Here is a 144,179-nt window from a genome sequence, read left to right as displayed (position 1 = left end):
TACTCCTAATCTTTACAGCCAATTTTGTGGTCCCAGATAATTTTCCAAATGAATAGTGCAGAAACCACCGGTTTAAATCATTATAAAGATATAATATTACTAGTAAAAACAAACAAACCAATGTAAGATGTATAAGGATGTGGTGTACCTGGTATTAGGGTCTGCAGGTGGTTCTCCACTATTATTTGGAGTGTTACTATTGTCTTCCTATAGTCTGGAAATCTGCTGACTGCAAAGCTGCTTAAATAGACACTGTCATAAGAAGGAAACATCTGATATGTCAAATCAGAAGCTTTCATCGGTTGGAGTCTGTGTTAAGACTCTGACTAAGCATGATAATGAGGTGGGAGAAGTGTGCGCTGAGCACGTTCTTCAGACTGATTCATATTGTACGTCTATTAGGCCATCAGGTCTCTTAGACACAAAGCGGGGAGAGGCATGCTTGGTAGAGCAGGGAGAGGCATGCGTGGTAGAGCGGGGAGAGGCATGCGTGGTAGAGCGGGGAGAGGCATGCGTGGTAGAGCGGGGAGAGGCATGCGTGGTAGAGCGGGGAGAGGCATGCGTGGTAGAGCTGGGAGAGGCATGCTTGGTAGAGCAGGGAGAGGCATGCGTGGTAGAGCGGGGAGAGGCATGCGTGGTAGAGCGGGGAGAGGCATGCGTGGTAGAGCGGGGAGAGGCATGCGTGGTAGAGCGGGGAGAGGCATGCGTGGTAGAGCGGGGAGAGGCATGCGTGGTAGAGCTGGGAGAGACATGCGTGGTAGAGCGGGGAGAGGCGTGTGTGGTAGAGCAGGGAGAGGCATGCGTGGTAGAGCGGGGAGAGGCATGCGTGGTAGAGCGGGGAGAGGCATGCGTGGTAGAGCGGGGAGAGGCATGCGTGGTAGAGCGGGGAGAGGCATGCGTGGTAGAGCGGGGAGAGGCACGCTTAACATTCAGAACCCAACTGAGAAAACTTTTGACATGTCTCTAGGATATGTGAAAAATGTTTCACTGACAGATACACTTCAAATAAGTAATGGCTGTGTGGATTTGATATTAAGAAAATGACAGAATATTGGGTATATTAATATATTAAAATTATACAATTATTAATTAAATAACTCCTTAACGATAAGAATTATAATAATTACTAATTGTTATTGATGAGACAAAGGAGGGAGCTGATCATTTAAGGGGTTATTCAGGAATTGAAAAACAGACCTTTCAAAGACCGCTACCTGTATGTCTCCACTTGTGGTATTACAACTTGGCTCCATTCACTTCAATGGAACTGAGCTGCAGAACCGCACCCCACCTTGAGACAGATAGGGAGCAGTCTTTGAATTAAATTATCTCTCGTTTTCAATTCCTGGATAACCCCTTTAAGTCAAAATGAAACCACAACAGAACATGCCATTCATTAGGGCTCATTAAGGGCCTGTGGTATCCCTCAAGGGATGGATTTGGCTTCCATCTTGGTTTCCATTATAAACAAAACTTGCATTTTGTAGAATATCCTTTATTAGGGTCCCTTTACATAGGCATATAATTGCCTGATACAGGCACCAATCGGCCTTGTAAAATTGGGCTATGTAAGGACACAGTTGAAACGAGTCTTTTTACATGGAACAACTTTTGTGGCCTTTCATTATTGTCAGTAGCACAACTCCTTTTTAGTGCTTCATAAAAGATTTAGGGGGAGATTTATCAAAACTTGTCCAGAGCAAAGGTTTCCCAATCAGATCGCTTCTTTCATTTTGCAGAGGCCTTGTTAAAAATGAAAGAAGCAATCTGATTGGTTGCTATGGGCAACTGGGCAACTTTTCCTATGGACAGGTTCTGATAAATCTCCTCCATAATCGCTAGGCCTTATACACCATGCAACAACCAATAATTGCCCGATTTAAAACACCATTTTTTCTTGTCCTCTCCAAAATAGGAGGCTCTCCTACAAAAATCATGCCAGAACACTTTAGACACTTCTGACTGCCCAGCATGACCCATTGGTATACTGTACATATATATGGTGGTATACATTGCTTGTGCATGGCTGGCTCCACATTTTGGTTCTCAACAATCTTTTTGTGGCTGTTTTATAGTTGCAACCTCTGTTAGAATGTCCCTTATTTCAAAGCAGTTTGCCCGGCATGGACAAGCACTTTTTTTGAAAAAACATCCCCTAATGATAGGCTGAGAGTATAGTTGCTAAAATCTTACTCTGGTGTGGTCTGATGAAGTACATTTAGCATACGAAACATCTGTCACCTATTGGGCATCTCCAGCATCCATGTTCCCCTGCACTTTTATGGATTGTACACCACACTTGCAATAAAGAAGCCATTTCTTGAACACAAAAAGAACCTGGTGAGTGCCACCCTTCATTTCTATCTTGTCAATTTGTGATAAAACTATATTACTATATTACATATCTTGGGGCGAGTTTTGTTTAAATACAATTTTCTAAACCAGAATATCTCTTTGATGTTCTTTGGTTGTGTTCAGTCCTGTTTAAAGGGGTTATCAGGATTAGAGAAACCATAGCTGCTTTCTTTCAGAAACAGTGCCACGCTTGTCTTCAGTTTGTGTGTGGTATTAAATACTTTTATTTATATAATGTCAAAGAATGCCATAAGAAACTTAAAGGGGTACTCCGGCGCTAAGACTTCTTATCCCCTATCCAAAGGATAGGGGATAAGATGCCTGATTGCTGGGGTCCCGCTGCTGGGGACCCCTGTGATCTTGCACGCAGCACCCCGGTTACAATCAGTCCCCGGAGCATGTTCGGTCCGGGTCTGATTACTGGTGTGTGACATCATGCTCCGCCCCCACAATGAAAGCCTATGGGAGGGGTCGTGACAGCATTGTGACACCACGCCCCCGTGTGACATCACGCTCCGCCCACTCAATGCAAGCCTATGGGAGGGGGTGTGGCAGCTGTCACGCCCCCTCCCATAGGCTTGCATTGAGGGGGCGGAGTGTGACGTCACACGGGGGCGTGATGTCACAATGCTGTCACGCCCCCTCCCATAGGCTTGCATTGAGGGGGCGGAGCGTGATGTCACACGGGGGGCATGATGTCACAATGCTGTCACACAGGGGCACAGTGACATAACACACGGGCAGGGCCATGACATCACAATGCTCTGGCCCCCGTGATCGGCAGTAATCAGACCCGGTCCGAACATGCTCCGGGGACTGATTGTAACCAGGGTGCTGCATGCAAGATCACGGGGGTCCCCAGCGGCGGGACCCCCGCGATCAGGCATCTTATCCCCTATCCTTTGGATAGGGCATAAGATGTCTTAGTGCCGGAGTACCCCTTTTACCCATGAAGACAGGTAGTGCTTTGTCAGGAAATGAGGGCTCATATGCCAATCTATTATGCCCTAAGAAACTAAAGAGTTATTAGTGGAACTCATATTCCTAACTGTTTATGTATATGGTTGTAGGTGACGACATTGGTAATAAAAACTAATTGTTCCCACTCTACTTAAAATATGACAGCTGTACCCATGACAGTAGCTGGCCACTTGCCGCAGAACTTTAATAAAGTCAGAATAACCAAGATTTTACAGGGTAATTTGAAACACACTAATGTTTGAGTCTGACAAGTCTGCCCTTAGCAAGATATATCTAATACCAGTAGATGAGACTATAATTGGCTCCTTAAACTGCAATCCATATAGCAGACATGAGGTCAGTGGGTGAGGCTGGCACTAGCAACGCAGCTGCTCCCAGAGAGAGGGTCACCAGCAAAGTGACGGAGACTGAGTTCATTATTAGAAACGCACATTATCTGGTCAATCCCCAATTTACTGTTGCTGCTTATCTCTCGTACTGTATCTGTGGTCATGGCCTGCTGAGTAAAAAAATTATTATTTTGTTTTTTTCAGGAAAGACAATAAATCATGGAACCAAAATGAACTGACAATAGCCCCAGTTACTTTACAATGCACTATACTTGTTACATTGTAATATGGGATTTGTGTATGTGCCTGTAAGGTAAACTTCCACATTTATATATACTGTACATTGCATTTTTTATATCTATTTACTCTTTTCACATTTTGTTATGATGCAGCTAAAATAAAATAAAAAACATTTATATTTTTTCCCATCATTCTGCACTTAATACCCCATAATAGGAGTGTGAAAATGTACATTTTTGCACATGTAATAAAAATGAAAAAATTAAATATCACAAGGACAAAAGTATTCAGACCCTTTGCTATGACACATGAAATTTAGCTCTGGGGGCCTCCCATTTCTCTGGATCTCTGAGATGGTTCTACATCTTGATTGGAGTCACCTGTGGTAAATTCAGATGATCGGACATAACCCTGTATATAAGGTGAAACAGCAAAACAACAAGCCATGAGGTGGAAAAAATGCTTGTAGAGATCAGAGACAGGATTGTGTGAGTGTACAGATCTGGAGAAGGAAAAAAATTACTGCAGCACTCCTCCTCAATAAAAGATGTACATATATATATATATATATACTCAACTCAACTTGTGTGTGTGTATGTATATATGTATGTATGTGTGCATGTTCCACAAAAACTTTCAAACGGCTAAAGATATTAACATGAAACTTGGCACACATGTTACTTATATGTCAACAACAAACATAGGATAGGTAATTTAACCCTTACTCACCCCCATTTGTCAGGGGTGGGGCTTATGTTTAAAGTCCCATACAAGTCAATGGGAAATATATGTTACTGCATAACTTCCAAACGGCTGGAGATATTTCGATAATACTTGGTCACATGTTACTTATATATCCACTTAAAATATAGGATAGTTAATTTAACCCTTAACTACCCCCATTTGTGAGGGTCAGGGTTTTTGTTTAAAGTCCCATGCAAATCAATGGGAAATGTATGTTCCCACAAAACTTCCGTGCGGCTGGAGATATTTTAATACCTGGTACACATATTACAGGTCGGAATATGAGGACGTGATGGGAGGTCGGGATAGGAGGTCGGGATAGGAGGTTGAGATAGGAGGAAAGGATATGAGGACGGCATATGAGGATGGGATAGGAGGACGGGATAGGAGGTCGGGTAGGAGGTCGGGAAAGGAGGTCGGGATGGGAGGTCGGGATAGGAGGATGGGATAGGAGGTCAAAATAGGAGGTCGGGATAGGAGGAAGGGATAGGAGGTCTGGATAGGAGGTTGGGATAGGAGGTCGAGATAGGAGGTCGAGATATGAGGACGGGAAAGGAGGTTGAGATAGGAGGTTTGGATAGGAGGTCGGGATAGGAGCTCGAGATTGGAGGACGGGATAGGAGGTCGGGATAGGAGGATGGGATAGGAGGACGGGATAGGAGGTCGGGATAGGAGGACGGGATAGGAGGACAGGATAGGAGGTCGGGATAGGAGGACAGGATAGGAGGTTGAGATAGGAGGTCGGGATAGGAGGTCAAGATAGGAGGTTCGGATAGGAGGTCGGGATAGGAGGTCGAGATTGGAGGACGGGATAGGAGGTCGGGATAGGAGGTCGAGATAGGAGGACGGGATAGGAGGACGGGATAGGAGGACGGGATAGGAGGTCGGGATAGGAGGACGGGATAGGAGAACGGGATAGGAGGTCGGGATAGGAAGTCGGGATAGGAGGATGGGATAGGAGGATGGGATAGGAGGTCGAGATAGGAGGACGGGATAGGAGATTGAGATAGGAAGATAGGATAGGAGATCGGGATAAGAGGTCAGGATAGGAGGTCAAGATAGGAGGACGGGATAGGAGGACAGGATAGGAGGTCGGGCTAGGAGGTTGGGATAGGAGGTCGGAATAGGAGGACGGGATAGGAGGATGGGATAGGAGGTCGAGATAGGAGGACGGTATAGGAGGATGGGATAGGAGGTTGAGATAGGAGATCGGGATAGGAGGACGGGATAGGAGGTCGGGACAGGAGGTCGAGATAGGAGGACGGGATAGGAGGTCGGGATGTGGGGTTGGGATATGACAACAATATATGAGGACTGCGTATGAAGTCAAAAGCTTCCTCCTTTGTTTATTTTCCTCCCCAAAACGGATTTGGAAGGAAAAAACGGGCAACGCCAGGTACTCAGCTAGTATATATATATATATATATATATATATATATAAAACTTGATAAAGAGTTAGGAGGGCACTGATTTTACTTTCCATTTATTATGTAACCACGTGGTGGAATAGCTAAAGCGGTGTCAGTGGCCGTAGCTGCCAATATTACTGTTCCCTGCTGTGGTGCTAAGTGATACGAAATCCGAGGCCGGAAGAAGTGCACGGCTGTGCGCGAAAACGGCTGTTAGCCTCCGAGCACCCTCATTCACACGTCTCCCAGCATAACGGATAATCCAGAACACTGAAGTCCACTAGACTGGTGAGTGCAAGTGATTTTTCTCTTCAACAATTACAGTGATCCCTCACCTTACAATGGCCTCAACATACAATATTTCCAACATACAATGGTCTTTTCTGGACCATTGTAACGTGAAACCAGACTCAACATACAATGCAACAGGCAATCCAGTTCTGTTAAACATGTCAATGGCTGGAAGAACTGACCAATCAGAATGAGCATTTTACTGGTGTCTGGTAGTGCCCCCTACAGTACAGGGAGGTACTACATGTTCTGTACTACTCTTTACCTGTACCAGGGTTCGTGGCTCCTTTGGACACCAGGTGGGGGCGGCTCCATGTTACTTTTTAGGACATTGTGTACTGTACAGGATCCTGAAGAAGCTCATGTCCTCTACATAGACAGTGATTTACAGCTTCCAGCAGATCTTTCTTACTTTTATATTTAAGGACTTGCTATATCTGTATGTTATCTAATTTTTCTTTAATCTTTACTTTTTCCTATTTTTGGATGACATTTGGGGGCTTCAGAACCAATTACCAGGTTTCCATAGAGTTCTGGTCTCAACATACAATGGTCGTCCCAGAACCAATTAATATTGTAACTTGAGGGACCACTGTATATACAGTACAGACCAAAAGTTTGGACACACCTTCTCATTCAGAGTTTTCTTTATTTTCATGACTATGAAAATTGTAGATTCACATTGAAGGCATTAAAACTTTGAATTAAAACATGTGGAATTATAGACATAACAAAAAAGTGTGAAACAACTGAAATATGTCATATTCTAGGTTCTTCAAAGTAGCCACCTTTTGCTTTGATTACTGCTTTGCACACTCTTGGCATTCTCTTGTTGAGCTTCAAGAGGTAGTCACCTGAAATGGTCTTCCAACAGTCTTTAAGGAGTTCCCAGAGATGCTTAGCACTTGTTGGCCCTTTTTCCTTCACTCTGCGGTCCAGCTCACCCCAAACCATCTCGATTGGGTTCAGGTCCGGTGACTGTGGAGGCCAGGGTGTCTTTCAGTGGCTGGGACAGGTAGACTGGTCAGAGTTGAGGAAAAGCTAAATGGAGTATAGTACAGAGATATTCTTAAGGAAAACCTGATCCAGAGCTTTCTGAACCTTAGACTGGGCCAAAGGTTTACCTTTCAAGAAGACAATTGGGGAGATTTATAAAAACCTGTGCAGAGGAAAAGTTGTCTATAGCAACTAATCAGATCTCTTCTTTTATTTTTCAGAGGCCTTTTTAAAGAAGTGATCTGATTAGTTACTGTGGGAATCTGGTCAACTCTTCCTCTGAACAGGTTTCAATATATTTCCCCAAATGACTCTAAGCCCATAGCCAAGATAACACTGGAGTGGCTTAGGGACAACTCTGTGAATGGCCTTGTTATGCGGTCATGTTAAAAGTCCTGATCAGTCAGCGTCTCATTGCTCAGACCCCCACCAATAGCTAGATATAGTGAGGGGAAGCATGTAACTTGGAGCTCATTGCAAGATACAAGATACATTATAGTCTATGGAGCCATTTATCTGCAAAGAGAGAGATTGAGCACCAAGTCCAACCCCAACTTTTTTCAATGTCAGTAAAACTTTGAGGAAATATGCCTATACAAATGAATGGTGACTAATTGTACATTGCATAGTTTGTCCCATATTTTCCTAGTTGCTCATAAAGCTTGTACGCTTGGTCTGCTTCCTTACTGTATGTGCTGCTACAAAACTGGAAAGGTTCAGTTCCCATAATTGGTTATTAAAGGGGTACTCCCACCCTAGACATCTTATCCCCTATCCATAGGATAGGGGATAAGATGTCTGATCTCGGGGGTCCCGCCGCTGGGGACCCCTGCAGTATTGCATGCGTCACCCACCTGTTTTTTGTGCGGAAGCGCTGGAGGGTCTGAGTCGCCGCATGCAATACTGCGGGGGTCCCCAGCGGCGGGACCCCCGAGATCAGACATCTTATCCCCTATCCTTTGGATAGGGGATAAGATGTCTAGGGTGGGAGTACCCCTTTAAGACATCTCGGTTAATACAGCAGGGTTTAGCATTTGGTAGAATCTCAGTGGTTAAGACTAGATTGTGTCTGCTCATCCATTTAGACTATTAAAACAGGGATTTACAAAATCTATTCAGAGATTTAATCCTCTTGTGTTGTACTTTCATTACAAGTGTTTGAGCTAAAACCAGTGTCTTACAGAGGTTTCAGAAGAGACAGTTTAAAGGGGTACTTTGGGAAACTAAACTTATACACTATCCTGTGGATAGGGAATAAGAGGGGCATTCATCAAAATTTTACTAGTATATGTGCTATTATAGATGTGAAAAGTCTCCTAAGAATACACCTTCCTGCACCAAATTCACCAAAAGTCACACGCCATTTGATGAATTTGGCGCACAGGAACATTACCTATTTTTTCGCACCTGTTCCGTCAGCACGCGGCACTGGAAATTAGGCAGCCAAGCGTCAGGCAATGAAAACAGGCTGCCTCACTTGCCTGTACGGCATCATCATCCTTCCCCTGCCACCTGTTATCCTAAATTATCCTGTGGGAACAATTGAGGGTGGGGGGGGGGGGGGGGGGGGCATCAGAGGATCAACACCGCGTCAGTTCATTTGGGGGATGTGTCCCACCTGTCTCCTACGGTACTTACGCCCATGCTACTCATTTAGACTGCTTTCCAAGGCTGAAGTGGCATGGTGTGAGTCTGTATGTAAATCATGGTGCTGCGACTTTTTTTAGACTTTCAGAGAAAAGTCACACATAATGGGGGAGATTTATCAAACTGTTTAGACCAGTTTATGCAGTCTATATTTGTCTCTCACAAAGTCTCTATTTAGTTGAGACTTTTATCAGACTTTTGCTTTAGAGCCCTTCTCCACAGAAATAGTATAGTGGTCTACAATAGAGGATAAAATGCAGCGGTCAGGAATTTATCAACTGAGACTTTTATTGGAAATCAACGGAAAATACACCAAAATGTCAGACCATGCGGAAATCCAATCTAAATAGTTGGTAGAAAGCTTTTTATCAATTTTTGGGATGTACCATGCGACACAGTGCTGTTTACGTTTCAAATGACATTTTATCTTGAATCTGAAGGGTAATCTAATCTAATAATATATACAATTCTAAAATAATGCAATTTAATCCCAATGATCCCTAATTTGTTTATTTTTTTGGGCATTTTTGTTATACTTGTAGATATCTTCTACAAAAGCAAATGGTAGAATGAGACAAAAATCATAATCAAATATATATTTTATTGAAATTACAAAAAGACATTTCTAAAAACACATAAAAGGCACAAAATACACAGGACAAAAAAGAGAATTCCTACAGGTAAAGTGGCAGAAACTACTGGGTGGAGGAAGCAAATTGAAAAAGCAATCTGATTGGTTGTCTGGTCAATGCACCGCTCCTCCTCTACAAATGTTGTCATTAATCTCTACCTTTTCAATTCCACAACACTATGCTGCTGAATAATGACTATCCTAAGGCTATGTTCTCCCGACAATGTCTACATGGAGAATCTCTAAGGGCACGTTCCGTACAATGCATGCACTGGCAGAATCTTCCAGCGCTTGGAACGCACAGGAATGCGCTGTCTCATAGACGGTTATGCATGCCGTGAGGCTTTCACACAAAGAATGACTGCGTTCATTCTGTGCCGACACGGACAAAGGAATTTCCGCTCAAGAAAGATCTGGCATGTAAATTCCACTGTATGCACTGAGCAGCAGAGTCACATTGAATTAAACATGACTCTGCTGCAATGGAATTTCCATCCCAATCAGGGCCGGCCTGCGAGCTGTGCGGCCGCACAGGGCACCATAGCAACAGGGGCGCCGGGCGGCCGACACAGCTCGCACCAGGTATATATAATTTGTATTGCCCGACGTGCAGTCCGGGCGCCGGGCAGATAACTTCTTCAGACATTTAGCGCTGCTTCGGGCAAGCAGCACTAAATGCCGGTGTAATTAAGAAAACTGTGCCCTGTAGCGGAATGTGACCCTCCGCACAGGGACACAGTTTTCTGCTTTGCAGACCGCTCCCTCTCATTCCATTCCCACTACCCTCCCTCAACTGTGTCCCTATGCGGAGGGTCACATTCCGCTTCAGGGCACAGTTTTCTTCATTACACAGGGAGGTTTCACTTACCCCGCCCTCCTGTGTGTCTCTGTTTGGCTGGCGGCCGGAGTCTGAAGAGGGATGTCGCGCATGTGACGTACCTCCGCAGACCCGCACAGGAGGACGTCAGTGACGTCACTCGTCAGGCCGACGCCGGAGAGAAGCGCAGCGCAGGACAGGTAAGTGTGTCTATGTTTCTGTGTGCATTTGTGGGTGTCTGTGTGTGTCTGTGTGGGTGTCTCTGTGTGTGTGTGTGCGTGCATGTGTGGGTGTCTGTCTGTGTGTGTGTGTGTGAGTCCGTGGGGGGGGGGGGGGGAACCTGCTTCTACCGAATGTGGGGAACCTGCTTCTACCTAATGTGGGGAACCTGTTTCTACCTAATGTGGGGAACCTGCTTCTACCTAATGTGGGGAACCTGCTACTACCTAATGTGGGAAACCTGCTTCTACCTAATGTGGGGAACCTGCTACTACCTAATGTGGGGAACCTGCTTCTACCTAATGTGGGGAACTATACTGCACCTAATGTGGGGGAACTATACTGCACCTAATGTGGGGAACTATACTGCACCTAATGTGGGGAACTGTACTGCACCTTATGTGGGGGAACTATACTGCACTTAATGTGGGGAACTATACTGCACCTAATGTGGGGCAACTATACTGCACCTAATGTGGGGGAACAATACTGCACCTAATGTGGGGGAACAATACTGCACCTAATGTGGGGGAACAATACTGCACCTAATGTGGGGGAACAATACTGCATCTGATGTGGGGGAACTAATCTGCACCTAATGTGGGGAACTGTACTGCACCTAATGTGGGGAACTATACTGCACCTAATGTGAGGGAACGATACTGCACCTAATGTGGGGAACTATAATGCACCTAATGTGGGGAACTATACTGCACCTAATGTGGGGGAACTATACTGCACCTAATGTGGGGGAACTATACTGCACCTAATGTGGGGGAACTATACTGCACCTAATGTGGAGAACTATACTGCACCTACTGTGGGGGAACTATACTGCACCTAATGTGGAGAGCTATACTGCACCTAATGTGGGGGAACTATACTGCATCTGATTAAAGGGAGCAGGGGACTGGTGAAGGGGGACATGGGACTGATTAACGGGGCAGGGGACTTATTAGATATAAAAATATTTGTCACAAATATTTTTTTCCTCTTTGTGTACGATTATGGGGGGGGGGGGCGCCACAAGGTTAGCTTGCACAGGGTGCCTGAACACCTAAGGCCGGCCCTGATACCAACTTCCTGTTCGGAATTGAATTTCTATAGGGAATCTAGCCTACGATTCTGGACGATTACCACTTGGATGATCCTCCTTTTGAACTGAGACTAACAGAGTTGAGGGCTAATGCTTTAAAAAATAGAGAAATACTTTACGAAAAACTTGGTTTGGAGACATTAAATTTATTGTACAAATATCAGAACCTAAGAATGAAAGCAAGTGGAACCAGCTGGCACCTCACAGAAGACATACGAGATGTTTGCTTTATAGCATTCTTTCTGTGTGGCGGGAAGTCCTTGATAATAAACATGCGACTTTTGATATATCTGTCTCAGGCTCTGCGACTTATGAGACTTTTCTCGTCTATTTGTCTCAGGCTCTGAGACTTTTATGCAATTTTTCTCGTCTAAAGTGCTGTGTAAAATAGACAATAATGTCCATTCACAAGATTTACTAAATGCTGTGTGATAAATTGCATGGACAATAGACGCTTGCTCAGAGACTTTTATCGTCTAAAGTACTGCGGAGAATAGACAATAATAGTAAATCTCCCCCAATGAATCAGTGCCCACTGCATAAAAGTAGTCTAAAGCACTGCAAATGGTAGTTCACTTTCAAATATGATCAAAAGCAAAAGTCTCACAAAAGTCGCATGGGAACTGACTGAGAATTTTTGTGCGGCAATTTTAGATAAAAAAAAAAGTTTCTAAACAGCTTGATAAATTTCCCTCTAAGTGTCTGATTGATAGTGGTCCAACTGCTGTGAATCCACTTCGATCTCCTATACAGGGCCCAGTAACTTACTAGTCCTTTTTGGCTCTGACTCCCACCTTCCAAGACAAGCAGGAGTGACTGCTCACCATCACACAAGCGTGTCTCCAAAAGTGCTTTGGGTATAAATCTGAAAAAATATAGAGATTAGGTAGCTCTATGTTTCAAGAACAATAGGTAGAACAAATTAGTCCTAGTGTGGATAGGATTGTGTACCCTTTACATGCATACAAAATTGGAGAAAAAAGTATACTCTACCTATACTCTTGCTATTCTCCCTGGATAGGGAACAGTTAATGCTCTGAGCCAGAACTCGGGTGGGGCTATTTAAATCAGAGTTCTCCTGCATTCTGTGCTGGTTATTTGTGCAATACTCTGATGGTGTCTGTTACATGATGCACCTTATATTTATTTGTTAATATCTGAGTTTTACTATGGTTTAATTATTCTGATTATGATAGCTTTTAGTCTGCTTGGTTTTTAGGATTATATATGTCCATTCTGCTTAGTCTGTGTTCACACTGTGTTAGTCTTGCTTGTTACCTGTGCTCTGTATGTTTTAATTCCTGTTTGGTATCCTGGAATCTATTCAGACTCATCCGGTTCTAGTCTAGTGTTTTGTGTTTTTATATTTCTGTTTCCTTCTAGGTCAGCATCCTGATCACATGGGGGAGTGTGCCCGCTGGCTAGTAGTCTATATGGCTTTATTATGCTGTCTACTCCTTTTGTGGAGTAGGGTGTCCAGTTTGTTTCTCTTCTGTGTCCCAGTGTGAACAGTGTTCTATGTTCCTGATAAGTTTGGTGTTTAGCATTCAGTTCTTCCATTCATCCCCTGCATCTCTTGGATTCTGCGGTATACTTGTTACATATCTAGTCTTGTTCATTTAATCATGTCTTACTAACTGTTTGTTAGTACACTGCATCCTGCGACTGTTTGCCTAATTTTCCCATTCTGTTTCTGGCCTGTGTCCGTCTTTGTATATTATTTTATTTACGCCCATTGCACTTTAATGTAGGGAGGGACCGGCTCCAAGTTGTTGATCCACCGTTTATTGTGGATGGGCAAGTAAGTAGGGAGAGTGTTATTAGGGACAGCTTAGGGCTTACAGTTTGCTTCCAGATGTATGCTCCACTTGCAACCTTAGAGCTCTTCCTCTGGTGCTCCAAGCAAAGAACCGATTCCAAAAATGTAGACCCCACCCGTCTGATCCTGTGTAGGCATCTAATACATGTATGACACATTTATATAATTTTTTTGTGTCATTTGCTATCACTGTACTTTTACATTCCAGAATATTTCCCATGAGAAAACCTATTCTGAGGTTTAAACATAGACAATGTATTTATTGGTATGTAGAGGTATAACAATGTACTGGTTACTTATAAAGTAGTGAAATATAGTGCTAAACACAGGGCTAGAGTGGTGAGGTTGACATTTTCAGGGTGAGTGCTTATCTTGGAGGGTAGGATAGAGGGACTACTTTGACCGCCACCTGTGAAGGTCAAAGAGAAGCACTGACTGCCTTCTCTGACCCTAAGAAAATGATTTAAAAAAAACTAAACTAAATGATCTGTATTCCTTATTGAAAGGTTGTTTGTTATAAAATTGAGCTTTAGTAAAACCTGAACTAAAGTTGGTCAAACCTACTGTGCTTTTAATGCATTAATGCTACAGGGGCTGTAAAGTTAGTGTATTCTTAATATAGTGTCTGTACCTGTGTTTGATGGCTGGTCTCGCAATTCTTATGTGATCTTTGCCCTGATATTTATTTTTAGCACCATATAAAATTAGTGTTGTCTCAGGTTTTCTCAGGCTGCAGGTTGCACCGAGACATTACATCATTAGTCAGGTGTTGAAAAGGAGCATGTCTGTGCTTCAATTAGTGGAGATACCGCTGGGTGGGAGTGAGATAATTCTCTGCAGGTCTGCAGGGAATTGTAGTTTCATGAACAGCACGCATAGCTCAGGTGTGCTGCAAGGGTGGGATGACTAATGTGTGGGATGGAGAACAGTGACTTTATACTTACAAACAAGGGATTCTGGGACTTATAATTGGAGGGAGGAAACTCCAACAAGAAAATAGCCATTTCACAAAAAGAAAGCAGCAGTGTTATGTTGGACTCACAACAGAGCCATTTAGCCCCAAGACATGCACGGGTCCTACCTAAGCATGTCCATTACTGTTTGGTACGTAAGTACTAAATTACCTTGTAGTGGATAACCCCTTTAAGAACTCACCATGGAGGCAGTTAGTTAGTTCAATAACTATGTAGTTTGATAACTAGGCTATATACATATATAATTAGAGTACTAATAAGAATAATAAAACACCATGTATGTTTCCTGCACCATTACATGTACTTCCTTATTTTGTCCTTGAAGATGGTACATTTAAGTTAATGAATATTTTTAGATATTTTTTTTACAGCAGCTGCTGAGTTAAACAGGATCTCTTTGTGTGTCGGCTAGCACGAATAAGCCTGTTAGTATAATAGCATTACTGCAATTCATTTACATAACTACTTTCCATTCTTTGCCCATTCCGAAATCTTATTTTCTGTGTCTTATCCCATTAAATACAGTCCCTTGTTGGCCTGATGTATGCAGATCTTGCTAATATCTTGTATTAGGCTGCATGTTGGGTGAACCATTACTGAATCTTGTGCAGTGGTGAGCATTCACAATTGCAGCTTGCCTATAGTGCTGTACCGCCATTGTCCTATTAGGTGGGGAGAGATTTTTTCTAAAATCTCTCTAGCCCTCTGGACGCGTTCACATGGCTGAAAATCTCCATACGGACATTCCGCACAGTCCGCTAGGACCGCACGGAATGCACCGTCATAGACGGCTATGCATTCCATGCGGAATCCGCACAAAGAATGAACACGTTCATTTTTTGTGCGGACACGGAAAAAGGAATTTCTGTGCTGGAAACATCTGTGCCCCTGATATAAAAGAAATGTAGAAGTTATTAGGCCCACATCTGTATCTCGATATAGTTCATATGCCCACCTCTCTGCCCCCATACAGTTAATAGTTCCCCGCTGTGTCCCCGACATAGTTAGTTGGTCCATATTTGTGTCCCCATATACTTAATAGGCCCGTATCTGTGTCCTCATATAGTAAATAGACCCACCTGTGCCCCATATAGTTCATAGGCCCATCTGTGTCCCCATATAGTTAATAGGCTCACATCTGTGTCCCCACATAGTTAATAGGCCCACCTGTGTCCCCATATAGTTTATAGGCCCACATCTGTGTACTGGGGACATAGATACATAAATGTGGACCTATTAACTATATGGGGACCCAGATGTGGGCCTATTAATTATATGGGGACATAGATGTGGGCCTATTAATTATATGGGGACATAGATGTGGGCCTATTAATTATATGGGGACATAGATGTGAGCCTATTAATTATATGGGGACATAGATGTGGGCCTATTAACTATATGGGGACACAGATGTGGGCCTGTTAACTAGATGGGGACACAGATGTGGGCCTGTTAACTAGATGGGGACACAGATGTGGGCCTATCCACTTAAAAGGCCCACATCTCTGTCCTCATAAAGTTAATATGGCCCACCTGTGTCCCCATATAGTTAATACTTTTTACTATATGGGGACATAGATGTGGGCCTTTTAATTATATGGGGACATAGATGTGGGCATATTAATTATATGGGGACATAGATGTGGGCCTATTAATTATATGGGGACATAGATGTGGGCCTATTAATTATATGGGGACATAGATGTGCGCCTATTAATTATATGGGGACATAGATGTGGGCCTATTAACTATATGGGGACACAGATGTGGGCCTGTTAACTATATGGGGACATAGAAGTGGACTTATTAACTATATGCCCACATGTGTCCCAATACAGTTAATAGCCCTCCTGTGCTCTTATATAGTTAATATGTCTACCTGTTACCCTCCATCCACCTCTCCCCAAATAGTTAATATGGCCTCACTATAATAACTTTTCCCCCACTTAGTAGTAAATGAAAATGAACAACAAAACAAAAAAACGTATGCTCACCTAGGACGCATTCCTCCAGTGTCTTCTCTGATGTCTTCACACAGCACCAGCTGGTCTATGCCGGAGGCCTATTGGACAGCGGGAGCGCGGGTGATGATGTCAAATGTCCGACACAGAGGGCGCAATGAACTGTGTGCATCACGTCGCCTGCATCGGATATCTGACGTCATCAGCCGCGCTCCTGCTGTCCAATAGGCATCAGACATAGACAAGCCTGTGCTGTAACCGTACAAAGGCCGTAGCATCATCCGTCCTAAAGACTCAGATTTGCGAGTGGCTGTAGCGCGGGCCATGCAGCCCTGCCAGCCTTCAAGGTGGACGGCCTACCAGGAATTTTCCCGGTATCCCGGTAGGCCAGTCCGGCCCTGCACACACCCTTTTATTCTCGGCCTACAATCTCTTCATCACAGCTCAGAATATGAGGTCATGATATATAAGGACAGGATATGAGGCTGAGATATGAGGTTGTGATATGAGGATGTGATATGAGGTCATGATATCAGGATGTGATATTAAAATGTGATATGAGGATGGGATATGAGGACAAGATATGAGGTTGTAATATGAGGATGTGATATTGAGCTTGGGATATGAGGATAACACATGAGAACAGGATATTAGGATGTGATATCAGGATGGGATATGAGGTCGGATATGAGGACAAGAGCATCATTGTTGCTTTTCCTCTCCCACATGGTTTATGTAGGAAGAGCAGGCCACACCAGATACTCTGCTAGTAAGGGTGCATTCACATCACAATTTTACCATCCTACTTTTTCTCATGATTTTTTACCATCAAATCGTACAAATCTGCATGCCATCGTATCCATTGACTTCCATTCAGTAATCATATCCAACATATTCATCAGTTTTGATCTGCATCTGAATTTACACGATTTTAGATCTAGGGGTAAAATCGTGGTTGACCACGATTTTTCGCCCAGATTCCAAATCGGATCGAAATCGTGTCTGATTTTTTAAATTATTATGGCCTATGTAAATCATATTGAATCGCGTGACTGTGCGATGTCAGATTTATTGCGCACGATATCCTTTTACACATGCGCAGTAGTGTTTTTAAATAAACTTTATTGCCCTTGAAATACATATAATTTTCCAAACATGATCCGATTTTTTGTGAAAAATCAGATGAAATTTTCGTATACCAAAAATTTTTTACATATGATTGTATACAATTTCAGGTAATCCGATTTTGTCCGATTTTACTGTCTGTTAATCGGATGGTAAAATTGTGATGTGAACCAGGCCTAAGGCTCCAAATGTCATGCATAGGCATAAACTTAAAGGAAAACTGTCAGCTTGCTCCCCCCGCACTAACCAATAGTACTGGCTAAGAGCGGGGTACGCTGATCAGTTTGATGCCTACTATGCCCGGTCCGTTCGGCCTAAATCTTCGTTTATCCGTATATGCTAATTAGGTGCTAACTGGCACAGGCGGGGTAGCTGGCACTCTGACGTTAGCGGCCGCAGCGCCACCCAGCTCATCAAAATTCCTCCCCTACCTCCGCCTCTCCCTCTTCATTACAGAGCAGGGAGAATAGGGAGAGGCGGAGGGAGGAATAATGATGAGCCGGGAGGCGCTGCGGCAGCTGACATCAGAGTGCCAGTTACCCCGCCAGTTAGCACCTAATTAGCATATACGGAAAAAAGAAGATTTCGGACGAACGGATCCGGGCACAGTAGGCATCAAACTGATCAGCGTGCCCCCGCACATCAAAACATCAGCCATTACCGCTGGGGGGAGCAAGCTGACAGTTTTCCTTTAAAAGATGCTTGGTGCCTGTAGCTACTTCTCAAGGGATTATGGGAGTGTACTGTATACTGTGTTATTTCAATGTACAGGGTGGGCCATTTATATGGATACACCTTAATAAAATGGGAATGGTTGGTGATATTAACTTCCTGTTTGTGGCACATTAGTATATGTGAGGGGGGAAACTTTTCAAGATGGGTGGTGACCATGGTGACCATTTTGAAGTCGGCCATTTTGAATCCAACTTTTGTTTTTTCAATAGGAAGAGGGTCATATGACACATCAATGAATTTCACAAGAAAAACATTGATGTGCTCGTTTTTTTTGTTTTTTTTTTTTGTTTTTTTAAACATATTTTATTGATATTTTCAACAAACAACCACAATATAAAAACTTGTGATGTCTTGCAGGATCGTAAAGTCATCAACTCAGATTAGACAGAGTAACATTAGATATCTCGCCCGTTACAAACTAAATCGTTGTTAAGTCAAGATTGAAGTCTGGGAGGGAGGTGGGGGGAGCAAGGGGATTTGACATGCCGAGTCGTGGAGTATTTGTGGTCCCATTTATGAATGAGGCAGGCGTAGGGTACCCAAGGTATCCCCTATAGATTGTACACAGTACCACTCTGTGAGGCTGAAGGGTTGGACTATGTCTGCTATTTCAGGGGTCGTATAATGGTTAATAATAAAATGTTCCCATTTGTCAAAAAATTTCTGAGTCTTAGTGTTTTTGTGTCGTTCCGTGTCAAGCCGATCTACATTACAGAACAGTTTCATTTGCTGGATTACCATTGATAACGGGGGAATAGAGTTAGACAACCATGCAGTGAAAAGGCAGCGCAAGGCTACCAGTAAGATGACATGAATCAGTGAGGGTATCTTCGAGTGCTCTGTCTGGGAAATTTCAGGGGGTCTCAGTTGGTGAAAGAGGAAAACCTGAGGTTGAAGGGGTAAGGTCAAGTTCCAAGTGTCTCTAAGATAATTCTGAATCATCGCCCAATATTCCTGAGTAGAACCACACGCCCACACACCATGCCAAAGGTCAGTAAGCGGTGATGCACATTTGGGGCAGGCCGTTATTCTGTCGGGGAAGTCTGGGGAAGGGAGGATATTGAATCCATAGATAGCTCTGTGTGCCAATTTAAAATAAGTCTCTCTCCAGCGCTCATTGATTACACATGTGAGTAGTTTTTGCCATCCCTTCAGAATACTATCTGAGATATTGTCATCAAGGATCCACTTTCCCCAGGACGCAAACAGAGAAGAAGGGTCTGTTTTCAGGAGGGTTTGTCTAAATGCTGGATAAAGGTCCGAGATCGACAGGCTGCGTTGGCCCGAACCTATGAGGTCGTCCATGGGATGCGTGTTCGCCTCTCTGGACAGATCACGCAATCGGTGTTTTAGGAAGGAGTAGATTTGATTGAGAGAATAAATGTGAGACGTCGGTAAGTGAAATTTATCCGCTAGTTGCTCAGGTGTGAGCCAGGTATGCTCCTGTACGTTCATCAGATCGTTAGCTGTACGGATGCCATGATCTGACCATATAGTTAGAGTTCTTGCCGTGATGCCATCCGGAAGTTCAGGCAGGCCAGCAAGAGGAAGGTATTTCGATACTAAATAGGGAAGACGGTACAGCTCACGGGTCACTTTCCATGTCACGATGGTATCCCTAAGCAAGGAGGAGTGCTTGATCAACGGGGGCAGTCTGGAAAACGGCGTATGTAGCAGTGCCGCCAGACTCCATGGGGCTGCTAAGTCACTTTCCAGGCCAAGGTTGACATGGAAAGAGGTACCGTGGAGCCAGTCCACCACAAAGCGGAAGAGACATGCTAAATTGTAACCCCTAATATTTGGGAAATTAAGGCCTCCCTCTTTTTTTGGTATGGTCAATTTTTGAAGCGCTATGCGTGGGCGTTTCCCACCCCAAATAAATTTGGTAAAGGCTGATTGCAGGGAGCGTATGTCCATGTGTCGTAATAATAAGGGGAGGGTCTGCAAGGGGTACAAGAGGCGCGCAAAACTAACCATTTTTATCAAATGACATCTGCCCATGAATGTGAGAGGTATTCCTGCCCACTTTTTCAGTTCTGTTTGTATTTTCAATATCAAGGGGGGATAATTAAGGCGGTACAAGGAGTCAGGGGTGCGTCCTATTTTAATGCCTAGGTAAGTTATAGAACTTGAGGCTAGACGTATCCCTAGGTTCGCTACGTCCGGCAACCAGCGAGGTGGAGAAGCTCCCACCGGCAGTAATTCGGATTTATCTACGTTAATTTTGTAACCAGAAAATTCACCGAACATTCGCAGCGAGGTCAGCACAGTAGGCAAAGACACAGCTGGTTTGTCGAGAAACAAGAGGATGTCATCCGCAAACATGGTAAGTTTGATCGCGGACGCCCCCACCCGTATGCCCGAGAAAACAGCCGAATGGAGAAGATGTTTGGCCAGGGGTTCTAGGGCCAAGTCAAAGAGTAATGGGGAAAGTGGGCATCCTTGGCGTGTGCCCCTATAGAGACGGATGGGTTGGGAGAGGATACCCGGTGTGTATACTCTTGCGACAGGTGAACTATATACCCCATGTAGAAAATCTCTGAATCGACCATGAATACCGAACTTATCAAGCACCAGCCACAACCAGTTCCATCGCACATTATCAAATGCTTTCTCAGCATCCAGGGAAAGCAAGGCTGGTTGTTCGCCCACTTGTGGCTGGTGTTGGACACGATCCAAAACTGCTAAAACCGTTCGGATATTCATGGTCGCCGAGCGCCTCCGTATAAACCCCACTTGGTGTGTTCCCACTAATTCTGGCATTAGTCTAGATAGCCTGTCCGCCATTATTTTGGACAAGATCTTGATGTCCTGGTTTATTAAAGATATCGGCCTGTATGATCCGGGGTCAGACAGGTCTTTCCCTGGTTTGGGCAGAACTTTGAGATAGGCAATCGATGCCTCTTTAGAAATCTGGCCCGAGGATATGAATTCATTAAACAGATCTTTTAGGATCGGAGAGACCTGTGGCAGGAGTGCTTTATAGAACTCCCCTGTATATCCGTCAGGTCCCGGGGCTTTACCGTTTTGTAGGGATTTTATGGTGTACTGAATTTCCTCCTCCGTAACCTGTGCATTAAGGAGTTCCCTCTGACTCTCTACCAAGCGCGGAAGCTCCAAAGAATCTAGGAACGTCCTACTTGAGGAAGGGTCAGAGGGTGAGTCCTCATAAAGGTCCTTATAGAATTGTGCGAAAATTTTGTTAATTTGGTGAGGGTCACTTTGAAGCATACCCATTCCGTCCTTCAATTTAGTTGGAAGGGACAGTCCAAGGCGACCTCTTGCTAGCCTGGCCATCAGGCGGCCTGCTTTGTTACCATGGCGGAATAAATCCGCTTCAAAATGGGAGCGATGAAATCGTTCCTTCCTATCCAGCCATAATTCGAATTGTGTACGGGCTTTGAGCCAATCCTCTCTGTTTGCATCCGTAGGGGTACGTAGATATCCGGCATAGGCACGTTGTAGATCAGCACTAGCCTCGGTGAATTTGGTGGAAGCAGTACGTTTAAGGGTCGAGAAATGAGCTATCAATCTCCCCCTCAGTACTGATTTTCCAGTTTCCCAATATAGCCCTGCGTTAGAGTGGTGGGACCTGTTATCGTTTGCAAACTCTAGCCACCATGCCTGAAGAAGTTCTATAAAGGATTCATCTTTAGACATAAATGTTGGGAAGCGCCAGAGGATATCAGTGCCCTTCGGATATGTGGGAAGTAGGGAAAGGATCACCGGGGCATGGTCAGAAATCACTAAGTCACTAATGGTCACCTTATCAATGCGTTCGCTCAGTCGTCGGTCTATTAGGATATAATCTATTCGGGACCAGGACTGGTGGACGCACGAATAGTGTGTAAATTCCCTATCGTCTGGGTGGGAAAGTCGCCAGGCGTCAGTCAGGGCTAGGCTTATCAGGAAGTCGGGTAGCACACAGTCACGTTGTCTAGGGGTTGATTGTATCTGGGAGCGACCCTTTCTATCTGTCAGGGGATCTAGAACCGTGTTCAAATCCCCCCCCCAATAACCTATGAGGTGTGTCATCAGTCAACATCATATCTCGAAGACCCTCAAAAAATGTCTTATTTTCCCCATTAGGAGCATAAACATTATACAGACTATAAACCTCCCCATTATGGTCAATCTGTAAGTGGGAGAGCCTACCCTCCTCGTCGGCAGTCTGAGAGAGTAGTGTATGAGTGAAAGATTTATGCATTAAAGTGAGCACCCCAGCCTTGCCGTCAATTGCAGGAGAACCATAAACTTGTCCGACCCACTGCTGCTGCATCCTGAAAAAGTCTTGCTGAGACAAGTGAGTCTCTTGTAACATGACTATGTCAGGGCGATGTTTTTTGAGATAACGTAGCAAGAGCCTTCGTTTGTGGGGGGAACGAAGACCCTTGACGTTCCATGAGATGAGTGTAATCATGGTACCTTAAATAAGTCGATCGGATTGCAGGCGTAGAATAACTGGAGTATGTGGTGGGCGCATATATCAGGTGCAGCAGCATTGGAGCGGACCTCCCGGACTTCATATCTTGCATGCCATGGGCGAGATACATGTGAAAAAAAACAGTAACAAAACAGTATAAATAACGCATAACATAACAATCATAGGTACTATAGAGGAAAAAATAAACCCTGAGTGTGCCACCCGGGCAAGTAGGGCACATTCCAATAGGGTAATGGACTCCCTTTTTTCAGGCGGTGCAGGTTCAAACATTATACGATATATAAGCGGTAAGAGAATGAGAAGCGACTTCCATTCAAGCATCTCCCCTCCCACGGCCCCATCTGGCTGCTAGGTAAAGCAGCTACCTACTGCCCTCGGTACAAGTAGATATTACAGTGAGACACGTATATGAGCGGGGTGAAATAAAGGAGAAAGGAATAGAGTGAACACGAGGGAGGGGGGTGGGGGAGGTAGGTGGGTTAGGGGGGGGAGGAAGGGAGGGAGACGGTAGACACATACGGGTAACTAGTAGGAAAATGAGGGAGAAGGGTGAGGAGAGGGGGGGGGGGTTGATGTAGAAAATCATCATCCAGAGAAATAATTACTATTCGCCAGACAACCACATTTGGAGACCACATCAGACATAATATGCATTAGAGCGACCTGGTCAATGAAAGCATGTCAATGCTCGTCGCAGAGTCACTCAAATATCCAGCACCTCCAAGATCAGTCTGGGGATGGTTGTCTGTCTCCTCTGCGCCGTCTGGGTGAGCGTGGACGTTTCCTTCGTCCTGTTGGGTCAGGTGAGTAAGAGTCGTTCCTGGCTGGTCCCTTGGGGGTCCTGTCTCCTCTGGGTGAGCGAGAACGGCTGCCCGATTTCCTTGGTTGCGGGGTACGGCCCCTGGAGGGGGAACCCGGTAAGTTCAGGGAGGCTTCGGCTGCCTCCGGGGTATTAAAGACTGAAGAGGAGCCATCGGTATTAAACACTCTCAGGACAGCCGGGTACTGCAATTGGAAGCGGCGATTACGTCTGTGGAGGGACGTGCAGATAGCGCTAAACGCCCTTCGTTTTTTAGCGACTTCCACTGAAAAGTCGATGTGCTCGGTTTTTACGTAACTTTATTCTTTCATGAGTTATTCACAAGTTTCTGACCACTTATAAAATGTGTTCAATGTGCTGCCCATTGTGTTGGATTGTCACTCCAACCCTCTTCTCCCACTCTTCACACTGATAGCAACACTGCAGGAGAAATGCTAGCACAGGCTTCCAGTATCCGTAGTTTTAGGTGCTGCAGAATGGGCAAAACAAAAATTGGAACAGGACCCTCAGTTTACGCAGAAGATTCTGTTCAGTGATGAGGCAAACTTTTATGTGAATGGTGAAGTTAACAAACAAAACCACCGCTATTGGCCTGACACTAACCCACATTGGATAGATCCCTCCAAGCCTGTTGGAACACAAAAATTGATGGTATGGTGTGGTAAATGGGGTACAAAGATAGTGGGGCCATTCTTCATCAATGGAAACCTCAAGGCCACTGGATATGCAAAATTGCTACATGATAATGTGTTTCCCTCTTTATGCACTGAAGCTGGCACGTTCCCTGAGTTTTTCCAGCAAGATGGTGCACCACCATATTATGGGTGTCAGGTTCAAGCATTCCTAGATGAACAGTTTCCTGGAGAGTGGATTGGTCATCGTGGGCCAGTTGAATGGCCCCCAAGGTCTCCCGATCTGACCCCCTTAGACTTTTATCTTTGGGGTCATCTGAAGGCAATTGTCTATGCTGTGAAGATACGAGATGTGCAGCACCTGAAACTACGAATACTGGAAGCCTGTGCTAGCATTTCTCCTGCAGTGTTGCTATCAGTGTGTGAAGAGTGGGAGAAGAGGGTTGCATTGACAATCCAATACAATGGGCAGCACATTGAACACATTTTATAAGTGGTCAGAAACTTGCAAATAACTCATGAAAGAATAAAGTTACGTTAAAACCAAGCACTTCATTGTTTTTCTTGTGAAATTCCCAATAAGTTTGATGTGTCACATGACCCTCTTCCTATTGAAAAAAACAAAAGTTGGATTCAAAATGGCGGACTTCAAAATGGCCGCCATGGTCACAACCCATCTTTAAAAGTACCCCCCCCCCCCACATATACTAATGTGCCACAAACAGGAAGTTAATGTCACCAAACATTCCCATTTTATTAAGGTGTATCCATATAAATGGCCCACCCTGTATAACAGCTTGAAGTAAGGCAGTGATTCCCCAACCTGTGGCTCTTCAAATGTTGCAAAACTACAACTCCCAGCATGGCCTGACAGACAGTTTTACAACAGCTAGAGCGTTGTTTCCCAACCAGGGTGCCTCCAGCTGTTGTAAAACTACATCTTCCAGCAGTCTTTGGCTGTCTGAGCTTGCTGGGAGTTGAAGTTTTGCAACAGCTGGAGACACCATGGTTGGGAAACAACGCTCTAGAGAGCGACAGGTTTCAGATCACTACACTAAGGTCTTTTTAGTTGCAGCTGCAGGAAGCCGACATGTGTCTGTATTTGCAGATCTGCGTATAAAAAAAAAAGCTTCAAGCACTATAAAAACTATAATAATAATTATTAATCCCCGCTGAATGTTTAAGCAGTTTAGATAAAAGCAAAAACAAAATGCACAAAGGTGGACATTGACTTTTAAGTCATTTTCTTTGTTGACAAAACCCAGGTGTCATAACCAGCGCCTGGATGCTGTAGATATTGTTTGCTTTCGCAGCTGCGCGGAATTCGAGTTTTTCTGACTCATAATATGATGAATCCCAATGTTATTTCGTTCCATGTTAATGAATCTAGTAAAAACAAATGGGGGTCCAGGCTCTTATAAAAATGAATTTTTTTTATTTAGACAACTTTAAAAAGCAGACATTTCCTTCCAGCACATGACAGGTTAAGGAATAGCCATTTATCATAGCAATAGGATGTGGGCACTTTTAGCCATGTGAAATAACCTGTTCCCTCCCGGTGTTCTCGGGGGGCTGTCATGCCTCTCTCAAATGTGTTATTGCGCAGTGCTGTTAACTTTGTCAGAATGGACCCTACACCAGTGCTTACATGAAGTATTTTCTGTTTCTATAAAGGGGTACTCCGGAGGAAAAAAAACTTGTTTCCAAATCATCTGATTCCAGAAAGTTCTACAGAATTGTAAATTCTGTTTGTATAAAAATCTTAATCCTTCCAGTACTTAGCTGCTGTATACTGCAGAGGAGGTTGTGTAGTTCTTTTCAGTCTGCCACATGCTCTCTGCTGACCCCTCTGTCCATGTCAGGAACTGTCCAGAGCAGGAGAGGTTTGCTATGGGGATTTGCTCCTACTCTGGATAAAGGTGGCAGCAGAGAGCACTGTGGAAAGAACTACACAACTTCCTTTAAACCTACCCCTTTTTTTAGAGAAACACTACTTGATCTCAATAGCCTAAAAGCCCTTATTCTATTTCATAGGGTTCTGATCAGCCAGTATAATTGTTAACAAAAATGGGTCCAGCACTCCATGGATGCCAAAATGTTTACTAACTTTTTTTTATAATAAATGTAAAAAAATTTTTTTTTTTCCCTTTTCTGTTATTCCATTTTTAGTGCCCTAGGGGACTCCTTTATACAGTACACTACAACACCTATATATTTCAGTGTATTGTCATTCTATTTCCTATAATCTAACTCCTTTAGAAGACTTCTGGATGCTATTAAAATGAATTAGCGGCCTGCTATTGCGTCACAAGCCCTGAGGGTTGTGATTGTGAACATGACAGGATTGGCACTTAAAGGAGTTCTGTAGTGAAAGATAACTTATCAAACTTATAGATCGCAGGGGGTCCGACTGCTGGGACCCCTCCACAATCTCCTGAACGGGGCCCCACCAGTCTGCTGGAAGGGGGCGTGCCGACCCCTGCACGGAGCGGCGGCCTACACGCTTCCCCTATGTCTCCCATGGAGTCAGAACGGCTGCTTATGGCAGACTTCCGGGACCCCGTTCAGGAGATTGCGGGGGTCCTTGCAGTTGGACTACCCACTGCCCTTTTGATAGGGGATAAGTTATTTTTCACTGCACTACTCCTTTAATAACCAAGGATTAGGCTGGGTTCACATTACGTTTTTACCAATACGGAACCGTATACGGCAGGAGGGAGCTAAAACCGGGCGCTCCCGTATCCTAGCCGTATGTGTGTAATTTATTTCAATGAGTCGACCCGAGTGAAACACTGACTCCGGTCAGTTCATTTTTGCCCCGTATGAGGTTTTCCCACCGGACCTAACACCATGGTATACGGGCCGCATACGGTTGGGATACGGGAGCGCCCGGTTTTAGCTCCCCCCAGCCGTATACGGTCCCGTATTGGTAAAAACGTAATGTGAACCCAGCCTTACTCTGATGCCAGCCAATGGTGGGTGGTGTCAGTTGCAGATAGCAGTTGTCACCTGCCATGTATGCAGCCCACTGTATACTTCCCCAGCACACATCCACTGTACATGGACTTCAGATGTCACCAAGGGGTTAAAATGGTTTGGAGATCTGCTTTTATGATACTGAGCTCCAAATGCCTGTATACAGATGCAACTAAATATGAAAATTGTGTCTGGTCCTGTGTCTAGGGGGAGATTACCCCACACAGTTTAAAGAAGATGTCCAGTGGTAAGAAATGGATACGGGCTAAATGTCGCGGGGGGTCCGACCATACGGGGCCCCAGCTTGGCACGGAGGTGAATGAAGGGGGCATGTTTCTACCAGCTGACGTGCTGGATGTAAAACGTCACTTCCTTGAGCAGAGCCAGGGCCAAGCCTGGGCACCATACAACATTTTCCAAGGTAAAACAATGTGGTCTGCTGCCTAACAAGGAAGGAATATGTCCATAGGGACAGGGTGGTATTTGCACTGCCACAGAGATTCTGACTGAATACACCCCATTAATGTAGGGTCACATGTAGCACGCTGCATATATGCTGCGTATTTTCTGCAGGTTATTTTGCTATCCATTGACTTCAGTGGGTAGGAAAATATGCAGCGTATTCGCTACGTGGGACCTCACCCTTAGTGTGATTTCATAGCATTGGAATTTTTTTCATGCACATTCAGCACAAACCACATGAGTTACATGAGGAATTTGTTGCAGATTCCCTGTGGAACAGACCCCTATAGGTTTAAAGTAGTAAAATCAATCACAAATTCATGACACAATGCACATGCTGCGGCTGCTAATCTGAATGTATAATTCACAGAAGTCCTTACCCATGTGTATTCAACCAAAGGGGATGAATTGATTTTTTGCGCCACCAATTCTACTTTGTAATGACGTCAGTCATTTTGCCCAAAAATCTACGGTGAAATCGAAAAAAAAATCATTGTGCGACAAAATTGAAGAAAAAAAAACGCTGTTTTGTAACTTTTGGGGGTTTCCGTTTCTACGTAGTACATTTTTCGGTAAAAATGACACCTTATCTTTATTCTGTAGGTCCATAAGATTAAAATGATACCCTACTTATATAGGTTTGATTTTGTCGTACTTCTGGAAAAAATCATAACTACATGCAGGAAAATTAATACGTTTAAAATTGTCATCTTCTGACCCCTATAACTTTTTTATTTTTCCGTGTATGGGGCGGTTTGGGGGCTCATTATTTGCGCCGTGATCTGAAGTTTTTAACGGTACCATTTTTGCATTGATAGGACTTATTGATCATTTTTAAATTATATAAAAAGTGACCAAAAATGCACTATTTTGGACTTTGGAATTTTTTTGCGCGTACGCCATTGACCGTGCGGTTTAATTAATGATATATTTTTATAATTCGGACATTTCCGCACGCGGTGATACCATATATGTTTATTTTTATTTACACTGCTTTTTTTTATGGGAAAAGGGGGGTGATTCAAACTTTTAATAGGGGAGGGGTTAAATGATCGTTATTCACTTTTTTTTTTGCAGTGTTATAGCTCCCATAGGGGGCTATAACACTGCACACACTGATCTTTTACATTGATCACTGGTTTCTCATAGGAAACCAGTGATCGATGATTCTGCCGCTTAACTGCTCATGCCTGGATCTCAGGCACTGAGCAGTCATTCGGCGATCGGACAGCGAGGAGGCAGGTAGCTGTTCGGGATGCCGCGATTTCGCCGCAACCAGTGTGCCTTCAGCTGTTGGAAAAGCTACAATCCCCAGCATGTACGGACAGCGGAAGGGCATGCTGGGTCTTGTAGTTATGCAACAGTTGGAGGCATACTACTTTGGCTGGGGATGCTGGGGATTGTAGTTATGCAACAGCTGGAGACACACTGGTTTGCTACTTAACTCAGTGTGCCTTCAGCTGTTGCAAAACTACAACTCTCAGCAGTCACCGACAGCCAACGGGCATGCTGGGAGTTGTAGTTATGCAACCACCAGATGCACCACTACAACTCCCAGCATGCACTTTAGCTGATTGTGCAAGCTGGGAGTTGTAGTTATACAATAGCTGAAGGTACACTTTTCCAAAGAAAAAATGTGCCTCCAGCTGTTGCAAAACTACAGCTTCCAGCATGCCCTTTTTGCCCATAATGGGCATGCTGGGAGTTGTGGTGGTCTGCCTCCTGCTGTTCCATAACTACAGCTCCCAGCATGCCCTTTTTGCATGCTGGGAGCTGTTGCTAAGCAACAGCAGGAGGCTGTCACTCACCTCCTGCTGCTGCTCCACGCCGCACAGGTCAGTCCCTCGCCGCCGTCGCCGCTCCTGGGGCCCCGATCCCAACATTAACGCCGGGGATCGGGGTCCCCAGCACCCGGGGTGCACGTCCCGCACCCGCTCACGTCCTCCGGAAGAGGGGCGGAGCGGGGTTGCGGGAGTGACACCCGCAGCAGGCGCCCTGATTGGTCGGCCGGTAAACCAGCCGACGAATCAGGGCGATCTTGAGGTGGCACCAGTGCCACCTCACCCCTGCTGGTAATGGCTGTTCGGGCCGTCTCTGACGGCCCCAATCAGCCAGTAATTCCGGGTCACCGGGTCACTGGAGACCCGATTGACCCGGAATCGCCGCAGATCGCTGGACTGAATTGTCCAGCGATCTGCGGCCATCGCCAACATGGGGGGCATAATGACCCCCCTGGGCGAAGGCCGCACGAACGATTTCAGCAGGCATCGGGCACCGGCTCCCCTCCGGCTAGCGGCGGGGGGCCGGGAATGGACAGGACGTACTCCTACGTCCTCGGTCCTTAAGGACTCGGAAACGGGGGCGTAGGAGTACGTCCTTTGTCCTTAAGGGGTTAAAGGGGTACTCCAGTGGAAAACTTTTTTTTTTTTTTAAATCAAATGGTGGCAGAAAATTAAATAGATTTGTAAATTACTTCTATTAAAAAATCTTACTCGTTCCAGTACTTATTATCTGCTGAATGCTACAGAGGAAATTCTTTTCTTTTTGGAACACAGAGCTCTCTGCTGACATCAGGAGCACAGTGCTCTCTGCTGACATCTCTGTCCATTTTAGGAACTGTTCAGAGCAGCATTGTTTGCTATGGAGATTTTCTCCTACTCTGGACAGTTTTTAAAATGGACAGAGATGTCAGCAGAGAGCACTGTGCTCGTGATGTCAGCAGAGAGCTCTGTGTTCCAAAAAGAAAATAATTTCCTCTGTAGTATTCAGCAGCTAATAAGTACTGGAAGGATTAAGATTTTTTAATAGAAGTAATTTACAAATCTGTTTAACTTTCTGGCACCAGTTGATTTAAAAAAAAAAAGTTTTCCAAAGAGTACCCCTTTAAATTGATTTATTTTTCTCCCAGCCACAGCATGGGGGAAACAGCTGCATCAAAGGTATTTATCATTTTTTTTTACTCACAGAAGTGCTGCCCCCCTCAACACTTTCACCCTAGACACAGGCCCCAGGTGCCTAATGGTAAATACAGCCCTGCATAGGGATCAATGTACTTATGTTTAAAAAAAGGAATATTGCATTTGTAAATTTGTTATGAATAATACAAATAATATTATTTCCACAATCATTTATGACTTAATGTGACCATTTTTGGTCTTTCCCCTTGAGAAGATTCTAATAACATGCCTTTATATAGGGATGAAAATCTCCAACAGAGTCAAATATAAAAGAAGCACACACATATAAATACACATATGAACTTGTTAATGGCCTCTTAAAGGGGTTATCCAAGAAAAAACTTTTTTTTTTACATATATCAACTGGCTCCAGAAAGTTAAACAGATTTGTAAATTACTTCTATTAAAAAATCTTAATCCTTTCAGTACTTTTGAGCTGCTGAAGTTGAGTTGTTCTTTTCTGACTAAGTGCTCTCTGATGACGTGTCTCGGGAGTTGTCCAGAGTAGAAGCAAATTCCCATAGCAAACCTATTCTGCTCTGTGCAGTTCCTGAGACAAGCAGAGATGTCAGCAGAGAGCACTGTTTCCAGACAGATAAGAACAACTCAACTTCAGTAGCTAATAATTATTGGAAGGATTAATATTTTTTAATAGAAGTCATTTACAAATCTGTTTAACTTTCTGGAGCCAGTTGATATAAAATAAAAAAAAAGTTTTTTCCTGGAATAATCCTTTAAAAAGGTACTCCAGTGCTCCAGCGCTCTTAACATTTTGTTCAAAACCCTCGGAGCCGGTAGCCATGCCCCTCGTGATGTCACATCACGCCCCCTCCATTCATGTCTATGGGAGGGGGCGTGTAGACATGAATGAAGGGGGCGTGACGTGACGTCACGAGGGACGTGGCCATGACGTCATGACCGATGCCGCAGGAACCCGGCATTTGTTTAGAACACCAGGTGCTGCAGGAGATCGCAGGGGGCCCAGCAGCAGGACCCCCACGATCAGACATCTTATCTCCTATCCTTTAGATAGAGGATAAGATGTCTAGCAGCGGAGTACTCCTTTAATTGCTCCTAGCTTAAAGGGGTATTCCAGGCAAAAACTTTTTTTATATATCAACTGGCTCCGGAAAGTTAAACAGATTTGTAAATGACTTCTATTAAAAATCTTAATTCTTCCAGTAGTTATTAGCTTCTGAAGTTTTCTGTCTAACTGCTCAATGATGATGTCACGTCCCGGGAGCTGTGCATGATGGGAGAATATCCCCATAGGAGCTGCGAGTGAGTCATCAGAAAGCAGTTAGACAGAAAACAGCAACTCAACTTCAGAAACTAATAACTATTGGAAGGATTAAGATTTTTTAATAGAAGTAATTTACAAATCTGTTTAACTTTCCGGAGCCAGTTGATATATATACAAAAATGTTTTTGCCTGGAATACCCCTTTAATCAGACTATTTCTATTAGATAGTCCAATGATCCAATGCCTGGCCTCCAATGGCATATTTTCTGTTCCTCAGGAGATAGAAGACACTGGCTCAATAATGGTAGTAATGGCAACTGACGCAACATGACTTTTGACTGCTTCTTACTCCAGAGCAAAGGGACTAGGAAAATTCTACAATAGTTCATTTTTTATAGGGGGCCCTGAAAAACCGTCCAGCCCCGGGACTGCCAGACACTATTGCTAGTTCCTAGCTCCTTGGCCCTTATCAGGCTGAACATAATGTAATTCACTGTACAATCCTGGAGTATTTGCAGAGGAGTGGAGAGTGGGGGCAGAATTTTGTGACTCATCCTTACTTCATCCACTTAATGTCTCTTTTACAACAATATTTCTTTGTGAGCTTTAAATCCTTCTCCAGCTCAGCGGTTTTCAATCCAATATTAACTAGTTCACAAGGAAAGTGAGTAAAGCCCAGAATATAGCTGAAATGATTTCTGGTAATATACAGACTTTTAGCGCTGCAAAGCGGATGTCATTTCTCTTCCTATTAATTCTACAATATACCGTATTTTTCGCCATATAAGATGCTCCGGCATATAAGACGCACCCAATTTTAAAGGGTGAAAATCTAGAAAAAAAAGATTCTGAACCTTCAACCTGCGGACCTCCAGATGTTGCAAAACTACAACTCCCAGCAAGCCCGGACAGCCAACGGCATGCCAGGAGTTGTAGTTTTGCAACATCTGGAGGTCTGCAGGTTGAAGACCACTGGTATAGGAGGTAATACTCACGTGTCCCCGCCACTCCGGACCCATAACCGCTGCCCTGGATGTCGCCCTTCATCGCTGTCGCCGTGTCCCCGTCGCTCCGGAACATCTCTGCTGCCGGGTATCACGTTAGCATGGCCGGCGCTCTCCTTCATCGTCATCACGTCGCTATGCACGCCACTCCTATTGGATGACGGGACGGCGTGCGCGACGACGTGATGACGACGAAGGAGAGCGCCGGCCATGCAGGGGATCCCGGCACGGAGCAGACACCGAGGAGGCAGGTAAGGTCCCTCCCGATGTCCTGTAAGCTGTTCGGGACGCCACGATTTCACCGACTGAACAGCCCGACTGAGCAGCCGGGTTAGTGTCACTTTCGCTTCAGACGCGCCAGTCAGCTTTGATCGTCTGAAGGGTTAATACAGGGCATCACTGCGATCGGTGATGTCCTGTATTAGCCGCGGTTCCCGGCCGTTGATGGCCGCAGGGACCGCCACGATAGGACAGGTTTTAATGTGTATTTGCCGTATAAGACGCACCAACTTTCCCCCCTCCCCCCCCCCCCCCCCCCCCCCAGTTTTGGGGAAGAGAAAGTGCATCTTATACAGCGAAACATACGGTACATACAGTAATGCTTCATCTTATAGTGTGTGCCTGTCATTTCATATACAGCCATTTCCTACGGGTGTGTTTTTACGTGTCAATTGGCACCAGTATTGTGCCATCCAGACAAGCACAAAGGGAAGCTATGTGCACTTCTTTGTCCATTCGGTAATTACAGGTAAAAAAAGGTTTTGCTGTATTTGACCTGTAACTACCATGCAAAGAAAAATCACATCTAAAAAAGGCTGATAATCCCCCATATCACTACTGAACCTGCGGGCAGCGTCCTTACCTTTCTTGTTTGAATTGTTAATGTGCGGTGTCTGATCTGTACATTAACTCTCTGAATTGTAAAGTACTGAGGAATATGTTAGGGGTAGAAATAAAGATTGGTATTACTTTTGACACTTTTGTGCAAGAAACACACTACCTGTGCCTACTGGCATGTGAGACTACACCTTAAATGGGCACTGTCAGACCACATAGACATCTTAGAGTATCCATGCTTGCCCCTATACATCTACGATGGGAAACTGAGCATCAGAACTGGACCATGGAACAATGGAGGAAGGTTGACCGGTCTGATAAATGACATTTTCTTTGTCATCATGTGGATGACTGGTGACATTTGTATGATTTAGCTGGGAAAGTGATGTCCCCTCTATAAAAAGTAGACAAGCCAATGATGGCAGCGTGATACCCTGGATAACATTCATCTGGGAAACATTTTGCCTTGGCATTCATGTAGATGTTACTTTGTACTTTCATTGTAATGGTTTTTCTTAAAGGAAAACTGTCAGCCTGTTCACCCAGACTAAACCCAATACACTGGTTTATAGTGTGGGTGAACAGGAATCCAACGAGGGGTCACTTACTTAAATATATCCAGTAGGTCCTGAGATATGTCCCCCAGAAGATCCTCTGCTGAATTCAGTGAATCACGTGCAGGGGGTGGGGCTTTGCAGGGGGCGGGGCTTTTCAGGGGGCGGTGGGGTTATGTGACTCCATTTCACTAGGATGTGGAATCACAGACAATGAATATGTACAATGAGCCGGCGAAGCCCCGCCACCTGAGCGCAATTCACTGAATTCAGCATAGGATCTTCTGGGGAGCTTTTAGTATCTCAGGACCTACTGGACATATTTAAGTAAGTGACCCCTTGTTGGTCTCCTGTTCACCCGCACTATAAACCAGTGTACTGGGTTTAGTGTGGGTGAACAGGCTGACAGTTTTCCTTTAAAGGGATATTCCATTCTCAGGCTACTTTCACACTACATGTGAGGCTACGTTATAAACAGACGTTAAGGGCTCTTTCCCCCCCCCCCCCCCCACTTTTACTGCCATTGACGTCCGTTATTGTAACGGGTCATAACTGGCAAAGAGGATCCCAATGACTTCCGTTATTCTGCCAGAAGTTAGCGGGAGAAAAAGACGTTGCAAGCTCAAATTTTTCTCCCGCTTTCTTCTAACGGCCGGTACACTGACGGGCACATATGTCAATGTGACAGAGGCCTCAGCTTGTTATCCCCTATCCATGGGGACTCCATTAATCCCAAGAATGGTGATACATTATACCTGGAATGAATAAAGCCCTGAGGGGCTGTCATGGTTATTTAATGCATATTCAGCCAGAGGTAAGGATGCCCCCTCCAATCAGATTGCTGATCTGATACTGAGGAAGAAAATCTATTTTGTATGTTTGTCCACTGACAAAGAAATGATCAGTCTATAATTGTATTGGTAGACAGAATAACAAAATCTGAAACAGAATAATAAAAAAATCCATAAAGCACAAGTTATGAATATATTTTCGTTTTCAGACAGTATTTGTTCCCTATCACTCAGCAAGAATTCTGGCTCCTATATGTCTTTAAAACAGGTAAGAAGCTGAGATTAGGAGTGCTCTCTTAAAGGGAGTGCTCTTAATCTCAGTTTGTTATTTAAAAAAAAAAAAAAAAAAAAACACCTGTCCACAGAAGCAATTAATCAGATTATAAACTCTCCATGACCAGGACCAAAGAGCTGTCCAAGATGTCAGGACAATGTCGGAGACCAAGTTTACAATAGTTTGTGCAATTATTCATAAATGAAAGAAAGACAAAAGAACTGTCAATCTCCCTCAGTCAGGGGGCTTCATGCAAGATCTCGCCTTGTTGAGTTTCAGTGATCAATGGTAAGGAATCAGCCCAGAACTACATGGGAGGCTCTTGTCAATGATATCAAGGCAGCTGAGACCATAGTCGCCAAGAATTCAATTGGTAAAACACTACATCATAAAGGACTGAAATCCTGCAGGGCCCGCAAGATCACCCCGCTCAAGAAAGCACATATACAGGCCTGTCTGAAGTTTGCCAATGTACATCTGAATGGTTGATAAGTTCATTGGCAGACTTCAGACGGGCCTGTATATGTGCTTTCTTCAGGGGGACCTTGCAGCACTGTGGTTGGGAGATCACGGGGGTTTGACCGCTGGGATATTTATGCCTTATCCACATAAGTGCTAAAAGGCTGGATAACCCCTTTAATAGACAGTAGTTTTCAACTGCCAATATCAAAATTTCTTTCAGCAGTCAAGAATTTCCTAGAAAAAAAGGCACAAGGTTGCAAATGAGTATGAGTGGAGCTTCCTTAAAGGGGTACTCCACCCTTAGTCATCCGGCATGGAGCGAAGTTTGCTCCGTGCACCGGATGTCTGGGGGGCTGCAGCTGAGATCGCGAGGGTCCCCTATGGTGGGACCCCCGCAATCAGGCATCTTATCCCCTATCCTTTGGATAGGGGATAAGATGTCTAGGGACAGAGTACCCCTTTAAGACAGGACTGCTTCCACACCCACCTCAGAGGCTTCAACTTCAACAGTAAATGTTTTGGTCTGGTCTGGCTGAACCAATACTGAGCAGAAGTTCTTTCAATATCTCAAAAGCTACAATGCTTTAGACTGCCAGTTTACCATGTCCGCCCCCTTCCTGGTCATGTTAGTCAGAAGCTTAGAGATGACCAAATATATTTAATGAACATCCTATACTCTGGATCAGCACGATAGAGTCATAGGCTGAACTGGATGGGTATAGATCCTTTTCCAGCCTTACAAACTGTGTAACTATATGTAACTCCTTCAGACATCTTGTCCATGCCTTGATGGGTCAAAGCTGTTTTGATAGCACAAGGGGGACTCAGACTATTAACAGGTTAATGTTATGGCTAATTGTTGCATGAAAGGCAAGAGTGGTTATGAAATAAGATGAATATGTATGTCAGAACAATTAAAACATAATGAAATATTTATGCCAAAGAATTTAGTTGCAGATGTGTTATGGAATGAAAATGAGAAATAACTGCATAGTGTAAGTTTGCCGATCCACATTCATTTAATTCTTTATGTGTTCACACATTCTTAATTCTTTTTTAATTCCTGATCTAATCAGTTTGTTCTGTCTGAAACTCTGTGTTACGTCAGAACATTTTTTTGTATGTCAATGGAACACTGCCATCTACAGGCCAGATGTAAACTTCAGATGTAGGAAGCACGGATGGCAGGGTAAAGCAGGACGATTCGAGTTCAGAAGCATGCACAAGGAAACTCTGAATTTATTCGATAATGTATTTCACGTCTGAGTCCACCCTTCACATTATTTTCAATATTTTATTATATCTTTTCATGTGACAACATTGAAGATATTACACTCTGCTACAATGTAAAAGGCCCAGGAGGGTAACGTAGGGGCCACATGGGATGGGCTCCTCTCCCCTGCCCCCACCCCCTCTTTTCTATAGGTGTTATCTAAAGCACATAAAGGTTTTACAGAGTAACCGGTCAGTATAGTAAGGGTTAATGAATATTTACCCATTTACGTTGGTGCTGAGCTTCTCTTGCAGGGCTGTTGCTGGGCAGATGTTAGCTGGCTGCGGATTGGCTGCGAGTCTAGAAGCGGGAATCTTGGAAGGTATATATGACCAGGCATCGCTGTTGCTCGGGTCAGTCCGGCGAACCTGCGAAGAAAGAAGATTCGAGCTCCCCCACCCCCCCCTCCCCTTGTCACGGCCGTTGTTGATGGATGCCACCGGTTCAGGTGGGCAGCTGTGTTGGTTGGTTATTGAAAGGGGGTCACCCAGAATGTTCTGGGTGGACAGCTGGTGGTTATTTAAAATTGGTGAGTTCATTACAGTCTATGGAGTTTATTAGTTTATATACATTTATGGTTTAATGGAATTTTATTTAATCAATTATTTAATAAATTATTTATTTATTTAATATTTATTCCATTCAATAAACGGCCGTGGCCTTTATTCCCGAATGGTTGTTGTCGTTATTTAGGGAGGGTGTTCGGTTGGGTGGGGGCGGTGTGAGGGGTCCCTATCCCATGTAAAGTGGTGAGTGCGCAGCCTGTATAACAGTGTTTAATGTTTTGTCCCCTCAACACACACAATGAATGTCTAAACCTTGGTAACAAAAGTGACTTCACCCCTAAGTGAATATGTCCAAATTGGGCCCAAAGTGTCAACGCCCCCTCCCATAGACTTGCATTTAGGGGGCAGGGCGTGTTGGCATGAGGTGGCGGGGCTATGACATCACGAGCTCCCTGCGCTGGCTCCAGCATTCGGAACAGCTTGTTCCAAACGCTGAGCAGTGGAGTACACCTTTAAGCCTCTTGGGCATGATGTTCACTAGAATTCTCTTCCATGACGACATAACAATGCTGGTGGACGTTACAGTCCTTGCGCTCCCCCACCTTCTGATGCCCACAGTTGCTCAATAGTGTTTAGGTCTGGAGACATGCTTGGTCAATCCGTTACCTTTACCCTCAGCTTCTTTTACAAGGCAGTGCATGTCTTGTAGATATTTGAGGTGGTTATAATGTTGGAATACTGCCCTGGGGCCCAGTTTCTGAAGAAAGGGGATTATGCTCTGCTTCAGTATGTCACAGTACATGTTGGCATTCATGGTTCCCTCAAAAAACTGTAGCTCCCCAGTGGCAGCAGCACTCTTATCAACATGTTTGACTGTTGGCAGGACACACTTGTCTTTGTACTCTTCACCTGGTTGACACACACTTGACACCATTTGAACCTGTTAAGTTCATCTTGGTCTCATCGGATCGTAAGTTATGGTTCTAGTAATCCATGTCCTTAGTCTTCAGCAAACTGTTCGCAGGTTTTCTTGTGCATTATTTTAAAAAAAGCATTATTTAAAAAAAAAGGCTTTCTTCTGGGATGACAGCCATGCAGACCAATTTAATGCAATGTGCAGGTTATGGTCTGAATACTGACAGGGTGACCACCCACACCTTCAACCTCTGCATTAATGCTGGCATCACTCATATGTCTATTTCCCAAAGACAACCACTGGATAAGACGATGAGCAAGTTCACTCAACTTCTTTGGTCGACCACGGCGAGGCCTGTTCCGAATTAAACCTGTCCTGTAAGAATTGCTGTATAGTTTTGCCCATTATGCTGCAGCTCAGTTTCAGGGTCTTGGCAATCTTTATATAGCCTAGGCCATCTTTCGTAGAGCAATTCTTTTTTCAGATCCTCAGAATTTTTTTTGCTATGAGGTGCCATGTTAAATTTCCAGTGACCAGTATTAGAGTATGAGAGCGAAAACATCAAATTCAAGACACCTGCTCCCCATTTACACATGAGACCTTGTAACAGTACAAGTCAAATGACACCAGAGTGGGAAATGTCTAATTGGGCCCAAATGGGCTCATATACAGTTCTTAGTCATGGCAGTACAAGTGTATGATACAGAGTCTCCCTATATATGAGTCCAATACACATATAACTGAAAAGAGACAATGCCCAGCTATGACGTAGCTCTCCAGCCAAACATACAAAAAATACCTATAACCGGCTGAGTGGAAGTGAAAAAGGGGAAAAGCAATCGAAAATATTTCAAAGAACTAATGTCTGAATAGGTACATTAGTAATAGTATTACCCCAATCTGGGCCGGCCCTACAATACAATGCGTCCCACTGGGTCCAATAGACCCAGAAAGATCCTTTACTGGGGCGGAAAATTGCTGCCCCGAGACAGTGGTGGACATACCTCCCAACCGTCCTGGATCCAGCAGGACATTCCCTCTTTTGGGGTGATGTCCCGCTGCCATGGAATGGCCCCCACATGTCCCATATTTAACTGTAAGTGCCTAATATGGCAGAGCTGCTGGCTTCTATAGGGGAACTACTGCCTAATATGGCAGAGCTGCTGGCTTCTATAGGGGAACTACTGCCTACTATGGAGGAACTGCTGGCTTCTATGGAGGAACTGCTGCCTAATATGGGGCAACTGCTTGCTTCTATGGGGGAACTGCTGCCTAATATGGGGGAACTGCTGGCTTCTATGGGGGAATGCTGCCTACTATGGGGAGACTGCTACCTACTATGAGGGAACTGTTAAATTCTATGGGGAAACTGCTGCCTACTATGGGGAAACTGCTGCCTACTATGGAGGGTGGGGAGCTGATGCCTACTATAGGGGAATTTCTGGATTCTGTGGGAAAAAACTGCTGCCTACTATGGGGAAACTGCTGAATTCTAAGGTGGAACTGCTGCCTACTATGGGGAAACTGCTGCCTACTATGGGAAAAAACACTGCCTACAATGGGGGAATCTGCTGCCTACCTAATGGGGAGGAACTATGCTGCCTACCTAATGTGGGGGAACTATGCTGCCTACCTAATGTGGGATTACTATGATGCCTACCTAATGTAGGGGGACATCTGCTGTCTAATATTGGGGAATCTGCTGTGCTTACCTAATGTGGGGGAACTATGCTGCCTACCTAATGTGGGGGAACTATGATGCCTACCTAATGTGGAGGAACTATGATGCCTACCTAATGTGTGAGACATCTGTTGTCTAATGTGGGGGAATCTGCTGTGCCTACCTAATGTGGTGGTCATCTGCTGCCTACCTAATGTGGGGGAACTATGATACCTACCTAATGTGGGTGAACTGATGCCTACCTAATGTGGGAACTGCTGCCTACCTAATGTGAGGGTACTGCTACAAACCTTATGTAGGGGACTTATGCTGCCTACCTAATTTGGGGGACCTATGCTGCCTACCTAATGTGGGGGGACTGCTTCCTACCTAATGTGCGTGGACTTATGCTGCCTACCTAATGTGGGGGAATTTATGCTTCCTACCTTATGTGGGGGGGGGGACTTATGCAGCCTACCTAATGTGGGGGGACTGCTGCCTGTCTAATGCTGCAGAATAATGTGTGTTGTAATGCTGCAGAGCTCTTGAATATGCAGAGTAATTTTATGCACCATTACAAAAAAGGACATATTGGAAATAGAACAGTTTCAGAGACTGCTATTTTGCCTGTGTGCTTGTGATGACGAAATTGTTTGGGGGGAAAGTAGCAAGTCCTCCTGATATGCAATGGGATACTACTTTCAATACCATCAAAGATAAAATTAAAATTCTATGCACATAGACCTAAGGTAAGTATAAATGTTGAAATAAAGTTTACATGGCTTCAAAATAAACATGGTATATGTGCAATATATATTGATGAACTCAAACAATGTGGACAAATATTCTGTAATGTAACATGAAAAACATACCGTATGTAGGTTCAGGGAATAGAATTGAAAAAACTGCACTAATACAGAGAAAACCTCATATGACTAAACGTAAAATAAAATATCTGTCACGATGCCGGCAGGCAGGAGGTGGATCCTCTGTGCCAGAGAGGGATTGGCGTGGACCGTGCTAGTGGACCGGTTCTAAGTCACTACTGGTATTCACCAGAGCCCGCCGCAAAGCGGGATGGTCTTGCTGCGGCGGTAGTGACCAGGTCGTATCCACTAGCAACGGCTCAACCTCTCTGACTGCTGAAGATAGGCGCGGTACAAGGGAGTAGACAGAAGCAAGGTCGGACGTAGCAGAAGGTCGGGGCAGGCAGCAAGGATCGTAGTCAGGGGCAACGGCAGGAGGTCTGGAACACAGGCTAGGAACACACAAGGGAACGCTTTCACTAGGCACAAGGGCAACAAGATCCGGCGAGGGAGTGCAGGGGAAGTGAGGTATATATATGGAGTGCACAGGTGAACACACTAATTAGAACCACTGCGCCAATCAGCGGCGCAGTGGCCCTTTAAATCGCAGAGACCCGGCGCGCGCGCGCCCTAGGGAGCGGGGCCGCGCGCGCCGGGACAGGACCGACGGAGAGCGAGTCAGGTACGGAAGCCGGGGTGCGCATCGCGAGCGGGCGCCACCCGCATCGCGAATCGCATCCCGGCTGGAGGCGGTACCGCAGCGCACCCGGTCAGTGGATCTGACCGGGGCGCTGTAGTAGCGAGGATGAGGCGAGCGCTCCGGGGAGGAACGGGGACCCGGAGCGCTCGGCGTAACAGTACCCCCCCCCTTGGGTCTCCCCCTCTTCTTGGGGCCAAAGAACCTGAGGACCAAAAACTCAATTTTTCCGTGATGAGGTCCGATGCACATTAGGAGGGGTTCCGTGCGGTAACGCACGGCACAGTCCAATCTTTCATTGTTAACACAATTGATGTAGAGGGGTCTGGCGAGACTGGTCACAGGGATGTTGAACCTGTTGATAAGAGAGGCCAAAATAAAATTTCCTGCAGATCCGAAATCCAAGAAGGCCATAGTAGAGAAGGAGAAGGTAGAGGCAGATATCCGCACAGGCACAGTAAGGCGTGGAGAAGCAGAGTTGACATCAAGAACTGTGTCACCTTTGTGCGGAGTCAGCGTACGTCTTTCCAGGTGGGGAGGACGGATAGGACAATCCTTCAGGAAGTGTTCGGTACCGGCATAGTACAGGCAAAGATTCTCCATGCGGCGTCGTGTCCTCTCTTGAGGTGTCAAGCGAGACCGGTCAACTTGCATAGCCTCCACGGCGGGAGGCACAGGAACGGATTGCAGAGGACCAGAGGAGAGAGGAGCCGGGGAGAAAAAACGCCTCATGCGAACAAAGTCCATATCCAGGCGGAGCTCCAGACGCCATTCGGAAAAACGCATGTCAATGCGAGTGGCAAGATGAATGAGTTCATGTAGGTTAGCAGGAGTTTCTCGTGCGGCCAGAACATCTTTAATGTTGCTGGATAGGCCTTTTTTAAAGGTCGCGCAGAGTGCCTCATTATTCCAGGATAATTCGGAAGCAAGAGCACGGAATTGAATGGCGTACTCGCCAACGGAAGAAATACCCTGGGCCAGGTTCAGCAGGGCAGTCTCGGCAGAAGAAGCTCGGGCAGGCTCCTCGAAGACACCACGGACCTCAGCGAAGAAGGACTGGACTGTGGCTGTGGCAGGATCATTGCGGTCCCAGAGCGGTGTGGCCCAAGACAAGGCCTTTCCAGAAAGGAGACCACGGCAGAGTCTAGAGTCCCCATCAAATTTGTCCGGCAGGGACAAGCAGGGGTTAGGAGCGGCCGGACGCTGCGGAGGAGTTGCAGGAGCCGGCGGAGGAGATGGTTGTTGCAGTTGCAGCTGCTGTGTCTGTGACTGCAGTTGCTGTATCTGCGGCAGCAGCTGCTGTATCTGTGACTGCAGTTGCTGTGTCACGGTGGTCAAGTATGCCAGCTGGTGATTTCGTTGGGTGATCATTAGGGACTGCTGGGCAATCACCGTGGAAATGTCGGCAAGACTTGACAGCGGCACCTCAGCGGAATCCATGGCCGGATCTACTGTCACGATGCCGGCAGGCAGGAGGTGGATCCTCTGTGCCAGAGAGGGATTGGCGTGGACCGTGCTAGTGGACCGGTTCTAAGTCACTACTGGTATTCACCAGAGCCCGCCGCAAAGCGGGATGGTCTTGCTGCGGCGGTAGTGACCAGGTCGTATCCACTAGCAACGGCTCAACCTCTCTGACTGCTGAAGATAGGCGCGGTACAAGGGAGTAGACAGAAGCAAGGTCGGACGTAGCAGAAGGTCGGGGCAGGCAGCAAGGATCGTAGTCAGGGGCAACGGCAGGAGGTCTGGAACACAGGCTAGGAACACACAAGGGAACGCTTTCACTAGGCACAAGGGCAACAAGATCCGGCGAGGGAGTGCAGGGGAAGTGAGGTATATATATGGAGTGCACAGGTGAACACACTAATTAGAACCACTGCGCCAATCAGCGGCGCAGTGGCCCTTTAAATCGCAGAGACCCGGCGCGCGCGCGCCCTAGGGAGCGGGGCCGCGCGCGCCGGGACAGGACCGATGGAGAGCGAGTCAGGTACGGAAGCCGGGGTGCGCATCGCGAGCGGGCGCCACCCGCATCGCGAATCGCATCCCGGCTGGAGTGGATCTGACCGGGGCGCTGTAGTAGCGAGGATGAGGCGAGCGCTCCGGGGAGGAACGGGGACCCGGAGCGCTCGGCGTAACAATATCTATCATGTTGTTAGAATACATTATTCAATAGCTATACATAAGGTCATTGCAGTAATTCAAGCCTCAGGGTGAGCGTGACAATATCCAATATACCTCTTCTGTGAACAGGGTTTAAACACAAAGACCAGAAGTATGACGATAAGTGACATATCTATGGGCATTCTAAGATGTTCTGCAATTTGGACCTTAAGTTGCTCAGCAATCTCTGGCCGCTCCCACAGAAATTGAGTGAAGCGGCGATGCACACATGTGACAGCTGTTCCATTATAAAAGAATATTTGGGCCACCGTTCTCAAGGTTGTAGGGGATCCCATCAGTTAGACCCCCCACCCCCCACAATCATACACTAATTGGCTCTGATTTACTAAGAGTGGAGTGAAGATATTTTTCAACGGTAATTTCTTAGGTTTCCCTACATTTTGCACTTTTCCCTACATTTTGCTCTTTTTACACATGCTCTGATCTGTCGGGTTTTCCAGAGCTGAAATCCACTACATTTTCTGTGTAAACCTTAGTAAATATGTTGTGATTTTTTCTGCCACCATACCCCCTTTTCCCAGTGGCCACGCCCCCTTTTTGGGTTTTCTTTCGGGCCTTTGATTTTTTTGGTGCAGATTCTGGCACAAATTCTGGCGCAGACAGAAATTCTGCCACATAACCCGACAAAACAGGTCAAGTTTACAATAGTAAATCAGGGTCTTAATGTTTACTTTCCTGACGTTTTAGTAAATCTTTGCATTCCATATTTAATAACTGTTCTGGAGCATTTTTTTTTTTCAAAATAGTTTTGTTTCTGTTATTCAGAATATTTTATTTTTAAAATAAAAAATGAGTTACGGCTTTCGTGTGTCATTATAGGAGATATGTGATGCCGAAAATCTTATCCCCTATAAGTTTAAGATCGCGGGGTGGGGGATACTGCTTGTCCGACCACTGGGACCCCCTACGATCTCCCAGGACCCCTGTTAGGATCTGTTTCTCCCTGTGATCTGTCAACTCCAGCCGTGTTGATTAGCAGACAGATTTAACCCCTTAAGGACCAGGCCATTTTATACCTTAAGGACCGGAGCGTTTTTTGCAATTCTGACCACTGTCACTTTAAACATTAATAACTCTGGAATGCTTTTAGTTATCATTCTGATTCCGAGATTGTTTTTTCGTGACATATTCTACTTTAACTTAGTGGTAAAATTTTATGGTAACTTGCATCCTTTCTTGGTGAAAAATCCCAAAATTTGATGAAAAAAATGAAAATTTTGCATTTTTCTAACTTTGAAGCTCTCTGCTTGTAAGGAAAATGGATATTCAAAATATATTTTTTTTGGATTCACATATACAATATGTCTACTTTATGTTTGCATCATAAAATTTATGAGTTTTTACTTTTGGAAGACACCATAGGGCTTCAAAGTTCAGTAGCAATTTTGAAATTTTTCACAAAATTTTCAAACTCACTATTTTTCAGGGACCAGTTCAGTTTTGAAGTGGATTTGAAGGGTCTTCATATTAGAAATACCCCATAAAAGACCCCATTATAAAAACTACACCCCCTAAAGTATTCAAAAAAACATTCAGTAAGTGAATTAACCCTTTAGGTGTTTCACAGGAATAGCAGCAAAGTGAAGGAGAAAATTCAAAATCTTCATTTTTTACACTCGCATGTTCTTGTAGACCCAATTTTTTAATTTTTGCAAGGGATAAAAAGGAGAAAATTTTTACTTGTATTTGAAACCCAATTTCTCTCGAGTAAGCACATACCTCATATGTCTATGTTAATTGTTCGGCGGACGCAGTAGAGGGCTCAGAAGGGAAGGAGCGACAAATGGTTTTTGGGGGGCATGCCGCATTTAGGAAGCCCCTATGGTGCCAGGACAGCAAAAAAAAAAAACACATGGCATACCATTTTGGAAACTAGACCCCTCAGGGAACGTAACAAGGGGTAAAGTGAACCTTAATACCCTACAGGTGATTCACGACTTTTGCATATGTAAAAAAAATATATATTTTTTTTACCTAAAATGCTTGGTTTCCCAAAAATTTTACATTTTTAAAAAGGGTAATAGCAGAAAATACCCCCCAAAATTTGAAGCCCAATTTCTCCCGATACAGAAATCACCTTGCATGGGGGTGAAAAGTGCTCTGCTGGTGCACTACAGGTCTCAGAAGAGAAGGAGTCACATTTGGCTTTTTAAAAGCAAATTTTGCTCTGGGGGCATGCCGCATTTAGGAAGCCCCTATGGTGCCAGAACAGCAAAAAAAAACACATGGCATACCATTTTGGAAACTAGACCCCTCGGGGAACGTAACAAGGGGTAACGTGAACCTTAATGCCCTACAGGTGTTTCACGACTTTTGCATATGTAAAAAAAAAAATTTTTTTTACCTAAAATGCTTGTTTTCCCAAAATGTTTACATTTTTAAAAAGGGTAATAGCGGAAAATACCCCCCAAAATTTGAAGCCCAATTTCTCCCGATTCAGAAAACACCCCATATGGGTGTGAAAAGTGCTCTGCTGGCGCACTACAGGTCTCAGAAGAGAAGGAGTCACATTTGGCTTTTTGAAAGCGAATTTTGCTCTGGGGGCATGCCGCATTTAGGAAGCCCCTATGGTGCCAGGACAGCAAAAAAAAAAACACATGGCATACCATTTTGGAAACTAGACCCCTCGGGGAACGTAACAAGGGGTAATTTGAACCTTAATACCCTACAGGTGTTTCACAACTTTTGCATATGTAAAAAAAATATATTTTTTTTTTACCTAAAATGCTTGGTTTCCCAAAAATTTTACATTTTTAAAAAGGGTAATAGCAGAAAATACCCCCCAAAATTTGAAGCCCAATTTCTCCCGATACAGAAATCACCTTGCATGGGGGTGAAAAGTGCTCTGCTGGTGCACTACAGGTCTCAGAAGAGAAGGAGTCACATTTGGCTTTTTAAAAGCAAATTTTGCTCTGGGGGCATGCCGCATTTAGGAAGCCCCTATGGTGCCAGAACAGCAAAAAAAAACACATGGCATACCATTTTGGAAACTAGACCCCTCGGGGAACGTAACAAGGGGTAACGTGAACCTTAATGCCCTACAGGTGTTTCACGACTTTTGCATATGTAAAAAAAAAAAAATTTTTTTACCTAAAATGCTTGTTTTCCCAAAATGTTTACATTTTTAAAAAGGGTAATAGCGGAAAATACCCCCCAAAATTTGAAGCCCAATTTCTCCCGATTCAGAAAACACCCCATATGGGTGTGAAAAGTGCTCTGCTGGCGCACTACAGGTCTCAGAAGAGAAGGAGTCACATTTGGCTTTTTGAAAGCGAATTTTGCTCTGGGGGCATGCCGCATTTAGGAAGCCCCTATGGTGCCAGGACAGCAAAAAAAAAAACACATGGCATACCATTTTGGAAACTAGACCCCTCGGGGAACGTAACAAGGGGTAATTTGAACCTTAATACCCTACAGGTGTTTCACAACTTTTGCATATGTAAAAAAATATATATTTTTTTTTCCCTAAAATGCTTGTTTTCCCAAAAATTTTACATTTTTTAAAAGGGTAATAGCAGAAAATACCCCCCAAAATTTGAAGCCCAATTTCTCCCGAGTACGGCGATACCCCATATGTGGCCCTAAACTGTTGCCTTGAAACACGACAGGGCTCCAAAGTGAGAGCGCCATGCGCATTTGAGGCCTAAATTAGGGACTTGCATAGGGGTGGACATAGGGGTATTCTACGCCAGTGATTCCCAAACAGGGTGCCTCCAGCTGTTGTAAAACTCCCAGCATGCCTGGACAGTCAACGACTATCTGGCAATACTGGGAGTAGTTGTTTTGCAACAGCTGGAGGCTCCGTTTTGGAAACAGTGGCGTACCAGACGTTTTTCATTTTTATTGGGGAGGGGAGTTGTATAGGGGTATGTGTATATGTAGTGTTTTTTACTTTTTATTTTATTTTGTGTTAGTGTAGTGTAGTGTTTTTAGGGTACAGTCGCACGGGTGGGGGGTTCACAGTAGTTTCTCGCTGGCAGTTTGAGCTACGGCAGAAAATTTGACGCAGCTCAAACTTGCAGCCGGATACTTACTGTAATCCTCCGCCCATGTGAGTGTACCCTGTACGTTCACATTGGGGGGGGGGGGGGGGGGGGGGAACATCCAGCTGTTGCAAAACTACAACTCCCAGCATGTACGGTCTATCAGTGCATGCTGGGAGTTGTAGTTTTGCAACCGCTGGAGGCTCCGTTTTGGAAACAGTGGCGTACCAGACGTTTTTCATTTTTATTGGGGAGGGGAGGGGGGCTGTGTAGGGGTATGTGTATATGTAGTGTTTTTTACTTTTTATTTTATTGTGTGTTAGTGTAGTGTTTTTAGGGTACAGTCGCACGGGCGGGGGGTTTACAGTAGTTTCTCGCTGGCAGTTTGAGCTGCGGCAGAAATTTTGCCGCACCTCAAACTTGCAGCCGGATACTTACTGTAATCCTCCGCCCATGTGAGTGTACCCTGTACGTTCACATTGGGGGGGGGGAACATCCAGCTGTTGCAAAACTACAACTCCCAGCATGTACGGTCTATCAGTGCATGCTGGGAGTTGTAGTTTTGCAACAGCTGGAGGCACACTGGTTGTGAAACACCGAGTTTGGTAACAAACTCAGTGTTTTGCAACCAGTGTGCCTTCAGCTGTTGCAAAAAGCTACAACCCCCAGCATGTACGGACAGCGGAAGGGCATGCTGGGTGTTGTAGTTATGCAACAGCTGGAGGCATACTACTTTGGCTGGGGATGCTGGGGATTGTAGTTATGCAACAGCTGGAGACACACTGGTTTGCTACTTAACTCAGTGTGCCTTCAGCTGTTGCAAAACGACAACTCTCAGCAGTCACCGACAGCCAACGGGCATGCTGGGAGTTGTAGTTATGCAACCACCAGATGCACCACTACAACTCCCAGCATGTACTTTAGCTGATTATGCAAGCTGGGAGTTGTAGTTACACAACAGCTGAAGGTACACTTTTCCATAGAAAGAATGTGCCTCCAGCTGTTGCAAAACTACAAGTCCCAGCATGCCCATAAGGGCATGCTGGGAGTTGTGGTGGTCTGCCTCCTGCTGTTGCATAACTACAGCTCCCAGCATGCCCTTTTTGCATGCTGGGAGCTGTTGCTAAGCAACAGCAGGAGGCTGTCACTCACCTCCAACGATCCAGCCGCACAGGTCAGTCCCTCGTCGTCTCCGCCGCCGCCGCTGCTCCTGGGGCCCCGATCCCAACAGGGGCGCCGGGGATCGGGGTCCCCAGCACCCGGGGTGCACGTCCCGCACCCGCTCACGTCCTCCGGAAGAGGGGCGGAGCGGGTTGCGGGAGTGACACCCGCAGCAGGCGCCCTGATTGGTCGGCCGGTAATCCGGCCGACGAATCAGGGCGATCGTGAGGTGGCACCAGTGCCACCTCACCCCTGCTGGCTCTGGCTGTTCGGGCTCTGACGGCCCCGATCAGCCAATAATTCCGGGTCACCGGGTCACTGGAGACCCGATTGACCCGGAATCCGCCGCAGATCGCTGGACTGAATTGTCCAGCGATCTGCGGCCATCGCCGACATGGGGGGTCATAATGACCCCCCTGGGCGATATGCCCCGATGCCTGCTGAACGATTTCAGCAGGCATCGGGGACCGGCTCCGCTCCAGATGGTTGCGGGGGCCGGTAAAACACATGATGTTCTCATACGTCATGTGTCCTTAAGGACTCGGAAATGGAGACGTATGAGAACGTCATGTGTCCTTAAGGGGTTAATGCACATGTATCGATACAGGTGGATGTTCTCTTACATGCAGAGAAGCAGCTCCGCAGAAGAAAATCATACCCCAAAATAGATTACAGCCCTTTTATATGGCAGTGTGAGCTGATTGGATAAGGAACCCTGGTGGCTCATAGTGTATAACTTTATTACCAATCACAGGGTTCCTTTTACATTTTCTTCCTTATGATAGAAAAAGCTTGTTATCCAACAAAAGCCTCATTATTTACCAAGGTCATTTGGATAGTTTTCGAGCATCACTGGGCGCTGGCCAAAACTAAGACAATGGTTAATTGAAACTAGATAAAACCGGTCAACACCATCTAAAGTTAGAAAACATATTTATATATGAATACAGAGAACATAGATATCAAAATATAATTTTACCAACAGCCCCGTCTGTCCCCGGGAATGCAGCACCACGGCTGCTGCCCGAAGCGGGGGCCACCACGACCCCCCATATGTTTCTATGGGAGAGCCAAAGATAGCCAAATGATATATGGAGGGGGCATGGTGGGGTCATGACACTGCGTTTCTGGGGAGATAGAGGAGATTGCAGGGGGTCCCAGCTGTCGGACCCCTCGCAATCAAATACTTATCCCCTATTTGCAGTTTTTCGGCATGAGACTTCTCCTTTAAGGGGACAAAACTACCTCCTATCTCTCTATCTTATAACCAATGAAGTGTTAGGCTGGAAAGGAGGGTGGACCCCGGTGGAAGGTCCCTGGCAGAAGGGAGGAATAACCAAAGTTCATGGGCCACTTGCAGTCACTTTAGGATATCAGTGCATTGATTTCAGATGCTATGTTAAAACGTCTGTCCCCTTTCTTTTCACCTGGCGGACAGAATTGACATCCTACTGAGCAGAATCATGGTCAGGGAACATGTAAGAGGTCTCTATTGTATGTAGTCATTTGGGGTGGCAACTCTCCCACCTGAGGAGGCTGATGGGCGTCTGTGGGTTTTCAGACACTATTTCTCTGCCTCTTATCTTCCTTTTTCTGTTTACTTTAGTTTGCCATCATTCATTGGTGTTGTGATTTATGTTCATCATTTTTTTTGAACCCTTGGGCTTTGAGTCAAGTCATTTATTGACTGCTGCTCTTAGCTATAGGTCTCTGTTCTGTTGGGGGGTTTCTGTTTGGAAGTGGGTGGGACTGGTGCCAAAGGTCACCCTTTTTAGGGCAAGTGCTCCGAAAAGGGTGCAGTGTAAATATTAAAGAGGGCTAGATTGTTTTCCCCTACACTTGTGTCTCTATTAGCCAGAAATCCTTAAGGCATGGACAACAGAAAGGAAGTGCAGTATTGGGTGTGACTAGGCAAATGGTTGACCTGCACCGTGTTCCTTGTCATAAGGCTTTTGGGTGAAGTTCTTCTGATGTTTTACTGTGTTCTGCTGTTGATCTTATGGCAAAACTGACTGTACTTCAGAGGTGGTGAGTGCCCTAATTGTGTACTTTTACACTAAGCTAAGCAACAAGATAGAATAGATATAAATCAGTCACCTAGGCCTATCATAGCTTGTCAGAACTTTTTAAATTGTCACCATTATGTTACGTTTTAGGGTCATTATTTTTTTTTTGGGGGGGGGGGGAATTAGTAGACTGGAATACCCCTTTAAATCATCAGTTGTCTGACTGAAGCAGCTGTTTACATGAAGTCATATTGTACACATAAGAGCAAAGTGCATCAAGACCGGCTGACTGTCTTATCTGTAGGTGTGTTGATTTACTCTGATGGCAGATGTTCTGAGGTAAAAAGATCGGCCATGTTGAAATGAACTGATCCTTTTGTTCTCACAAGGGATAAGCTGCTACCAGACCTCTCTGGCAGCAGCTACCTCCTCCCTTTAATAAACATATGCATGTAAAGTATTTTAGTAGGCATTTGATCTTCGTTTTGATGTGTTTTTTTTAACCAAAACCAGGAGTGGGTCTAAATTGAAAAAAATGCAAATTTTTATATTAATGTTTTTCTCTGTGTTATTCCACTTCTGTTTTTTTAATAAAACTACCATCCAAAATGCTACTTGTGGCCTGGCCTGACCACTAGGTGTCAGCATATGTCAAAGAAGAAAAAAACTCATATTTTAAAAGTTATTTTACATGGATAAATAAAAACTATCTGTTTTATTCACCCATCAATTTAAGCACAATCATGTTTCTATCCCTCAGTGGGACCTTTCTCAAGCAAATTAACAGTGCATTACATGGATGCGCTAGGCCATTGGTCTTCAACCTGCGGACCTCCAGATGTTACAAAACTACAACTCCCAGCATGCCCGGACAGCCGTTGGCTGTCCGGGCATGCTGGGAGTTGTAGTTTTGCAACATCTGGAGGTCCGCAGGTTGAAGACCACTGCACTAGACCCTAGGTCAGTGTTTCCCAACCAATGTGCCTCGGACATGCTTAAAGTTTTTGCAACATTTGAAAGTCTACAGTTTGAAGACGACCGCACTAGACCTACCCATTAGTGACATTATCTAAGGAGGTACCTACATCATCACATAATTAGATACACTTTACATAAAAAAAAAGTTAATATTGTGATACAGGAAGGAACAAGCACCAATGGAAAAATAGTGTTGCTCACGAATATTCGCAATTCGAATATTATTCGCGAATATCGCATATTCGCGAATTCACGAATGTCACGAATATAGCGCTATATATTCGTAAATACGAATATTCGTTTTTTTTTGTTTTTTTTTTCTTCACAGTACACATCACAGTGATCACCTCTCTCTGCTTCCAGCTTGTGTGGTGTAAAGAAGGTTGTAATACTACTGTGTGAGACTGGCGTGCAAACATTCGCATATGCGAATATTAGCATGTGCTAATTTTCGTATATGCGAATTTTCGTGTATGTTAATTTTGTATATGCTAATTTTCACATGTTAATTTTCGCATACGCGAATTGTTCGCATATGCGAAAATAAAGCGGGAATATAACGAATATGCGAATATTCGCGAATATATGACGAATATTCGTCCATATATTCGCGAATATTCGCGAATTCGAATATGGCCTATGCCGCTCAACACTATGGAAAAAGTGGATAATACAGTCATGGCTGTAAATGTTGGCACCCCTGAAATTTTTCAAGAAAATTAAGTACCGTATTTCTCACAGAAAAGGATTGTAGAAACACGTTTTGCCATACATATGTTTATTCCCTTTGTGTGTATTGTAACTAAACCAAAAAAGGGAGGAAAAAAAGAAAATTGAACATAATGTCACACCAAACCCAAAAATGGGCTGGACAAAATTATTGGCACCATTTCAAAATTGTGGAAAAATAAGATTGTGTCAAGCATGTGATGCTCCTTTAAACTCACCTGGGGCAAGTAACAAGTGTGGGCAATATAAAAATCACACAGCAGAAAAAAAGCAGCAGAATGAAAGCAGCAGATAAAAAGGAGAGAAGTTCACTTAGTCTTTCCATTGTGTGTCTGTGTGTGTCACACTAAGCATGGACAACAGAAAGAGAAGAGAACCACAATTCGGGAAAAATATCAACAATCTCAAGGTTACAAGTCCATCTCCAGAGATCTAGGTTTCCCTTTGTCTACAGTGCGCAACATTATCAAGAAGTTTGCAACCCATGGCACTGTAGCTTATCTCCCTGGGCGTGGACGGAAGAGAAAAATTGATGAAAGGTGTCAACGCAGGATAGTTTGGATGGTGCATAAGCAGCCCCAAACAAGTTCCAAAGATATTCAAGCTGTCCTCCAGGCTCAGGGAGCATCAGTATCAGCACGAACTATCCGTCGACATTTAAATGAAATGAAACGCTATGGCAGGAGACCCAGGAGGACCCCACTGCTGACACAGAGACACAAAAAAGCAAGACTACAATTTGCCAAAATAAACTTGAGTAAGCCAAAATCCTTCTGGGAAAACGTCTAGTGGACAGATGAGACCAAGATAGAGCTTCTTGGTTAACCCCTTAAGGACCGGGATTTTTTCCGTTTTTGCATTTTCGTTTTTTGCTCCTTGCCTTTAACTTTAAAAAATCATAACTCTTTCAATTTTGCACCTACAAATCCATATGATGGCTTATTGTTTGCACCACCAATTCTACTTTGTAATGACTTCAGTCATTCTACCCAAAAATCTACAGTGAAACGGAAAAAAAAATCATTGTGAGACAAAATTGAAAAAAAAAACGCTGTTTTGTAATTTTGGGGGCTTCCGTTTCTACGTAGTACATTTTACGGTAAAAATGACACCTTATCTTTATTCTGTAGGTCCATACGATTAAAATGATACCCTATTTATATAGGTTTGATTTTGTCGTACTTCTGGAAAAAATCATAACTTCATGCAAGAAAATTAATAAGTTTAAAATTGTCATTTCTGACCCCTATAACTTTTTTATTTTTCCGCGTATGGGGCGGTATGAGGGCTCATTTTTTGCGCTGTGATCTGAAGTTTTTAACGGTACCATTTTTGCATTGATAGGACTTATTGATCGCTTTTTATTTATTTTTTCATGATATAAAAAGTGACCAAAAATGCACTATTTTGGACTTTGGAATTTTTTTGCGCGCACGCCATTGACCGTGCGGTTTAATTAACGATATATTTTTTATAATTCGGACATTTCCGCATGTGGTGATACCATATATGTTTATTTTTATTTACACTGTGTTTTTTTTCATGGGAAAAGGGGGGTGATTCAAACTTTTAATAGGGAAGGGGTTAAATGACCTTTATTCACTTTTTTTTTGCAGTGTTATAGCTCCCATAGGGACCTATAACACTGCACACACTGATCTTTCACATTGATCACTGGTTTCTCATAAGAAACCAGTGATCGATGATTCTGCCGCTTGACTGCTCATGCCTGGCGATCGGACAGCGAGGAGGCAGGTAGGGACCCTCCTGCTGTCATGTAAGCTGTTCGGGATGCCGCGATTTCGCCGTGGCTATCCCGAACAGCCCACTGAGCTAACCGGCATACTTTCACTTTCACTTTAGACACGGCGTTCAACTTTGAACGCGCTATTAGCCATGGGTCCCGGCCGTTGTTAGATTGGGAGTTAGATTGGGAGCGGACACATGACGTTCCAGTACGTCATGTGTCCTTAAGGGGTTAAGGACATCATTCTACTGTTTACCAAAAATGGAATGAGGCCTACAAAGAAAAGAACACAGTACCTACAGTGAAATGTGGTGAAGGTTCAATGATGTTTTGGGGTTGTTTTGCTGCCTCTGGCACTGGGTGCCTTGAATGTGTGCAAGGCATCATGAAATCTGAGGATTACCAATGGATTTTGGGTCTCACTGTACAGCCCAGTGTCAGAAAGCTGGGTTTGCATCCACGATCTTGGGTCTTCCAGCAGGACAATGACCCCAAACATACATCAAAAAGCACCAGAAATGGATGGCAACAAGGCGCTGGAGAGTTCTGAAGTGGCAGCAATGAGTCCAGATATAAATCCCATTGAACACCTGTGGAGAGATCTTAAATGAAAACTGTCAGCTTGCTCCCCCCGCACTAACCAGCAGTACTGGCTGATAGTGCAGGGGACACTGATTAATTTGATGCCTACCATGCCCTGCCAAAATCTTTGATTTTCTGTATATGCTAATGAGGTGCTAACTGGCACAGATGGCGTAACTGGCACTCTGACGTCAGCGCCGTTTGTCCGCAGTGCTGCCCAGCTCATCAATATTCCTCCCCTCCCTCCGCCTCTCCCTCTTCTCCCCGCTCTGTAATGAAGAGGGAGAGGCGGAGGGAGGGGAGGAATATTGGTGAGTTCTGCGGTGCTGCGGACGAGCGGCGCTGACATCAGAGTGCCATCTAATTAGCATATACAGAAAATTGAAGATTTCAGCCAAACGGCGGGGCGGAACCGGGCATGGTAGGCATCAAACTGATCAGCGTCCCCCGCACTACCAGCCAGTACCACTGGTTAGTGCGGGGGGAGCAAGCTGACAGTGTTCCTTTAAAATTTCTGTTGGGAAAAGTCACCTTCCAATAAGAGACCTGGAGCAGTTTGCAAAGGAAGAGTGGTCCAACATTCCGGCTGAGAGGTGTAAGAAGCTTATTGATGGTTATAGGAAGCGACTGATTTCAGTTATTTTTTCCAAAGGGTGTGCAACCAAATATTAAGTTAAGGGTGCCAATAATTTTGTCCAGTCCATTTTTGGAGTTTGGTGTGACATTATGTCCAATTTGCTTTTTCTCCTCCCATTTTTGGCTTAGTTCCAATACAGACATAGGGAATAAACATGTGTACAGCAAAACATGTGTTACTGCAATCCTTTTCTGTGAGAAATACTTCATTTTCTAGAAAAAATTCAGGGGTGCCAACATTTACGGCCATTACTGTATACATACGTAGGGGAATTATGCACAGGCTGTAGGCCAACTTAGCTTTACCGCAACAGGTGAGTTCACATTTCAAGACATAAGTTACGGTTTAGTAGAAGCACTCTTCATGCTTTTATTCACTTTTTTCATTTTGGACCAGATTTGTCAAAGAATTTCTACAGTAGAGCTATTTTCCCACGTTTATTTGGGTGGTGGGCTTGACTAGTGTGCATCTTATTTATCAAGAAGGTGCAGCAGGATGATGAATTTTGAGCAGCTCTGCTGTGGTGGGAAAAGCTCTACCACATACACTTTTTCTAGATGCTTGTGAGGGAGGGAAGTAGACACTTTCCCGGTTCCTGAATTTGGCAGGGTAGGTGTTTTTACTTACTTTCACAGAGCTGCCGGGACATTTTTCTTGCATTTTAGATGCTACAATCAAATTTGATTGCGTTGTCTAAGGGGTTAAAGCCGGGCATCACCGTGATCGGTGATGTCTGGCATTAGAGATGAGTCCTGGTTGCAGATAGCCGCCAGGACCACCCAGCTATGACCCGCACTCAGCTCCTGAGCATGTGTCATAGAAGGGGAGTGGGACGCTGTTGTCCACAAGAGGTTAAAGGTTGAATTGTGGAAGGTAGAAGTGATTCTCCCGCCTACTGGTAGGTGGTGTAGCTTTGCGCCTAAAAAAGTACCTTTGTGCACAAATAGCGACTTTTGACAAAAGTTGCAAATGATAAATACGTGACCACTGCATGTCAAAAAGAAAAAGTTCTATGGGTAGGAAAAACGAGTGAAACTGTCTATATCAAAAGACGCATAAATGTCTCAAAATATGCTGCTTGCGCCTGAACTGCAATGATAAATCTCCCTAATCGTCTCTCTGGACAAGGTATAGCAGCAATCTTAGCAGAAAGAAGTTATAACATTCACTGTAGCTTCCCCAGTCATGGCACATGAATGTTGTAACTTCTTGCTGCTATACCTTGTCCAGAGAGACGATTTCTTGTGAAAAATGAAAAAGTGAATAAAAGCATGAAGAATACTTCTACTAAACCATGAGTAATGTCTTGAAATGTGAACTCACCTGTTGTGGTAAAGCTAAGTTGGCGTCCAGCCTGTGCATAATTGCCCTACGTATGTGTATTATCCATTGTGCTAAGTGGAGTTTTGTGGAGCTCGGAGAGTACGGGCAGAGTTTTCTATGTGACATTAATACAGGAAACCATTTGTATTTTTTTTAAGTGCACCACTGAACAAGTGGCACTGTGAAGGGTTGGGGCCAGCGCACGTGTGCCATGCATGGAAGAATAGGAGTGACTAAAAAAATAGAGAAACAAACATGGCCGCACATCTACAACTTGTACTATGATCTAATTGCTTCTCAGCATAATTGGGGGGAAAAAAAGATCAGGTTGTTAGTGTACTTTTTGATCGAAACGTGTAAGCCCATTTCATATTTTTTTTGCATACTTTGGGTACCTTAGTAGTAATGAAGCATCATTTAAATGTGACAGCCTACCCGAGTATTGTTGCTGACCATGTCCATCCCTTTATGACCACAGTGTAGCCATCTTCTAAAGACTACTTTCAGCTGGATAATCCAAGTCACAAGGTTCACATAACAACGGTTTCCTTACACATTCTGGATGAGCGCAATGGTGGGTGGGTGCGCAATGGCAGACGGGACCCCCGTGATCATACATCTTTGGATAGGGGATAAGATGGCTGCATTCACATCTCGGTTTCACACTACGGGTGCGGGATCCGGCTGGGGTATGGGAGCGCACGGTTTGCCCCTCCCCCAGCCGGATCCCGCACCCGTAGTGTGAACCAGCGCTAAACTCCATTCACTTTAATGAGCCGACTAGAGTCAAAAGGTGACTCCGGTCGGCTCATTTTTGACCCGTATCCAGTTTTGTGACCGGACCTAAAACCGTAGTATACGGTATTAAAGTGAGTGGAGTTCAGCGCTGGTCCGGCTGGGGTATGGGAGCGCACAATTTGCCTCTCTCCCAGAGGCACCCGTAGTGTAAAACCGAGATGGGAATGCAGCCTTAGGGCCAGAGTACCCCTTTAAGTTCATGTCCCAACTGAAGATATCCTGAATTGTCAAACACACTATAGGCCCAAATATGTCTGGAACAGGAGGGAATATAAAAAACTGTAAGACCATGTTCACACGGCGGAATTTTTGCAGAATATTTGTTCGGAAAATTTCTGGCGTATATTACGCAAACAGCAGGCACCAGCAGAGCATGCCAGCACTAGCACCGCTCAGAATAGTGGCGTCTCCATAGAGGCAATGCCTTTCTGAGTTGATTCCGCCAAAATAATTAACTTTCTGCAAAATTCGCTCAGAAAAGCATTCGATCTATCGGTGTATATATACGGCAGATGTTTCTTCCGTGGAAATTCCGCCGTGCGCAGCAAAATCCCATTAAAAACAATGGAACTCTACCGGGGTGGAAATTCTGCTGTTTAAAAGAAGAAGCTTAAATGAAATCCTCTTTAGGGTAGGGTCACACTGAACGATCCACAGCGTATTTTATGCTGCGGATCTGCCAATGACGGACCCTACAGTGTGCCTCCAGCTGTGCCTGCTCGTAGTGGCAATCCACTGCTACGAGCAGACACAAAGGCCCAGATTTATCAAACTTAGTCAAACTGTGGGCAAATCACTATATTTTCTCTCACACCGTTTGATAAATCTGGACCAAAGAGTTCTGCGAGTCTCCTCGCGCATGTGCAGTGTACTCGCACACATCATGGCTGCTCTCGGCCTAGCTCAGGGAGCAAGGGGAGCGATGTCTGCGAGTACACTGCGCATGCGCATGGTGACCTGCAGATCACTGTGCGTCTGCTCAAAGCAGATTGTTGATACGAGCAGACAGACACAGCTGGAGGCACACTGTAGATCCATTCCGTGTGACCCTACCCTAAAAGAGTATGACCTTGCCTGATGTAGTCAGTATTTTTAGGTTCTCTTTGATATCTGCCATAACTTATCTTCTTCATAGCAATGGTTAAAATCACTTTGGCTATTGCTAGCCAACTATATCAGTGTTAAGGTGGTAATAGTTATTTTATTACAAACCATGTGTAGCTTTAACATTATTTGACTTTTACAAATGTGACTAATTGTATTCTGTATTATCAAAAAGTACATATCACGAGAAAAAAAACCTGGAAGATATGGAAAAAAAATGTATGCACTATATTTAACTTATACAGTATTTATTGACTGTGAACTGGCTTGTAAACACAAAATTACCATCAAATCATAAAAAAGCATGAATTCTTCATTAACAGATAAAAACTCCCATTTTTACATTTACAGGCCTTGTAGGGCAGTTTATGTCTGATTCATATATAGTACATACAATTGTAAATACATACAATACAAAGAGAAACCCAATCACATAATTTAAGAATGATTATCCTGGGCAGACAAGACTATCTTACACGGAAGGTCATATGTGTAGAAAATCAGTATGTACAGTCATTCATATCCTTCCACCTACCTCTATGACAGCTAGTGACGGCAGTTTTAAACAATGTGACTCAAACTAGTACGAAAATGCTATATTGTAACAATCTCATTATACCAAAACCTTATAGCTAGAAACAGTAAAGTGCTGTTGCTGAGTCAAAAATTAAAGGGGTACTCCGGTGAAAAACTTTTTTTTTTTTTTTTTAAATCAACTGGTGCCAGAAAGTTAAACAGATTTGAAAATTACTTCTATTAAAAAACTTAATCCTTCCTGTACTTATTAGCTGCTGAATACTACAGTGGAAATTCTTTTCCGTTTGGAACACAGAGCTGTCTGCTGTCATCATGAGCACAGTGTTCTCTGCTGACATCTCTGTCCATTTTGGGAACTGTCCAGAACAGCATATGTTTGCTATGGGGATTTCCTTTTACTCTGGACAGTTCCTAAAATGGACAGAGATGTCAGCAGAAAGCACTGTGGTCATGATGTCAGCAGACAGCTCTGTGTTTCAAACAGAAAAGAATTTCCACTGTAGTATTCAGCAGCTAATAAGTACAGAAAGAATTAAGATTTTTTTAACAGAAGTAATTTACAAATCTGTTTAACTTTCTGGCAACAGTTGATTTAAAAAAAAAAAAAAAAAAGTTTTTCACCGGAGTACCCCTTTAAACCCAGACAAATATATGTCATTTATAGCTTTCCTGAATGTCATATCTTTTACTTTGTTGCTTAAAATGACAGCATCATGGCAGCTGTATAATGTAGAAACCAACATATTATTAAAGAATCCCACCGGAACCAATAGGACAAAACTTACAGTGTGTTGTTTTATGGTTGCAACCCAACCGTCTCCCAGAGCTGGGCAGCAGGACATTTTAAAATAATGTAATGTATGTGTTTTTAAAGATGGACAAAGCTTCCCTATGTGATCTACAGTGATCCCTCAACTTACAATGGCCTCAACATACAATGATCTTTTCTTTGATACAATGTATGGACAATTTAGATCTGCATAACCTGTCAATGGCTGGAAGAACTGACCAATCAGAATGGGCATTCACTGGTAAAACCCCTGTATTACTGAAGCGTATGCACTGACTGGTGTTTGGTAGCGCCCCCTACAGTACAGGGAGGTATTACATGTTCTGTATACTTTACCTGTACCAGGGTTACCTGCTCCTTTGGACACCAGGTGAGGGCGACTCCATGTTACTTTTTTAGGACATTGGGGGAGATTTATCCAAACCTGTCCAGAGGTTGCTGAGTTGCCCATAGCAACCAATCAGATTGCTACTTTCATTTTTCAGAGGCCTTTTAAAAAATGAAGGAAGAAATCTGATTGGTTGCTATGGGGAAGCTTTTCCTTTGCACATGTTTTGATAAATCTCCCCCATTGCGTGTACTGTACAGGACCCTGAAGAATCTCCTTTCCTCTACATAGACCAGTGTTTCCCAACTAGGGTGCCTCCAGCTGTTGCAAAATTACAACTCCCAGCATGCCCGGACAGCCTTTGGCTGTCCGGGCATGCTGGGAGTTGTAGTTTTGCAAAAGCTGGAGGCACCCTAGTTGGGAAACATTGACCTAGACAGTGATTTACAGCTCCCAGCAGATCTTTCTTACTTTTATATGTAAGGATTTGCTTTATCTGTATTAGTTATCTACTTATTTTTCTTTAATCCTCACTTTTTCCTATTTTTGGATGATATTTTGGTGCCTTTAGAACCAATTACCAGGTTTCCATAGAGTTCTGGTCTCAACATACAATGGTTTCAACATACAATGGTCATCCTGGAACCAATTCATATTTAACTTGAGGGACTACTGTACATAAATCTTACTTCGCATATATATATATATATATATATATATATATATATATATATATATTTATTTATTTTTATAGGAGAAGAGAGAATTCTGCTTTCATGAGACGTCTGTTAAAGGGGTACTTCCATGCTGACAACTTATCCCCTATCTAAAGGATAGGGGATAAGTTGGCTGATCGCGCGGGGTCCCGCCACTGAGGACCCCCGCGATCTCGTACACAGCACCCCGCTCTCATCAGACCCCGGAGCGATGTTCGCTCCGGCTCTGATGACTGCCGATCACGGGGCCGGAGTATCTTGATGTCATGTCTCCGCCCCCGTGTGACGTCACGCTCCGCCCCTCAATGTAAGTCTATGGCAGGGGGCGAGACAGCTGTCTCGCCGCATGCCATAGACTTGCATTGAGGGGCGGAGCGTGACGTCACACGGGGCGGAGCGTGACGTCACACGGGGCGGAGCTGTGACTTCACGATCATCGGCCCCGTCATCAGACCCGGAGCGGATGTTTGCTCTGGGGCCTGATGAGAGCGGGGTACTGCGTGCGAGATAGGGGATAAGTTGTCAGCATGGTAGTACCCCTTTAAGATACATTCACACACAGCAGATGCATGGAAATGTATACCCCATGCCAGTAAATGTGTGAGATGAAGCTTCTCTGCATCTAAAACTGGAATATAGAAGGAAATAAAACGAAAAATTTCGAAGGTATGCCTTAGACTAGTGCTGCGGATTTCTCCAACCAAAAAAAGTTATAATGCTGATTGGTTGATAAAGAATCCAGGACAAATTTGATAAATTTGTTTTATATTCATTCAATAAATCCAGAATTGTTGATATTTTCTTATTCAATGATATAATTACCTGAAGTAAACAAAAGACAATGCTTCTCGGAGGAAGGCCGGGGTCCTAAAGTTGTGTATTTTTGCATGCACACATTGGACCTGGTGATGACCTATAGTGATCTAAATGTATAATGGATGGGACTGACAGGCCAAATGCTGAGTAAGTATAGTTAACATTTTTATATTATTTTACATTCACATTTATTAAATGTACATAGATTAATGCAGCTATTTTAAGGCATTTCATATATTACAACCAGCATTTATTGTCGTGAGTTGTTTAACCTAGAAAAATAAAAAACATATATGTTGGTTTTAAAGGAGAACTCCAGCAAAAATTAATTGATCCATTATTCACAGGATAGAGGATAAGTAGCTAATGGTGGAGGGTCCAACAGCTTGGACCCTCTCGATCTCTGGGACGGGACCCCTACTCTCTCAGTGAGAAGCACGTGTTGTCTACCAGTAGATGCTCCATTCATTTCTATGGGAGCGCGGATGATGCCCAAGTTCTGTACTCAAATCTCTTTGTTGCTCCCATAGAAATGAATGGAGTGCATACCATCTGAGTCATCTCAGTGAGGAGCGCGTGTTGTCTACCAGTATTATCCAAACCCTAGGGCCGTAGCCCAGGGTGCAAAACACCTCTTATTATTCCCCTTATAAAATATAACTATTATTATGTTCAATGAATAAAAGGTAATCCCAGAAAAAACCTGATTTAAAAATATAATGTGTTGAGGGGGATAATTTCAGTACAAGTGGGATCTAAAGACCTCCACGCTAAAAGGTTCTGCAGCAACCTATAATCCACTCTCAAACTACGGCCCTAGGGTTTGGATAATAGTTGAAGTTGGCCTTTTGTGCCCCTTAGCGGGTCAATTTAGTTTTGTTTTTTTCTACCAGTAGACGCTCCATTCATTTCTATGGGAGCGCCGATGATGCCCAAGTTCTATACTTGAATCTCTTTGGCTCTCCCATAGAAATGAATGGAGTGCATACCATCTGAGTGATTTCAGTGAGGAGCACGTGTTGTCTACCAGTAGACCCTCCATTCATTTCTATGGGAGCGCCGATGATGCCCAAGTTCTGTACTTGAATCTCTTTGGCGCTCCCATAGAAATCTGCAGAACGCGTTCCTCTCTGAGTGCCGGGTCCTGTTACGGAAATCATGGGGGTCCCAGCAGTCAGACCGCCTACTATCAGCTGTGGATAGGGGATTAATGTTTGATTTGATGGATTTCTCCTTAAAGTAAAAGCCTAGAAATGTTAAAATCGCTGCCTTAAGAAATCACAATATGATTATATTACAGAGTTATTAATGATCACATTGCTGGATTATTAAAACAGATTATCTGATCCAGACAGTGTTTTATGTAAGAAAACCATAATGAGCCAATTTTAGTAATATAATGGCCCAAAGAGGCAAAACTGGATTTTTCTTCATGGACGGATCTTGATTTTTAGATTATATATTTTAAATATGTAAACTATAAAGTTTATATATTCAAAATATATTTTAATGTAGTAACTCCATAAAAACATCAATAAAAAAAGATTGTCATATACAGAATGGTGATGAAGATCCCTCAAGCTGCTGCTTCACATCGCTGGCTGAACAAAACTTCAACTATACTTGGGTCAGCAAGAGTCGAAATATCTCCCAAATCCTTCTCATTCCGGGCAATCTGCCTCAGGACTCTCCGCATAATTTTACCTAAAAAAAAAATAAAGAATAGCTATTATGATATAACATTTATACTGGCATCTATTGCCCTCACCTTTATACATTGTGTCTGTGTATCAACCCTATTAGTTACATTATATATTTATTAATTGGTTACTAACCAATGTATATTACAACTACTTGTAGCACCTTCATTTCATATATTAATGTGTAGAGAATTTATCTATTTCCTTACAAAAATGTATATGAAGTGTAGATACTTTTTTTATATTAGCATCTATGTTAAATTCATCCAGTCAGGTGTGCGTTGCAGCAATGATATATTTATCATACATATTTTTTGGGCACTCCGATCTTATTTTTAGCTGTGTCTCAATGTGTGTTTAGGTTTATAGCTAATTAGTTTGTGTATACATTTTCCATAGCACATGATTTTGTGTTTATATTTCTTCAAGGATTCGGTGGGGTTGGTGTTGTGTTTTCATTGTGTTCCCCTTATTTTATTTATTTATAAAACATTTTTGTAAACTGAAATACAGCCAGTGCTGTGCGGTCACATTCGGCCGCAAGACACAGTTTTCTTCACATCACCCAATACCAGATCTGCTGACTTGTGTTTTTTTATTGACAATACCTTTAAAGTGGCCTATAAGACTTCTCCTACTATGGACCTTTTACATCATCATTCATCCAATGTCTGTGTTATAGTAGGCCATTTGTGCAATCCACAGAAAAAGAAGTTTGATTTAGACATGCGCCATATACCATGTAATCATTGGGGCCGAAACTGGTTGCCATCATTTGCCTGTGATCACACCTCAGCAGGTGGGGCAAGACTCTTCCTATGTCACTGTCTGCAGCCAGTCAGCTTCACGGCGTCACTGCACCTGCATTCTGGCCAACAGGGTCAAATGCTGCTGTGCCAGGGTAAGGTGTCCAGCAATGATCCTCTCCACATTGCGTTCCAGGCTATTACATTGGCTCAGTTATGATTTGAAACAGACACTTCAGGGGCTGCATACAGTGATATAGGAAGTTCCTTGCCTGTCAATCATGCCTGCTGAGGTGTGATCACAGGAAAAGAGCGGTGACTAGTTTTGGCCAAAATGACTACTTGGTGGTCATTTGGCGCGTGGCTGAATGAAAGTACTTTTTCTGTGGATTGTACAAATGGCCTGCTATAATACAAAAGTTGTAGTAATGATGATATAAATGCCCATGCCGGAGCCTGAGCAGTCTTATAGGGTAAAACGTGGTTACAAGTTCCCTTTAAAGCAGTCGAACACTTACTTACTTTGAAGGCTACTTTAAACACTTACTAAATAAGAAAACACCGATATGGAGAAGGGCCTTTAAATTTTAATTATCTGTAAATTTAGCTGTAATGACCGGTGTCAGGCGGCTGCTGTCAAGGCAAATACTATCATGGGGTGCATCAAAAGGGGCATAGATGCACATAAAGAAGAGAGGGTTCTACCACTGTACAAGTGTCTAGTCTGACCACATATGGAATACTGTACAGGTTTGACAGGACGGGAAAGACTCCGTAGAGCAGGTTCTATGGTAGCCAACCAGATCATCTTTTAACAATGCTGTTAAATAAGGTACAGATCCTAAATAAATAGCCATAGGCTGCATTCACATTATGTTTCCGAGATCAGGTATGTAGACTGTTCCGGTGACAGGGTGAAATATGGGTGAGTCTATTGTTTACTGATATTTGATTTATTGATTGATTTATGCAATAGGAGTTGCTGGGAGGACGTTTGTCCCTAGAATAAAGTGTATTTAACTCCATGTTTACATTGTAATAGTGCAATACTGGGCATAGAGCAATACTGTTTTCCTCCCATCCTCTTACCCACTTTTGCTACTATATATTATATCTTTTTCTGACTATTATGTATCATTGAGATTACACCATCCAGCCCCACCAATATGTGTTTTTAATGTCCTGATGTTCCCTGTGTTTAGATGATAATTTGGTAATAATAAAGTTTTTTCAAATGCATCAGTAGCAAATGCTCTTTTTTCTTAAAAGTGTTAATAGGTTATAAATGAGATATACTGAGAGACAGATCACTTTAAGACCCTAGGCAGTAATTACAATGATGAAATCATTAAAGGGGTATTCCGGGCAAAAACATCTTATTCCCTATTGAAAGGATAGGGGATAAGATGTCTGATCGCGGGGGGCCCGCCGCTGGGACCCCCCGCGATCTCCCTGCAGCAGCCCGCATTATATGCGTAGCTGCGTCTGCAGTTTCGGAAACTGCCGGGCTACAGAGATGGGGACGTGACGTCAAACTACGCCCCCTCCATTAATTTCTATGGGAGGGGGCGTTGCGGCCTTAGACACGAATGGAGGGGGCGTGGCGTGACGTCACTTTCCCGTCTCGGAAGCCCGGCAGTTTCCGAAACTGCAGATGCAGCTATGCATAGAATGCGGGCTGCTGCAGGGAGATCACGGGGGTTCCCAGCGGAGGGCCCCTCACGATCAGACATCTTATACCCTATCCTTTCGATAGGGGATAAGATGTTTTTGCCCAGAATACCCCTTTAAAGTAATAATGGGATTGACATGCTGTATGTGTTTTATCTGTTTAATATAAGACAGATTTATTGTAGATACTTTCTTCTACTTAGAAATATCATATTTCATGGTGACAACTTATACTGAAAAAATCCTAGGAAGTAAGGGAGTTATTACAGTGATAAAGCTATAACCATAGTCTCTAGAAAAAGATAACCAATAACCTTTGCATGTATGAGTACCCAGATAATGCATAATATATTGCAGAAAATATTCTACTGTAATTGTTCTTTGTCACTAATGATTAACTTGATGAATCGGTGTGATTGTGTCATTCAGTAAGGATCGATGCCATGTGTTAGCGATTCCTATGTGACCTCCCCTGCTTCTGCACATTTATAGCTTAGGTAACGTATACCAGGGGTTACATTTATAGCTTAGGTAACATATACCAGGGGTTTTACCTGATCGTGTCTTTGGCAATCCCGGAGCATTCTGTATAAAATCAGGAGTTGCTATTGGTCCTATTTTCTCCCGAACTGCAAATAATGAGATGAAAAACATTTTCTTAATTCACATGTATAATACAAAAATCCATTTTATAAACACAGAATCAGTGAAATAAAATAACAACTGAGTTTAGGAAATAAGAACAGACAAAAAGGAATAAGATAAATAAAATAATGGATTAAAAAAAACTTCTACTCCGATTGTTCCCTGGGTAGCTGCGCTCAATGGCAGAATTTGAACACAAAGTATATTACCAAGTGTTAGCTCTTCATGTTTAGATCAGTACAAGACATGGATTTGTTGGCATCCAGTCAAAATAGGATGCCAGGGTCTCCATCCACAGACAGGTACTGACCACATTATCTCCAATAGCCTGAAAGGAGTCAGCTAGTGACTAGGTTAGCGCCGTTTTCCTATCAGTAATTTTAACTCTGACCATAAGGCACAACAAACCATGCTTTATGGTGAGTGAAAAAAAAATTCTGTATGTCTGAAAAATAACCCAAACGTAGTCCTTAGCTTACTCCGTTTGGGCCATTAAAGTAGATAGCCCCTGTATCGGCTCAAGCACAGATACATTGAGATCTTGTTTTGACAGGATGCTGAACTATGTGTGCCTCAGAAGGCACAATCCTAAAGTGAAGGCACTCTTATATTGCAAAGTTAATGTTGTACATACCTAAGGCTAGGTTTCCACACAGGTTTTTTCTGCCATTTTTTGGAAAACTGCCACAGTAGTTTTTAAGCCAAAGTCAGAAGTGGATCCATAAGGGAGAAGTGTAAGTCCGTCCTTTATATGTCCTATTCCTTTTGAATACACTTCTGGCTTTGGCTCAAAAACTGCAGTGGCAGTATTCCAAAAACAGCCTGAAAAAATGTGTGGAAACTGAGCTTAAAGGGGTACTCCGGCCCTAAGACATCTTATCCCCTATCCAAAGGATAGGGGATAATATGTCTGTTCGGGGGGGTCCCGCTGCTGGGGACCCCACAATCTCTCATGCAGCACCCACCAGTCTCATCTACACAAAGCGATGTTCGCTCCATGTCTGAAGCCTCAGGACCACAGGGCCGGAGTATCGTGACCGCACGACTCCAACCCCTCGTAATGTCACGATACTACGGCCTCATAGTCATGAGGCTTCAGACATGGAGCGATCATCATTTTGTGCAGCTTAGACAGGTGGGTGCTGCATGAGAGATTGCGGCGGTCCCCCCGCAACCAGATATCTTATCCCCTATCCTTTGGATATAGGATAAGATGTCTTAGGGCCGGAGTACCCCTTTTAAGGGCTCGTTCACACAAGCAGATTTTCCGCAGCTTATCTTCTGATTTTTATTTTCTGCTGATTATTTTCTGCTGTTTATTTTATCATTGACTTACCAGCAAAAAATAAGCAGCAGAAAAAAAAGCTGTAGAAAATAGGCTGCAGAAAATAAGCAGCTGAATCTCTTTACTTTTGCATATTTTGGGTCAGTTGATGCTTTTTTCCCCCCTAAAACACATGATGCTCTAGGTGTTAGTAATGGAGCACAAATTTTTTTTTTCTATTAAAAAAAATGTGGGAATGTGTCACTTTTTTCACATTCTTGAAGCGAAAATCCTAAATTACATAATTGCAATAACAAACACACCACAAAAAAAAAAACACTTAAAACGTACTTGGAAATGCTATTCAGGGAAAAACGTACTAAATAATAAGTAAAGTGAAAAAAAAAAAAATGCTGGCATTTTTCCGAGCTAATATATGCCAAAAAATTTGTGTGTGTGTAAAGGAGGCCTAAAAAGGTGCTATCTTAAAGAGAAGAGTAGTTACAGCCACAAGGTCTACCAGCAGAAGACACCACCAGGGGCGAGGGTGGTCTGATCGCCTACAATACTGTATGACAGGGGAAGCCGTTCCACTCCTGAAACTGCGACTCATGGATTTTCGGTCATCACATTTAAACTTCTTATAGACATGGCTGAATGTGGAACCACCAGTAATATCAACTATAAAAGAACAAATAAGGAAAATTGCAAAATGACTGGATGGGTCGTATAATATAATCTTACCTTGTTTTTTAAGTTCGTCTGCAATCAGCTCTGTAAACTTCTTCCCATCTTTTAAGATTACAAAGCAGTAAAGACATTCCCCTTTCACAGTGTGCGGACGGCTGACCACCGCCGCCTCCACTACTGCAGGGTGCTCCGCCAGGGCAGACTCCACCTCCGCTGTGCTTAGCAGGTGACCTACAGGAATAATATAGGGTAACTATACAGCAGAATTACTGAAAATAGTTAATTCAAGTGATGAAAAACCAAAATAATACATGTAATGGCACTGACTAGAGGGGATTACAGCAAGTATAGGAACTAAAGACTGATTAAAATGAGTTACATAAAGTAGCTACAAGGTGATTTAATGTTCTTGTCTAGAGATGAGCGAACTTACAGTAAATTCGATTCGTCACGAACTTCTCGGCTCGGCGGTTGCTGACTTTTCCTGCATAAATGAGTTCAGCTTTCAGGTGCTCCCGTGGGCTGGAAAAGGTGGATACAGTCCTAGGAGACTCTTTCCTAGTAATGTATCCACCTTTTCCAGCCCACCGGAGCACCTGAAAGCTGAACTAATTTACGCAGGAAAAGACATCAACTGCCGAGCCGAGAAGTTCGTGACGAATCGAATTTACTGTAAGTTCGCTCATCTCTATTCTTGTCCTTTGAAGAACAGCTTCCATGCCACTGCACAAAGTACTGCTAATAGGTGACAAGCAGATTTGTGAATCTAGGTTCTGATGCCAACATGAATTATACAGTGATGTTCAGGAATCGGTACAACAGATATGTGAGTGTTACATGTACCAATTTGTAGTTTTGGAATTAATATAGATGTCAAGATATTTATACACATGTTCGACTGCATTTTAATATCACAATATAGGAAAGGTGTTCAATGAATGTAATTGGAGTTTATCATTGAAGACAGAGGGCAGCAATAACTCTTACAGTAAGATGTAGTGGAGGACTTTACCCCATCAGAGTACAGAGCCATAATGGCGCTCCCATAGAGGTGCACAGGGCCTCCTCGGTGTTGTATAGTTTCATCAATGCTGTATGTATGGAGGGTATTGTATAAAGTACTGTTTTAACCACTGCTGTGCCTAATGGTGATAAGGTAGCAGGCCTGGCCTAACATATTTATGTACGGCAGCAAACATAGTCTTAAAAGGGTACTACCGTGGAAAACTTTTTTTTTTTAATCAACTGGTGCCAGAAAGTTAAACAGATTTGTAAATTACTTCTATTAAAATATCTTAATCCTTCCAGTACTTATCAGCTTCTGTATACTACAGAGGAAATGTTTATCTTTTTGGATTTCTCTTATGTCACGATCACAGTGCTCTCTGCTGACCTCTGCTGTCCATCTTAGGAACTGTCCAGAGCAGCATATGTTTGCTATGAGGATTTTCTCCTGCTCTGGAAAGTTCCTAAAATGAACAGCAGAGGTCAGCAGAGAGCACTGTGGTCATGAAATAAGAGAAATCCAAAAAGATAAACATTTCCTCTGTAGTATACAGAAGCTGATAAGTACTGGAAGGATTAAGATTTTTGAATAAAAGTAATTTACAAATCTGTCTAACTTTACCAGTTGATAAAAAAAAAAAAAAGTTTTCCACGGTAGTACCCCTTTAATCATTGTAGGTGTAATAAAGCATTTTTTTTGTTGCTGGTAATTTGTAGGAGCACCAAATTTATTAAATGGTCACAGAGCATTTGATACATTTTGTGCAGGTCACATTTTCTGAAATTACACTTCACATGCACCAAAAAGCTAAGCTAAGTCTGGGCTGCTGTAGTTTAGAGACTTTTCAGTGGCTTTGCACCTTTTTTGCGCCTTTTCACAAAAAGGCACAGTTCATAAATCCCTTCCATATCATGTGTATTACCAAAATCAGTGGATTGCAACTCAAAATCAGCAGAAATGTGTAAACCAAAAGGCGCAAAAAAGGACACTTGCGCTAAATAAGCACCAAATATAGACAGAAAAAAGGGTAAACACAATGATAAATGTCGGCCAATATGCTCTACACAAGTTAGGGCGTCTTACCAATGCCTGATGTGTTAAATGGGTTATCCATTCTTTTAAAATAGTAGACTATCACTGCTACGAAAAGTACAACCAGTCAAGTGTAAATGCTGAAGAATTTAAAGTTCTCTCCCCACAGATCTTTTATTGATCCTGAAGATAGGCAATACATTTTACAATGCTGGATACCCCTTCAAGTAATAGCATTAAAGGGGTATTCCAGGCAGGAACATCTTATCCCCTATCAAAAGGATAGGGGATAAGATGTCTGATCGCAGCAGCCGTTGTTTCGCACGGTTCACGTGCTTTGTCTGTGAACCATGCAAAACAACAGCTGCTGTCGCCTACCACATCCCCCCCCCCCCCAATTGTGTCCCTCTCTGTTGTTCATGTAATGTGAGTATTTTCTATAATAAAGAAGATTGAGAAGCACCGGTGAGTTGCTTATTCCTATTTTCTTCGTATTTTTCTGTACTAGGGGAGCCATAGGGCTCCATGCACTGGGATCTGCCATGAATCCTGAAAATCGAGTGCACTTTGCATAACATCCACTGTGCTTACTACTACTCATTTACTTACCTGAAACATTCAGCATGTCATCAATGCGACCTGTAATCCAGATGTATCCGTCCTTATCACGCCTGCATCCTATTTACCAAATGATAAAATCTGACATTAATAAACATCATTAAATCAAAACGTACTTTACTTCATAGTCATTATAATTTCAGACAAAATTTCGGATAATTTCCCCTTTTTAATACCTTAAAAGTTGATCAATTACTGGTGTCTGATTTCCGCCCTTCCTGAGGTCACATAAAACTGGCTTAGTACATGAAAAGCAATGATACTGAGCTATTGCCTACAATACTACAAATACATTTTCAACCCTTTTTTTTAAATAAATGTTAATGACAATTCAGCTCCTATACAGGTTGCTAGGATTTTAAATATTGGATAATAGTATATCTTCTTAGTAATACAGCAAAGAGTAGCAGGGGAATTAGGACTTCTACCTGTATAACCAGGCAGGTCTGCTCTTCAGTACGGCAGAAATGTTAGATGACAACTCTTGGTTGTCACCTAGAGCCGGGCGGTATGACCAAATATGTGTATCACGGTATTTTCGTAACTTATGGCGGTTCGACGGTATAAAACAGTATTTCTTTCACCCCCCCCCACCCCAAATCATGTGACCCGCGAGCGCTCTTCCGCTCCCCCCAAATCATGTTACCCACCAGCACTGTTCCGCTCCCCCCACCAAATCATGTCACCCGCCAGCACTGTTCTGCTCCCCCCACCAAATCATGTGACCCGCCAGCCCTGTTCTGCTCCCCCCACCAAATCATGTCACCCGCCAGCACTGTTCTGCTCTCCCCACCAAATCATGTGACCCGCCAGCCCTGTTCTGCTCCCCCCACCAAATCATGTGACCCGCCAGCCCTGTTCTGCTCCCCCCACCAAATCATGTCACCCGCCAGCCCTGTTCTGCTCCCCCCACCAAATCATGTCACCCGCCAGCCCTGTTCTGCTCCCCCCACCAAATCATGTCACCCGCCAGCACTGTTCTGCTCTCCCCACCAAATCATGTGACCCGCCAGCCCTGTTCTGCTCCCCCCACCAAATCATGTGACCCGCCAGCCCTGTTCTGCTCCCCCCACCAAATCATGTCACCCGCCAGCACTGTTCTGCTCCCCCCACCAAATCATGTGACCCGCCAGCCCTGTTCTGCTCCCCCCACCAAATCATGTGACCCGCCAGCGCTGTTCTGCTCCCCTCACCAAATCATGTTACCTGCCAGCGCTGTTCTGCTCCCCCCCAATTAATTATCAGCCCAGCGGGGTACTACTCACATATGTCACCCACAAACACTGCCCTTCTCCTCTTTGTTGGGGGCCGCCGGCGCTGGAACTCACTGTACGCCAGTGGTCTCCAACCTGCGGACCCCCAGATATTGCAAAACTACAACTCCCAGCATGCCGAGACATCCAACGGCTGTCCGGGCATGCTGGGAGTTGTAGTTTTGCAACAGCTGGAGGTCCGCAGGTTTGAGACCACTGCTGTATGCTGTATCCCTATGCCCGGGCTGCAAAAGATAAAGAAAATAAACGTTAACTTACCTACGTCGGTCTTACACTGTTCCTTGGGACTGGAACGTCGGACAGCCGTCAGCCTATCACCGGCCGGAGCGATGTCCCGCCCCGGCCGGTGATAGGCTGAGCCCACTGTCATGTAAGAAGCCGGCTTACATGACGGCTGTCCGACGTTCCAGTCCCAAGCGTAAGGCCGACATAGGTAAGTTAAAGTTTATTTTCTTTATCTTTTTGCAGCCGGGGCATATTGGATATTTCTGTCTACATCCATATTGGCCTGGCCTTGTGATACAGCGTACAGCAGTGGTCTCAAACCTGCGGACCTCCAGCTGTTGCAAAACTACAACTCCCAGCATGCCCGGACAGCCGTTGGCTGTCCGGGTATGCTAGGAGTTGTAGTTTTGCAACATCTGGGGGTCCACAGTTTGGAGACCACTGGCGTACAATGAGTTCCAGCGCCGGCGGCCCCCAACAAAGAGGAGGAAGGCAGTGCTTGCGGGTGACATATATGAGTAGTACCCCGTTGGGCTGATCATTAATTGGGGGGGAGCAGAACAGCGATGGCGGGTAACATGATTTGGTGGGGGGGGGGGGGGGGGAGCAGAACAGCGCTGGCAGGTCACATGATTTGGTGGGGGGGGGGGGGGGGGGAGCAGAACAGCGCTGGCGGGTCACATGATTTGGTGGGGGGGAACAGAACAGCGCTCGCAGGTAACATGATTTGGTTGGGGGGGAGGAGCAGAACAGCACTGGCGGGTCACATGATTTGGTGGGGGGGGGAACAGAACAGCACTCGCAGGTAACATGATTTGGTTGGGGAGGAGGAGCAGAACAGCACTGGCGGGTCACATGATTTGGTGGGGGGGAGTAGAACAGCGTTGGCGGGTCACGTATGATTAGTTCCCCGATGTGGGGACAGCGCTGCACTGGGCTGATAATTCATTCCCAAGGGGGAGGGGACAAACCGGTATTGCGGTATGGAAAAAATTCATATCGTGCAGCCCAAAAATATTGGTATTCGGTAAGAACCGGTTTACCGCCCAGCCCTATTGTCACCCACCATCTAAGACTCAGATTTGGATATTTCTGTCTACATCCATATTGGCCTGGACTTAATATATATAAGTGATATAAGTGTTACACTGGATTAAGATGGTTACCAATGTACAGATTTGGCCCCAATCTAATAGATCTATCTAACCAAATCTATCTGGCATTGTGATATTTTAAGTACTAGAACTAGTCGTACTTGCAATGATTTTTCCTGTGAAACAATGCAATGCTTTCATTTTATGTATCTCTCACGTAATAATATTACAAAAATCAGTACCCGAGATTTTAGTATTTTACGGGACCTGTTTAGTTGTAAACTGTATCTTACCATCTCCAGCAACATAATACCCAGGGAACTTTCTGAAATATGTGTTTTCAAAGCGTTCATGGTTGCCATACAAGGTCCTCATAATAGATGGCCATGGCTGCTTGAAGACCTAAATTATGAAAAAAAGAGAGAAAAAAGACAGGTAAAAATTCAGTTTGAAGATATTGGGAAATGTATCAAACCAAAAAAGCTTCCATAAGTTTTCTTGGACCCTTGTAAGAACATCACAGGTTTGGGTCATACACAGGAGTAACCTTTACCAGTCAACACAATTTCAACTACATTCACATCCAAAAAATGGTCTACATACAGGGTATATGTTGGCATAGCGACAGAACTGTATGCCGACGTATACTGGAGCTACTCATTCCGAGTCCATTATGTTCAATGGACCAAATGTGGCCTATTAGGCTAGGTCCAGACTGCGGAATCTCCGGACGGAAATTTTCCATCTAGAGATTCCGAGTGCAGCCAGCGCCGACTGAATCAGTCAGCGCTAGGACCGTGCGGACATTGCAGTCCCCAATAGACTGCAATGTGTTCCGCGAGGATATCCACCTAAAAAAAGAGCACCACCATTCTTCAGGAGGATATTTTAAAGCGGATTTTCCGTTCACAAATTCCGCTTCAAAAATTCTGAAGTGTGCATTGGTGAACGGAAACCCATTCACTAGCTTGTACAATTTAGTAAGAAGAATTCCTGCCTGCAATTTCAAAGCGGAATTGCAAGCAGAAATTCCGTAGTCTGAACCTAGCCTTAGAGTCGAAGTTCGGCCCATTTCCAAGCATATACAGCAATAGCAGCCAGGCTTTAGAGTCCCTTAAAATCACAGTATACATTTAGCAATCATGAGCATCATGAGCACAGTGCTCTCTGCAGACATCTCTGTCCATTTTAGGAACTGCCCAGGGTAAAAAGAAATCCCCATAGCAAACATATGCTGTTCTGGACAGTTCCTAAAATGGACAGAGATGTCAGCAGAGAGCACTGTGGTCATGATGTCAGCAGACAGCTCTGTGTTTCAAAAAGAAAAGAATTTCCGCTGTAGTATTCAGCAGCTAATAAGTACAGAAAGGATTAAGATTTTTTAATCGAAGTAAATTACAAATCTCTTTAACTTTCTGGCACCAGTTCATTTACAAAAAAAAAGTTTTTCACCAGAGTACCCCTTTAACCCCTTCATGACCCAGCCCATTTTCACCTTCATGACCTGGGCATTTTTTGAAAATCTGACCACTGTCACTTTAAACATTAATAACTTTGGAATGCTTTTACTTATCATTCTGATTCCGAGATTGTTTTTTCGTGACATATTCTACTTTATGTTATCGGTAAAATTTCACTGATATTTGTATCCTTTCTTGGTAAAAAATCTAAAAATTTCATGAAAATTTAGAAAATTTTGCATTTTTCTAACTTTGAAAGTCTCTGCTTGAAAGTAAAATGGATATTCCAAATAAATTACATATTGATTCACATATACAATATGTCTACTTTGTGTTTGCATAAAAAAATTGACAAGTTTTTACTTTTGGAAGACACCAGAGGGCTTCAAAGTTCCGCAGCAATTTTCCAATTTTTCTCAAGATTTTCAAAATCGTAATTTTTCAGGGCCCAGTTCAGGTTGGAAGTGGATTTTAAGGATCTTCATATTAGAAATACCCCATAAATGACCCCATTATAAAAACTGCACCCCCCAAAGTATTCAAAATGACATTCAGTAAGTGTTTTAACCCTTTAGGTGTTTCACAGGAATAGCAGCAAAGTGAAGGAGAAAATTCTAAATCTTCATTTTTTACACTCGCATTTTCTTGTAGACCCAATTTTTGAATTTTTACAAGGGGTAAAAGGAGAGAAATCACCCTAAAATTGGTAACCCAATTTCTCTTGAGTAAGGAAATACCTCATATGTCTATGTAAAGTGTTCGGCGGGCGCAGTAGAGGGCTCAGAAGGGAAGGAGCGACAATGGGATTTTGGAGAGTGAGTTTTTCTGAAAGGGTTTTTGGGGGGCATGTCCCATTTAGGAAGCCCCTATGGTGCCAGAACAGTGGACCCCCCCCACATGTGACCCCATTTTGGAAACTATACCCCTCATGGAATTTAATAAAGGGTGCAGTGAGCATTTACACCCCACTGGCGTTTGACAGATATTTGAAACAGTGGACTGTGCAAATCAAAAATTTTATTTTTCATTTTCACAGACCACTGTTCCAAAAATCTGTCATACACCAGTGGGGTGTAAATGCTCACTGCACCCCTTATTACATTCCGTGAGGGGTGTAGTTTCCAAAATGGGGTCACATGTGGATATTTATTGTTTTGCGTTTGTCAGAACTGCTGTAACAATCAGCCACCCCTGTGCAAATCGCCTCAAATGTACATGGTGCACTCTCCCTTCTGGGCCTTGTTGTGCGCCCCCAGAGCACTTTGCGTCCACATATGTGGTATCTTCGTAGTCGGGAGAAATTGCGTTACAAATTTTGGGGGTCTTTTTTCCCTTTTACCTCTTGTGAAAATGAAAAGTATAGGGCAACACCAGCATGTCAGTGTAAAAAAATTATTTTTTTACACTAACATGCTGGTGTAGACCCCAACTTCACCTTTTCATAAGGGGTTAAAGAAGAAAAAGCCCCCCAAAATTTGTAAGGCAATTTCTCCCGAGTACGGCGATACCCCATATGTGTCCCTAAACTGTTGCCTTGAAATACGACAGGGCTCCAAAGTGAGAGAGCGCCATGCGCATTTGAGGCCTGAATTAGGGATTGCATAGGGGTGGACATAGGGGTATTCTATGCCAGTGATTCCCAAACAGGGTGCCTCCAGCTGTTGCAAAACTCCCAGCATGCCTGAACAGTCAATGGCTGTCCGGCAATACTGGGAGTTATTATTTTGCAACAGCTGGAGGCTCCGTTTTGGAAACAGTAGCGTACCAGACGTTTTTCATTTTTTTGGGGGAGGGGGGCTGTGTAGGGGTATGTGTATATGTAGTGTTTTTTACTTTTTATTTTAGGTTAGTGTCAGTGTAGTGTAGTGTTTTTAGGGTACAGTCACATGGGCAGAGGTTCACAGCAAGTTTGCCGCTGGAAGTTTGAGCTGCAGCGCAAAATTTGCGCCATCTCAAACTTGCAGCACTCACTGTAAACCTCCACCCATGTGAGTGTACCCTGTACATTCACATTGGGGGGAGGGGGCAAACATCCAGCTGTTGCAAACTCCGAGCATGCCCTTTGGCTGTCCGTGCATGCTGGGAGTTGTAGTTTTGCAACAGCTGGAGGAACACTGGTTTGGAAACACTAAGTTAAGTAATAAACTTTCAAGTGTTTTGCAACCAAACTTAGTGTTTCCAAACCAGTGTGCCTCCAGCTGTTGCAAAACTACAACTCCCAGCATGCATGGTCTGTCAGTGCATGCTGGGAGTTATAGTTTTGCAACAATTGCAACAGCTGGAGGCACTGAGGTAGGAAACGGACAATGTTTCCCAACTAGTGTGCCTCCAGTTGTTGCAAAACTACAACTCCCAGCATGCCCAGACTGCCAAGGCATGCTGGAAGTTGTAGTTCGGCAATATCTGAAGGATCAGATGTTGCCGAACTACAACTTCCAGCATGCTTGGGCAGTCTGGGCATGCTGGGAGTTGTAGTTTTGCAACATCTGGAGGTCCACAGTTTGGAGACCACTGTATAATGGTCTCCAATCTGTGCTCTTCCAGATGTTAGAGAACTACAACTCCCAGCATGCCTGGACAGACTGAGCATGCTGAGATTTGTAGTTTTGCAACATCTGGAAGAGCACAGATTGGAGACCATTATACAGTGGTCTCCAAACTGTGGACCTCCAGATGTTGCAAAACTACAACTCCCAGCATGCCCAGAAAGCCAAAGGCTGTCTGGGCATGCTGGGAGTTGCAGTTTTGAAACTCTCAGAGGCAGCAGTGAGATCGCTTTACGGCGATCTCACTGCTGCCAATGAAGATGCCGCACTGCTGCCGGAAACTCACCGCCGGGACGCAGCGCAGCCGGGACCGCATGGAGGACGCCGGGACCGCTCGGGACACCGCTCCGACGGGTAAGTGACGCCGGGGGACGGGTCAGGGACACTTAGCAGAGCGGTGTGTGTCCCGATCCCTGTGATCGGGACTCACACACCGCGCTGCTAAGTATTCTGATAGCGAAACGCTGCTATCAGCTAGTCAGATTTGACCAGCTGATAGCAGCGATCGCTGGGGGGGGGGGTGGGGGACGAAACCCCCCGTGGTCGCACGGTAAGATGGCTGGCTATCAGTGATAGCCACCATCTTACCGGGCGCTGCGGGATGCCGCGAGTAGCTGCAGTAATGTCCATGACGTACCTGTATGTCATGGGTCGGGAACACCTTGCCACCCATGACGTACAGGTATGTCATAGGTCGGGAAGGGGTTAATGTTTTCTAGTATATGAAGTGACCAAAAATATGCATTTCTGGACTTTGGAATTTTTTTAAGCTTGCACCTTTGACTGTGTGATTCAATTAAGATTACATTAGCAGCCAGGGTCCACTGGGTATCATGCGCGCTCTGCTGCTGAGCGTGCATCAAACACTGGGAGGCCGCAGAGGATGTAACAAGTCTTTGACATAACAAGATTAGAATAAGTGGGACACTTACTAGGTAGCCTTCAGCTTCTCCTTCTAGCTCCTCTCCATGCTCATTCAGTACTGCAGGAACCACGCCAAAGAATGGAAACGTCTGTAGTAGATTTAACCATAAAATGAGCAAACATGACAATGAATACACAAGTTATACAAAATTGGCTATGGAAATTAGTATAAGATAAAGAAAAAGAAACATGAAAGGTTCACAAAATACATAGTTTCCATAAAATACAATGTAAATTAAAAATGTTACTTTAATATGACAAAAGTAATGATGAAACTTCTATTTCAATAGAGACCTACATGTGGCGATCAATGGGGCCAGTTTACTATAAGGGATATAACATGTGCCAGGTTTACTAATGTTTGCCTGCAGATATACAAGGTAAACCAAGAACAATATGTGGAGGTTAGACATTATAATAGGAAACATGCTGATGGAAAACTCAAAACAGATCAGGAATGCCAATACCTTTCTGGTCTCCCTTGGACACAAAGAAATATATGTGAAAGGCCGGTAGCTTTTTAACCCTAAGGGCCCATGTATGTGTTTCCATTTAGCTCCTATTTATTTTCAGCATTGATGTTGACAACAACTACATAAACAGATATTACACTAGGTAGTTTATTGCCTTCAAGGGATATTCCAGCAATTAAAAACCTATACCCTATCCACAAATGTTTGATTGCAGAGGTCTGACTGCTGCCCCCCCCCCCCCCCCCATCTCCAAAACGCTGCATGGACCAAGTACTTAAATGGGTTCTGTCCGATTCAAAAACATTTTCATTGTTGTACATATTGACATTAACCTTGCTAAAATACTAAAAAAACAAACACCACTAGAGGTCCCCATACCATCTAGAACATAATCCTGTCCAGCTACAGCATCATCTTTGCTGAAGCACAAGCAGGGCAAAGTCCAGTAAGGGTGGGACTAGAACTCCAATGTGCTCACTCCTGTCCTGTCAGACTGAATCATGAAAACAGAGAGGAGGGGGTACAAAGCAGCCTGCAGTGATTGGATGAAGACACTCAGCGGGGCAGACTCAGGGAGGAAGATGAGTAATACAAAGGGACACATCCCCTCCAAAGCACAGAAAGACAAACCAAGTTAGCAACGGGAAGAAGGTATTTGTCAGAGAAATATATGTCCTAAACACATAAAACATTATATGTACATGGTCAGGATTAGATACTGAGTAACGTATAAAATATATATTTTTTTTTGTGGGATATGACAAATACTCTTTAAGTCATAATGAAAAAGGACCTTAAAAATGCAAATCTCCCCTTCCCTTTACCTTCCTTTAACTTCCCTTACCCCTGGCATCTACAAAACCAAACAGAAATCAAAAGGACCTCCCGAGTACTCAGAGATACAAAAACGTATCCCCTATGCTAAGAGGGCGTGTCAGCAGTCGCTTCGTACGGTGGTTGAACACACCCAATTTAGGAGAAAAGCCGAGACCCCGTACTAGAAATCGCGCAGGGGTGGGGGGGTGGGGGTGGCAATTGGTTGGTGGGCCAGCAGTCAGACCCCCACAATCTGACACTTATCCCAAAGTACCTTTTTAAGAGGGGACTGCCCATAAGCAACTCCTTCATGTACCAGTCGGTGCATTGGAATCAATTATCAAGTGCCGATGGGATTGACAGAGGAAGAGGATTTATATAGACCGTCCATGTGGTGAAGAATTTCTTTCCAAGTCTCTCTTTATTTGTGAGGGTTAAATCAAATCAATCAAAAACAAAATGTCCACTTTACTAGTTATCAAAAAAAGTGAAGGAACACATCATTTCAGAATATTCTTTCATGCAGGTGTCGTCTCATTTTAGCGAGGGTTTAAGTAATTTATAGAGAAAACTTAAGAAGAATGTAGGGTGTTTAGCCACAACTGAAACGATGTTCAAGGAGTGATCCCTAACTTCAAGAGGAATAAGTCCCAATACTAAATCTTAATGGTGTCTAAGGTGAATATAATAAAAGTGCTGACCATCCAATGGAAGAAATTTACAAGAGGCCTTAGTACATTTGTTACCTTTGGGATTTATCATTGCACAAAAACACAAAAAGTTAACAGACCCTCTCAGAAAGGATTATCCAATGGGAAACATGTTTTTTTTTTTTTTTTTAAATGGAGGAGGCTGGCAATAAATACTTACATGCATAAATAAGTATTACTCAATCAAAAGGGCTACATCGCTGATGCCCCACTGCCATTCCAATGCCCACCAGATCCTTTCTAATCTTCACTTCCTTGGCTTGTCTTGTCACACAGAAAATGCCCGCTCAGGCCACTTAAACCAGGGATTTGTGCCAAGACAAGACATGGAAGAAGAAAACAACACAGACTTGGACAGCACTGAAATGGTGGGGGTGGGAGAATGATAAAGCGAATAACACTTTATTTTTGCTCCCTTTACAATATATATATATATATATATAATTTTAATTTTTTATTTTTTTTAAGCAATAGTCACTTACAGCAGATCCGGGTTTCAGAGGTGTAGCTGCTGGCAAAGGGGTTATAACATGACCTCCCTGAAAATAGAAAATACATATTACATATTTATCCCCGGTTTAAGCATAACCTAAAAAGCAGCTGGATTGCTGTGGTTAGCATTCAAAGAGAACCTCTGCTGTTGTATCACCTTTTCTCATATATCTGCATTGTGTCATTCTTTTGTCACTTCCAAAAAAGTATAATCAAATTGACAACTGGGTGTTACCATTCCCCTTGACAAAGGGGTGTGTCCCTACTCCCTCTGACATCGGCAGCACTAATTGGGGCAGTGTAGCCAAGAGAAGGGTAACCCTCCAAATGGTAACACCCACGTGTCAGTGAATTTGTAAGCAATAATAGAGGAATGGCATATTGCAGAGCACTAGGAAAACAAGCTAAAGAATCATTTTTCCTGAAAAATATTATTATTTACTATAAAAAAGATAGGAGAGCTCTTTAAAGGGGTACTCCGCCCCTAGACATCTTATCCCCTATCCAAAGAATAGGGGATAAGATGTCTTATCGCAGGGGGTCCTGTCACCCCCCACCCCCATAGACATGAATAGAGGGGGTGTGGTGTGAGGTTCCTTTTCCCGCCACAGGAACCCAGTGTTCTGAACTTACTGTTTAGAATGCCGGGTGCTGCATAGAGATTGCAGGGGTCCCAGTGACGGGACCCCGCTATCAGACATCTTATCCCCTATCTTTTGGATAGGAGATAAGATGTCTAGGGGCAGAGTACCCCTTTAAGTGCATCTATTACAGATAGTGATGATATATCACTAGTGTTTGCAGTTACTTTGGAATCAGTGTAGTCCTACTTGCCATATAAGGTGCTAAGACATCTTATCCCCTATCCAAAGGATAGGCATAAGATGCCTGATCGCGGGGGTCCCGCCACTGGGGACTCCCATGATCTTGCATGCAGCACCCCGTTACAATCAGTCCCTGGAGCATGTTTGCTCCGCGTCTGATTACTGGCGATCTCGGGACAGGAGCATTGTGACGTCACAGCTCCGCCCCCGTGTGACGTCATGCTTCGCCCCCTCAATGCAAGCCTATGGGAGGGGGCGTGACAGCTGGGGGCGGAGCGTGATGTCACACGAGGGCAGAGCTGTGACATCACAATGCTCTGGTCCCATGATCGCCAGTAATCAGACCCAGAGCGAACATGCTCCGGGGACTGATTGTAACGGGGTGCTGCATGCAAGGGACCCCCACGATCAGGTATCTTATCCTTTGGATAGGGGATAAGATGTCTTAGCGCCGGAGTACCCCTTTAAGTCTGTTTTGAAGCTCTCGACTGTTCCTCTTGTGACCAGTTCCTTGGTTAGACTGTTCCAAAAATGCACATTTCTTATGGTAAAGTTGGAGGGAGTGCTCTCTTGTCTTTTTAGGCGGTTTTACTTGGAACAGGTTTTCTCCATGTTTATTATATGGGGCATTTATATACTTAATGGATGGTTATTTTTAATTAAATCATTTGTATACGTTCCATACTGATTCATTTATTTTAAGATGTTCATTGAAATTCAAACTCTAATAAAAAAAAACGAATTCAAATGGATGTTAGAACGAGATGCTTTTCCTGTTTCTTTCTGTGGCCATAGACTTGCCTATAGCATCCATAACTGACCACTATGAAAACATATTAAACAGCTACTTACTGTTTCTGTCTGCCAAAAAGTGTCAACAATGGGACATCGCTGACTGCCGATAACGTTATAGTACCACAACCATGCTTCTGCATTTATGGGCTCTCCTACAGTACCCAGAATTTTCAAAGAATTCAGATCGTACCTGGGGAAAATACAAAATACAAGGGATCATAATGTAAATTATTAGAGTTTGCTGACACCTAAAGAATCTGTAATATAAAGCACACAGAAGTAGGAAAAGTCATTGGAATAAGATGGGTTCTAAGCTTTTTGTTATTATCCTTAAATCTACAGCTATTCAATGGGTATAAAAATAAAAATACAATTACATGCAAGATATGAGTTTTGGTAAATTACAGACAAAATGTTAGAAGCTTGTAACAAGAAAACAAAGATTTACACTGAACTCAAACATAAAAAAAATTGCACCATTGCTGAAAAAACTCACTTATGAATGACCTCATTCCCGTATTTCATCAGTAAGCGTATGGCTGTGGGTGCAGTATAAAACTGGTTCACTTTGTACTTTTCAATAATTTCCCAAAATCTCCCCACATGTGGATAGGTAGGAATGCCTTCAAACTAAAAAACATAGAAAGAGCACATTATAATGCTATTCTTATTATCATACAAAAAATACAGTATGACAACGACATTGAATGCAAATACAAGGTATGTACCCTATGCAAGTCATTTTCTTATATGCACAGGGACCTGTAAGATTTATCATGTCTCCTGTTATTGCACATAACACTTTACACTGCCGGGTATCCCAACATGGATTTGCACTAAGTAATATGGTCTTAACATGCACTGGACATATTGGCCGACATTTATCATTGTCTTTAGACTGTTTTTTGTGTCTAGAAAAGGCGCAAAAAAGGCGCAAGCAGGGTTTATTTGCCCCTTTTTTGCACCTTTTGGTTTACACATTTCTGCTGATTTTGAGTTGCAATCCACTGATTTTGGCAATTCACATGATATGGAAGGGTTTTATGAACTGCACTTTTTTGTGAAAACCACTGAAAAGTCTCTAAAACGAAACCAGACCTAGCTTAGCTTTTTGGTGTATGTGAAGAGAGAAATTTCAGAAAATGTGACCTGCACAAAATTTATCAAATGCTCTGTGACCATTTAATAAATTTGGTTCTCCAACACATTATCAGCACACAAAAAAAAAGTGTAGAAAAATACTTCACTTACACCTACAGTGATAAATGCCGGCCATTGTTGTTATCCACATGGATCATACCATGGCTTTGTTAGAAGGCTTTATTTCTCCTCTATGTCACTTTGTATATATATGTGCATATCAGGGCATATATACAAATAATCAAACCAACCCCCTGTACCTCAGTGACCCTATCCTTTTTTCTCCCTGTGATGTACCTTTTTAATAGTTGTCTCTGTGATTTACTAATAAATGTGGTTGTACTTTTTTTTATGTCATAACTAGCTGAGTACCCGGCGTTGCCCGGTTTTTCCTTTCTCATCCTTGTTGGGGAGGAAAATAAACAAAGGAGGAAGCTTTTGACTTCATATCCCGTCCTCATATATTGTTGTCATATCCCGACCTCCTATCCTGTCATCATATCCCGACCTCCTATCCCGACCTCCTATCCCCTCCTCCTATCCCCTCCTCCTATCCCGTCCTCCTATCTCGTCCTCCTATCTCGACCTCCTTTCCCGTCCTCCTATCTCGACCTCCTATCCTGTCCTCCTATCTCGTCCTCCTTTCCCGTCCTCCTTTCCCATCCTCCTATCCCCTCCTCCTTTCCCCTCCTCCTTTGCCGTCCTCCTTTCCCGTCCTCATATCTCGACCTCCTTTCCTGTCCTCCATTCCCCTCCTCCTATCCCGTCCTCCTTTCCCCTCCTCCTTTCCCGTCCTCATATCTCGACCTCCTTTCCTGTCCTCCTTTTCCGTCCTCCTATCCCGTCCTCCTATCCAGTCCATCTATCCCGTCCTCCTATCCCATCCTCCTATCCCGACCTCCTATTCCGTCCATCTATCCCATCCTCCTATCCCGACCTCCTATCCCATCCTCCTATCCCGACCTCCTATCCCGACCTCCTATCCCGACCTCCTATCCCGTCCTCCTATCCCGTTCTCCTATCCCGGTCCTCCTATCCTGGTCCTCCTATCTCAGTCCTCCTATCCCGACCCGCAATATGTGTACCAGTTATTGAAATATCTCCAGCCGTACGGAAGTTATGTGGGAACATACATTTCCCATTGATTTGCATGGGACTTTAAACAAAAACCCAGACTCTCACAAATGGGGGTAGTTAAGGGTCAAATTAACTATCCTATATTTTAAGTGGACATATAAGTAACATGTGACCAAGTATTATCGAAATATCTCCAGCCGTTTGGAAGTTATGCAGTAAAATATATTTCCCATAGACTTGTATGGGACTTTAAACATAAGCCCTGCCCCTGGAAAATGGGGGTGAGTAAGGGTTAAATCACCTATCCTATGTTTGTTGTTGACATATAAGTAACATGTGACCAAGTATTATCGAAATATCTCCAGCCGTTTGGAAGTTATGCAGTAAAATATATTTCCCATAGACTTGTATGGGACTTTAAACATAAGCCCCGCCCCTGGCAAATGGGGGTGAGTAAGGGTTAAATCACCTATCCTATGTTTGTTGTTGACATATAAGTAACATGTGTGCCAAGTTTCATGTTAATATCTTTAGCCGTTTGGACGTGATGCTGGAACATACACACATACACACATACACACACACGTTGAGTTTTATTTATATAGATAACATTTATATAATTTTAATACAAAAAGTTGTCATATAGTGTGTGTCATTTTGTAGGTTGTAGTTTTGTGCACTGGACAGTATTTATATTAAGGGTACGTTCACACGCGCGGATTTTCAGCGGATTTTACACTGCAGATCCGCTGGTGAAGGCCCTGCTCTATGCTGTCTTTACATGTGCCTGCTCGTAGTGGCAATACGCTGCTACCAACAGGCACACTGCGATGTGCGAGTCGTACTCGCACATCGTAGGAGCTCTCTGCCTAGCTCAGAGCAGGGAAAGCGGCCGCGATGTGCGAGTACGCTGCGCACATCGCTGCAGTGTGTCTGCTCATAGCGGCGTATTGTCGCTACGAGCAGGCACATGTAAAGCCAGCATAGAGCGGGCCTTCACCACCGGATCCGCAGCTAAATATGCTGCAAAAATCCGCACGTGTGACCGAACCCTTAGTGTATGCTTAGTTTTTGCTTCATTCTGTAGGTTACAGCACACACCTTTAATAACCTGTTTAAAGGAGTACTCCATGTCTAGACATCTTATCCCCTATCCGCCACTAGGAACCCCCGCGATCTCTCCCCCTGTCATCTGGTGCAAACTGCAGGAGAGACCAGCGGCAGGACCCCCACGATCAGACATCTTATCCCTATCCTTTGACTATAAAACATTTCTTTATCCCAATAGGGGATTATTATATCATTTTATACCTATAATGTATCAGCATACCTCTGTGTGCTATACATTATACTATTTGTCTCTATGACACAAGCAGCTCCTAGGGCTACACTTTCTGGTAGACCAAACCTAGAAAGGACCCCAGGGCTGACTGTTGACCGGGCATGGTAAATGTTATATAGGCACGATCGGAGATTAGTCCAATCCTGCCGGTGCTCCAGAGGATGCCTGAAAACTGAGGCTGTGACAGCTACAATTATAAGCAGAGGAGCAGCCCCAGAGCCACAAACCTCCTCTACTGCAGCGACACCACAAGATGCCACTGCAGACCTGCACTGTTTGCTATTAAAAGACAGTGAGGGGTTAAATATTCTGGATAACTGGGCTTTGATTAGAAAAAAAAATGTATATATATTGTTAAGGGTAAAGTATATCTGTTGGTGGTTACATAGTGTGGCGAGCTTACCATCACACTGGTGGCCCCATTAGCCAATGGCCCATAGGTAATGTAGGAATGACCTGTGATCCATCCAATGTCAGCTGTGCTCCAGTACACGTCATCTTCGTGGTAGTCAAACACGTACTTGAAGGTTAGAGCAGTGTAGAGTAGGTATCCTGCAACTGTGTGCAATACACCCTGCAGAAAATGAGGTTGATCATTAGCAGAAACATAGGTAGATGCAAAGTATAATAAAAGTATTAAAGTGCAAAATACATCAGTTATAATAAAGTTACACTACAATTGGCCCAGATTTACTATAGTTGTTGTCCCAGAATTTTGGCACACAGCAACTGAGACATATTTATTATACATAGTGTGCCCAAATAACAGTAATATACATATATACAAGGGCTGGCTTATCAGTATAGAGTCATTGTATGGGAGGAAGGGGCCTGGCCTAAAATTCTGTGCCCTGCAACAAAACAAGGGGTAAATTCTTACGGTGATTGCTCCAGTCCAGCGATCCGACCGCGAGCGCTTACCTCCCCGCTTCTCGCCTGCCTCCGCTATGGCCCCGTCTCCTGCTGCAGCCGGGACGCGCAAGCATGCCAATCCCAGCCCATCACTCACCACATGTTCCTTCTGCCTCCTCCTCTGCTTCTCTGCTCCGGCACGCATGTCCCTGTCCCTAGGGCGGGTGTGTGCCGGAGCTCAGAAATTTAAGGGGCCAGAACACCCAATAATTAAGTAATCATCTGTGCCTCAGTTATAAGTTCCTCCACCTCCCACACTTCCCTGCTGGATCTTCAGTGCCCCTAGCCTGAGATTAAGCATTCCTATTGTCTGTTTGCCTTGCCCGTGTATTTTGACCCTTCAGCTACGTTATATGGCTACACACCTTTGCCGCCTGCCCTGACCTTCTGCTAAGTCTGACTACGCCTCTGCCTCATCCCTCTGTACCTCATCTTGCCCAGTTACCTGTGTGGTCGATTCTTATTGGGGGTAGCAACCTGGGTGTCGCCTGCCGCAGCAAGCCCACCCTGCCTTGTGGCGGGCTCTGGTGAAGACCAGCGGCACCTTAGACTCCGCTCCCCAATACGGCCCATGTCATCTATCACACAGCATGTGGGATCCACATCCAGCAGCGTTACTACTACTACCGTGAGTGTTACAGAAATTACCTAAAGTAAGCCAACTAATGGTCAGTCTAAAGTTAGACTAGACAGTCTACAGTTGCGCCAGATGTGGACTGAGCCACTATGATAAAGCTAGCACATTTGTAGTCTGTTCATCCAGGTCTGCATGGGTTGGGGAAGTGGGGGGTCGGGTTCTTTCTGTATAAGAAATATATTGCTTTAGTAAATACCCCCTGTGTTTAAAGGGGTGCTCCGGTGGAAAACATTTATTTTTGAATCAACTGGTGCCAGAAAGTTAAACAGATTTGTAAATTACTTCTATTAAAAAATCTTTACCCTTCCAGTACTTTTAAGCAGCTGTATGCTACAGAGGAAATTATTTTCTTTTTTAATTTCTTTTTTGTCTTGTCCACATTGTTCTCTGCTGAACTGTCCAGAGCAGCATAGGTTTGCTATGGGGATTTTCTCCTGCTCTGGACAGTTCCTGATACGGGCATCAGGTGTCAGCAGAGAGCACTGTGGACAAGACCAAAAAAGACATTCAAAAAGAAAAGAATTTCCTCTTTAGCACACAGCTGCTAAAAAGTACTGGAAGGGTAAAGATTTTTTAATAGAAGTAATTTACAAATCTGTTTAACTTTCTGGCACCAGTTGATTTAAAAAAAAAAAATAATAATTTCCACCGGAGTACCCCTTCTAGTACCACATCTAGATAAAGTAATAGAAGAGATGGAATGAGGAGGACATTAGGACAGAAGACAACCACTATGGACAGTGTAATGAGGGGGGGCATTATAACTCCATATCTATTACTTAGGTAAAGGAAGATAACACTGAAATGGTTAAATATCATATGACACAACTGCACAAAAGAAGAGAAATGAAAGACTCTTTCCCTGGTAACTTCTAGACTACAGCTGGGGGATACACAGCACGCGGTAGCAGGATGTAAGTGACATTTAAGAACTTCAAGAAAAATGAAAGACACATGGATTTACAGTGAAGTATTTATAGGAGTGGAACTGATACAGAGGGAAAAAAAATCTAAACATTTCTGGGTCTGCCTAAAAATACTGACCAAAGTACTATGAACTCAGCCTGAAGATGAGAGATTGTTATTGGATATACAGTGGTCCCTCAACATACCATGGTAATCCGTTCCAAATGGACCATCGTTTGTTGAAACCATCGCATGTTAAGGGATCCGTGCAATGTAAAGTATAGGACAGTGGTCTACAACCTGCAGACCTCCAGATGTTGCAAAACTACAACACCCAGCATGCCCGGACAGCCGTTGGCTGTCCGGGCATGCTGGATGTTGTAGTTTTGCAACATCTGGAGGTCCGCAGGTTGTAGACCACTGTTAGAGGAAGTTGTATTCACGTGTCCCCGCCACTCCGGACCGTCACCGATGCCCTGGATGTTGCCTTCCATCGCTGACGCCGCGTCCCCGGGGTGTCCCCGACGCTTCGGCAAGGCCTCTGCTTCCCCAGCATCCTCGCTCTCCTTCGCCGCCATCACGTCGCTATGCACGCCGCTCCTATTGGATGACGGGACGGCGTGCGCAGCGACGTGATGACGTCGATGGAGGGCGCCGACGATGCAGAGGATCCCGAAGAGGACGCGCCGGAGCCCCGAGGAGAGGTAAGTGACCATCAGCGGACCACACAGGGCATCGTAAACAGCTATCCGGTGGCAGCTGAAGCAGTCTGCACTGCCGGATAGCCGTTTATGCGATGGCCCCGACATACAAAAGCATCGTATGTTGATGCTGCCTTCAATGTTGAAATTATCGTATGTCGGGGCCATGGTAGGTCGGGGGGTCACTGTGTAAAAGTGACTGTATACGACACCCTTATTACATCCGTAGGAGCAGCTTCTTATCTTTACAACAGATGAAAGCGAGAAAACAACGATAAAACACCTACAGTGTCTGACATACTGAGAGAAGACGTCCTCTGTAATCTTAAAGGGGTACTCCCCTGGAAAACCGTTTTTTCTTTTTTTTAATCAACTGGTGCCAGAAAGTTAAACAGATTTGTAAATAACTTCTATTAAAAAATCTTAATCCTTCCAGTACTTTTTAGGGGCTGTATACTGCAGAGGAAATGTTTTTATTTTTGGATTTCTGTCACGCCCCCTCCCATAGACTTGCATTGAGGGGATGTGGTGTGACGTCACACGGGGGCGGAGTGGTGACGTCACGATCTTCCGTCCCGGTGGTCCAGATGGACTCAGCCTGAGGACCTCCAGCGGTTCCGGAAGCCGCTACAGGTGGGTGCTGCATGGTAGATCCAGGGGGTCCCCATCAGCGGAACTCTGGCGATCTGACATCTTACCCCCTATCCTTTGGATAGGGGATAAGATGTCTAGGGGCGGAGTACCCATTTAAGTCACGACCACAGTGCTCTCTGCTGACCTCTGCTGTCCATTTTAGGAACTGTCCAGAGCAGCATATGTTTGCTATGGGGATTTTCTCCTGCTCTGGACAGTTCCTAAAATGGACAGCAGAGGTCAGCAGAGAGCACTTTGGTCGTGACATAAGAGAAATCCAAAAAGAAAAACATTTCCTCTGTAGTATACAGCCCCTAAAAAGTACTGGAAGGATTAAGGATTAATAGAAGTAATTTACAAATCTGTTTAACTTTCTGGCACCAGTTGATCTAAAAAAAAGTTTTCCACAGGAGTACCCCTTTAATTTACCTTTGTAACCAAAGTGTTAACCTGTGCCTGCCACTCACTATATAAGGCAATGTTTCCTAACCAGGGTGCCTCCAGCTGTTGCAAAACAGCTTTTGCAACAGCTGGAGGCACCCTGGTTGGAAAGTTGTAGTTTTGCAACAGCTGGGGGCACCCTGGTTGGGAAACACTGATATAAGGATTGGCAGATTGTTATGTTGTACTGTACACAATGCCTTCCAGGATATTGTATTGGAAAATGAAAATGTCATCCTGTACTTGCTGGAATGTTTAGTCAGGGAGTGGTGCTGCATTACATGTCATAAAACAAAGAATGTGTTTATAAATGGCCCCACATACGTGGACACGACTGACATTTTCTTGCAAGATTTTTTTGCCTAAGTTTCCTGATACTTGATACTGATGTGGTGTAAAGAAAACCATAAGACAACCAATTTCTTTGTATTAGAAAAAAAAAAAGTCATTGGAGGACATGTATCATTATTTGTGTTTGGTAGAAGCAGTTTACCCCTTTTCCCGAATTCTAAATTATGCGCAGAGGAGCTAAATCTATCAATCAAGTGCAATGAGCTTCATAAATTGCAGGTAAATGTAGTAATCTCCTCAATCCACTCTTTGGAAAATAGAATCGATGATTTAGAGCATCTTGCTACGTTAAGTCCAAAATGGCTTATATTTGCGCAAAAAAAACAGCTCTTGCGGCAAAATTTTTAGTGTAAAGAAAAAGTACGCAGTTAATAAATCCATGTGTACTATAGATGTCACACCAAGGTACCCTGATTCAGCCACATCTGGAGGACATGCTCTACCAAAACGTGCGCAAAAAAATGCGCAAAAAAAAGGGCTTGCTCAAAATTTTGCGCAAAAAAATACACACAAAACAGGGGTAAAATCTTTGATACATGTCCCCCATAGGGTACATGGTGGATTTAAAGGGGTACTACGGTGGAAAACATTTTTTTTAAATCAACTGGTGGCAGAAAGTTAAACAGATTTGTAAATTACTTCTATTAAAAAATCTTTATCCTTACAGTACTTTTTAGCAGCTGTGTGCTACAGAGGAAATTATTTTCTTTTTGAATGTCTTTTTTGTCTTGTCCACAGTGCTCTCTGCTGACACCTGATGCCCATATCAGGAACTCTCCAGAGCAGGAGAAAATCCTCATAGCAAACCTATGCTACTCTAGACAGTTCCTGATACGGACAGAGGTGTCAACAGAGAGCAATGTGGACAAGACAAAAAAGAGATTCAAAAATCAAAGAATTTCCTCTGTAAAATACAGCTGCTAATAAGTACTGGAAGGATAAAGATTTTTTGATAGAAGTCACTTACAAATCTGTTTAACTTTCTGGCACCAGTTCATTTTAACAAAAAAGTTTTCCACCGGAGTACCCCTTTAATGTTAAAGGCGTTATGTCAAAATCAAAACGTAGTTATCTACAGTATATTATGTCATTGGTTGAGGTCCAAGTGCTGAGATCCCCATTGATCACATAAGAATGTGTTTCCTCTGAGCGAATGGAGTATAATCTAAACCTTATTAATAGGAAAATAAAAGAAATGACTAGGTCAAATATACAATAAAAAGTGCTGGCACCTTCACATCAGGGCTCCTGAGAAGCCATACTAACCTCTCATCATCCAAGACTCTAAAGAAAGTGAGAGGAGAGTCAGCATAAAGGCCCATGACCAGGGTTGGTGCGCTTCACTTGACATTTTGAGGGACTGTCTAGAACAGGGGTCTCAAACTCCCAACCCGAAATTTTGCGGCCAGTGCGCCAGGCAGGTGATTTTTTCAAGCATTTATCCCTGCTTCGGGCGAGTAACGCTAAATACCGGAAGACTTCACACACGTCGGCACACACTGCTACTGTACCTATATCTGTTACGCCGAGCGCTCCGGGTCCCCGCTCCTCCCCGGAGCGCTCGCTTCACTCTCCCCGCTGCAGCGCTCCGGTCACGTCCTCTGACCCGGGGCGCTGCGATTCCGCTGCCAGCCGGGATGCGATTCGCGATGCGGGTAGCGCCCGCTCGCGATGCGCACCCCGGCTCCCCTACCTGACTCGCTCTCCGTCTGTTCTGTCCCGGCGCGCGCGGCCCCGCTCCCTAGGGCGCGCGCGCGCCGGGTCTCTGCGATTTAAAGGGCCACTGCGCCGCTGATTGGCGCAGTGGTTCCAATTAGTGTGTTCACCTGTGCACTTCCCTATATCACCTCACTTCCCCTGCACTCCCTTGCCGGATCTTGTTGCCTTAGTGCCAGTGAAAGCGTTCCTTGTGTGTTCCTTGCCTGTGTTTCCAGACCTTCTGCCGTTGCCCCTGACTACGATCCTTGCTGCCTGCCCCGACCTTCTGCTACGTCCGACCTTGCTTCTGCCTACTCCCTTGTACCGCGCCTATCTTCAGCAGTCAGAGAGGTTGAGCCGTTGCTAGTGGATACGACCTGGTCACTACCGCCGCAGCAAGACCATCCCGCTTTGCGGCGGGCTCTGGTGAAAACCAGTAGTGGCTTAGAACCGGTCCACTAGCACGGTCCACGCCAATCCCTCTCTGGCACAGAGGATCCACTACCTGCCAGCCGGCATCGTGACAGTAGATCCGGCCATGGATCCCGCTGAAGTTCCTCTGCCAGTTGTCGCTGACCTCACCACGGTGGTCGCCCAGCAGTCACAACAGATAGCGCAACAAGGCCAACAGCTGTCTCAACTGACCGTTATGCTTCAACAGTTACTACCACAGCTTCAGCAGTCATCTCCGCCGCCAGCTCCTGCACCTCCTCCGCAGCGAGTGGCCGCTCCTGGGCTACGCCTATCCTTGCCGGATAAATTTGATGGGGACTCTAAGTTTTGCCGTGGCTTTCTTTCCCAATGTTCCCTGCATCTGGAGATGATGTCGGACCTGTTTCCCACTGAAAGGTCTAAGGTGGCTTTCGTAGTCAGCCTTCTGTCCGGAAAAGCCCTGTCATGGGCCACACCGCTCTGGGACCGCAATGACCCCGTCACTGCCTCTGTACACTCCTTCTTCTCGGAAATCCGAAGTGTCTTTGAGGAACCTGCCCGAGCCTCTTCTGCTGAGACTGCCCTGTTGAACCTGGTCCAGGGTAATTCTTCCGTTGGCGAGTATGCCGTACAATTCCGTACTCTTGCTTCAGAATTGTCCTGGAATAATGAGGCCCTCTGCGCGACCTTCAAAAAAGGCCTATCCAGCAACATTAAAGATGTTCTGGCCGCACGAGAAATTCCTGCTAATCTACATGAACTTATTCACCTAGCCACTCGCATTGACATGCGTTTTTCCGAAAGGCGTCAGGAACTCCGCCAAGATATGGACTCTGTTCGCACGAGGCGTTTCTCCTCCTCGGCTCCTCTCTCCTCTGGTCCCCTGCAATCTGTTCCTGTGCCTTCCGCCGTGGAGGCTATGCAGGTCGACCGGTCTCGCCTGACACCTCAAGAGAGGACACGACGCCGTATGGAGAACCTCTGCCTGTACTGTGCTAGTACCGAACACTTCCTAAGGGATTGTCCTATCCGTCCTCCCCGCCTGGAAAGACGTACGCTGACTCCGCACAAAGGTGAGACAGTCCTTGATGTCTACTCTGCTTCTCCACGTCTTACTGTGCCTGTGCGGATGTCTGCCTCTGCCTTCTCCTTCCCTGCTGTGGCCTTCTTGGACTCCGGATCTGCAGGAAATTTTATTTTGGCCTCTCTCGTCAACAGGTTCAACATCCCGGTGACCAGTCTCGCCAGACCCCTCTACATCAATTGTGTAAATAATGAAAGATTGGACTGTACCATACGTTTCCGCACGGAGCCCCTTCTTATGAGCATCGGATCTCATCATGAGAGGATTGAACTTTTGGTCCTCCCCAATTGCACCTCGGAAATTCTCCTTGGACTTCCCTGGCTTCAACTTCATTCCCCAACCCTGGATTGGTCCACTGGGGAGATCAAGAGTTGGGGGTCCTCTTGTTCCAAGAACTGTCTAAAACCGGTTCCCAGTAACCCTTGCCGTAACTCTGTGGTTCCTCCAGTAACCGGTCTCCCTAAGGCCTATATGGACTTCGCGGATGTTTTCTGCAAAAAACAAGCTGAGACTCTACCTCCTCACAGGCCTTATGATTGCCCTATCGACCTCCTCCCGGGTACTACTCCACCCCGGGGCAGAATTTATCCTCTCTCTGCCCCAGAGACTCTTGCCATGTCCGAATACGTCCAGGAGAATCTAAAAAAGGGCTTTATCCGTAAATCCTCCTCTCCTGCCGGAGCCGGATTTTTCTTTGTGTCCAAAAAAGATGGCACCCTACGTCCTTGCATTGACTACCGCGGTCTTAATAAAATCACGGTTAAGAACCGCTACCCTTTACCCCTCATCTCTGAACTCTTTGATCGCCTCCAAGGTGCCCACATCTTTACTAAATTGGACTTAAGAGGCGCCTATAACCTCATCCGCATCAGAGAGGGGGACGAGTGGAAAACGGCATTTAACACCAGAGATGGACACTTTGAGTATCTGGTCATGCCCTTTGGCCTGTGCAACGCCCCTGCCGTCTTCCAAGACTTTGTCAATGAAATTTTTCGTGATCTGTTATACTCCTGTGTTGTTGTATATCTGGACGATATCCTAATTTTTTCTGCCAATCTAGAAGAACACCGCCAGCATGTCCGTATGGTTCTTCAGAGACTTCGTGACAACCAACTCTATGCCAAAATTGAGAAATGTCTGTTTGAATGCCAATCTCTTCCTTTTCTAGGATATTTGGTCTCTGGCCAGGGACTACAGATGGATCCAGACAAACTCTCTGCCGTCTTAGATTGGCCACGCCCCTCCGGACTCCGTGCTATCCAACGCTTTTTGGGGTTCGCCAATTATTACAGGCAATTTATTCCACATTTTTCTACCATTGTGGCTCCTATCGTGGCTTTAACCAAAAAAAATGCTGATCCCAAGTCCTGGCCTCCTCAAGCAGAAGACGCCTTTAAACGACTCAAGTCTGCCTTTTCTTCGGCTCTCGTCCTCTCCAGACCTGACCCTTCCAAACCCTTCCTATTGGAGGTTGATGCCTCCTCAGTGGGAGCTGGAGCTGTTCTTCTACAAAAAAATTCTTCCGGGCATGCTGTCACTTGTGTTTTTTTCTCTAGGACCTTCTCTCCAGCGGAGAGGAACTACTCCATCGGGGATCGAGAGCTTCTAGCCATTAAATTAGCACTTGAGGAATGGAGGCATCTGCTGGAGGGATCAAGTTCTCCTGTTATTATCTACACCGACCACAAGAACCTCTCCTACCTCCAGTCTGCCCAACGGCTGAATCCTCGCCAGGCCCGGTGGTCTCTGTTCTTTGCCCGATTTAATTTTGAGATTCACTTTCGTCCTGCCGATAAGAACATTAGGGCCGATGCTCTCTCTCGTTCCTCGGATGCCTCAGAAGTTGAACTCTCTCCGCAACACATCATTCCACCTGACTGCCTGATCTCCACTTCTCCTGCCTCCATCAGGCAGACTCCTCCAGGAAAGACCTTTGTTTCTCCTCGCCAACGCCTCGGAATCCTCAAATGGGGTCACTCCTCCCATCTCGCAGGTCATGCGGGTATCAAGAAATCTGTGCAACTCATCTCCCGCTTCTATTGGTGGCCGACTCTGGAGACGGATGTTGTGGACTTTGTGCGAGCCTGCACTATCTGTGCCCGGGATAAGACTCCTCGCCAGAAGCCCGCTGGTTTTCTTCATCCTCTGCCTGTCCCCGAACAGCCTTGGTCTCTGATTGGTATGGATTTCATTACTGATTTACCCCCTTCCCGTGGCAACACTGTTATTTGGGTGGTCGTTGATCGATTCTCCAAAATGGCACATTTCATCCCTCTTCCTGGTCTTCCTTCTGCGCCTCAGTTGGCTAAACAATTTTTTGTACACATTTTTCGTCTTCACGGGTTGCCTACACAGATTGTCTCGGATAGAGGCGTCCAATTCGTGTCTAAATTCTGGAGGGCTCTCTGTAAACAACTCAAGATTAAATTAAATTTTTCTTCTGCATATCATCCCCAGTCCAATGGACAAGTAGAAAGAATTAACCAGATCTTGGGTGATTATTTGCGACATTTTGTTTCCTCCCGCCAGGATGACTGGGCAGATCTCCTCCCATGGGCCGAATTCTCGTATAACTTCAGGGTCTCTGAGTCTTCCTCCAAATCCCCATTTTTCGTGGTGTACGGCCGTCACCCTCTTCCCCCCCTCCCTACTCCCTTGCCCTCTGGTCTGCCCGCTGTGGATGAAATTTCTCGTGACCTTTCCATCATATGGAGAGAGACCCAAAATTCTCTCTTACAGGCTTCATCACGCATGAAGAAGTTCGCGGATAAGAAAAGAAGAGCTCCTCCCGTTTTTTCCCCTGGAGACAAGGTATGGCTCTCCGCTAAATATGTCCGCTTCCGTGTCCCTAGCTACAAGTTGGGACCACGCTACCTTGGTCCTTTCAAAATTTTGTGTCAAATTAATCCTGTCTCTTATAAACTTCTTCTTCCTCCTTCTCTTCGTATCCCTAATGCCTTTCACGTCTCTCTTCTCAAACCACTCATCCTCAACCGTTTTTCTCCCAAATCTGTTCCTCCCACTCCTGTTTCCGGCTCCTCGGACATCTTCTCGGTCAAAGAAATTTTAGCTGCCAAAAAGGTCAGAGGAAAAAATTTTTTTTTAGTGGACTGGGAGGGTTGTGGTCCTGAAGAGAGATCCTGGGAACCTGAGGACAACATCCTGGACAAAAGTCTGCTCCTCAGGTTCTCAGGCTCTAAGAAGAGGGGGAGACCCAAGGGGGGGGGTACTGTTACGCCGAGCGCTCCGGGTCCCCGCTCCTCCCCGGAGCGCTCGCTTCACTCTCCCCGCTGCAGCGCTCCGGTCACGTCCTCTGACCCGGGGCGCTGCGATTCCGCTGCCAGCCGGGATGCGATTCGCGATGCGGGTAGCGCCCGCTCGCGATGCGCACCCCGGCTCCCCTACCTGACTCGCTCTCCGTCTGTTCTGTCCCGGCGCGCGCGGCCCCGCTCCCTAGGGCGCGCGCGCGCCGGGTCTCTGCGATTTAAAGGGCCACTGCGCCGCTGATTGGCGCAGTGGTTCCAATTAGTGTGTTCACCTGTGCACTTCCCTATATCACCTCACTTCCCCTGCACTCCCTTGCCGGATCTTGGTGCCTTAGTGCCAGTGAAAGCGTTCCTTGTGTGTTCCTTGCCTGTGTTTCCAGACCTTCTGCCGTTGCCCCTGACTACGATCCTTGCTGCCTGCCCCGACCTTCTGCTACGTCCGACCTTGCTTCTGCCTACTCCCTTGTACCGCGCCTATCTTCAGCAGCCAGAGAGGTGAGCCGTTGCTAGTGGATACGACCTGGTCACTACCGCCGCAGCAAGACCATCCCGCTTTGCGGCGGGCTCTGGTGAAAACCAGTAGTGGCTTAGAACCGGTCCACTAGCACGGTCCACGCCAATCCCTCTCTGGCACAGAGGATCCACTACCTGCCAGCCGGCATCGTGACAATATCTCTCTGCTGCAGCCTATAACGAGCCTTCCTGGAGGGGTGGGCGCGATTGGTGACGTCATCCCATCCGCAGCGCAGGAAGCTGGGAGCCTGATGTCCTGCATGGCGCATGTGATGACGTCACCTAACGCGCGCATCCCCGCAAAGAAGGCATGTTTTAGGCTGCAGCAGAGAGATGTAAGTACTGCAGCTGTGAAACTTAACTTGCCTAATTACGTGCTTATTAAGGGTAGACCTGCTTATCGCCAGGGGCTAAACTATCTGCTTAGGGGGCATAATTGTTTAAATAGGAGCCCTACCTGCCAGGGGTAATATCTGGGGGCCTGTACACCTATTGGGAACCCCTACCTGATCACCAGGTAGGGCTCCCCAGTAGGTAGACAGGCCCCCAGATAGATATTACCCCCATCAGTGATGGGGATCAAATCTATCTGGGGCCCTACCTGATGGGGGTCATATCTATCTGGGGGCCTGTGTACCGACTGGGGAACCCTACCAGATGGGAGTCATATCTATCTGGGGGTATGATGGGGTCATTATATGTGAGGGGCACATGATGGGGGCATTATATGTGAGGGGCAAATGATGGGGGCATTATATGTGAGGGGCGCATGATGGGGGCATTATATGTGTGGGGTGCATGATGGGGGCATTATATGTGTGGGGCGCATGATGGGGGCATTATATGTGAGGGGCGCATGATGGGGGCATTATATGTGAGGGGCGCATGATGCGAGCATTATATGTGAGGGGCGCGTGATGGGGGCATTATATGTGAGGGGCGCGTGATGGGGGCATTATATGTGAGGGGCGCATGATGGGTCATTATATGTGAGGGGCGCATGATGGGTCATTATATGTGAGGGGCGCGTGATGGGGGCATTATATGTGAGGGGCGCATGATGGGTCATTATATGTGAGGGGCGCATGATGGGGGCATTATATGTGAGGGGCGCATGATGGGGGCATTATATGTGAGGGGAGCGTGATGGGGGCATTATATGTGAGGGGCGCGTGATGGGGGCATTATATGTGAGGGGCGCATGATGGGGGCATTATATGTGAGGGGCGCATGCTGGGGGCATTATATGTGAAGGGCGCATGATGGGGGCATTATATGTGAGGGGCGCATGATGGGGGCATTTAATGTGAGGGGCGCATGATGCGGGCACTATATGTGAGGGGCGCATGATGGGGCATTTTATGTGAGGGGCACATGATGGGGCATTATATGTGAGGGGCACATGATGGGGGCATTATATGTGAGGGGCGCATGATGGGGGCATTATATGTGAGGGGCGCATGATGGGGGCATTATATGTGAGGGGCGCATGATGGGGGCATTATATGTGTGGGGCGCATGATGGGGGCATTATATGTGAGGGGCGCAAGATGGGGGCATTATATGTGAGGGGCGCATGATGGGGGCATTATATGTGAGGGGAGCGTGATGGGGGCATTATATGTGAGGGGCGCATGATGGGGGCATTATATGTGAGGGGCGCATGATGGGGGCATTATATGTGAGGGGCGCATGATGGGGGCATTATATGTGAAGGGCGCATGATGGGGGCATTATATGTGAGGGGCGCATGATGGGGGCATTTAATGTGAGGGGCGCATGATGCGGGCACTATATGTGAGAGGCGCATGATGGGGCATTTTATGTGAGGGGCACATGATGGGGCATTATATGTGAGGGGCACATGATGGGGGCATTATATGTGAGGGGCGCATGATGGGGGCATTATATGTGAGGGGCGCATGATGGGGGCATTATATGTGAGGGGCGCATGATGGGGGCATTATATGTGTGGGGCGCATGATGGGGGCATTATATGTGAGGGGCGCAAGATGGGGGCATTATATGTGAGGGGCGCATGATGCGGGCATTATATGTGAGGGGCGCATGATGGGGGCATTATATGTGAGGGGCGCGTGATGGGGGCATTATATGTGAGGGGCGCGTGATGGGTCATTATATGTGAGGGGCGCGTGATGGGGGCATTATATGTGAGGGGCGCATGATGGGTCATTATATGTGAGGGGCGCATGATGGGGGCATTATATGTGAGGGGAGCGTGATGGGGGCATTATATGTGAGGGGAGCATGATGGGGGCATTATATGTGAGGGGCGCATGATGGGGGCATTATATGTGAGGGGCGCATGATGGAGGCATTATATGTGAGGGGCGCATGATGGGGGCATTATATGTGAGGGGCGCATGATGGGGGCATTATATGTGAGGGGCACATGATGGGGGCATTATATGTGAGGGGCGCATGATGGGGGCATTATATGTGAGGGGCGCATGATGGGGGCATTATATGTGAGGGGCGCATGATGGGGGCATTATATGTGAGGGGCGCATGATGGGGGCATTATATGTGAGGGGCGCATGATGGGGGGCATTATATGTGAGGGGCGCATGATGGGGGCATTATATGTGAGGGGCGCATGATGGGGGCATTATATGTGAGGGGAACATGATGGGGGCATTATATGTGAGGGGCGCGTGATGGGGGCATTATATGTGAGGGGCGCATGATGGGGGCATTATATGTGAGGGGTGCATGATGGGGGCATTATATGTGAGGGGCGCATGATGGGGGCATTATATGTGAGGGGTGCATGATGGGGGCATTATATGTGAGGGGCGCATGATGGGGGCATTATATGTGAGGGGCACATGATGGGGGCATTATATGTGAGGGGCACATGATGGGGGCATTATATGTGAGGGGCGCATGCGGCCCAGCCTCACCCAGCCTCTACCTCCAGTGGCCCCCAGATAATTTGACCCCTGGTCTAGAACAACATACTCTGCACAGAACGGTTGTATGTGAATGGCTGTGGACTGGCTACTCAATACCTAACTTGTTATGCTGGTTTACAAAGCAGCAGAAAAGCACAGAAGCAGAGGAAAGTTAGTGCAGTGTTTGCGTCCTCTGAGGAAGACTCTAGCTTCTTCTTATGGAGGAACATAATGGCTGTCTCTAATAGGAGAACACTGGGGCTGCCTGTTAGAGGGGACACAGTGGCTGCTTGTATTGGGAACATGAGAATTTTGCTGGGAAGATATGATGCAGCAGCCATTGTTCTCAACAGAATTTTGCTGCACCATTTACACTACGGAATTTCTACAGCAGAACTTCTGGACCCCAGAACATGTACATGTTCATTCTTTGGGCGGAATTCACTCTGGAATGGATTGTCATCTATTGAGATGGCGTATTTCAAAGTGGTCCTAGCGAAGGTTTGTTTTGCTGGTCCCCATTCCTGATGGGATCTCCACCTGGAATATCTCTGTATTGTGAATGAGCCCTAATTGTACTCCATGTTCCCTCCATACATGTTTTTCAAAAAATAAAGGACCGATGGAACCATTTTAACAATAACAATTGCTCAGACAGGAAACAGATTCTCACTAAAGAGATCCATTGGGGTACTGAGATTTATTTTTCAAGGGGTACTCCGCTGCTCAGCATTTGGAACAAACTTTTCCGAACGCTGGAGCCGGCGCCGGGAGCTTGTGACGTTATAGCCCCACCCCCTCATGACGTCATGCCCCGCCCCCTCAAAACAAATGTGTAAGTGTATGGGTCCATGCACACTACAGATACCCAGCCCAGAATAAATTCTGAGCGAAATCCATTGTTCCCAAAGGGAAATCTGCTGCTCAGTACACACAAATGCCATGTTCACATGGCCAAATATGGGTGGAATTTGGAAAATACGGGTGGACATTTCACACATTTGCTTGATTCAGAGGCACTAGGACCATTCGGAAATATGCCTTCTTAATAGACAGCAATGCATTTCTGAGTGGAATCCGCAGAAACATTGAATGTTTTTGCAGACACCAGAATCAGGATTTTGCCATGTGCACAGTGCAGCAAAATCCTATTGAAATCAATAGGACTCTGCTGCAAGGGAATTTCTGAGTGGAAAATTCCCATGGAATTCTACCGTGTGAACATAGCCTTAGTCAACAGGACTTTTCCTTCTGATGTTTATTTCCTGCAATTACATTCTTCACCAAGTAAGCGCCGGGCATCATCTGCAATGGATTGTGTCTGCTTCTACAATACAATGCCATGGCAGTAAATGGTCCGAAGCTGCAACATTTCACTTGGCCTCTAAGACAAGTATTGCAATGTTTTTTGCAAATAAACTGCCATATTTTTCTACTCCTGTATGACCTCTTTAAAGGGTTTATCCAGTGGAATGACTTACTACGTCACTACCTGGATATGTTCCTTGTAAATGATCCTGTCTGATATGCATGGCTCCTGTGGCCCCTGTGATCTTCTCTGGCTGCTTAATATTCTTGACCATCCTTCCCTCCCCTTGACTCAGATACTACATTTCCCAGGAATCATTGCAGCTCATCTCTGCCGTCCAACTGACTCTCTAAGAGCAGCTCCCTGACCCTCCTGCTCTGAGCAGCAGAAAGAGATTCAGTGTGTGATTGGATAAGGCTGCACACACCTCCCAGTTCTCAGCACTAAAGGGAGAATGAGTCATCAATGCAGGGCAGAAACCACATGGTCTGTGTCTCTCAGGAGGGTGGGGGCTACTTTCAGAAAGGGATTTGGACAGAGACAAACCACATAGCAGTATGGCACATTTTTCTCACTCCCTGCATGTTAGAAACAACTGAAAGAGGGGGAAACTGCTCTATATGACTAATGAATTATATTTAGACAATTAAATAGGTTGATGAGAGGTAAAGGATGGGCTATGGGTTTAGTTCCCCCTAGTATCTCTAATTTTTTATGGTCCCCAGGCTGCCTACAAAAATAATAAACACTTTAACTCACCTTCTGCTGCTCTCTCATAGCTCTGGTATCAAGACGCCCCATCCACAGCTGGTGACACAGCTTTTCCTGGAGCTGCAGAGAGTCTACAGCCAGAGGAGCTGACAGTGCCAGCGCTAATCACTGGCCGAGGTGGGACACTCCAACGACCAGTGACTGGCGGAGGGGCACTGTGACATCACATCTACATCTCCAGTCGGCTCCACTGAAGCAGACTGTCAGCGGAGACCGGATCCCTGAGCTACGAGGGAGCGGTGGAAGATAAGTTAAAGGGGTTATCCAGGATTTTTTTTTATATATATATCAACTGGCTCCGGAAAGTTAAACAGATTTGTAAATTACTTCTATTAAAAAAATCTTAATCCTGTCAGTACTTATGAGCTTCTGAAGTTAAGGTTGTTCTTTTCTGTCTAAGTGCTCTCTGATGACACGTGTCTCGGGAACCGCCCAGTTTAGAAGAAAATCCCCATAGCAAACCTCTTCTAAACTGGGCGGTTCCCGAGACGCGTGTCATCAGAGAGCACCTAGACAGAAAAGAACAACCTTAACTTCAGAAGCTCATTAGTACTGAAAGGATTAAGATTTTTTAATAGAAGTAATTTACAAATCTGTTTAACTTTCTGGAGCCAGTTGATATATAAAAAAAAGTAATTTTTCCTGGATAACCCCTTTAAAGTGTTTCTTATTTTGTAGACATCCAGGGGAAATAGTAAATTAACTCATTCCATTAACGATCATTGGTAAAGTGGAAAAAACGTATTAGTGTTGGGACATTTTACAGAAAACAAAAACGTTTTCTGTTCCAAAGGACAGCTTTTCTAAAAAATTTATGTAGGTTACATTTATTTTCTCAAGAACATATACAAAAGTTAAAGCATTTTTAACTGGTTAAATGACATTGCCATATATTGAAATGATCACATAATTACCTTTGGCTTTCCAGTGGAGCCACTGGTATAAAGGATGAAAAGAGGATCTTCTGAATCCAACCACTCAGGTTCACACTCATCATCCGCCTCCGCCATCAGCTCATCCAGCCACCTGTCAGTATCTGGATTCCAGGCAGTCTGCAGACGGGGCCAAAACATTTATCAGCGACCGGCAATACCAATAAGCATGAACAGCTGCAAAACATAATGTACTGTGCACTAATGTCAAGAATAGAAATGTTCATGATGACTATTCTTTCCTTGGTGTGCCTACATAGACTCAGAGTAAACATGCTCATATATCTAGTACTGTTTTTTCAAACAGCATGTCTCCAGCGGTTGCAAAACTACAACCCCCAGCATGCCCGGACAGCCAAAGGCTGTCCGGGCATGCTGGGGGTTGTAGTTTTGCAACCGCTGGAGACAGGCTGATTGGATAACACTGATCTAGCAGCTTTGTCTTTCACTGTGAACGTGATGTCAGCAGGTAATGATGACCCAAAAGACAAAAACATCATTGGCAAGAGAAGAAGAAGGAGATAATAAGACAATAGAAAATAAGAAAAAAATAGAATAGTGGTAGAGGAAAAAAAAATTGTCTAATACCGTAAATAAAGAATATAGTTTCAATTACCTGAAGCTTTGTTTTGTTCTGGTTGTTTAACCTCCCACTGAGGTGCCTCACCACAATGCAATTTTTCACAGTATGTGCCCTTTGTGACAGAGAAAAAAGACAATTTTAACAAGTAATATTACAGTATATTATCTAACACATAAGTACATGTCGAGCTTACTATCTGCACATGCCAAGCACTATAAAATCTCATAAAGTCAACATAAAAATTCAGAGCCCCTTTTCCTACTAAGGCTAAGTTTCCACTTGTTTTTTTTTTCTGGCAGTTTTTGGAGATCTGCCACTGCAGTTTTTGAGCCAAAGCCAGAAGTGTATTCAAAAGGAATAGGACATATTAAGGAAAGACTTATACTTCTCCTCCCTTATGGATCCACTTCTGACTTTGGCTCAAAAACTGCTGTGGCAGATATCCAAAAACTGCCTGAAAAAAAAAACAAGTGGAAACTTAGCCTAACTCTATTGGACTTCAAAGTGCCTAATCCTTAGGCCCTGTTCACACATACCGAATTTTCGTGCAGAATTCAGCATTGAAATTCCACCAGAAATTTCGGAGCAGCAGAGTCCCATTGTATGCAATGGGATTCTGCTACACTGTGCACACGGCAGAATTTCCACGTCAGATGTTTCTGATTTCTGTGTCCGTAGAAAGAATAAAGCTGTTCATTCTTTCTGCGGACTCTGCACGGAATGCATAGCCGTCTATCAGATGGCGCATTCCTGTGCGATCCTAGTGTTGGCATATTATGCCGGCGCCTGCAGTCTCCAGAATGTCGGCACGGAGATTTTCCTTGTGGACATTCTGAAGTGTGAACATAGCCTTAGTCTCCTGGGAGATGTTTATGACAGTAGCTTTTTCATTTCAGCCCATTGAAATAGATCTAAACCCTGAGTAGAGCATACATGCCTATTGTAGGTTTAGGAAAGCTACTGTAGTTGTCAACCAAATAGCACTGGGTCACATGCTATGTCTCTAAGGGGTACGTGCATTGTCCTAAAACTGCTTTTAATATGCAGCAAAGTCTATGATCACAGCCTTGGGGGTACTTTCATGTTTTCATGTTTTTAAGTTAAAGGGGTTATCCAGGAAAAAACTTTTTTTTTATATATCAACTGGCTCCAGAAAGTTAAACAGATTTGTAAATTACTTGAATTAAAAAAATCTTAATCCTTTCAGTACTTATGAGCTTCTGAAGTTAAGGTTGTTCTTTTCTGTCTAAGTGCTCTCTGATGACACCTGTCTCGGGAACCGCCCAGTTTAGAAGAGGTTTGCTATGGGGATTTGCTTCTAAACTGGGCGGTTCCCGAGACACGTGTCATCAGAGAGCACTTAGATAGAAAAGAACAAACTTAACTTCAGAAGCTCATAAGTACTGAAAGGATTAAGATTTTTTAATAGAAGTAATTTACAAATCTGTTTAACTTTCTGAAGCCAGTTGATATATATATAAAACGTTTTTTCCTGGATAACCCCTTTAAGGGTACTTAGTGTAGAAACACTGAAAGACAAATATGTAAGCATAAGGGCTCATGCACACTACAGATATTCCCCTCAGAATAAATTATAAGCAGAATCCACGTGCAACAGAATCCAATCAATCTCAATGGGATTCTGCTGTTCCGTAACAAATTTTCCGATGCGGATTTGGATTCCACTGAAAGAGTGAACGTGTTCATTCTTTCTACAGGATCCGTTTGGAAAAGCCCATTAGTCAATGGGACTTTTCTTTCTGACTTCTATTTACCGCAGTTTAAGAGGTTATCAAGCAGGGGTGGAGGTTTTTCAAAAATATGCCCATATAACAAAATAAACCTTTACTTCCTCTTGCGCTCCTGTGGTGTGACATTTGCAACAATGGTTTTATTTTTACAAGATTAAAGATGGATATGATGGACCTATTTTGATTAATTTTGCAACACATTATAACAGTCCCATTGACTTATACCGATCACGAGAATTGGGGTCGTGTCTTCTTATTTGAATGAAGCATTGGTCAAACATATAATAGGTGATGAATGTGTAATAAGTAGGGGCAGGGGCGGACATATCACTTATTCAGCCGGTTCGGCTGCACAGGGGCCCAGCGTGTTAGGGGGCCCACCTAGTAGCCCAGGTCACAGCCTGGGCCTCACAGTTTGGGCCCCTGCAGGACCCCCTGCCAGTACTTCATACTATATGCTGCAGCAACAGGTCCCGGACCTGCCGCTGACAGCAGTAATTTACCTTTAAACCGTCCGGGCGAGACGGACAGGCCAGGGGCTGATGGGAACAGACGTGCGCCGCGCAGGCACGCACGTCTGTTCCAAGCCCCTGATGTCACGTGTCATGACCTCTTACCCCGGCAGAAGCAGCAAACCCTCCCGCCTCACACGGCCGCATCGCTGAGCAGATAAGGTGAGGAGAGCGACGGTCGGGTGCAGGGCGGTGGGGGAGGGGATTGTAATGATGATGAAGAGGACAGGATGGGTGTTGAAGAGGTTGGTGGTGTAATGATAAGAAGGATTGGGGGTCTGGGAGAGCGTAATGTTGATAAGGAGGACCAGAAGGGGGGTCAGGGGTGTAGTGATCAGGGGGTTTAATGTTGATGAGAAGGACTGGGGGGGGGTGTCAGCTGTATAATACTGATGAGGTGCTTAAGGTATATGGGGTGATGAGAAGACTGAGGATGGAGTGCGTGGGGTGTATGGGGGTGATGAGGAGACTGAGGATGGAGTGCATGGGGTGTATGGGGGTGATGAGGATGGGGTGTATGGGGTGATGAGGAGACTGAGGATGGAGTTCATGGGGTGTATGGGATGATGAGGAGACTGAGGATGGAGTGCATGGGGGGACGAGGAGACTGAGGATGCAGTGCATGGGTTGTATGGGGGTGATGAGGATGGGGTGTATGGGGTGATGAGGAGAATAAGGATGGAGTTCATGGGGTGTATGGGATGATGAGGAGACTGAGGATGGAGTGCATGGGGTGTATGGGATGATGAGGAGACTGAGGATGGAGTTCATGGGGTGTATGGGATGATGAGGAGACTGAGGATGGAGTGCATGGGGGGACGAGGAGACTGAGGATGCAGTGCATGGGTTGTATGGGGTGAAGAGGATGGAGTGCATGGGGTGATGAGGAGACTTAGGATGGAGTGCATGGGGTGATGAGGAGACTGAGGATGGAGTGCATGGGGTGTATGGGGTGATGAGAAGACTGAGGATGGGGTGCGTGGGGTGTATGGGGTGATGAGGAGACTGAGGATGGGGTATATGGGGGTGATGAGGAGACCGAGGATGGAGTGTGTGGGGTGTATGGGGTGATGAGAAGACTGAGGATGGGTTGTGTGGGGTGTATGGGGTGATGAGACTGAGGATGGGGTGCGTGGGGTGTATGGGGGTGATGATTAGACTGAGGATGGGTTGTATGGGGTGTATGGGGGGATGAGACTGAGGATGGGGTGCGTGGGGTGTATGGGGGAGATAAGGAGACTGAGGATGGGTTGCGTGGGGTGTATGGGGGTGATGATTAGACTGAGGATGGGTTGTATGGGGTGTATGGGGGGATGAGACTGAGGATGGGGTGCATGGGGTGTATGGGGGAGATAAGGAGACTGAGGATGGGTTATGTGGGGTGTATGGGGTGATGAGGAGACTGAGGATGGAGTGCGTGGGGTGTATGGGGTGATTCAGTGGTGTATAGTGGTTGGCAGTATTATATTAATAGAGTACAGTGGTTGGCAGTATTATATTCAGGGGTACAGTGGTTGGCAGTATTATATTCAGGGGTACAGTGATTGGCAGTATTCAGGGGGTACAGTGGTTGGCAGTATTAGATTCGGGGGTACAGTGGTTGGCAGTATTATATTCGGGGGTACAGTGGTTGGCAGTATTCAGGGGGTACAGTGGTTGCAGTATTATATTCAGGGGGTACAGTATTTGGCAAGGTTATAATGATTATTGTCATCATACAGAGGATGAGGATCTACTGACAAATTAAGGAACCAATGATGTCCAGGTGTCAGACTCTGCAGAGAAGATGGAAGAAGTCCTGGTTTCTGGACCAGATGAAGAAGAAAAGTAAAGACAACAGAGAAGACGTCACTCAGGTCAGTGATATCATTGTGTATTTTCCTAACTGTCCCATCAGAGCTGTAGTCACTGATATCATTGTGTAGTCTCCTGACTGTCCCATCAGCTGTAGTCACTTCAGACATGATGGGAGTTGCAGCTTTCCAACATCTCGGGAGCCACTTGAACCAAGGTGATTGGTAGGGGTCCCATGAGTCAGACCCCCACCATAAAAATGGGCTGTTTATTTGAAAATGCCTGGGCCTATTTTTGGTCCCAGTCTGGCCCTGCCTGTAAGTCACTTCTAACACTAAGGATAAGAAGCAAAGGAACCAGGGGGTGCCAAGGGGTGTCGTGCTAAGTCCAGGGGTGCGAATGTAAAGGGGAGCACTGCCCTCTGCCTCCCAGCTAGATACGGGTCAGGCTGACCCGGGGGAGTACTCACTGGGCCGCACACTGAGAGGGACAGGGGCCACCCGGAGCCCACCTCAGGAGCCGTTCCATCCACCTGTGGTGGACAAGGCAAGTGGCGACACTACACGTGCGGGGTAAGTAGAGGCACTCCGATGGGGTCTAGGTACATGAGGGAGCACAGTGCTGGGGTGGGGGGGCCCAGGCACATTCCTTGCACAGGGGCCCTCTGGTGTCTGTGTCCGCCCCTGAGTAGGGGTCCCAGACCAAAGACCCTATTAATCAGGAGAACAGAGGGGACCTATACACTCTCATTAAACAGAGCGCTGGTCAAGTATGCACAATATGGCAGCATTCAGCTATCTTAGTCCAATAGAATTTATATGGAGAAGAAGTCCGGACGTACGACTGCTGATTCATTCAAATGGTGAACGTGGGACTTCTCCCTATCTGAGGGGTCACAGGGTCAAGTGATCAGACACTAATTGCATATTACAATAGGTATGGTAAAAGTAAGAAGTTAGTCATACTTTTCCTTGCATTTGTGCATAGCCTCATCTGCGATATGTTTCAGGTTGATGAGTTTTTCTCCTCTGAACACACCATCTGAAAAAGAAGACATTTCAGGACTGATAACCACAAACTATACTGATATGTTTACATGCAAATATTTCTGCATCTGGAATAAATCCTCACATATATTGCACCAACAACCCTACAGAGATGTATGGAACCACAAATCTGTCCGGTGTGAACACATGGCTTAATCTAGGCCAGTGGTTCTTAAAGGGGTACTCCCGTGGAAAACTTTTTTTTTTTTTTAATCAACTGGTGCCAGAAAGTTAAACATATTTGTAAATCACTTCTATTAAAAAATCTTAATCATTCCAGTACTTTTTAGGGGCTGTATACTAAAGAGAAATCCCAAAAAGAAATGCATTTCCTCTGATGTCATGACCACAGTGCTCTCTGCTGTCTATTTTAGGAGCTGTCTAGAGCAGCATATGTTTGCTATGGGGATTTTTATTGCTATGGGGACATTAGGTTGGCAGTATTCCCCCTCATTAGGCAGGCAGTGTTCCCCCACATTAGGCAGGCAGTGTTCCCCCACATTAGGCAGGCAGTGTTCCCCCACATTAGGTTGGCAGTGTTCCCCCACATTAGGCAGGCAGTGTTCCCCCACATTAGGTGCAGCAGTGTTCCCCCACATTAGGCAGGCAGTGTTCCCCCACATTAGGAAGACAGTGTTCCCCCCACATTATGTAGGCCAGTGGTCTTCAACCTGCAAACCTCCAGATGTTGCAAAACTACAACTCCCGGTCTCGGGACCGGTGGTCGGAGCACCGGAGATGACATGCCGCTGGTCACTTACCAAGCTGGCCAGCGCGCGTCTTCCTCCTTCTCAATCCTCCGTTCCTCAGCGCCTTCGTTTCTATGGGCGCCGATGACGTCCCGGTGTGCGCTATCTGCCGGTGGCCCCAGCGTTTTTAAACTTAACGCGGGGCCGCAGGGAGTTAATAGTGATGGGGGGGAATTGCCCCGTCACTACAGGATGGGCAAACACCGGCTCAGCTCGGGGCCCCAAGCAATTGCTTGGTTTGCTTGTCCCGTTGCGAACTACCCCGCTGAACCCCTGGGACTAACTCACCGAACTCCTAGGGTTCGATGGAACCCAGGTTAAGAACCACTGATCTAGGCCATGGCCAGCTCTACGAGGCTTTTCATACCTGCAGTAATAAGGACAGCACACTGCGAGTCCAGGATTCTTTCACAAAGGGAATCGGAGGAAAATCCTGCAAACTAAAACAATATACATTAGGCGCAGCTTGTCAGCGTTCCATTTCAAAATGCATCTTGTAGGTAATATGAATGAAATAGGCAAATGTTTATGTCTTTATATACAAATTAAACACAAAAGATAGCAGGCGGCAAAAAAGGAAATGAAGAAAAAAAAAACCTATGTAAATATTCTGCGTCATTTTACTGATTTCAGTTTACATTGTGTTTTCTCTCCAGTTATGTCCGAAGCTAAATTTGGGATTCTGCTGGCATGTTTGTTACCATAGAGCAGTGGATTAAGTAGGATTAATGTGTATTACATATTAGTGCTCATTCACAGAGCTAAGCCTCAGGGTGCTGCCGTACATCGGGTGCCGTATGTGAGGAGATTCTAGAAGAATGGTTTCTAAGGGAGTATGACCCTGTACTGTACATACTTAAGTATAATATAGATGTAAGCTCAGAGGTGTGACAGCTCAAAGATTGCTTGGCACCATAATGCAACCCCGTACAGGACCCCAAAAATGCTGTGATCATATTCTTTCAGTCTAGAGCTCATTTGTTTATTCTAGTGAAAATCAGATTTTCCTACGCTGACTTGATCAACCTGCCAAGTCATAACGACTGATAAAGCAGATTTCCCTTCTGGCGGATGTTCTGCAGTAGCACAAGCATTTTACTTATAGAAGCTCAATAGGACCATGTCTAGTATTCCCTTCTTAAAAAGTGATGGCATATAGCTAGGCCACTAGGGCTGGGCGGTATACCGGTTCATACCGAATACCGAAATTTTTGTGCTGCAGGATATGAATTTTAACCCATACCGCAATACCGGTTTGGCCCCTCCCCCTCGGGAATGAATGAATTATCAGCCAGCCCAGCGCTGCGCTGTCCCCATTGGGGAACTAATCATATGTGACCCGCGAGCGCTGTTCTGCCCCCCCCCCCCCCCATTAATTATCAGCCCAGCGCTACTACTCACATATGTCACCCGCAAGCGCTGCCCTCCTGGTCCTACTGTTTGTTGCGGCCGCCAGCGCTGACACTCTATACCAGTGGTCTTCAACCTCCAGATGTTGCAAAACTACAAGTTGTAGTTTTGCAACATCTGCAGGTCCGCAGATTGCAAACCACTGCTTTATACTGTATCCCTATGCCCGGGCTGCAAAAGGTAAACAAAATAAACTTTAACTCACCTTCCCCGTCGGTCCGGACCAGCTTCCCAGGGAATGGAACGTCGGACAGCCGTCAGCCTATCACCGGCCGCAGCGATGTTCCACCTCGGCCGGTGATAGGTTGAGCCCACTGTCATGTTAGAAGCCGGCTTCTTACATGAGAGTGGGCTCAGCCTATCACCGGCCGAGGCCGAACATCGCTGCGGCCGGTGATAGGCTGACGGCTGCCGACGTTCACGTCCCCAGCGTAAGGCCGACGTCGGAACATGCGTTAGTTTATTTTGTTTACCTTTTGCAGCCCGGGCATAGGGATACTGCACAGTATAGAGTGTGTCAGCGCCAGTGGCCGCAACAAACAGGAGGACAAGGAGGCAGCGCTTGGGGACAGTGCTGCGCTGGGCTAATAATTAATTTTGGGGGAGGGGGGGGGGAATACCGTTATATACCATGGAACCGCCATAAGTTACAAAAATACCGCGATTCACATATTTGGCCATACCGCCCAGCCCTATAGGCCACTTCATGATTATGGGGGTCTGACCTCTAGGACCCCACCAATCCTGAGAAAGAAGAGTCTGCAGCAATAAATTAACCCTGTAAGCCCCTGTAAATTATTTCCCAGCACAGCGGTGCACATCCCCCCACTGTGCAGGGGAACTGCAGCACAGCTTCATTCAAGTAAATGGGGCAGATGCAGTTCCCTGCACAGCAAGGAGGCAAGGAACACCCAGTGGATGTGCTGCGGACCCTTATTTCTCAGGATCGGTAGGGGTCCTAAAGGTCAGTCCCCCAATGATCTTGAAGAGAGTCTACCATCAAGTGTGGCACAATTAAACTACTGGGATTGCTTGATGTGCTTTATCATAATCATAGTCATGTCCACCAAAGAGCTAATTTACATTGAATAAAAACAGACAGGACTGGTGGGGGTACATCCTATATGCTATATGCCATTATTTTAGGAAAGTGGAATAACCATTTAAAAGCAGCAGTAATGCCAAGTCACATTAAGCATTTAGCAAAACCTGAGCTACAAGATGTTACATAAATGTAAAAAATGTAAAAACCTAATTTACATATAGAAACTGAAAACCATATTTTTAGGTAACATTTTATGATTTAAAATTGCCAAAAAAAATGCTAAAAACAAAGACTAAGGCTTTCACACACAGCACTATGATGGAGTTCTAGTAACACTTTCCAGCTATGCATCTTGAAGGGGTACTCCGGTGAAAAACTTTTTTTTTTTTTTTTTAAAGCAACTGGTACCAGAAAGTTAAACAGATTTGTAAATTACTTCTATTAAAAAACCTTAATCCTTCCTGTACTTATTAGCTGCTGAATACTACAGCGGAAATTATTTTCTTTTTGAAACACAGAGCTGTCTGCTGACATCATGAGCACAGTGCTCTCTGCTGACATCTCTGTCCATTTGATGAACTGTCCAGAACAGCATATGTTTGCTATGGGGATTTCCTTTTACTCTGGACAGTTCCTAAAATGGACAGAGATGTCAGCAGAGAGCGCTGTGCTCGTGATGTCAGCAGAGAGCTCTGTGTTTCAAACGGAAAATAATTTTCACTGTAGTATTCAGCAGCTAATAAGTACAGGAAGGATTAAGATTTTTTAATAGAAGTAATTTACAAATCTGTTTAACTTTCTGGCACCAGTTGATTTAAAAAAAAAAAAAAAAACGTTTTTTCACGGAGTACCCCTTTAACTTGTCTTAACAGAAGTACCTACCACTATAGAGTGAACTGCACCAATCCTCGCACATGCCAGCATTGCATATACTAGCTCTGGGATCATTGGCAAATAGATGGCCACCCTGTCTCCTTTCTTCACTCCTTTAAAATAAAAACAATATATGATTGGACATTACATTAAAACCTTGTAAGTGTTACATTTGCTTAATGCGCAATGATTCTACTGCCATCTGTGAATCTACCATGTTATCTGTAAATCAACACACACAGTGAAATGAATGTAATGTATGTGTAATACAGTAAAGATGAAAGCGAGTTCCAGCATGAGATAAGTACTATATTTAATACATTTATATTTAATTTATAAAACTTTATGTAAAACTTGTCTTTCCTCAGAATTGCTTAGCAAAGCAATAATAAAATGAATGTAACTGTTACTTATTTCCTATTACAGTGACCCCCCCCCCCCCGACCTACGATGGCCCCGACATACGATCATTTCAACATACGATGACCTCTCAGAGGCAGCATCAACATACGATGCTTTTGTATGTCGGGGCCATCGCATAAATGGCTATCCGGCAGCACAGACTGCTTCAGCTGCCACCGGATAGCTGTTTACGGTGCCCCGTGTGGTCCGCTGACGATCACTTACCTGTCCTCGGGGCTCCGGAGCGTCCTCTTCGGGATCCCCTACATCGTCGGCGCTCTCCATCGTCGTCATCACGTCGCTGCGCACGTCGTCCAGTCATCCAATAGGAGCGGCGTGCGTAACAACGTGATGGCGGTGACGGAGAGCGAGGATGCCGGGGAAGCAGAGGCCTTGCCGGAGTGTCGGGGACACCCCGGGGACGCGGCGACAGCGATGGACGGCGACTTCCCGGGCAGCGGTGACGGTCCGGAGTGGCGGGGACAGGTGAGTACAACTTCCTATACCAGTGGTCTTCAACCTGCGGACCTCCAGATGTTGCAAAACTACAACTCCCAGCATGCCCGGACAGCCGTTGGCTGTCCGGGCATGCTGGGTGTTGTAGTTTTGCAACATCTGGAGGTCCGCAGGTTGTAGACCACTGTCCTATACTTTACATTGCACGGATCCCTCAACATACGATGGTTTCAACAAACGATGGTCCATTTGGAACGGATTACCATTGTATGTTGAGGGACCACTGTAATTGTACGTCAAGGTTAGACCCTGATTCATTACCTTCCCCTATGAAAGACCATTGCAATTGTATTTTTTAACTAGCTATTGTAAAACAGACAATTATATTGTAGGAGATAACCAAAAGCAATCGTGAACTTATCAACCGAGGGTCATTTACTGTGCCCTTGTGCTTCCTCTCATAACTATCAAACTTGCTTCTCGGTTTGCCTTCAAAGGATTCATGATGAAAATGACAGATCCACTTTAATCCATTTTGTCATTCATCCCATTGACCTATAAGGGATCTACCAGGTCAGTTAATTTCCAAGGCAAATTGTTCTTATGCAGCTATCTTCATCAATACCACCATGATTAAATGGACCACTGCTCCTTCAAATCAGAGACAAAGGAGACCTGTTCTTATGATCTGTGGGGGTCTCAGTAGTCAGCCCCTTTTACCTATCCCGTGCATAAGTTTTGATCTAGTTACAACCCCTTTAAAACATAATAAACCTAAGAGTAGACTACAAAACGAAGCAACATAAGAATTATGTGCACACCTCTTGACGACCACTGATGAAGATGTGATTCCACAGTAATATGCGTTGGGCTCTAGAAGTGGGATATTTTCATCCTTTCATTATTTACTTGTATTGAACCACTTATTATATTTTATTTATTGTTGTTACATATACTTTTCACATTGTCCTGAGATATTTCATATAATGTATATTTACTGCATATGGGTGAGCGTTTGTATTTTATGTATGTGTATAGAGCCAATGCCTTATTATAGATATGAGTTGCTGGGGTGAAGCTTACTGTTACGCCGAGTGCTCCGGGTCCCTGCTGACCGGGAGCGCTGTACTACTGTCTCCGGCGGGGATGCGACCCGCGTAGCAGGACGCGCCCGCCCGCGGCTCACATCCCAGTCTCCTCACCTGCCCCGTCCTCCGTCCGCTCAGTCCCGGCGCGCGCGCGCCGGCTCTCTGAGATTTAAAGGGTCAGTGCGCCATTGATTGGCGCCTGGCCCAATCAGTACCTGCACCTGTGTCCAGGCTTATTTAAACCCACTTCCCCTTCCTGTCCTGGCCGGATCTTGTTGCCTTGTGCCAGTGAAAGTGTTTTGTGTATGTTCCTAGCCTGTGTTCCAGACCTTCTGCTGTTGCCCCTGACTACGACCCTTGCTGCCTGCCCTGACCTTCTGCTACGTCCGACCTTGCTCTTGCCTTGTCCTTCTGTACCACGCCAGTCTCAGCAGTCAGTGAGGTTGAGCCGCTACCAGTGGACACGACCTGGTTGCTACCGCCGCAGCAAGACCATCCCGCTTTGCGGCGGGCTCTGGCAAATACCAGTAGCAACTTAGAACCGGTCCACGCCAATCCCTGTCTGACACAGAGGATCCACCACCAGCCTGCCGAATCCTGACACTTACGATCATGAACCCTCCTGTTTTAAGATGTTTTGAACATAATATGCAGCATCCGATAGGACTATTACATAGCAGTGCTGATCACCTGTTGTGTGACATACCTAACCAAAGATGGCATGACATATCCAAAAACATGTAAGCTGCACATACTTTACTGCATTCATTAAGTGAAAGTCTAATTACCTTTGAGCAACAGGACATATTTCCACAAATATTAAGCTACGATAGGCTATTAAAAGGTATCTGTTTTTTTAAATTAAAGTAAAATGGAATCTGACACCAGGGTTCACAGATATTGGTCTGGTTGCTGATGTATGACCAATGCTTTCTCCCGCCCACCCTGGACCTCCCTGTCAAGCAATAAGATTAAAGCAGGGAGAAATATTCATGAGGAAGGCGGTGACATTGGCCGATGCGGGAGGGAGAAAGTGTTGCTCATACAGCAGAAGCCGCCTCCATTGCGCACAACAAAGAATTTAAATATAAGAAACCAGACCAATATCTCCTGAATGGCTGCACCATTCTGTGTTAGAAGCAGGGTCAACTGTGCTATCTACCTGTATATTCAGGTTAGTGAGGGTAACCCTGCTGTCAGATTCCCTTTAAAGGGGTACTCCACCCCTAGACATCTTATCCCCTATCCAAAGGATAGGGGATAAGATGTCTGATTGCGGGGGTCCTGCCGCTGGGGACCCCCACAATATTGCATGCGGCACCCACCTGTTTCTTGTCCGGAAGAGCTGGAGGGTCTGGGTCGCGACCAAGGGAACGGAAGTCTGTGACGTCAAGACTCTGCCCCCGTGTGACATCCCGCCCCGCCCCCTCAATGCAAGTCTATGGGAGGGGGCGTGAGTTGTGACGTCACGGACTTCCGTTCCCGTGGTCGCGACCCAGACCCTCCAGCGCTTCCGGACAAGAAACAGGTGGGTGCCACATGCAATATTGCGGGGGTCCCCAGCGGCGGAACCCCCGCGATTTGGATAGGGGAAAAGATGTCTAGGGGTGGAGTACCCCTTTAAGTCTGGTCACTGTACAATATTTGCATACACTAATAACAAGCAGATATCTATTTTGAGGAATTGAAACAAAGTACTTCAGAAAGCTGCTGAACTTGTCATTATATAATGATTCAGCTTTTTTAATATTAAAGCAGAAAACCCCATTAAACATAAAACCTCCCGTTTTAGCAAAGATCAAATGTCAATCATCTATCAAAGTCTCCACGGACATCCTGAACATTTACCATGAATGCTGACCATTGGGTGTAAGACTGTTTCAACTACTTTATAGTATAGGAAACCATGACAGGTATAATTAACAGTAATGACTAACTGCCCATGGTTATAAAGTGAGTCAATCATTGATAGCTACCGCATATTGAACCTCTTCCATCCAAGTGTTCTAACATTTGTAAATGTATCACACAATTTATATGTTGCTATTAAACGTTATTTCATGCTTCATAAAAAAGGTAGAAAACAAACAGTCGTCACTATGGGAGAGCTTTTGGATTGACAATTATGATTCATGGCTGAGATAGCTATATACCTGCAGTCGGCGTCTTGTCTAACCTTTCCTGTTTCTTTTGTCCCCTCACGTACATTTTGTTACATTTAGTTTAAATGAGAGCCTTCACTGGCGACATTTGGCTTTTAGCAGCTCGCTTATTCATCGGATAAGGCTACGACTAAGGAACATGGGATCCAAAACGAGTTAGACCTGTGCATTTTTCCTGCTATTGTTCCATTTCATCTGTCTTTGTGGAGTCTAATCCGTTTGAAGACGTTTTAAATATATATGAAGTTATTAAGAAGTGCTGGCTATAACATTAGTTCTATATTTGGGAGCTAGGCCGTCCACCATGCCCTGGTGAACTGACTATACCGTAACTTGTTAAAGGGGTTATCCAGGAACAGAAAAACAGACCTAATTTATTTCAAAGACCACTCCCTGACTGTCTCCAATTTGGGTGTGTTATTACAACGTGGCTCCATTCACTTCAATGGATCTGAGCTGCAGAACCACACTCAACCTGGAGACAGACATGGAGTGGTCTTTGGAAGAAATTATCTTTGTTTTTCGATTCCTGGATAACCCCTTTAAAATTACAGAACATTTTAAACATACAGCATAGAACTGATTGGGATGTAAATGTATAATTTCTCATCATTTTTTTTATAAAAATAGAATTGTATTTGTGAAATACTAATGTTTTTACAATGGTTTTAAAGTTTTTACTATGTGTACTCATAAAGGGTCATGTTATCAATCTGCCGGAAAACTAAACTGTCTGGCTTTGCCCATAACAGCCAATCACAGCTCAGCTTTCATATCTTAATGAGCGCTGCTAAAACAAAATTGGTTGTTATGGATAGAACCAGACAGTTTTGGCTTCAGGCAGATTGCTAACTCTGGGCCATTGCAATGTGTTCTATTTTCCCCATAAACCAATTTTTATGTAATATACAGATTTTGTACTAAAGCTGAAATATTGGCCCAGATTTATCAAACTTTGTGAGGGAAAACTGGAGTGATTTTCCCACAGCAACCAATCACAGCTCAGCTTTCACTTTACCAGAGCTCGTTAGCTGAGCTGTGATTGGTCGCTGTGGAAAGATCACTCCAGCTTTTCCCTCACACAGTTTGATAAATCTTATTCCTATTTTTGCTACCCATATCTTTCCTATGATAACTATTTTATTGCCTATGAACAAAGTTATGGGACCGATTACCAATTACATGGTTTATATTAACATATGAAGCGAAATATTCTAAATCTGTAAAATTTTATCATCCTTGTGTCGGCAGCCATCTTAACGTGACATCAGAATCACTTTACCTAAATTCCTTAAGACATTTGCAAACTTGCAAACTTGTTTGAGTAACTCGGCATAGGAGATCACTGAAGAATCAGCGGGTGAATTGCCTTCCCTGAAATACATAAGAACAAGGAATATGTCAGTTTTATTTTCATATCTCTATACGTATCTCTATTGGATATGTCTAGTACCTTGTAGCTGTCTGAATGCTGTGGTGCCGTTAGTTTCCTGCAAAGCAGCATTTAATAAATAATCAACTTCAATCCCCGCTCCCAGCACCTAGTAAGTAGACAAGGGGGTGGAGCTGCAGCAGCATGTAGTCACACCGCCTCCCACCTCCTTCCAGCCAATCAGGTTTGACTGACACCCTGGATGCTGGGCTTTCCATAAGATTCCCCGCACTCAGGGTGTCAATCAAGTCTAAGTGGTTGGGAGAAGCATAGAGGCAGCATGACTACATGTCACTGCAGCGCCACCCTATGTCTATTTACTGTATACCAGGAGCTGAAATTAAAGTTAATTGTTACAAAAATGCTGATTCATAGCAGTTGATTAAATGAAAATGCTAAACTTAGGGAGACTTATGGGAACAGCATTCAAACATTGTGCCCGACAGCTATGAGGTACTGGCCATCGCTTACCGTATATACTCAAGTATAAGCCGACTCGAATATAAGCTGAGGAATAATTTGACCCAAAAAAAAACAGGAAAAGTTATTGACTCGACTATAAGCCTAGGATGGGAAACACATCAACCCCCCATGTCATCATCCCCCCCTGTCATCATCCAGACCCCCGTCATTAACACCCCCGTCATCATCACCCTGTCATCATCACCCTGTCATCATCACCCTGTCATCATCACCCTGTCATTATCACCCCGTCATCATCACCCTGTCATTATCACTCCCTTCATCATCACCCCGTCATCATCACCCCGTCATCATCCCCCCCCCCCTACATCATCACCGCCTGTCAATCCCTTCATCAGCGGTCTTCAAGTTGTAGTTTTGAAACATCTGGAGGTCCGCAGGTTGAAGACCACTGCGGCCTTCGTCATCATCCAGACCCCCCTTTAGTTTTCTACTCACCTCCCCTCGGTGGGAAGGAAGGGTGAGCTGGTCCGGGCCATCTATTCTGCAGGGACTGTCCGGTGGGGAGGGTTTGTCGTTCCGGGCTGTTCATTTTCACCGGGGGGGCCCTCTTCTCCACTCTGGGCAGGCCCCGGACTAGTGACGTTGCCTTGATGACGACGCATAGGGACATTCATGCACAGGGACGTCTGCTGCGTACGGATGTCCATGTGCGTCGTTGTCAAGGCAACGTCACTTGGCCGGGGCCGGCCCGGAGCGGAGAAGAGGGCCCCCCCGGTGAAGATGAACAGCCCGGAACGACTAACCCTCCCCACCGGACGGTCCCTGCAGCATAGATGGCGCGGACACACCAGAGGAGTGTGAGAACTTTGTTCCAGACACAAGTGACATAGCCCTAAATATTTCTCTTTAAATGTAATACAATTCTTACACCCCCTAGTCACTATATTTTAGTATATGTAAGGCTTGTAGTTTGTGGCTTTCTGTACTGCAGAGGACTTTGAAACAAACAGAAAAAGAGGAAAAGTACCGTAAGCGCATGTTCACTTGGACTAAAACTATGCTTTAAATGTCACCCAAAATCAGTGCAGAATCTATCATGCAGAATTTGGTGTTGATTTTAATGTGGTTTTCCAGTGTCACATATTTTTTCCCTGTCATTTATCAACACTTTTGAGACATAAATTTCACCTGATCATTCCAACTTGAAGCACCTGCACCCCTATATACCTTGACAGGGGCCAACTACTTTAGAGAGGTTGTCCAAACAAAACAAAACAAAAATTCCTGGGCTGGTGGTTGTATAAAAAAAATATATAAAACACAAACTACACTCTGCAGCTGCCGCACCAACACTCCTAGTCCTCCACTGGTTTCTGCTTCCTCTGGGTTGTGTGACCTCCGGATCGTACAGGATCTGTCATTTATTGGCTGAGTGGGCAGGTCCTCTGGAAGAAGCAGCGATCAGCAGAGGCACCCTTAACCCAGGACAACTCATTCAATGGTTAATGACCTTACACTGTATACTGAACACAATGGTAAAACGGTAAACTCCTGTACCCTAGAGATGGTGGAAAATGTTCCCAAAAAGGATTGATATGATGCCTGGTTCTCTGAGCCTTCATATTACTTTTCATGTGCATTATTGTTGTATTGCTAGGATAGGATAATAGGGGAGGTAGAAGTGCTTCATAATATTGTACATTCTCTTTTTCTTTACTATACTGGTTAATAGGGATCGACCGATTATCGGTTTGGCCGGGGGGGGATAAATAGCCGTTAACTTATACCGGAATATCGGTATAAGTTATCGGCTATCGGCCCTAACCTCCACAGAATATCGGTATCGGCCCTAAAAAACGATATCGGGCGATCCCTACTGGTTAATGGAGTGAATGCTCAAGCTGATGAAATGATCTCTCTACTTACACAAGTCATATGACCCATATATTATTACATTCATTTAAATATGTTTCATTATTATACGGGTTATTGAGTTTATCTGAAGCACAAGCAGTGATAACAGCATTTAAGTATAGACTGACTATTAAATGACTATTATAAAACAATAAAATCACCCAGAGAAAAAAAGTAAGAGAGAGTACTACATTTGCAAAAACGTTTTATTTTATCGTGTGAGTGTGAACTAAGTCTCCAGCCTAGACATCACAGTTGTAAAGCAGTAATGTGCTTTATCTTGACCACGATATCATTGTATATGGGTGTAACAGATCCGACTGCATGTACTAAATACACAACTGTTCTCAGGCACTTCACCAGTTAAAGGGACGCAGATCCTTATAAAGGGCTGTGTACACAAGTCATGCCCTGAGCCCTACCTTACTGACGTGGAACCAGATGTTGTTATAGCCGTCTACTGTTAACACAAAACATGCAAGTATACAGACTACAATATAATCTTCCATTATTTGAAGTACAACTACTACATAGTACACGAATAAAAGACCACCAGAAAGACATCAGAGTTTTTATATTCCAAACTAAACAGGAAATGAACCAAGAACCCCACATGAGAACCCTACCTTTTTCTATCGCCATTGTTCTATATAAAGATGACAACGCTGTTTACTACCTTTATAAGTCACATCTACAGAAAACATATGATGTATAGTTCTTAGTGAACCATGAAAATGTGGCACATTTTATGGCAAATGTATTTCTCTGTGAATTAGATGAACTTGTTAGAACAGGGTACTAGGTCTGGATCAATGTTTACATAAGTGGTACATATCAAAATTACATCACCATTAAAGGGGTACTCCGCCCCAAAGGATAGGGGATAAGATATCTGATCGCGGGGGTCCCTGCACTCGGCGTTCGCTTAGAGCATCGGGTGCAGCACCGGAGGCTCGTGACGTCACGGCCCACCTCGCTCGTGATCTCGCGGCCACGCCCCCTCAATGCAAGTCTATGGGTGGGGGTGCGACAGCCGTCATGCCCCTTCCCACAGACTTGCATTGAGGGGGCATGGCCGTGATGTCACGAGTGGGGTGTGACCGTGATGTCACGAGCCTCCGCCCCGCATCGTCAGTCATCCAGCACGAAGCGAAGTTCGCTCTGTGCACCGGATGTCTGGGGTGCCGCAGCCAAGATCGCGGGGGTCCCCAGCTTCCTGATCTGATATATACAGTATACAGTACATTGTATATCTTCTGCTGTACACAGTAACATTTTTACCCAAATAACATAGCCAAGGTTCATGTGTACAAATAAGCTTCCCTGGCTGCTTTATGTTATAGAATACAGTGACCCCCCGACTTATGATGGCCCCGACATATGATCATTTCAACATATGATGGCCTCTCAGAGCCCATCGTATGTTGAAGGCAGCATCGACATATGATGCTGCTGTGTGTCGGGGCCATCGTACAAACAGCTATCTGACAGCGCTGACAACTTCAGCAACTGACAGATAGTTGTTTAATGTGCCCCGTTCTGCCTCCTGTTACTCACCTGCTGTCCTGCTAGCTCACGCAGGCTTCCACTGTGAGCTCTGTGTAAGCCCCGCCCCCCAGTGCAGCCATAACCAATAGCCTGCAGCATCTTGCTGCAGGCATCCAATGAGCTGCTGGCTGCCCTCCCCTTCCTTTCCTATAGAGCTGTAGTCGGCAGGATCGTAATGGAGGACATTCTGTTCCCCCTGAAGGTATTTAAAGAACTGTACAGTACTGTATGTGATGTCACACATCACATACAATACATAGACACACTATACACCCCATACATCAATGTTTCCCTATCAGTGTGCCTCCAGCTGTTGCAAAACTATAACTCCCAGCATGCCCAGACAGTCAATGGCTGTACATGCATGCTGGGAGTTGTAGTTGTGCAACAGCTGGAGGCACCCTGGTTTGTTAAACAATCCCCATACACTCCACATACAATGGTCGTCCCAGAACCAATTAGCAGTTTCCCATAGAGATATGTATTCAACATACAATGGTTCCGAGGCCCCAGAACCAATTACCATTTTTACATAGACATATGTACTCGACATATGATGGTTTCAACATATGACGGTTCTCCTGGAACCAATTAATATCATATGTTGAGGGACCACTGTAGATGTAAAATGCTTGATTACAGAATTACGTTGGAATTGTTTACAAGTTTATTCAAAGAGGCAAAGTTATGCCCCATCAAAACTTGGCAAAGCTCAAAAGCCCCATAGGCAATAAAAAGTTGTTTGGGGAACTGTCCTCTGTTTTCGGGAAGAGAGGTGGTATCCTATGGATAGAGTAGAACTTCGCATCCTGGGCTAACCCCTTTACGCCATGAATCCAGCATCTGTAGTCTGAGCATAGCCTTACTGTTGGAGAACATTTACAACCACATACAACCTAGTCTAAAGGTACTTATAGGTACTCATACATGTTACTGACAACAAATAATTTTAACCAAAACAATTGTTTGTGAGGCAAAATTAAACAACAAAAGTCATCTGTGTTTAAAATTCACAGCCAAAATGTCCTAAGAAAGATTGTTCATTCTTTGTGCGGTGCCATTGATCATATATGACCATGTATGTTTTATCAACTGTAAGAGTTAATAAGGACTAAAATGTGTCTGATTGTGTCTGTAAAAGGATCATTCATCACAGATCAGAGGACTGTCCTAATACCATCAACTTACTTCTGCCTAACTTCCCCATACACATGGCGAACATTCATGTTTCCTCTATGGCAAGGGAGGTGGTAAGCGAAAGATGAAAAGCTCTGGCGCTGGATAATCCCTTCCATAACAATAGGATTTGGCAGTGACAATCCATCAAGTCCGACCCCTCTATCCCCCGACATCATCTGCCATTGGGGAATCAGGAGGCCACAATACACCTTGGACGATCATCCAAATAACATATACCATGTATCTAAACAATAAAGCAATCTACAATGAGATATATTCATGCAAAGCTCAAATCTGTTTGTCACCGTCCTTACCAGGTCATTGAGATCTATCCGTATGTCCTTTAAGTCATTTAATATCTACCCTGTTTACCACAAGGAACTAAGAATATCACAGAATGGTGACACATGGGCTCTGCTCCTTTGTAATGAGGACAGAATGTAGTCCATCTTTACTCAACACTGTAACAAGATGCAAGTGATGACTATCCAAAAACTGAAATTATCTTTACAATCTGGGTCATTTCCAAAATAGCTTCAAGGCTTTGGCGAGTTTTGTGGACGATGTTCTAGAATAACTTGTTATTTATTAATGTAAATCTCTGCCCTTTCTGTGCTTAGTAGTGATGTGGACAATCCTACTCAATGATTAACAGCTAGCTGTATATAAGTGTGCACATAAAAAGCTGTCAATCACTGATTAGGACCTCCCACTTGACTACTTAGCCCAAAATTAACAGAGGTTTACATGAATGCATGACAAGTTATTCCGGAATTATTTCCTCAAAGCTATATATTAATCTGCTAAGCTCCTTCATGCAGATTGTAACAACAAGAAAAGAGAAATACACCACAAAAAAAAAGGCACACCAGTAGTGGCTGAAAAATATATAACAATCTTTATTTTATATATATACACAAAACATAATACCTAATTAGACAGACATGTAAAGAACATTTAAAAAGGCCAAAATGGACATGCCACAACTGGGGGAGTCCCTAGGACCCCTACCAGGGCACTGTACTAATAATAGATAACACTATGTCCCTTTTGGCCCAACAATACTGTCTCCCATAAAATGAGTACTCCCCCCCCCCCCGTTGTGGAATGGTCATTTTGGCCTTTTTAAATGTTTTTAACATGTCTGTCTAATTAGGTATTATGTTGTGTGTACATATAAAATAAAGATTTTATTGCAGAAAAGAGACTCCTATTATAGTGCAAATCTTTCTTTACTGGCTTAAACTATCAGCAAAGAGTTAACATAAATCAGCAGAAAAAAACTTTAGGTAGCAACAGGTACATCATTAGTCACTGTATCCACCAATCAGCATGCAGCCCAGGTAATATAAGGAGTGGATGTCCCCTCATAGTCCTCTTTCTTTGCTGAATGGCTCAAGATAAGTGCTCATATATAATTTTTTCTTGTGTAATTATATATATATACCATTTCACCTATTGCTTTCAGTTTCCCCATATATAGTTTTCTGCAGCTCCGGGTACTGAATACTAGTCCCAGTGGCGTTCACAATACAAAGACATTGTCCGTCTGTTTTTTCTTCTGTTCTTTCATCACTACCTGTCTTTCCTTCTTATATGTATCTAGGTTTTTACTGTACCTTTCCCTCCTTATAGGCATCTGCCTGTATCTGTCCGCATCCAGTAATGCTCCTTGTGCTGTTACCAGGTAGATTCTTCCTTTTCTCTCTCTCTTGACGCAATCTCGTCAGGTATCGTGAGACTTCCTCCGGTAGTGCTCCGATATACTCTCCGCTCGCGCGTCTTCTCCTCACAGATGCCGGAGACTCTACTATGCTGCACATTCCTGCTAGTACTGGTGTTTTACTATTGTATTCAACTCTCATATTCAGAATATTTCTATTTAGCCATATTTCCTTCCCCTGCCAGACTCTGAATATAACTAATTGGTGCTAATATTACCCTACATATAAATATATATATATATATATATATATATATTCTATAGGGGCATTTATTTCACCTTTTACAATGGCTAATGAGAATAATTCTGGGAAAGCTCCTTTAGCTGAATTTCCCTCAAGGTAAAAAGATTTTGCATATGCTCTTGAAGACCATATTTAGACTCTTGTAGACGAATCTGTGGCAAGCTCTGTTAGAACAGCCGCTCATTCGGTTATGGGCTCTATCCATGAGTCTATTACAAGATCTGTAGTCATGGCAGTCTCTCAGATATCCTCTACTGGCACTCAGATACCACACCCTTCTACCCCGTCCGATATCTTTTGGTCGGCGGAGGACTCAACATCTGGCATGGCCAAGGGCCTCAAGAAGTTTGGTAAGTGTCCAAAAAAAGACACGTTTGTTCAACCGATCCCCCAGCCTTCAAAAAATCGTCTCCTAAAGGGGATCTGCCCATTTTATTGGATGCTCCTACTAAAGGTAGTGCGTCAAAAGGTGTTCGGCAATTGCACCCCAAACCCTCGGCCCGCGATGAAGTACATACAAAGCGGGTTAAGAGAGCCTCTGATAGGCTTAAACCAGACTCATACGATACTGCCTCCTCCTCTTCCAATGATTCCTCAGAGGAGTCTAATGGCCATGGTTCCTCAGATTCGGAGTACAAAGATATCTGTGATTATTATGAGGATGCTCATTTGGCAACTGAAAATTCAGATACAGTCATCTTGGACAGTAAGGGTGAACCATTTTTCAACCCTGAGCAGATAAAGCATCCTCGCTCAGGGGAATGGGTACCTTACCCACAAATATCTAAATTCCTATGAGCTTGACTTAGAAAGCCTATTGACAAAGCGGCTAGGAGTAAGCTAAAGGCGGAGTGTCCTAGGCTGACTCTCCCTAACAAGGCTTTCCAAACCCCAGAACTAGATCCGATCCTGAATAAATATCTGCAGAAGTCAGGCAAGAATCCCACTAAAGGTGTGGACAGATCATTTAAATATTGCCAGAACCATTTTCTGGATCTTATGGGGCCCCTGACCAAGATCCTTGATCTGTCGGAAGTAGCATCTTCCGGTCACCCTGTTAATGCAGAAATCCTATGGGGTTGGGCCCGACGGCAGTATGCCTGTTTGGAAATGTAAATTCCGCTTTTTGCAGTGAGCATCGCAGGGCTATCCTTCTCAAATTAGATCCTCAGCTCATGCATCTATCGTACTCTGAACCAGAGGCAAATACTGATGCCCTTCACTTTGGTGAATCTTTCATCAAAGAGATTAGTAAGTACGTGGGGCTCTTCTCTTCTTTAAATAAGGCCCAATCTTCCTTGAAAAAAGTTTTTCAGGGAAAGGTTTTTGGAAAGGCCGGGAAGGGCAGGGGCCAATTTCAGGACAGACATCCTACCTCATACCAGAATACTCCTTTCTTCCCCTCAAGGGGTAGATCCTGGAAGGTTTGAGGTCCTCGAGGATTCCCCAGATCACATGCTTCCACAGGTAAGTGTCTTAACTCCATTTTCTTCCCACATTCCATTAGGGGGAAGACTCAGGTATTTTTTCCAAGCTTGGGTTACAATTACATCAGATGCTTGGATTCTGAACACCATCTCAGGCTATCAGATAGACTTCCTACATCTTCAAATTCAATTTCACCCCCTCATCCAATAATCATTTCAGAATCGGATCACTCTCTAGTAACTTCGGAGATAAAGGATCTTCATGCCAAGGGAGCTATCACTCCGGTCCCTTACCACTCTCCAGGCTTTCTAAGCAACCTCTTTCTAGTGAAAAAGAACGTTGGCAACAACAAACCACAGTAATAAATTTGAAGTTTCTAAACTCATATGTCAAATACCAACACTTCAGATCTCTTGATCACAGAGGAGAGGCAGTGATTGCCTCTCTAAGGAGCAGAGGAGTTCGTCTCATAATCTACTTGGACGACATCCTCATTATGGCCCAATCTTATTCCCTAATTCAAATTCACATTCATTAGACTCTGTCTCTACTGTTAAATTTGGGATTTCTGATCAATCTCAAGAAATCTATATTAACCCCTTCAAAGGAGGTAGAATTTCTGGGTTTTACCATCAACACCTATTCGGCTCTTCTGAGCTTGCCTGCCAAGAAATTGAGCTTGATTTGGAAAGAGATCTGACCAGTGCTAAACAAGGACTTGATATCTCTGAGGAGCATTGCTCGGATAGTGGGCCTCCTGTCCGCCTCAGTTCAAGTGATTTTTCCTGCTCCTCTGCATTACAGGGCCTTTCAATGTCTCAAAGCCCACCATCTAAGAGAGGGCCTGTCTTATTCAGATGAGATATCGCTAACCCCAGAAACCAAGGATGAACTCTTATGGTGGCTCGTCCACATTCAAGAGTGAAAGGGCAAAGCTATATTCAATCCTGTTCCAGACCTTATAATAGAGTCAGATACGAGTCGCCTTGATTGGGGCGCTCGCTGTGGACCTTCTTCCACCGCAAAAGCAAATGGTCAGTAAAAGAATCCTCTCTTCACATCAACTGTTTGGAGCTCTTGGCTGGGTCATTCACCCTCAAGAGCTTCTTGAGTGCAGAATGTCAATAGTCTTGGAGGAACAAAATCAAAACTCCGACAACAGCGATTGGAAACCTGATCTACAGATCTTCCATCAGATCAACTCCCTATGGGGTCCTCTCAACAAAGATCTCTTCGCATCCCGCCTAAATAGTCAGATTACCAATTTCTTCAGTTGGCGTCCCAATCCCGAAGCCTTAGGGATGGACGCTCTTTCCCAGTTCTGGCCTAAAACAAGGTTGTATATGTTTCCTCCGTTTGCTCTCATTCCAAGAGTCTTACTTCAAACACTCCATCAGAAATCGACTTTAGTTATCATAACTCATCAAATTCTGGGAATGGCCATAGACTTTCCGTGTCCTCCCCTCTTTTCCGAACATCCTTCTGGATCCAGCAAGGAATCCACATCCTTTGGTTTTGTCGAATCTTTTATCTCTAGTTGTTTGGTTGATATCAGGACAACAGGATCTGATTCTGGACTTTCAAAGACAGCTAGACACATTCTTACAGAGGCCTGGGCTACAGGTACCAGATCTGCTTACAGATGAGCCTGGAAGCTTTGGGTTCATTGGTGCATGCAACAGGATCTGGATCCCGTACATGCATCAATCATCCACATATTACATTTGTTTTCTTCTTCTTTCGATCAAGGAAAAGCATATTGAACTATTAACGTCTATCGTTCAGCTATTTCTTTCTATCATTCTCCTATCGATTCTATTCCTATTCGAAAACACCCCTTGGTGTGTAAATTGCTCAAGGGCATCAAGTTTAAGAGACCACCTGGCCCAAAACACCATTCTACTTGGGATGTTACTCTTGTATTTAACCTTTTTGTCTCTTGGGAGAATAATGATCACCTCCCTTTAAAACAGTTTTCTTTCAAACTCACTGTCCTTCTCTGTCTTATTTCTCTTAAACGAGTTTCCGATGTTCAAGCCCTAGATATTTCTCATAGACATTTTTCTCCACAAGATGTTCATTTCACTATAGGTAGATGTCCAAAAACTAACCTTCACTTCGTTTTCTATGTATGCTTGGTCTGCTTATGAATTAAATTATGCGTGGTAAGGCTTATGAATTAAAGACTGCTAATCTTAGACCTCAAAAATCTTCTCAACTCTTGATCTCATACTATAAACCTCATCTTCCTGTTTCTTCTCCTACCCTGGCTAGATGGGTTAAAAATACAATGCAACTTGCAGGGATTGACATTTCTCAATGTGGTGCCCATTCTACTCGTGGGGCTATGTCCACCAAATTTTCCAGGAGGGTGTGTCCTTATCTGACATCCTCAAAGCAGCAGATTGGTCTTCAGAATCCACCTTTAAGACCTTCTATTTTAGACCTGATAGTCATGTCTCTAGAGTTGTTATATGACTGTTTATTGTCATAATCTTATTCTGCATATTATATCATTTTTTTGTATTAGCTTTAAACTTGCACTATAATAGGAGCCTCTTGTCTGCAATAACATATGAGCTTTTCCTAGTTTCAATGACAGAAAATATGGATTTTATTAAAGACAAGAAGCGAGTATTATCCCTACCTATATGCCCTCCCTATGCTTACATATACTTACTCTCTAAATTAGTTTGAGTCTTCTTCTTCGAGGGATCCTTTTCTTCAGATTATCCTGATTCTTCACTCCTTTCAAGTATTCAAGTTGATGGTTTACCTGTGAGACGAAGTTCCTGTTTCATCTAGTCAAGTTTCTTCAATGTTCAGTTTTTTCTCTATTTGGTCTTCGTGCATCAAAGAAAAAGGACTATGTGGGGACATCCACTCCTTATATTACCTGGGCTGCATGCTGATTGGTGGATACAGTGACTAATGATGTACCTGTTGCTACCTGAAATTTTTTTATGCTGATTTATGTTAACTCTTTGCTGATAGTTTGAGCCAGTAAAGAAAGATTTGCACTATAATAGGAGTCTCTTGTCTTTAATAAAATCCATTTTTCCATCACTGAAACTAGGAAAATCTCAAATTGTTATATATTTTTCAGCCCTTACTGGTGTGTGCTTTTTTTGGTGTATTTATCTTTTCTTGTTGTTACCTGTGTATTAGAATACACTTGGCAGCACCCTGATGTTTGCTATTGGGCTGAGCCTGCTTATTGCTTTGTGGCTTCTTGCAGATTGGACTGCAATATCAGTGTGACAGGTTCCCTAAATTAAGTGTTTTAAAAGTATTAGAGGGGTTTTCCTGAGATTAAAAGTTCCCTTCTATCAACACTATAGGGTATACCTAGCTGATTTGTAAGGGCCTGACCACTGGGACCTCCACCAATCACAAGAACAAAGGTTCCTTGTCCTCTGGGTGAATAGAACATTTCCAGACAAGCTTAGCCACAGGGCCATTCACTCTCTATGGGACTTTTAAATTTTACAGCGCTAGGCTATTTGGGCATCACAAGAAGTCACAGAGAGAGCTAATGGATGGAAGCTGAGCACGCATGCTGGTGCTCTCTTCACTTAGTGGACAAGGGACCGCCGTCCTTATGATTGGTGGGTTCCCAAGAGTTGGACCTTCACGAATCAGCTAGTTATCCACAATCCTGAGGACAGGGGATAACCTTTTTATCTTGGTAAAACCCTGTGTGATCTATACCATAACGCAAAAGCCATGGCATACATCTTCAAATGATAATGCAAATTACATGCATAGGAGGAAGATCTATGAGCACATAGTCAAGGCCGGAAGTATTTAGAAGGATGGGCTTTACAAAGTCTAGTGCTTTGTTATTTAAGCCTCAGCTATGACAAGTATATTCTTACTGCAAAAAAATAAACATATAATTCTTAGGGAACGTTCACATGTGTCAGATGCAACCTGATACATATTTGCATAAGTATCTGCCAGGAGAAATCTAAAGCTAGCAGTGCCACATAATTAGCCCTCGTGTCACTGAATTGGCTTATCCTCTTTAGCCTTTTCGATGCATTATCCGTGCGATACCCCAGGTGGATTTTTATCTAAGGTTCTGCTAAGATTTTGTAATATAGGATTGGTGGGTCGGCACTACTAGTCCCAGCACACCCCGGCAAAGTTAAAGGATCACGTTCTCACAACTTTCAGCTCAAGAGCCAATTGTGGTGCTCAGTGCAGAACAAAGCCTTTCCATAAACAATGTCACTCACATATCTCTTCCAAAGCATGCTGGTCTATTTTTGCTCGGCTCCTACACTGTGATCGGCCGCAGGCTTCTGCATATGGCATAAAAACAGCACGCTTTGGAAGAGATACATGAATGACGTGTTTTCTTACTACCTGCAATTTTTTCTGCCAAGATTTTTTGTTGTATGTAAACAGGGTGTCAGAAAACAGACTCACATGCAGGGGATATGGATTATCATCAGATATAACTCATCAATACCCACAATGTCCGCCATAATATTAATGGCACTGCCAGATGAGTCACATGATGGACACGAATAGTAACTGATGGACCCTACGTTACAGATCAAATTACCACAGAATGCTTCACAGAATCTGTGACAGTGGATCCTAATAGAGACTCTTCTGAAGATGTCAACACAGCCTAACATGTGATCCTGAAATAAAATGATAAAGGCATTCAAAGAGTTAACAGGTAATAATTGCTACTACCTTCATTGCTTTATATTTTGAACAGAAGCAAATGATGGTGGGTGATTCTATGTTCATCAGGTTAAATAGCTAAATCTCCCCTGTGGATCAGCTGTTTGGAGAGACCATGTGAAGGTTCTGCACACGCCGCCTATTAGTATGATAGATAGACCATCAATTTTGGAAGGCTGGATAACTTCTGTAAAGCGTGTTTATACAGAAAAATCAGTACAGTTATCATTATGATCATTCAAGTAGATCATTGCTCTTATTGGCCAGGTTAAAGGGGTACTCCCGTGGGAAACTTTTTTTTTTTTAAATCAGCTGGTGCCATGAAGTTAAACAGATTTGTAAATTACTTCTATTAAAAAATCTTAATCTTTCCAGTACTTTTTAGGGTCTGTATACTACAGAGGAAATGGTTTTCTATTTGGAACACAGAGCTCTCCGCTGACATCTTGACCACAGTGCTCTCTGCTGACATCTCTGTCCATTTTAGGAACTGTCCAGAGCAGCATATGTTTGCTATGGGGATTTTCTCCTACTCTGGACAGTTCTTAAAATGGACAGAGATGTCAGCAGAGAGCACTGTGCTTGTGATGTCAGCAGAGAGCTCTGTGTTCCAACAAGTAAACCATTTCCTCTGTAGTATTCAGCAGCTAATAAGTACTGGAAGGATTAAGATTTTTTTTAATAGAAGTAATTTACAAATCTGTTTAACTTTCTGGCACCAGTTGATTTAAAATAAAAATAAAAAGTTTTCCACGGGAGTACCTCTTTAAATGCTACTTTGGGATTGTTTGGTGAAAGACAAGTTGTTAGTAATATTGATACTGATACTGTTATTGTATCATTGGATTAGTCATGATATACTAAATATTTTTTTTCTGAATGGAGATTTTCTATTCATGGTAAATTTTTGGTAAGTGTAAATTTTTGGCTAAGTAAGTGGTCAATATAGATTAAAGGAAAACTGTCAGATATTTTCTCCCGCACTATCCACAGTACTGGTGGATAGTGCGGGAGACACTGATTAAAACGAGCCCTACCTTGGTCTGATCCGCGCCGCCGTTCGTCCGCAATTGTAGTTTTAATCTCTGTGTATATCCTGCTGTAACTGGCACGGGCAGGGCTTCTGCAGGCTAACTTGCACTGATGTCAGCGACGCTCATGAATATTCATCTCCCTAGGGGTGTGAATCGCCAAGAATTTGGCGATTCGATTCGAATCGCGATACCAGTGTGGCGATTCGATATATCGCGATATATCGCGATACCGTCTAGGTGACGATACATCGCGATATATCGCCCACCTGGGAGCATTCATAGATCCCAATAGACGCCGCTGTCAGCTTTGACAGCGGCGATCTAGTACTCCGGTGCTCACTTTTCTCATGTTATCCCGTGCGGGCTGCAAAATAAAATAAAACGCACTTTATCTTACCTGCCAACGAGCCCGCGGAGCTCCGGTACAGTCCGGTACAGGTGTTCGGTCCCCGGGCTGTATTCTTCTTACTTCCTGTTAGTCCGGCACGTCACATGGAGCTTCAGCCTATCACCAGCGGAGGCGGGACATCGCTGCGGCTGGTGATAGGCTGAAGCTCCATGTGACGTGCCGGACTAACAGGAAGTAAGAAGAATACAGCCCGGGGACCGAACACCTGTACCGGAGCTCCGCGGGCTCGTTGGCAGGTAAGAAAAGTGCGTTTTATTAAAAATTCCACATCCCTAAAAGAATCGATTCAAAAATATTTTGAATCGATTCTGTATCGGCAAATGAAAAATCGCGATTATCGCGAGAATCGATTTTTTCTTACATCCCTACATCTCCCCTCCCTCCTGTTCTCCCTCTCTTCGCCGCTCCTAACCAGAGCGGCGCTGATGTCAGTGCCAGTTAGCCCGCAAAAGCCCCGCCCGTGCCAGTTACAGCAGGATATACACAGATATTAAAACTACAATTGCGGGCGAACGGCACCGCGGATCAGACCAAATTAGGGCTCGTTTTAAACAGCGTCTCCCGCACTATCCACCAGTACTGTGGATAGTGCGGGAGAAAATATGTGACAGTTTTCCTTTAAGGACATTTGGTTTAGGATGTGCCCTAACCTATTTATCGTGACTTTTTCAATCACAGTGGTAGTTGTCAAAACAAATTAATAAGGATACCTAACAAACAACAAAGTCTTAAAATGCCCAAGCGAAAGCTAAAAACTAGGTACAAGTATGTTCTAACAATGTAGGCTTTTAGCTTCGTACCCTCAGCTGACAATGCCTGGAACAGTAAAGTGGTTACACTTGAACAGCCAGTTACCCTGTTTACCTGCCAGCGTTTCTGGTTATCATCTGCTACACATAGTGTAAAGATTATACTGGGTTATTCAGGTAGGAAAGATCACAGGAACCTGGGTTTGAGATAGGGATCTATCAAAAAGACCCCTAATGATATCAGAAAGGATTAAGTCCTGCAGAAAAATTTGAAGTATCTACATCTGAACCTAACTAGCTAACCTGAGTGTCGAGGGGCCACCATACTGGTTTAGTACTGTGACTAGAGATGAGTGAACTTACAGTAAATTCGATTCGTCACAAACTTCTCGGCTCGGCAGTTGATGACTTATCCTGCATAAATTGATTCAGCTTTTAGGTGCTCCCGTGGGCTGGAAAAGGTGGATACAGTACTAGGAGACTCTTTCCTAGGACTGTATCCACCTTTTCCAGCCCACCGGAGCACCTGAAAGCTGAATCAATTTATGCAGGATAAGTCATCAACTGCCGAGCCGAGAAGTTCGTGACGAATCGAATTTACTGTAAGTTCGCTCATCTCTAACTGTGACCTTTACATGTTTCCATACATAATGGGTCCCCTATTAAGTATCTACATATGAACCGAACTGGCCAAACCTGAGTGTCGAGGGGCCACCGTACTGGTTTAGCGGAAATACCTTTGAAGGAGCTGTAGCACTGTATAATATCACTTTTAAGACAGGTGAATGGTTGACCCTGTCCACTAACTAAAGAGGCTGCTGGCCACAGTATATAGGCTGAGACTGAATGTATACAATTGTGCAGCTCCCTCTATTCCATTCTATGAGAGTTATGGAAAGGTCATCTTAGGGATATGGGAAGAACCCTGCAATTCTGCAGCAGAGGATATGAGTGTACGCTTACTATGGAAACATCGGCGCTGGGCGATGTTCAGTCACTCTGTGTACCCAACCTAAACCAGCCACCACATCCATTGTAGGGCTGGGCGGTATACCGGTTCATACCGAATACCGAAATTTTTGTGCTGCACGATATGAATTTTAACCCATACCGCAATACCGGTTTGGCCCCTCCCCCTCGGGAATGAATGAATTATCAGCCCAGCTCTGCGCTGTCCCCATCGGGGAACTAATCATATGTGACCCGCGAGCGCTGTTCTGCCCCCCCCAATTAATTATCAGCCCAGCGCTACTACTCACATATGTCACCTGCAAGGGCTGCCCTCCTGGTCCTACTGTTTGTTGCGGCCGCCAGCGCTGACACTCTATACCAGTGGTCTTCAACCTCCAGATGTTGCAAAACTACAACTCCCAGCATGCCCGGACAGCCGTTGGCTGTCCGGGCATGCTGGGAGTTGTAGTTTTGCGACATCTGGAGGTCCGCAGATTGACAACCACTGCTCTATACTGTATCCCTATGCCCGGGCTGCAAAAGGTAAACAAAATAAACTTAAACTCACCTTCCCCGTCGGTCCGGACTTGCTTCCCAGGGAATGGAACGTCGGAAAGCCGTCAGCCTATCACCGGCCGCAGCGATGTTCCGCCTCGGCCGGTGATAGGTTGAGCCCACTGTCATGTAAGAAGCCGGCTGACGACATTCACGTCCCCAGCGTAAGGCCGACATCGGAACATGCGTTAGTTTATTTTGTTTACGCTTTGCAGCCCGGACATAGGGATACAGCGTAGGAATACCGCACAGTATAGAGAGTGTCAGCGCCGGCGGCCGCAACAAACAGGAGGACCAGGAGAGCAGCGCTTGCGGGTAACGTGAGTAGTACCCCGATGGGGACAGTGCAGCGCTGGGCTAATAATTAATTGGGGGGGGAATACTGTTATATACAGTGGAACCGCCATAAATTACAAAAATACCGCAATACACATATTTGGCCATACCGCCCAGCCCTAATCCATTGTTATTTGTAGTGAACTCCATGTTTTAACAGTATGTACTATCTATATTACCAGAAATATGCGATCTTATCCCCAAGGTTCTTCTCCAAGACGTTTCTGTCCACGACATTGTAGCAGACGTTGGTCTTGGCCCCTTTCATGAACTCCACAAATATTTTGCCTTTGGTGAGATCAAAGTTATAATCCAGCACCTTCCCGGTGGGGGGCGACTTCCAATAAAACTCTGAGGCGACCTCCATCCAGAACTCTGAGAAGAAGGAAGACACATGAGGACACATTCTGATCTCAGTATTATACAGCGTGGTCTCAGCTCATGCTCTGGGCATTTTATTGCAGTCCTATGTAAAACTACAGACAATGTACCCTGATATCCCAATGAGTGGTGCAAATGAAAATCCAGGTTTCTTTCTGTTTTTGAATCTGCACTGGGCTCACAATCTCGGCTCTGCTATACCTGTAACTATATGTACTGTATGCAGGAATACCTTGTGGACTGTGGATGGACTTCTCATACAGATCTTTGTATGTTCTTAGGTCTGGCACATGTGCCTGGTCTTGCAGGGGTTCTGCAGGTTGGTAGATCATGTCTTCCAGGTCTTCTGCACCTCCTTGCCCCGCTGCCTTCACCTGGCTTGGCATGGCTGCTGCTTAAACCGCAAGCACCTAGTCCCGAGCTTTAGGACTGACTGATGTGGTTGCCGAGTGAGTGGACGCGCCCCCTGGATGTAGAGAGAGGTGACAGCGGGTACAAGGGACTCAGCGGGTCCTCCTCTCCCGGAGATCTCTCTATCCTGCTGAAGGACCCGATTTGCGAATCTCGCCCGGGCCTGTATTCTCATATGTCGCCAGCCAATCAGTGCACGCCCTACTCTCACACCCTCCTCCTGATTGGCTGCGACGCGCTCGGCTCATCTCTTCCCATTGGACTCTGAGGAGATGGTGCGCGCACAAAGACGGTGGAGTCAGCGGGCGGAGGATGAGGGCGCTATAAGGGAGGAGGGGGGCGCTATAAGGAAGGAGGGGGCGCTATAAGGAAGGAGGGGGGCGCTATAAGGAGGGAGGGGGGCGCTATAAGGAAGGAGGGGGGCGCTATAAGGAAGGAGGGGGCGCTATAAGGAAGGAGGGGGGCGCTATAAGGAGGGAGGGGGGCGCTATAAGGAAGGAGGGGGGCGCTATAAGGGAGGAGGGGGCGCTATAAGGAAGGAGGGGGGCGCTATAAGGGAGGAGGGGGGCGCTATAAGGGAGGAGGGGGGCGCTATAAGGAGGGAGGGGGGCGCTATAAGGGAGGAGGGGGGCACTATAAGGAGGGAAGGGGCGCTATAAGGGAGGAGGGGGGCGCTATAAGGAAGGAGGGGGGCGCTATAAGGAAGGAGGGGGGCGCTATAAGGGAGGAGGGGGGCGCTATAAGGAAGGAGGGGGCGCTATAAGGAAGGAGGGGGCGCTATAAGGAAGGAAGGGGGCGCTATAAGGAAGGAAGGGGGCGCTATAAGGAAGGAGGGGGCGCTATAAGGAAGGAGGGGGCGCTATAAGGAAGGGAGGGGGCGCTATAAGGAAGGAAGGGGGCGCTATAAGGAAGGAAGGGGGCGCTATAAGGAAGGAGGGGGCGCTATAAGGAAGGAGGGGGCGCTATAAGGAAGGAAGGGGGCGCTATAAGGAAGGAGGGGGCGCTATAAGGAAGGAAGGGGGCGCTATAAGGAAGGAAGGGGGCGCTATAGGGAAGGAGGGGGCGCTATAAGGAAGGAGGGGGGCGCTATAAGGGAGGAGGGGGCGCTATAAGGGAGGAGGGGGGCGCTATAAGGAAGGAGGGGGCGCTATAAGGGAGGAGGGGGGCGCTATAAGGAAGGAGGGGGGCGCTATAAGGAAGGAGGGGGCGCTATAAGGAAGGAGGGGGGCGCTATAAGGAAGGAGGGGGGCGCTATAAGGGAGGAGGGGGCACTATAAGGAAGGAAGGGGGCGCTATAAGGAAGGAAGGGGGCGCTATAAGGAAGGAGAGCACGCTATAAGGAAGGAAGGGGGCGCTATAAGGAAGGAGGGGGCGCTATAAGGAAGGAAGGGGGCGCTATAAGGAAGGAAGGGGGCGCTATAAGGAAGGAGAGGGCGCTATAAGGAAGGAAGGGGGCGCTATAAGGAAGGAGGGGGCGCTATAAGGAAGGAAGGGGGCGCTATAAGGAAGGAGGGGGCGCTATAAGGAAGGAGGGGGCGCTATAAGGAAGGAGGGGGGCGCTATAAGGAGGGAGGGGGCGCTATAAGGAAGGAGGGGGGCGCTATAAGGAGGGAGGGGGCGCTATAAGGAAGGAGGGGGGCGCTATAGGGAAGGAGGGGGCGCTATAAGGAAGGAGGGGGGCGCTATAAGGGAGGAGGGGGCGCTATAAGGGAGGAGGGGGGCGCTATAAGGAAGGAGGGGGCGCTATAAGGGAGGAGGGGGGCGCTATAAGGAAGGAGGGGGGCGCTATAAGGAAGGAGGGGGGCACTATAAGGAAGGAGGGGGCGCTATAAGGAAGGAGGGGGGCGCTATAAGGAAGGAGGGGGGCGCTATAAGGGAGGAGGGGGCACTATAAGGAAGGAAGGGGGCGCTATAAGGGAGGAGGGGGGCGCTATAAGGGAGGAGGGGGGCGCTATAAGGAAGGAGGGGGGCGCTATAAGGAAGGAGGGGGGCGCTATAAGGAAGGAGGGGGGCGCTATAAGGGAGGAGGGGGCGCTATAAGGAAGGAGGGGGGCGCTATAAGGGAGGAGGGGGGCGCTATAAGGGAGGAGGGGGGCGCTATAAGGAGGGAGGGGGGCGCTATAAGGGAGGAGGGGGGCACTATAAGGAGGGAAGGGGCGCTATAAGGGAGGAGGGGGGCGCTATAAGGAAGGAGGGGGGCGCTATAAGGAAGGAGGGGGGCGCTATAAGGGAGGAGGGGGGCGCTATAAGGAAGGAGGGGGCGCTATAAGGAAGGAGGGGGCGCTATAAGGAAGGAAGGGGGCGCTATAAGGAAGGAAGGGGGCGCTATAAGGAAGGAGGGGGCGCTATAAGGAAGGAGGGGGCGCTATAAGGAAGGGAGGGGGCGCTATAAGGAAGGAAGGGGGCGCTATAAGGAAGGAAGGGGGCGCTATAAGGAAGGAGGGGGCGCTATAAGGAAGGAGGGGGCGCTATAAGGAAGGAAGGGGGCGCTATAAGGAAGGAGGGGGCGCTATAAGGAAGGAAGGGGGCGCTATAAGGAAGGAAGGGGGCGCTATAGGGAAGGAGGGGGCGCTATAAGGGAGGAGGGGGCACTATAAGGAAGGAAGGGGGCGCTATAAGGGAGGAGGGGGGCGCTATAAGGGAGGAGGGGGGCGCTATAAGGAAGGAGGGGGGCGCTATAAGGAAGGAGGGGGGCGCTATAAGGAAGGAGGGGGGCGCTATAAGGGAGGAGGGGGCGCTATAAGGGAGGAGGGGGCGCTATAAGGAAGGAGGGGGGCGCTATAAGGGAGGAGGGGGCACTATAAGGAAGGAAGGGGGCGCTATAAGGGAGGAGGGGGGCGCTATAAGGGAGGAGGGGGGCGCTATAAGGAAGGAGGGGGGCGCTATAAGGAAGGAGGGGGGCGCTATAAGGAAGGAGGGGGGCGCTATAAGGGAGGAGGGGGCGCTATAAGGAAGGAGGGGGGCGCTATAAGGGAGGAGGGGGGCGCTATAAGGGAGGAGGGGGGCGCTATAAGGAGGGAGGGGGGCGCTATAAGGGAGGAGGGGGGCACTATAAGGAGGGAAGGGGCGCTATAAGGGAGGAGGGGGGCGCTATAAGGAAGGAGGGGGGCGCTATAAGGAAGGAGGGGGGCGCTATAAGGGAGGAGGGGGGCGCTATAAGGAAGGAGGGGGCGCTATAAGGAAGGAGGGGGCGCTATAAGGAAGGAAGGGGGCGCTATAAGGAAGGAAGGGGGCGCTATAAGGAAGGAGGGGGCGCTATAAGGAAGGAGGGGGCGCTATAAGGAAGGGAGGGGGCGCTATAAGGAAGGAAGGGGGCGCTATAAGGAAGGAAGGGGGCGCTATAAGGAAGGAGGGGGCGCTATAAGGAAGGAGGGGGCGCTATAAGGAAGGAAGGGGGCGCTATAAGGAAGGAGGGGGCGCTATAAGGAAGGAAGGGGGCGCTATAAGGAAGGAAGGGGGCGCTATAGGGAAGGAGGGGGCGCTATAAGGAAGGAGGGGGGCGCTATAAGGGAGGAGGGGGCGCTATAAGGGAGGAGGGGGGCGCTATAAGGAAGGAGGGGGCGCTATAAGGGAGGAGGGGGGCGCTATAAGGAAGGAGGGGGGCGCTATAAGGAAGGAGGGGGCGCTATAAGGAAGGAGGGGGGCGCTATAAGGAAGGAGGGGGGCGCTATAAGGGAGGAGGGGGCACTATAAGGAAGGAAGGGGGCGCTATAAGGAAGGAAGGGGGCGCTATAAGGAAGGAGAGCACGCTATAAGGAAGGAAGGGGGCGCTATAAGGAAGGAGGGGGCGCTATAAGGAAGGAAGGGGGCGCTATAAGGAAGGAAGGGGGCGCTATAAGGAAGGAGAGGGCGCTATAAGGAAGGAAGGGGGCGCTATAAGGAAGGAGGGGGCGCTATAAGGAAGGAAGGGGGCACTATAAGGAAGGAGGGGGCGCTATAAGGAAGGAGGGGGCGCTATAAGGAAGGAGGGGGGCGCTATAAGGAGGGAGGGGGCGCTATAAGGAAGGAGGGGGGCGCTATAAGGAGGGAGGGGGCGCTATAAGGAAGGAGGGGGGCGCTATAGGGAAGGAGGGGGCGCTATAAGGAAGGAGGGGGGCGCTATAAGGGAGGAGGGGGCGCTATAAGGGAGGAGGGGGGCGCTATAAGGAAGGAGGGGGCGCTATAAGGGAGGAGGGGGGCGCTATAAGGAAGGAGGGGGGCGCTATAAGGAAGGAGGGGGGCACTATAAGGAAGGAGGGGGCGCTATAAGGAAGGAGGGGGGCGCTATAAGGAAGGAGGGGGGCGCTATAAGGGAGGAGGGGGCACTATAAGGAAGGAAGGGGGCGCTATAAGGGAGGAGGGGGGCGCTATAAGGGAGGAGGGGGGCGCTATAAGGAAGGAGGGGGGCGCTATAAGGAAGGAGGGGGGTGCTATAAGGAAGGAGGGGGGCGCTATAAGGAAGGAGGGGGGCGCTATAAGGGAGGAGGGGGGCGCTATAAGGAAGGAGGGGGGCGCTATAAGGGAGGAGGGGGGCGCTATAAGGAAGGAGGGGGGCGCTATAGGGAGGAGGGGGCGCTATAAAGAAGGAGGGGGGCGCTATAAGGAAGGAGGGGGCGCTATAAGGAAGGAGGGGGCGCTATAAGGAAGGAGGGGGGCGCTATAAGGAAGGAGGGGGGCGCTATAAGGAGGGAGGGGGCGCTATAAGGAAGGAGGGGGGCGCTATAAGGAGGGAGGGGGCGCTATAAGGAAGGAGGGGGTGCTATAAGGAAGGAGGGGGCGCTATAAGGAAGGAGGGGGCGCTATAAGGAAGGAGGGGGCGCTATAAGGAAGGAGGGGGCGCTATAAGGAAGGAGAGGGGCGCTATAAGGAAGGAGGGGGCGCTATAAGGAAGGAGGGGGCGCTATAAGGAAGGAGAGGGGCGCTATAAGGAAGGAGGGGGCTCTACAGCTTGGACCAGGACCTGGGCACTACGTGGGATTCTGAGCCTCACAGCCTGTACCGGGTGTGCTAGGACTGCTGAGGCTGTGCAGTGGAGAGGACAGGGTTACATGACACTGAGGTGTGAAAGAGCCATTCACTGATGTACAGCAGCAGGCATCATACATCCTGCACTTTTACACAGCCGGTATTTTGGCCACCCTGCCGGTAGTTTTTATATTAGAAATACTGGCAATGCAGTGGTTGGTATTTATCCAACCAATCCTCCAACGCCCAGAATGTTATACTATATCAGTGTTTCCCAATCAGAGCGCCTCCAGCTGTTGCAAAACTACACCTCCCAGCAGGCCTGGACAGCCATTGGCTGTCCGGGCATGCTGGGAGGTGTAGTTTTGCAGCAGCTGGAGGCCCCCCTGGTTGGGAAACACTGACCTATACTATATACTACTATATAGCCCAACATGCTGGGAGTTGTAGTTTTGCAGCAGCTGGAGGCACCCCTGGTTGGGAAACATTGACCTACACTATACAGTACATGCGATGGCCCCGACATATGATAAAATCGACATACGATGCTTTTATATGTCGGGGCCATCGCATTAACTGCTATCCGACAGCGCAAAATGCTTAAGTTGATGTCGGATAGCAGTTTAACCCCTTAAGGACTCAGGGTTTTTCCGTTTTTGCACCTTTGTTTTTTCCTCCTTTTAAAAATCATAACCCTTTCAATTTTCCACCTAAAAATCCATATTATGGCTTATTTTTTGCGTCGCCAATTCTTGCAGTGACATTAGTCATTTTACCCAAAAATGCACGGCGAAACGGAAAAAAAAATCATTGTGCGACAAAATCGAAAAAAAAACGCCATTTTGTAACTTTTGGGGGCTTTCGTTTCTACGCAGTGCATATTTCGGTAAAAATTACGCCTTATCATTATTCTGTAGGTCCATACGGTTAAAATGATACCCTACTTATATAGGTTTGATTTTGTCGCACTTCTGGAAAAAATCATAACTACATGCAGGAAAATTTATACGTTTAAAATTGTCATCTTCTGACCCCTATAACTTTTTTATTTTTCCACGTATGGGGTGGTATGAGGACTCATTTTTTGCGCCGTGATCTGAAGTTTTTATCGGTATGATTTTTGTTTTGATCGGACTTTTTGATCACTTTTTATTCATTTTTTAATGATATAAAAAGTGACCAAAATACGCTTTTTTGGACTTTGGAATTTTTTTGCGCGTACGCCATTGACCGTACGGCTTAATTAATGATATATTTTTATATTTCGGACATTTACGCACGCGGCGATACCACATATGTTTATTTTTTATTTTTTTTACAATGTTTTATTTTTTTTTTGGGAAAAGGGGGGTGATTCAAACTTTTATTAGGGAAGGGGTTAAATGACCTTTATTAACACTTTTTTTTAACATTTTTTTTGCAGTGTTATAGGTCCCATAGGGACCTATAACACTGCACACACTGATCTCTCATCCTGATCACAGGCATGCATTAACACGCCTGTGATCAGCATTATCGGCGCTTGACTGCTCCTGCCTGGATCTCAGGCACGGAGCAGTCATTCGTCGATCGGACACCGGGGAGGCAGGTAAGAGCCCTCCCGGTGTCCGGTCAGCTGTTCGGGACGCCGCGATTTCACCGCGGCGGTCCCGAACAGCCCGACTGAGCAGCCGGGTCACTTTCACTTTAGAAGCGGCGGTCAGCTTTGACCGCCGCTTCTAAAGGGTTAATACCGCACATCGCCGCGATCGGCGATGTGTGGTATTAGCCGCGGGTCCCGG

General features: G+C 45.2%; 1 protein-coding gene across 2 annotated transcripts; it reads right to left on the bottom strand.

The window, feature by feature from the left end:
* Positions 1 to 60,030: 60,030 nt before the first annotated feature.
* LOC130273971 (acetyl-coenzyme A synthetase, cytoplasmic-like) lies at positions 60,031 to 137,632 on the bottom strand. Of its 2 annotated transcripts, XR_008844187.1 has the most exons (19): positions 137,276 to 137,632; positions 136,842 to 137,037; positions 119,316 to 119,407; positions 113,935 to 114,038; positions 110,965 to 111,037; positions 109,768 to 109,843; positions 104,779 to 104,857; positions 104,145 to 104,282; positions 87,065 to 87,235; positions 83,599 to 83,732; positions 83,160 to 83,292; positions 81,474 to 81,530; positions 79,001 to 79,081; positions 74,356 to 74,464; positions 71,461 to 71,529; positions 68,868 to 69,044; positions 66,769 to 66,843; positions 60,998 to 63,801; positions 60,031 to 60,880 (listed from the first exon to the last, which is right to left on the bottom strand). XR_008844187.1 is itself a non-coding variant. In XM_056521584.1 (18 exons), exons 1-18 carry the CDS (start codon positions 137,427 to 137,429, stop codon positions 63,674 to 63,676), a joined length of 2,046 nt encoding a protein of 681 aa, XP_056377559.1. In that variant the 5' UTR covers positions 137,430 to 137,632; the 3' UTR covers positions 60,966 to 63,673. The 2 variants fall into 2 exon arrangements, 1 of the variants encoding a protein (XP_056377559.1); XM_056521584.1 differs by lacking the exon at positions 60,031 to 60,880 and having other exon boundaries at positions 60,966 to 63,801.
* Positions 137,633 to 144,179: the final 6,547 nt, after the last annotated feature.

Source organism: Hyla sarda, chromosome 5 (genome assembly GCF_029499605.1).
Source record: "Hyla sarda isolate aHylSar1 chromosome 5, aHylSar1.hap1, whole genome shotgun sequence".
NCBI classification, from domain to species: Eukaryota; Metazoa; Chordata; class Amphibia; order Anura; family Hylidae; genus Hyla; species Hyla sarda.
Note: the sequence above shows the minus strand (reverse complement) of the source record. Positions and strands in the feature narration are given on the sequence as shown.

Excerpts from the sequence above, each read along its gene's own strand:
- LOC130273971 (XM_056521584.1), bottom strand. The coding sequence starts at position 137,429 with ATGCCAAGCCAGGTGAAGGCAGCGGGGCAAGGAGGTGCAGAAGACCTG. Across the intron at positions 119,408-136,841 it reads GATAAGATCGCATATTTCTG|GGAAGGCAATTCACCCGCTG; the intron begins GTAATATAGATA and ends TATGTATTTCAG. Across the intron at positions 63,802-66,768 it reads ATTGCCAAAGACACGATCAG|GTAAAATTATGCGGAGAGTC; the intron begins GTAAAACCCCTG and ends TTTTTTTTTTAG.